Source organism: Manacus candei, unplaced genomic scaffold, assembly GCF_025592945.1.
Source record: "Manacus candei isolate 608988 ecotype Guabito, Panama unplaced genomic scaffold, ASM2559294v1 h1tg000057l, whole genome shotgun sequence".
Taxonomy (NCBI): domain Eukaryota; kingdom Metazoa; phylum Chordata; class Aves; order Passeriformes; family Pipridae; genus Manacus; species Manacus candei.
In genome coordinates this window covers 13,921,317-14,059,076 of record NW_026138105.1, presented here as the reverse complement: position 1 = coordinate 14,059,076, position 137,760 = coordinate 13,921,317, and the positions used below count along the sequence as shown (strand labels likewise).

Sequence of the window (137,760 nt, the reverse complement as noted above, 5' to 3'; positions counted from 1 at the left end):
TGTAATGGGCATTTTTTCTCTTCTCAGGCTGAATTCTCCCCTCCCTCTAAGGACAGTTCAGCTCAGAGAGGAGACCAGGCAGCATTCCCACAACTCAGGGCCAGTATTGGTCAGCATAACCCAGATCTGTCCTCTCTGAGGGTAACCCTCCCCAAGCTGGAGCATACCTGGGTCAAAGAAGATGATGGCTTTCAAGCAGGCATATTCATTGTCGTCTATCTGCAGCTCCTGGAAGGGGAGGACCAGCTCGTCCAGGACACGGTTGGCCACACGGTTCACCTCCACCAGTTCGGGGCAGTTCCGTGGGATGATGTGGTCATTTCCTTTGGACAAGCAGCACAGAAACCATCACCTTGCCATTGCTCAAAACTTATCAGGGGTGACTTAACAAAACCCAGGCAACCAACACTGAGATAATTTTGAGGGTGGAGGAATTAAGAAGTTCCCCCTTCTGCCCCTTCCCTGTCCCAGCCCACCAGAAACGCTGGTCTGTGTTGCCAGAGCAGCCTCTCATTCCATGGGAGCCGCTCAAGTGAGGAGAAGCTGGCTGAGGAGTGAGAGCTTTTTTCTCAATCACACCACAGCCTGCTTACACAAACCTGGAGGTGCATTGGGAATGTTCACAGTTCCCCAGCTTTGTCACATGCCATGGCCTTGATGTGAATGCCTGCCAAGCCTCCCTGCACCCAAAGGTTGTGCTAGGCTCGCTAAAATACAGAAGGGCTCAAAAAGGATGTCCACAAACACTGAACCACCCTCTCCTTCACCCCAGCGGGGAAGCATCACAGAAGCAGATGGGCTGAGAGCAGAAGTGCACTCCTTACCTAGCAGCAAGACATCCTTGAGCACCATGGACCTCTTGGCAGCTCCCAGTAACAGATGTTCCCCTGCGTGTGCACGCAGCAGTGCTACCTGCAAGGGCAGGGAGAAGTTATTTGGGTGATGCAGAGGCAGAGACAAGCAAGAGAGAAAGCCCAGAGCTCCTGTACTGCACTCAAGGATGGGGAGTGAGAGCCCCTCTGCAGTCACAGTGAGAGAAAGCTCAAAAATGGGTTACTTCTGTGCAAAACCTGTTATAGGTGCAGCAGAACCAGTAGACAATTGACAACACCTGAAGCATCCCATATTCAGGACACATGTTATGAGCAAGACCATGCCAGACTGTCCCAGGACCTCACACCAGCGTGGGACATGTTTACAGGGGCCTGTTTGCAGACAAGGCAACTCCTGCCAAGTGCAGAACCAGGGACCAAGCTCCATCCTGAGAACTGGGGAGAAGCACTGCTGTGGACAGCTGCTGTCCCTCTGGGCTGTGCCCACCTCCCACTGAAATCATGCTCATGGGGACCCACGTCTGGTCACCCTCTGGCCACTTATTCCCTCCCCAGCCATGGGAACTGGAGCCAGGGAAGCCAAAGGCATGTTTTTCTCTCCTGACGTTAATGATTGAAGTGTTTAATTTTACACCCTCCAGCGGCTCCTGAGAATGTTCTGAGTCTTTTGCCCTCCTTCAGTTAAAAATTTCAGAGATATAGGCAGAAAGGGAAGTTAACAATTGGACACCCTGACACAGAGGCTTCTTAATGTCCTGCCAGGAGCTTCTGCTGGAGAAAACAATCATTAAACATTAATAGATCCTGAAAAGTATGTCCTGGTGGGAATGGTCCCTTTTTCCAGTGTGTTATCCCTCAGCATCTGACAAAGCCAAGAGGAGTCTTACCCTACCAGAAATGCCAGGAGAATGTGTCACCCATAGAAGAGAGCTCTGGTTAAGGAAAGATGCTGATGGCTGAGAGAGGGAATTTTTGCTTTTTGCAGACGGTGAAAAACGTTATGCAAAATAAACAGAGTGGAGATCCTTGCAAAAAGACTACGCACACATGACACTGGGGAGTCTTTATCTAGATGCCAAAATCTAGCCTCTCTCTATCACTATCCAAACATGGGTGGATATGTTGGCTGAGCTGCTTGTAATTACCAGAGCTGCACAAAACTGGGCTTCCCTATCTGACAAAACTTTGAGAAGGATGGAAAAAACTGCAAGTCCCAGGGAGTAGCAAAGCTCTCACACAGAAATTTCCTGCCTAATGAAAATTCAGGAAAGTTCAGTTTGTAACCATCCTTTTTGTTTCCCTAAAATTTGCTTGTCTGAGCAGGGTTAAAGTCAGTTACTTCAACAAGGCAAAGCCACCTCATTTGATATTTGTTCTTGCAATGATGAACCTAAGACACATCATTCCATTGTGAACTAGGATAAACATAAAAGTTGTAACACAACAAAGTAGAAATGGCTTTGTCCCACCAAACCCAGTACTCTGACATTTTGTTGAAGAAGAATAATGGGTTGGGTATGACCTTTCTTATAAAAATGTTGGCAGTGATGATTCATTCTCAGGCAACACTTTAATGGTAATGTAACAGCATTTCCCAACGTTGTATGTACCCACTGGACACCTCTTGACTGGCTGTCCTGCCCCTTGGGCAGCTGCCTTTCACAGTTTTGTTCATTCCTACTCCCTGGCATTTCTGTCCTTCCTCCCACACTCCCCTGAGTATCTGCTGCCACAGTTCTCACACTGTCCTTCAAAAGCACGGATGGCATTCATTGATTAGTTTTAATGCAGTGCAGTGTTTCCTCTCAAGCCCTTTGGGACAGGTTGGGAACTGCTCATGATGGGGATGGCTGGTTATAACAGAACTATTTCAGTCAAGACGAGCCTGTGGAGGATGCTGAGAGCAGCCTCTCCCTGTGGGAAGGCAGGGTTCTGACTGGGTCATTTTTAGGTTTTGTTTCCTTCTTGGAGAAATTTTGCAGCCCCACACTTGTAAAATTGTAGAAATTGCTGTAGTTTGTGGAGTTCTTATCCAGGTTTAGGGCCTCTGTTTCAAGTGGCACAAGGATTTAATGTGTTTTACAGAGCTGCCCCAGACCCCTGGGGATCTGATCATCTGGATACTCTCAATTTCTAGACATCCTTTTTCTTCATTATATAAAAATTACCTCTAGGTCAACAGGGCTGGAGACTGGTGCTAGCTGAAGGGAACACATGGTGGGTTTATGACTGTTACAGTGGGCAGATTGGAAATACCTTCCTACCTGTGAGAGGGCCTGTGCTGGCCACTGCCAGAAGTGCTCTCCCTTCTCTCTGTGCATCCCCACCAGCCACATGTGCTGTTCAAGGCTGGGCACATATCATGTCCCTCAACATCTGTTGCAGTCCTCTGAAATTTAGACTTACACAGGAGACCTGTCCTTGCATCCCTTTGAGGCCACTGAGATCCTGCAGTGCAGTTTTACAGAGGACATCAAACCCTCTGTGCTTATCTGGGTTAGGGAACCCACAAATGTCATTTTAGCAATTTGTGTTAAATGCAAATATATCCTTGCTTTTTAACCCTGAGGAAAAAAAAAGACTTTCTGTTGCTTTGGGAGCAAATTAGTGTTTAGCTTAAACAATTCCACACTATGGGTACAAACACATCCCCAGGTGAAAAACAGAAAGACAGACAGACAGGCACATGAGTTTTTAAGTCTTGAGCAGGCCTTAGGCCAGAAATCTGTCCTGCTAATTCTGATTGCTCCAAGCATCTGTATAGCACTTCAGGTTTTCAAAGTGCTGCTCAAACTGTAATTGATAAACAATTGGCTGGCTGACCCCTGCAAAATGTGCATCTGATAGTGTTCCTAATTTGAGCTCAGTGTTATCATGGCTGTGCTCATCGGCTGATTAGCAGCACATGGCATTGTATGGATGCCTGGCCCATGCTGGCATTGTATGGATACCATTCCCAATCAGCTGCAGCAGTCAGGATAACAGAGTGGACAATGCACATTTTCTTTGAAGGTCTCAGCTGTCCTTGGCTCCCTGGGGAAGGACAGGGGGACTTGCCTGGTCATCCAGGGGCAGCTCACAGAAGGCAGGGATGTACTTGGCCCACTCCACCAGCACCAGCAGCTGCTGCTTCATGGACTCACACACATCAGAGATACTGGCAATCTTCTTCCCTCGGATGTCTCCATTGATCACAGACACTGGAGATGATATCTGGAAGGAGGGAAGAGATCCTTCAGCTTTCAGTGCCACAGAGGGAACAGAGACGGGAAAATCCCCAGCCCCTGGGTTGTGCTGATGCAGACTCCAGCATCAACGATTAGATTACTTTTTTTTCTGTTGCACAACCAGCCCCAGAATAGGTGACCCAACATAACTCATTTAAATTGAGATCAGCCCGGGGACCTGTGAACATGGAATGCTTCAGAGCCGAGGCTGGGGATCATCCTGGTAAACTGTAATGCCTTGAATAGACTGGAAGGCACAGAAGAAATGTTTCTAAAGCCAGGATCTACCTCCCACTGAACAAATGTGCTCAGTCAAGACTCAGGAGGGAACAGAGGGGGTGGTGTAGCAGTCAGCCTCACCGGTAGCAAGGAAATGTCCACCCAGTGCTGCTGCACAAGATACTTGGTCCCACCAAAGGGCAGAGAACTGCTCCTCCTTCCACCTTGCTCCAGAGCCAGTGCTTGGCCAGAGCTGGAGATGTGCAGGCTCTGCTTCTCTCCTGAGTCACCATGAGCACACCAAGTCTCTGCTCAAGGCAGCTTTCCAGGTCTGACATTGCTTTCTGTTAGCACCAGATCATAAATTATCTGACCTTACCCACTTTGAATTACTAAAGACAGACTTCAAAGACAACAATCTCCCACCTCCCACCAGCTTTTAGGTCCTTTTGGCAAAACTGGACAAGTGCAAGCATGCCCACAACACAGGCCATGTTTGTTGCATGACCAATTATTTGTGACTGAGAGGCAAATGGGGCCATTTCATTTGCAAAGGACAAGCCTGAAAGCTCTGCAAGTAGTGTCACACAGAGCTGGACAGGACATCTCCCCCAAACCAGGCACCCAACCTCCTGCCTCCTTCTCATGCATAGCTGCTCACCCAGGCCATCTAAAAATTTGCCCTTAGTCACTACTTTATCCTTATGCTTCTGTAAGCAATTAACTCAACCCCATGGCTGCCCTCTGCCTGCCCTCTGTGCTCTTGTACAACATCAGCTCTTCCTGTCCTGTTCCTGCCCGTGTTTTCAGCTTGGACCCTGCCAGCCTCTCCAAGGAAATGGAATTCAAATGCCACCTGCATTTTTTTTTTTGCAGGTTGCATTACCTGGAGGCTTTCCAGATCACCAGCTATTATTGAATAAATAAGATTGTAAAAATCTCACCATGTATTACCCTAATCAGTGGGCCCGGAAGGCTTAGCAAATAAATAAAAACCTCTGAGTGAGTGACCCTAGATCTTGGAGAAAGCAGCTCCTCAGCAGTATCTTGTTCTAATTAGCCAGGCACATAAAAGTTACCAATTACCGTGCTGGAGCCTGCCTTGTTTAATGAGTCTCTCTGTGCTCTGTGGGAGAGCAGAAGCTCCTCTGGATTTGTCCATGGTGGTAGTTTTTATCAGCAGACTCTGCTACAGGCTTACATGTGATGCCACTGCAGGACTCTGAGTCCCGGAAATGTCCTTCCCTTGAGATGACTTGAGACCCCCTTATCTCACACCTCTGGGAGCAGCACCAATATTATTTTTATGGGGTACGTAAATATATTAGGTCTTGCATAGGAAAAGGTGAGATGGGGGATGAGTTTGGATGTGTTTCCTGTGCACAGGATTGGTCCTTGGCCCTTCTGGCACATCACCTCCTCAGGGAAGTGGATCTTACAGCCCGAGCCTCGTGTGGAGCCCAGACACAGCAGATCCTGTCCTGGAGCACCTCCCAGGGTAGCCTTCAGGGTAACATGACCCTTGAAGCAATTAAGAACATGGACTGCCAACACAAACCCCTCTTCATTTTCCCCAGGACACGAACTGCTGCTCTCCCCAGCTCCCATGAACAGTGGCAGCTCTTGCCACCGGCACAGCCCCATCCTCATCACTTGTGCTCACAGACAAACCCTCCCCACAGTGTGCATCCATCCTGTCCTGTGTCCTCCCACAGAGTGCTGAGCTGGTGTTCACCACTTGTAATATCCAGACTCTTAAACCTGAGCCATCTTTTCAGGTGAGCTTTGAAACTCTAGGAAATCTTGGCAGTATGCTAGTGGAAATGGGGAATGTCAGCAAGAACTGGAAAAGATATCTACATAAAGCAAGAATGTAACCGATTCCTTGTGAAACTGTGCAGGAAGCCAGAATCTGAAGATCCTAATGGCCAAGGGGGAAGGGAGGCTGCTCATGCAGGGCCAGCCCCTCGTGGACTTAGGCAGCCACAGCTCTTTGGATTTCAGTGGTTCTACCCTGTTTTCTTCCAGCAGGCTCTCCAGCCTTCATGTGTCTCATCAGAGCAGAACAAATCATTGCATATTGTTACAACTGACTTCTGGACCAAGGACAAATAAAAGGGGTGGTTTCAGGTAACAAATGGTTTTTGAAAAGACAGTGTTGAGTTGGCAGATAAGTCACTTAGAACAGAGGTGGTAATTCGAAGACTCAGCTATTAAATAGTCAGCTGGCTCTATGAGCCAGATAGTGCCTGATGCTTTTGTATTTGGTAAAGAAGAAAGAAGAGGTACCTGCTGTGCCAGGACTTCTGCCTGCAGTAGGGCATTGATGGAGGGCAAGCTGCTGTCCTCGTAACTCGATCTGCGGGTGCTGATTCGGTCCCGTTCGTTTTGTACAGCTGCAAGAAAGTATTTTGGCTGAGCTGCAGGTCGTTCATGGCAATGCACACCAAAAACTAGCACAGACTCTTGGCATCCCCCTTCCTTAGCTGCAGTTTCCCAGCTTCCCTGCCAGGCAGGGTGGAGGAGCAGCTGTGTCTGATTTGTGATGGGATGCCTGTGAGAGCTCACTACATCTGGTGGCTCTGATTTCCTATTTGCTTTATTAGACTTCCCTGGGACGGGGTCAGTTCAGAACCCAAACACCTGTAGAATTCAATGGGAAAATTTCTTCTCAAAGGATCTGAGCTTTTTTTGTTTCAGGGTCTGAAATGGTGGCCCTGCTCATGTGTGCAGCCCAAAGCTGACGTGTGCAATGAAGGGGGCGAGTACCTGCAAGGCTCCTTTGTCCACAGGACTCCTGCGAGTCCATTTGGGAAGCTCTTGCACCAGATGGGTGCAGTTGGAAAACTTCCATCTAAGCTACAATAAGGAAAGAAGTGCAGAACTGCTCCTACTCATCTATCCAGAGCAACACAGCTCTCTCACACCTTGCTGTAAAAGCGTTGCTCATCCTGTATTGTAAAGCCAGGACAGATTTGACCCCAGTGTGCCTCCCTGCTTGGTCTAGTCTTGAGGACCTGGACTTTGAGTCCAAGGTGGCAGCAGCCAGAGCAGCAGCAGTAGTGCCAAAGGGGAGGATTTGCCTGTCTGTCTGTCACGAGGCCACGGGCTGGATGTAACTCACCCTGGCCATGCCACTCAAAGGTGTCTGCTCAAATAAGCTATTGATCGGTGGCACAGGAACCAGAACAGTGCCTGCCTTGGGCTGGTGGCTCTCTGGATTGATACGTTCTCAATGTATAAATCCACCTGATAAAAAGCAATAATGAGGCTGGGCCAGGAGAAAAGCCCTGCAGTCAGCGGCTGTAAATAGGAGCTCTCAAGGTTATGCTGCTTGTTATCAGTAGCAGGCCCCCGAGTTCAGTCACGCCATGATGTTTTCCAAATGTTTGCTCAGTATTAGCTGGTCATGCACCTAATGTAACTTCTATTGAATATTAACAGACAACAGCACAGCTCTGGGCACGGGATGAGCGGACGCTGCAGGGAGAAGAGGATTCCTATGTTCTTCAGGAAAAGCCAAGACAAGTTCCTTGCAATACCTCATCCCCTTTAACAGAGAAGAAATGCTCCTGTCCAGAGGTGTTCCTGCAGGCCACCCAGGTACCACTGGTACTTCCCTGTTGTCTTCAAGGACCTTTTACTCCAAAGTTTCTCCTTGAGCAGGTGTGAACCGGGAGGAGCACAGGGTTTAATTTCTCTGTATGGAACAACAGGACCAAGTGCCTCCCGGTTGTCCCTTTGCAGACATCAGTGGGTTGAGCTCTGTGGGATGCCTGGCAGCTCCTCTGAGCTGCTCCTGGCAGTGTGTCCCTCCACCAACAGGGCCACCAGCAGGGTCACCAGCAGGGTCCAGCAGGACCATCATTAGGGCCACCAGGTTTTCCTGCCGGTCCTGAGAAGCAGGGCTGAACGAGCGGTGACTCCTGCCATGCAGCCCTGTAAGGGCACATGCCAGGCTCATGACTGGAGGTCAAAACTCTCCCTAAATCTGGATCCGTGCCCAGGTGAGCACTGTGGAGGGAAGACAGGGCTGAGATGGCTGGACAAGTGTGTGCATGGCAGGGCCTGGCCTTGGGCTGTGAGGGCTTCCTCAAACATACAGAGCCAGCGTGGCTGCTGCTGGGGGAGTGCAGGAAGCCACACCATCACCCACCTTCCTTCTTCATTCCCGCTCGGAAGCACTTCTTAAGCCTGCAGTACCGGCACTGGTTTCTTTTGTCTTTGTCTACCACACACTGCCTGTTAAACCTGGGAAGAAAGAAAGGTGTGAGGAGCAGCAGGACTGAGCCTGAAGGCAGGACAAGGCAGAGCCCTAAGCTCCAAAACGTGCTCAGAGCAGGTTCCCAGAGGGTCATCCTGAGAAAGGAGCTCTGGTCTGTGCCTTTTCCATGCTTACAGTTTCTTCTTTGCACTGAACACGTCAGCTCTGTACTCTCCCTCAGGATGTTCAGTAAGGACAGACTAGAGCTGAGAGCCGCACGCAGGAGCTCAGGCTGCTGGTCTGACTAACTATTTAGGCATAGGATGCCCATAATGGACTAGCAAGTCCCAGGGAAGTTAAAAGTGTGACCTAGGAGGGTCAGAACCAATTTGGTAGCCTCTGTTTTAAGTTAGATCCCAGTTAGAATGAAGGAAGAATGAATTTATTCTGAATAAAAAGCAGATAGAGGGTTGTTCTTGAGCTAGTAAGGTTAAGGAGTCAGTTTAAATCCCTGCATCTCTCCAGGGCTGTGTCTGGGATGCTCACAGGTTGGTTCTGACCTCTGGACAGCATCACTGGTGTGCAAACAGCTCTGCTGCCACTTGCATTTGAGAGAGGACTTGGGAGTCAACCAGCTCCTTCCCTCTAAACTGTCACCACCTCCATTGCACCTGGTAGGGCAAACACTGATCTCCCATGTGTGTGGCTCCTGCAGGCAGCACAGGCCTGGTGGCCACTTGAAGCATGAATTTCACTTGCAAATTCACTCAGATTTGCAGAGTAAAGACAAAGGGGTACAGAGCTGGGAAAGGGCTCCCAGCCACACCGAGTTCTGCAGCTTTTGAAAAGGCTTGTTTCTACAGTGCTTTTCAAAGCCCCAAGCTAAGATTTGCCCAAATGGAGGCCTGAAAGAAGCTTTTTAAGCATTTCTGTGGCACACATAAAAGCCTCAGCCTCCAAAGAATTGGTTACCTTGGCTTTTCTGGTGGAGCTGTGGGGAGAGGGCTCCCTTGGCAGGCAGCTTAAATAATCCCAGGCTGCAAGTGATAATGTGTTTCACATGCACTCTTAAACCCAGATCTTCCTTCTGTCACTCAGATTTTAGAGTCATGTTGCTCTTCACACTCTCCAAGTGGCTGTCAGGCCTTCAGGAGTAATTCACTCAAAAAGCCGAAAGGATTTAGACACTCTGAGCTGAGGATTCCTCAGTTTCCTCTGTGACTCTCTATGTGTGGGTTACTCAGAGCAGGGAACGAGTGGGTCACAGCTGCTGATGGCACAGGAGAGCCAAGGGCCACCACCCATGGCACAATGTGCAGTGCATGAGTTGCAGGAGCAATATGAGTGCCTCATCCTCAGAGATGTGCCCACCATGCTGCCCAGCTTGGTGCTCCTTAGATGTTCTTGTATCATGTCACAGGCAGTGACAGCATTTTAGGTGGATGGCAGGCACCCTTCCATCTCATGATGGAGAAGGAGAGCCCCCAGGGAGCGAGCAAGGTTTGTGCTGCACTCAGAGCACTGAGTAGTGAGGTGCTCAGCCCCTGTAACATCTTCTCTCCCAGCATCTCTCTGCCACATCCAGGGTTGGACATATCCATTTGCAAGATGTGCTTGGCCCCTGAAGTACGGGCAAGACCTCCCAGGATCTTACCCACTGATCAGTGGAGGGCAATCCCAAAGTTAGAGCAGTCCCTGACCCCTCCCAGCTGGGGGCGAGGTCAGGGAAAGGGGTGGATGCCACAGGGAGGATGATGAGGATGAAGGACGGTGCTGCTGCGCTTCGAGGGCTTTGCTGCTCAGCTCCCGGGGACTGTTTTGTCTCAGCCACGTGACTCTGCCCCCTCTGCCCTTACCTGCAGGAGTACATGTGGTTCTTCCTGACACTCCTCCTGAAGAAGCCTTTGCAGCCATCGCAGCTGGAGGCTCCGTAATGCTTGCCCGTGGCGCGGTCCCCGCAGATGGCACACAGCGCGCTCACCCCGATGCTGCTGGAAGTGTTGAGGTTGGCTGCTTCTGATGGAGACGTGTCTGCTTGGGGAAGGACACAGAAGAAGAACGCAGTGAGACAGACGGCCGACATTTCCTAACTCAGTTTCCAGTGAGAAACTTGATTTTTGGAGGAAGGAGGCTGCTGCAGCCAGGCTGTGTGACAAGGGCCGGTCAGAGAGGTGTGTAAGGAGCAGTGGGTGCTCTGAGTGCTGGAGTCATTGTATTTTGAGTATGCAAAAGCTCCCTGTGTGTTAAGGTGAGACAGCTCTTCCCAAAGGCCTTCAAATAAAGCAGAGGCCCATTTGCAGGAGTCACAGAGCGGAGCCAAAATTCCTCAGGGATTTGCAGACGCCTTGGGGCTGCAGCAGTGTGGCCAGAGAAAAAGCTGATGCAGAGTTAAAGTTGAGGTATTACAGCTCAGGGTGAGCAGCTGATGTATTAGGGAGGTGTTTGCGTTATAGCACTGAAAGAGCCCAAGCCAGCCCTGGGCAGATGCAGTTACAGAAACAAGGTGACCAGCTCCCTTTCCCAGAGAGCCTCAGTGCCAGGCCTGCAGCTCCAGCCTGCACAGCACTTCTTTGGGAGAACAAGACTTTAGGTACATAACAAACTCAAAGCACTTCAGCTGGAAAACTCACGAGGGCAAAAACTACCCGGAGTCTGGTAGGACCACAGTGGAGGTTGATTTGTCTTGCAGTCCTTACAGACCAAGGGGGACTGGCATTTGCAGGGTTTTTTTGGGAGGATGGGGAATTGCAGCAGCCTCTGGAGGAAAGGACATCTGAAAGGCTAAAAACCTACACTAAACCCCTCCAGCAAGCCAAACAAACCTCAAGGCTGAAGGGATCAGCCCTTAATTCAGTTGATCTAATTGTCCCCTCCCATGTATGTTTTCTGTATCAGCATAGGCACATTCCCCTGCCTCAGTGGAAATGCCAGTTGCAAATAATACCTAGGATCTACAAAGCCATAGAAACTACTGGGATTTTTAATGCTTGAGTCTATTGGTCCCTGGTCTCTGGGTTTGGCAGGGACACAGTTAACGCTCACCCTGGGAGGGTCACAGCTGCTCCCTCTTGGCACCCAGCAGAAAGGGGCTGGGTACCATAAAAAAGCTGGTCCCAAGTGGTAGCTGAAGTGTGGGTGCTGGGGGAGGTGAAGCCAAAGCAAGGCTGTCTGGGGCAGGGCTGCAATTTTAACTTCTGTTTTGCAGAAGATGTGTTGCAGCAGGTTCTGCACATCCTGCTCATGCCATCCCTCAGCAGGAGTGACTGGCGTGGACCCAGCAGTGAGCTAGCATGGGAGGGTTCTGGAGCCAGCCCTGGCTCTGGCAGTATCTTTCATTTCCCTACCTGCTTTCTGTCTTTGTAATTCCTTATGTCTCTCCTGTGTTTCTTTCTGAGTCAGTTGGCTGCCTCTCCATGTCCCTGCCTGGCACACCCTGTCACACAGCTGCGTTTCCCTGTGTGCAGCAACACTGGGGCAAAGCTCCTCTCCCCACTCCCAAAGTCCTGAGCTCCTCCCAAGGCCATTCTGGCTGTCTCCTGTCCCTATGAGCAGCTTGCCTCTAAAAACATCCTTCCTCTTGAGGGCTCAGCTGCATGCAGGTCATTCCAGAAGTAAAGTTAAATTTCCACTTTCAGCTAAACGTAGGACTTAGATGAGAGAGCAAGGGCTGATCTGCCTGTAATCACATTACTTCTGTATCTGTGACAGCCCAGATAAATCCCTTTTTAGCAGTCTATCACACTGTAATCAGATGAACATAGAGCAGGAAAAACTGGCACCATTATCAGAAAAATTGCAACATCTTGGTCTAACAGCCAACAACAATGAAATCATTGCCTAATAGATAATTTTCTAATTAAGTTTATTTTGTGGTGCCAGAAACGTGGGCTCTGACTGCTGCAGTCAAGCATTTCTTCATGGGATTGATTTGGAGTTGAGGTAAATGGGGAAAAGGAAAAAAACGGGCTTTGAGACCTCGCAGCTGAGATTTGTGACAGGACAGGAGCTCCTCAAGAGGTCCCAGAGCCTGTCTGAACACAGGACTAGTTTTGGCCTGTGATGGTGACAAACTCCCTGCTGAGCAGCTGCCTCAGGGCTGGAGCTGCAGAACTGTGCAGGGCAGGGACCAAGCTCTGGGTCCTCGGCCAGAAAAGGAGGCAGAGATTCTACAGGTGGAGGTTCTGCAGGCAGAGACATGGGCACAGCAAAGCAGCCCTGGAAGTGAGACCTGTCCCTGGTCTGGAGCTGGGCAGAGGAAGAGGAGAGGAGTTGGTGCTGCCTGCCCCAGCTGACTCATCCACCCCTGGAGTGTGTGTCACATCACACCTGATCTTGTCATATAAAATTATCGTGTTTCTCTGCCCCAGAGAGCCCTCGGTCCAGGGGAGCCGACTCGCAGCCCCCTGTGCAAATGCTTGCTGGTTGGGAGAGAGACACAGAGAGGGAGCAAGGCCTGGGCTTGTCCCTGAGTGTCCATGGACATCAGCAGAGCCGGAGGGGGCAGCTTTTTGCCCTGAGGCACCTGGGTGGGTAGGACCAGACCGTGGGAGTGAAGAAGGGGCTGAGACCCAGAGTGGTGGCAGGTTATGGCACAGCAGAGCTGCTTTGGCACCACGGTGTTACATCCCTGGTGGAGCAGAGCATAACCTGGGGGAGACCCACAGAGGCTGTGATGGGAGAGTCCATGCCACCAGCACAGCCCTTCTGGGACAGAGGTGCCCCAGCGGCCTCGGTGACACAACACACAGGAGGAAAGGGCTTGGAGGGTCGCTCTCTGTGGTGTGCTGCATTTAGCCATTAACCTCACATTTAGAGAGACTTTAAGGAGGACTTGGAGGGGAATCTTCTGTTATCTTTGAGCATTTAATCACCAGGACTCTTGGGTCCCCAAATGGGTGGGCCAGTGTGAATCCTGGGTGGTTAAGTGTGATCATACCCGTCTGAAGGGATGGGAACATTTGTCTATCCTCTCGATGTCCCTTTGTCCCTCTTACTGGGGGCTGAGACTCCTGGCCCCACAGTGCTGACAGGGAAGGGGATGCCACCCCACACCCCAGCACTGCACAAGGGAAGGGCCATGGCCTCAGAGCAGCTGTGGGGACAGCACCTAAATCACTTCTCATAGTGATTTTCACCCTTGCCAGGTGCTAAATGCCTTTCTGCTCCAGGAAAACCTATCTCCAGCTGCTGCTGGACTGGGGCTGGCTCTCTGCTCTGGAGCCACAGGCTGAGTCATCTGTCTGGTGAACCATCAGCAGCGTTTCACTCAAAATCTTTTGGCCAGGCTTTTCTCTTGGCTGGGGTCTGGGGGAGGTGAGACCCCACCGTGTCCAGCCCCAGGCCTAATCCCTGGGCTGAATGTCTGGTGGGGACCTCTCATTCCACCCAACTCCTGCTGTGTGCCTGTTCCCAAGGTGTCTGGGCTGCAGGGCACCATCCCACCCACCCCAAACACGCCTTTGCTCAGACACCTCTGTTTTTCCCTGGGGGAAGCAGAAACCCCCCATGAGCTGCCAGAAGTCCCCTGTCTGACACCCCTGCCGTGCCCCAGCCCCACTGGGAGCATTTTGGTGGCCACCCCAGGGACTTCTCCTCCGGCAGCCCCCGGCTCATCCCACCCCAGCAGAGGGGAGAAGGCGGAGGGGACTCACCGTTGCCCATGGCCAGGACCTGCATGTTCTCAAACTCCAGGGTGGTGTACGCCGGGTCCAGCGCTGCGCTATAATCTGCCATCTCCATGTCTATTAGGGCTTTGGAAAGGCGCATTATCATCAGCAAACACGGGCCAGATTGTACCGATTCCCCTGTCCGAGGCTATTGGCCCTCTTGCCTCCCTCTGCCTTGGCTGCGTCCCCTATCTGTTGTCTTTTATTTCAGATATTTCTCTGAAAGGATTTGCTGAGCCTCAAGGCCTATACTCCCCAGAGGGGTGGAGGCAGGAGGCAGGGGTTAATCTTTAATCATCTCACCCACTGCCGAATGCTGCTAAGCTTTTTTTTTTTTTTTTTTTTGGTGGAGCTGCAGTGATTGTTGTTGACTGTTTATTATGGAATCTCAAGGCACTTTGCTGATCCTGGCTCCTCCTGGGCACGGGCAGGACCACGGGAGCAGGCGCTCACCAGCAAGGGAACACCTTCCCAGGCTATTGACCTTGATGCTGAATGTTGGTCTTAATGGTGCCTGGGATGGAAAACTTGTAGAAAACCCTACCAGCAGAACAAGGTTGCTCTTGGCTTCTGTCATTGCCTTCCCCTCCCCATCACTGGTTGCCTTCACCCCTGCTCTTCCCTTCTCTTGCTCCCTCCATCCCTCCCACTCCTCCTTCTCTCTCCCTCACGGTCAGGGAAGGTCAGCTCCTGCCTGGCAATTTACACGTTGCTATGTAAAGCAAAGCGTATGACTCCTTTTACTTCCCTATAAATCAGGTTTTACAGCATCTGGATGCCCCATAAACAGATCCCACTCTCCGTGCCCAAGCAGTGAGCGGGGCTGGAGGGTGGCACAGGCACCCTGGGAATCACCAGGGCAGCTCCTGTCCCATGACTGAAATCACTCCATGCTGGACACCCTCAGCCTCGGGATTTGACTGGTGTGTCTTAAAATTTTAATTAGATGCGTTAAATAATAAATAATCAATAATAAATTAGACGTGCTAAAATGCAGTAGAGCTCTATTCTGCAGTGGGATTTTTCCTTCTGCAGGTGCACCAACAATGGTTCTGCTGCCTTGCCCAGACCTCGGGTCTGACTCTGCTGGTGCTGGACCCCCTTGACTGGAGCAAGCAGCAGAGCTGCCTGTGCTCTCCTCCTTGCTAAACCTGGGTGCTCTCCTCCCCAGCTGCCCCTGAGCACATCACTCCTCCACTTCAGCCAGAACTGAGACATTTCAGTGCAATTGTGAGATCATTGAGTGGGGATTTAATCGACCACTGAACAAGAGAACCAGCAATTAATGACCCGGTATCAGTTCGCTCTGCACTGAAAACATCCCTGGGATTTCGCAACCAGCACTGTTGGTTTGAGCTCCCAACTTGCTTGTGTTTGTCCTTCCCAGGCACCCCAGTGCAGTGCCAGCCCTGCTGAGCCACCTGGGCCACGGTGTGACACCAAGGTCTCTGGCTCCACAGTAGCTCATGCCTTTGGGCAGTGATGCTAGTGATGATTTGCTGTTCACATTTTAGGAGGACGAGGAATTGTTCAAGCAGCCCTTGCCCCCCCAAAAACAATGACCTACATAACACTTCTAAACAGCTCTTCTACCCTGAGGCTTCTGGTATGCAGGAGTGAATCTGAGCTCAGGGGAGAGCCCCTGCCTTCTCACTTGGGGCTGGTGATAAATGACCCTTTGCTGCAGGTAAAACAGTCATCTGGCCAGTTCTCCTGAGGGACAGGCCAGAACTCTCTGCACTCACGTGGCTCTTCTCTTAAGCAGACAGAGTCTTGGCCAAAAATTGTTTTTACGATGTGCAAACTGGGATGGGGATGCTAAGGTGGAGCATAGCCCCCTCCATAGCCTCACCCCAGGGACTTCCATCCCAATCCTGGCCAGGCCACAGTGATCCCTTTGATTAGATAAATGCTACAGACACCAGGTCAAATATGTGCAGGATTTGCCACAGCGTCTGGTAAAATATTGTAAAAACACGGCCCGTTCTGCTCTGCTCATCAAAACAAACCTTTTACTTCAATAGCCTGCTGAGCAAGGAGGCTGCAAAGGCTGTTTGCTCCCCAGGCAGGAAGGATTAAAAGGGCCAGGAGTAGAAATTGGAGAGGCAGCGTGTGCGGGAGAGCGGCAGATAAGGAGCGGGGAAGTTTGGAGAGCATTAGGTGGCTCATAAGGCTGGGACTGTCAATGGGACGTGGTGTTTTCCGCCTGGAATTGTGTTCACTGTTGTTTTCTCACTGCCACCATCCTCTGTGGGTCACCAGTGCCTCCTCCCAAATCCCTCTTCTCGCAGCCAGACCAGCCAAGGACACCATGCCCTGGAGATGGGCTCTGATGGAGACGCGTCGGCTGCTCCCTGGGCACAGGCTCTTGGGGGAGATGATCCCCTGGGATCTTCTGCCTGGGGAGTCCTTGTCTCCCCCTGACATCCTTGTGTGGTGGGTTTTGGGACAGCTTGCCAATGTAGTCATGGCTTGGACTCACCAACAGGACCCCATGGCCCCACAGATGTTTTAGGTTGGAGATGTTCAAGTCAGCAGCTGTTTGTGGGGCTGTTTCAAACACTTCTGGTTACAGAAGATGTTTTGTCATTTTTAGTCCAAGAGAGACAACTCATAGCTGGCAAAACCCCACTAGCTGGTGAAGGCTGTTCCCAGATCAAGTGCTCCAGGGAAGTTCTGCTCCCAGACCCCTTCCTCCCTCCTGTCCCTCCACCCACTGTTTCCTGTGTCAGGAGATGGCTGCAAAGCAGACCATGACAGCTCTGGGGCATGAAGTGTTCTATGCCAAGTGAGTATTTAATTTTTATCTGTTGAGCAGTAAATCCTTTCCCACACTGGCACATCATAACACTAATTCTGCCTTATCTATATATCCCTGACTGGTAAATTCATGCAATGCTAAAGGGGATTCCCTGAAAATAAGATCTCTGCTTCTCAGTAAATGAGAATCAGGAACAGAGTATTTAATAGGGCATTTTTGGTAAGGATGCCATCAGCTACATCTGAGCTCTTCATGTCAAGTGGGTGATCAGGCACCTCTTTCAGGGCTCCTCGGGCACTTCTTGAACAGGGTCTTGTAGGATGAGAGAATAATTGACGTTGGAAGGGACCTCAAAGTCTCTACTCCAGCCTCTTGCTGGAAGCAGGGGCAGCTGTGAGAGCAGCATGGGTTGCTTGGGGCTTTATATAGTGGGGTCTTGAACACTTCCAAGGATGGAGAGTGCACAGCCTCTCTAGGCAGCTCATGCTTGACTGTCCTAATGGGAAGCTTCTCCTTAGCCACTGGCTGAACCTGTCTCCAGTTTTTATGCCTGTTGATCTCCTCCTGCCAGCTCCCCACTCTTAAGAAATGCCTGGCAGAAATGCCAGTGCCCAGAGCCAGCAGGACCAACTTCATCTTTCACTGGTGATGTCCTTGCTGCAGATCCCGTCTCTCATGTCACTCCCAGCTCCAAGGCCACTGTGGAGCTGGAATGGCTTTTTCTTGGCATGCAAGTGAAGCAGAGATGGGCTCAGGTCTGAAACCTCTCTAGAGCAGGAAAACCCTGAACAAGGTCAGGGCCACTGCCCAGCCCATCAGTGTGTCACCGAGCGAGCCGTGGGGAAGCAGGAAGCCCAGTTACAAGACAAAGAACAAAAGTCCTGGGGGAACGTCACCAGCAGAGTCATCTCCACACATGCAAAGGTCCCTTCTGCCTTTTTTTTTTTCCCCTTTGAAATTTCAAATTCCAGTTTGTGGACAAAGTCCTGCCTATCTGAGAATATAGATCTCCGACCACTGACCAAACTCCAGTCCAAGCAGTCCCGAGGACTGCTCTTCCCCTTGCCCACAGATGCCTCTGCTCAGTCCTTGGATCTGCCAGGATCGTGCCGAAATTTTGCACTGGAGCACAGCACTGGTACTTGCACAAAGAGGATTTTGCACTTAATGTCAGCAGCTCCCTTTCTGGGAAGGACCATCAGGAATAACCAGGTAGGAGTTTTATCACCTGCAATTCATTTGACCAGTCAGTACAGATAGAAACCGAGAAAGTGAAACAAGGACTTCCATTGTGCTTATACCAGCAATTTTATCTCATGATTTAAATAAGGGAAGGGGGGAAAAAAAGCAGCTTCAGAGGGGGTGAAAAGCAAGAGGGAACATGAGCTCGTGGAGGCAGAGCCACTCTGTATGGTTAACTGATAACTCCAATTTGCCTCTTCCCTCTCATCTTTTCTGATTCTCCCAATTAAGCTCAACTTATTCTCATGCTAATCATTTCCTGACCTGTTTGTTCTGCATTAAAAAATTAACAGAGAGCAGTTTACTGCTTGAGTTGCTCACACAGAACTGCTACAGATTAGCAGGCAGGCTTTAAGCCTCTACACAGGACTTTTGGGTCTCACAGCCAGTCTGCACAGCTTGAGGATGAGCTTTTTTTCCTGTTTTTAAAGAACAGCATTTTCTAAAGTCAATATAAATCCCCCTCCCTCCATGCCATGAGTATATTTGCTCTGTGACTCTTTCCAAATGGGAAAGATAAAGCCAAGGGCTTGTGTTTTGTCAGACTTTTGTAAACAGGGATATTTAGGCCACACTGTCAAATCCTTCTGCCTTCTACCTCGGCGTGACTCTGGAGCAGAGCTGACAGTATGTTAATAAGCAGCTCCAAGGAATTTGTTAGGGGCTGGGGGCCTACAGGTCAGTGCAGCTGCACAAGCCCCCAGTCCAAGGAGCAGATCTTTGCCTCTGTTCTGGGCAATCATATGACAGACACACAGACAGGGGTCTGCTCCCGTGTCCATCCCCCCAGGAGCAGAGACAAGCTTCCAGGAAAACTGGTGATTCAGCAGAAGTTGCTTAGGGTCTGTTTGCCCCTTGCCAGCTGCACACAGCACATCCATGTCCTGGCAAAACGCTTTGTGGAGGTGAACCAAAATGATCCACCAGCTCCAGACAGGGAGGAGGATCAAAAAGCTCCAGCACCAACAGGCAGGAGGAGACCAGAGCCACATGCCTGGGGGAAGGGGCAGTTTTACTGTCCTGTTAAACAGCAAGTCACTCTTAGTGATTTACTTTCCCCAGGGCTGAAGCACCTGCCACTGAGGTTGGGACAGATGTGGTTTGGGGCTGGGGTGATGCCCAGGACAGGCAGTCCCTGAGCAGACCCCAGACACGCTGTCACTGATGAGCTTGTGACCTGTGGTGGCAGCCCAGGCTCCCCAGCACAGCTCAGAGTGACAGAGGCAGCCTGCAGCCTCAGGCTGTTTCTCACCAATGCCAAAGTTATCAAAATGGGGCCAAACCAACGAAAAGCCCCGTGTGGAGAATCAAGGCAGTTTATGTGCATGGGAAGAGACACTTCAAAGGAGGTAGGAGACTCTGCCTGAACTCCTCTCCAAAAGCAACATGTGCATTTCAGCCGAAGCTGGGATGGATGTTGAGGCTGGAGACAATTATTGGAGTTAAATAAATAGCTGCTCTGCAAATGTGGTAGGGAAAGAGCTGCAAACCTGGGGACAGTCAGACCATTTCAGGATATACTGCTCTAGCAATAACACCGTGTGTGCCTTTCATCCCAGGACCAGAAAGGGGTTTATTATCTTGCCCTAACAAAGGCTCTGAACTCTTGAGGAAGTAATTATTATTTCCCTTGGGAGCTGTTATTATGCAAGGACAGTAAGTCTGAGCTGTTCCCAGAAGGGCAGCTGTGCTCAAAAATGCCAGGGCATTTACTGGTGTGTATCAACATCGCCCTGCCTGTACTGCAGCCCCTGAAAACAGCATCTGGCCTCTGGGACCTGAGGCTGTGGAAATCTGGCTGCTCTGTTTTCATGTAAAATTGCCCAATGAGCCCAAGACCAAGTGAGGAAGAGGAACTGCTAGATTCATCTCCTTCCTTTACATCACAGGCTGCAATTTGTCTCGAGTTACAGCTCCCACCACTGATCCCACTTGCCCCCCTAAGCCCCTACAGCAGGAGCATTGCACTCCATCCAAATCCCAACCCAATGAAGACTCAACCACTTTCCTGCAAAACACTCTCCTGCCTATCTGGGAGGAAATCCAGAAAATCTCTGACTTTGCCATGTGCTGTTTTGGATTCACTGTCTGCACTGGCAGTTGCTTGCCTGTGGTTTAAGCCCCATTTAAATGGGGGAGCAGAAGCCACAGGGAAGCAGCAGCTCTGGAGGAGGGTTTGCTGCCAGCAACAAGCACCTACTGCCCCCCGTGCCTCGCCAGCTCAATTGTTTAGTGTGGCAGGGAACTCAGCAGCCCACTCTGGACCTGGAGAGAACTTGTTTAGCAGGTGGATGTGATCCCTTTGGACCTGAAGTAATCTTGCAGCTTCCCAGGACGAGGATTCTTACTGAGCTCACAGTCTGACAGGCAAGCAAGTCCCTGCCTTCAGCCCTGCCAGCTGTTTGCAGGGCTCTTGCGTTTCGTTGACATTATATGTTCATTGTACACACGTGAAACAGCCCCTGAATCGTTCCAGCTGTGGAGCAATAGGGGGAGGAGAACAGCCAAAATCAACAATGGTTACACATCAAGTTTTACTTTTTTTTTTTTTTTTAAATTTCTTTTTGCAAAGGTGGATGCATCAGCAAGCCACGCCTGGAAGTGACCTCCAGGGGCTGCTGGGGCTCTCAGGATCAGCCCTCACTCAAAATCAAGGCAAAAATCTGCAAAGCTGCTGGGGGGGCTGGAGGAGGGTGGAGGCTGAGCTGCAGCAGGACAGGGGTAGCAGGGGGACAGTCTGAGCCAATGGCCCCAGGGGAGGATCAAGCAAGGGCACCTCAAGGGCAGAAAGTGTCTTCCTGAACCCCAAGCTGTGGGCTGCTCGAGCTGCCCTCCTCCTGCCCTGGGCTGGCTGGCAAAGTCATTCCCAGCTGGGGAGCTGAACTTTGGGGGAACATCTCAGGACAGGGCCAAGACATGGGAAACTGCTAATTAGCCTTTGAGTATTTGACCTGTGTCTCCAAGACTGGATAATGCTATTATTTTTCCTTTTGCATTCCTGTAAGACCCAGTGCCATTGGCCTTTTGTATCATAAAAATATTAAACTATATTATGACCATAAACTACATCATTTGAGGAAATGAACCATTTCTACCGAACGTATCACGGGACACTGAAGCCATGAACTTTCCTAAATGAATTGCCAGCTGATAAAGAGCTCAGGTATTGCTGGGAGCAGCCCCCAGCACGTGGCTCCCCACTCAGCCCTGGCGTGGGGAGCTCGTCCCGTGGGGTGGTGATGGGTGCAGGCTGGACAGGCTGGACAGGAGGCACCAACCCCACTGCCAGCATAGGCCCTGCTTGGGGGGAATTGCTCAAGCCAGAGGAGCCCCAGGGTTTTTGCTGTGCCCCAGGGTGGAGGGGGGATGTTGGGGTGTTTTGGGGATGAGGCTCTGTGAGGCAACAGGGGTGCAGGGCTCGGGATGAATAAAACATGTCCAAGTGCCTGCGGCTCCTCCAGCAGCACTCTGAGCCCACTCAGCCTCCTCGTTTCCTCACCTCCTCACCAAGGTCCCTGTGAGTGCTGGGGCTGAGCACAGAGCTGGCTGGAGGGGGACAAGTTCTGGAGGGGGCCATGGAGGGGGAACCAAAATCTACTCTGGTAAGAACTCCGTGCAACTGGTAATGTTAGAGTTGGAAGTGTTTTTCTCTTAGTTGCTTTTAAGCTTTCATTATGAGGACTGGGTAAGTCCTGCTGCAGATGTGGCTCAGGAGCAGAGGCTGTGCTGCAAGTGGCAGGATCCGTCCCCAGGCCTGCTGAGACTGCAGCACAGGGCAGTAATGCCAGACACTGGGAGCTGGGCTGAGAATGACTAAATCATTTTGCAAACGGCACAGGCAGTCACTGGAGTGTCCATGGGATGCCAGCCTAACTCCACCACCTCTTCCCCCAGGAGTCACAGCACCCACCAACATGCCACCCACATTGGGGTGCCTCTCTCTGGAGCCCCAGAACCAGCCTGGGGACATCAGCCATCAGCACCCACAAACCTGGCACGTTCACCCCGCACGAAGCAAAACGTGCGGGGTCCCGTCGGGTGGGAACCAGCAATACCAGTGGGAATAAGCACATTTTGGCAGCTCAAATCCCCACGGGAGGCCCTGGGGGTGCTGGTGCCCCTCACTCACACAGCCTGGCTACGCAGCCCCTTCTCTCCGTGCTGCGAGCGCCGAGGGGAGCGCGGGGGGTACCTGGAGTTTCCTGGAGCAGGTCGTATCTGCTGCCATTCATCTTCCAGAGGTGCTCAGCTCCGTGGGCAGAGCTAAGGGAGTCTTGCCCCTGGATGGGGCTGTCCAGCCGTGGGTGAGCCCCCCGTGGGCAGCGGGGCACGAGCCATGCCCAGGAGCTGGCTGCAGCGCAGCAGCAGGGACTGGCTAATCCCTTAATGCTGGTCACAATGAGATTTGATGGGGAGCAGGAGTTTGTGCTGCAGAGCTGCAGGTTTTAAAGGGTTCTGGCCGCTACCCAGAGGAAAATTATAAGGTGGTCCTGGGTCTGTGCCCTGCAGCTGCACCCGCAGCAGTACCTGCTGCTCTCTGGGCCACCTTTCAGAGGTGCCCTCACCCTGCTCTCTGGCCTGCCACTAGGTTTCTTCTGGGCAGGGGGTGCCTGGCCACACATGCAGCTCTGGAGGTTGATTCAGAAAACATGCCTGGGTGTGTCTGACAGCGGGAGTGGGTCTGACTCCTTCTCCAGGGAGGGGCTGACTGTTTTCTCTTTAAAATGTTTTTATATAAATACCCAGAACACCACATCCTTGAGCAACAACCTTGGTCTCCCCTTCTAGCCACCATCATGATGTGTGGGATAGGAGGCATAGGGATGAAGCAGCGTGGCAGGTGGGAGTTGCCTACCTGGTGCTCCCTATCCCAGGCAGCCTGAGATTTCAGCTGTGCCTTGTCCCACAGCCCATCCAAGACAAGCCCACTGGAAGAAAAGGGATTTTCCAACTGCTAGACTACAAGAAACCTCTCTCTGCTACCCCAGCGCTGCCCTCTCTGGGCTTTTTTCTGGAGGTGAAGCTGCTGCAGTGGGGACTGATGCCCAACATTCCCACATGGAGCAGGGAGCAGCATCAAGGGCAGGGCTGAGACTGAACTGTGTGTAACCCCATGACACCTCCCTTCACCCCTCTGTTTCCACACAGCTTTTAATGCCTATAACAGGGAAACACACCCAAGTCAACACAGACTTCTCCCAGCCGATGGCAGTCCCCAGGCACACACCCATGGATGAGCCACAGGCACTACCTGGTTCTGCTTCCACCCCCTCCATCCCACCACCATTTAGTCCTCAATGGTAGCAGACTTTAGGCAGGAGAGCAGCCAGGGCTGTGGATCTGGGTGTTTGTCCTGTTGCCCCTCCTGCTTCCTTATTCCACCCTTCATTTGTTGATGCCGCCTTTGCCCTGCCGACACCAGGCTGGTTCCCTTGGGAATCCATCAGTGCCTTGCACACTCTTCCCTGCCTGGGCACCTCCACCTGGCTGAGCCTGCCCATCCCTGGGGCAGGGCCTGCTCCTGCTCACAAGCCGTGGTGGCTGCAGGCGAGAGGCCAGGCAGCTGGATGGGAAACTGCAGCACAGGCAGGGCCCTTTTCCACGGGGTGTATGTGGGTGTGTGTTGTTTTATGCCTTCTGCTGAGCTCCCTGGTGCTGCCCTGTCCACTAACCTGACACCTTGCCCAGCCTCACAGCCCAATGCCAGATTTCCTTGGGTGACAGTAGCACCAGAGAATCCTCTTCCCATGCTGAGCCGCTGCTTTTCACTGGAGTGGTGGGGTGGACAGTGCCACCCTGGTGATGGGGTGGGATGCAGGACTTGTCCAGCCAGCTGGAAGCCAGGGCAACTTGGAACACTGGAGAGGAGCTGCAGCAGTCTCTTACCATGGGGTATCAACCATGGGGTGTCAGCCTCTTATCTTGGGGGCCGTGCAGCAAAATGATGAGCCTCCCCTGGGAGCAGAGGGGGAGAGAAGTGGTTGAGCAGGGCAGAGGAGCCGGGCTCTGGAGCCTCCATGAAGGGCACTGGGCCATAAACATGGCACGGTGGCTGTCGTTTATGTGTCAGCAAACACGCTGAGTGGGCTCGACTATTGATTCTGACCACATAAACCAGTGTTGTGGCACTTGTTCAGGTTTGTGCAGGTTTTACAGCTCTCGTTCTGAGAAGTGCCCAGGTATTTGGTTTTACTCCTTCCTTCAGGTCTATCTGTTGACATTGGCTCTCCCAGCCAGAGCGTTGGGCCATGCCAGGAAGCTGAGTGTACGGCTCTCCTTGTGTTTCCCACTTTCCCAGGTGTTATCGCCTATAAAATCTCACACACACCCATGGCCGGGACAGGTTTCTGGTGCAGAGGCAGGTGAAAGGTGCCCACTGGTCCCCACCACTGGTTGGTGGGTTTGGGTGCCCTGTGCTCAGTGGCAGGAGCTGAGCCACCCACCCTGACAGATGGATGGGCAAAGCTGCAGGGAAGGTGCTGCCCTGGGAAGTCCGGGGCAAAGTCAGAGGTCTGTAGGGCTGTGATGAAATTGGGATGTCAAAACCCATTTGGATGTCCAGAGAAGGAGAAGGTGTCAGGGCTCCCAGAGCACCGTCACAGAGGAGATGGGCCATGCTTGGTGACCTACAGTAGGAGGCATGTAGTGTCATCCATTCCCTACTGCCAGTCCTCTTCCCATCAGGAGGTGCCAGCACTGACTGTGCCCTCAGTGACACCTTGGTGCTGGGGGCTCAGGGGGCTTGAGCCCATAGTGATGGTCCCTGTCTGCCTCTCAGCACCAGAGCTCCTGTTACTGTGTGGATGCAGCTGGAGTCCCTCTGGTGGCTGCAGCATTTTGGGATAGAAAGACTGGTCTGGCCTCACAGACCCTGCAGCTTTTTGGAGCCAGGAACCTTTGACTGCTGGTGCCTTTCCACAGCCACTTGCTCTGCATGGAGCTGCTCCTCTCATAACTTCAGTGGAGCATCCTGAGCCTACCTTTATTTTTTGAGGCATGTACTTCCTGAAGGGATTTGCTGGATAATTTCAGTCCATGCTCAGGCTGAGGCTGGGAATGTGGTGCCCGTGCCCAGCACAGGAGAGCAGAGCCATCAGCCCCAGGTTCACAATACAACCACTACCTCGAAACCTGCCTTCCATGAAAATTCTGCAACACTTGCCATTTCCACATACATTTCTGCCAGGAGCCTTGTTTGCTTGAATATTTGAGGAAAGCAAACAGAGAAGGAGCCCGAACACAAACAGTTGCGGATGGTTTTTTGCAGTCTTTGCCCTGTTCTGACCCCAGGCCTGCTGGCAGAGACACTTGCAGGCATCCCCCTGCCCGACACACCCCTTGGCTCTGCCTTGTGTGCTGCCTTGAGCCCCTTTGCTGGCCCTGCTGTAAATACTGATGTATGCAAAACAAAACTCACCCAGCCCTTGCTGTCTGTGGGACCACCATTGCTCACCATCCCTTTGCACTCATGCTAAGTAAACATTTTTAATTCCATTCAAGAGATGTCATCAGATGACTAACACAGTATGTCTGACTCGCAGACCTACACCTGCCCTGCCAAGCTCAGAACATATCTCAGACACTCCTCAAGCCTTCCAGAACCTCTTGCTGCTCACTTTGCAGAGCCAGAGCTCATTTCCCACTGACAGCAGCCCTCTGGGCTCACTCCCCTGGCCCAGTGAACAGCTGGGCTGAGGCAGGAGAAGTCACAGTCCTGTGGGCAAGTGCAGAGGCCCTGTGACACTGAGCAGCATCCCTGCAGCCCCTGAAATGGGGGGAGCATCCCCAGCTCCTCCCCAGGGAAACCTTCACCAAGCACCAGCAAATAACTCTCGGGATCAGGCCAAGGCACTAAAGCAGTGATTGTCCCTTTTGCATCCCAGTAAATACCTGTGCTTCTTCCTGCCTGCATCAAGACCCTGCTCAGGCACCGGAAAGTGCTGACCTTGCCACACCAGTGTTACAGCCTCCCCCAACAGCCAGCAAGGACAGCAGGAATGGGGACAAGGAAGGGGGCTGTCTCAGGTGTCCTAACACCCACTGGTCCCTGATGGCCTCCGGGCCATGGACACAGAGCACGAGGTGTAAACAGAGGAATTAAGCAGCAGCTGACATGAGCAATCAAGGAGGAAAAGCTCAGTTCAGGTCATATCTAGTGCAAAGCTGTAAAAAACTAGATGCATTTGGCAGTGAAAAATAATTGCTTCACAATGCAAAGTAAAAATATTCGGAAATTCTGCCTCCTTTTGTGTTCCTCAGTTGAAACTGTTGCCCACATCTGACCAGAACGCCTGAGCAGCAATGACGTCTCACATTTTTCAGCTATTTTCCAAAGCTGCTTTACTGATCAGGGCCAGCCCTGATCATGCGCTGGGCCCTGCTGTAACCACGGGCCCTGGGCACCCCAGAGCTGCTCCCAGTGCTGCCTGCACTGGGACTGAGACCAATTGCCCAGATTGTGCCCAAGCGTCATCAGGAGGACAAAGGTGGAGCCAGGGGCTCATCCCCTCCTCGCTGCCCAGCAGAGGATGGTGCCTTCGCCCTCTCTCCATCCCCTGCCTTCTTGCACAACCTTTGCAGATTCCCATAGGGATTTAGCACTGGTTTGCCCAGTGGAGCCCTTTCCAGCTCCCAGCCTGTCCTCAGCACGTGGTGGTGAGGATGCTGACTGTGCTTCAGCTCCCTGGCTCTCCATGAGCTGTGGCAACACTCCCCCCTTGGCCAGGGGCCAGTGCAGGGTGCTGGGGACAGGCCACCTTTGTCACCACCTGGCAGGGCATCCCCTGGATCCCTTCCACGAGGCACAGGTCTGATGGGAGGGAAAAGAGTGCCCCCGAGGTATGGTTTGGGGGGAATGCTGATGGCAGTCTGGGGCAGGGGATGGATGGGAGGGTTGCAGTAACTGCAGTGGGAGGATGCCCCACTCCCTGATCTTACTGATGCCACCAGTGCAAAGAGAGGGCTAGACCTTAGGCTGAATGCCAGTGCCCAGATTCCCCCTTTGAATATATCCCTGGCTTCAGATGGAGGCTGAAATCCCAGAGCCCTCGAGATGGACGGGGAGAAGGAAAAATCAGAAAATGTTTCCATCTATCAAAGGAAACTGAAGATAACTCTGCAACCCCTCTAAGGCTGAAGGCTCATCCAGTGCTGAAGGTGAACCCTGGTGTGCATCTACCAGCCATGCCAGCTGGAATGGACTGTCCTTCCAGGGCTGGGAGAGCAGCACTGATGGGCTGGGCTGGGACTCAGCACCACCACCACTGTGTGAGCCCCCTCATTGCTCTGCACGGGAATAAAACTGCCAGTGGCCCTGGGAAGGGTTTGGCCACCACTTTACCATCTTCATGATGATGCATCCTGGCTGCTGTGCCCACCCTGCCACCCACCCCCATCCCAGCCCTGCAGTGCTGCAGGCTGCCAGGGGAGCACTGCCCGGTCCCCCGTCCCTCCAGCCCTTCCTCACCTCTATTTGGATAACTTTTTCACCCGTTTTATTTATGAGGGCTCCCCTCCTTCTGCCAACACTCTGAGTTTCCTCTCGCTCTGCTCTGGGAGGCCCATCTCGCTTTGTTACACTTTTTATTTCTCTCCCCCTCGCACGGCCCCAGGCTCGCAGGCAGCGGTGCCGGTCGGAGCCTTTGTTCGGCCCCGGGAGCAGATGGGAGAGCGGCCGCGGGTGGGATGGGCAGCGATTCCTCCCCGTCCACCCAACGGCACCCGGCTCTGCCTGCACTTGCCCAAGCTCAGCATGTGGCTCAGTCACTGACTCTCAGACTGAAAAATTAGGAGAAAACCAGGATTAAAAAAAAAAAATCAGGAGGAAATTAATATCAGAAATGTTTGCTTGCCTGTGTTTTAGGTCCCCGATGTTCCAGGGCTGGCAAGAGGCTGCTCCCATTAGAGCCAGATGCAAGTGGGCAGAGGAACTTCATCTTAAGTGACTAAAGGGCTTGTCCAGCTCCTTGCATTGCTTCTGTCAGGCAAAGCTGGCTGCTCGCTACAGAAATGAGGCTGGCTTTGCACCCTGGGGCAAAGCTGGACACAGGCACCCTGGATGTGGGGGCAGCCAGATCCAGCCATCCTGCACTACCATGTCTCCCAGGCTGATGGGAACAGCCCTTGAGCCTCCCCTTCTCTTGCAAAGGAGGTTCAAGTCAGTCCCAGCAAGCTGGGTGGGCCAGGAGCCATCTCCCACCAGCAGCAGGGACTTCAGCATGGAGGATGCTCAGCACTCACTGCTCCTGGGCCAGCCCTCGCTCCAGGATCTGACACTTAGCACATCTCAGAGGCATCGAGCCTGTTCCACCTGTTCACAAGCATCCTGCATTACATGGCTCCTTGCATGTTGTCCAAGAAGCACCAGTTGGACACAAAGCCACGACCTGCACTGAACAGACCAAAAACTGGGCATTTTTCTGAGTCCAGCTTTGTATGAGGTCCAGTCCCACTTCTGTATCCTGCAGCTCAGAGGCTGGGGTGAACAGAGGTCCTCCAGGGACCTGGCTCCTGTGGGCCTGGGATGCACAAATGAACAACCTGATAAAAACAGGCTAAAACTCAGCATTTCATAACTGCTTGACCACAGCTGCCTGGTCCAGCCCAGCACAGTGACACTACTACAGACCCTGTGCAGTTCCTACATGTTTCTATTGCCACAGGCCATGGATCCACCAAAAAGCTGATGAGCCCATGGCTCACCATGGGGAGATGTGATCTGAAATAAAGTGATCTGCAGAGTACTGAAGTGTTGGGGACTGGGGCCAGGATGCACAGGGCAGCGTGGATGCCACCATAGGGGTGGGTTAGGTCTGGAGGTGGCACCCACAGGAGGCTGCAGGTCTGGAGCAAGAGAAACCACCACCCAAAGCAAGGCCATGAGCAAAGTGTGAGGAGGTGGCCTGGGAGTCCCACAGGCCCTCCTGGCACCTGGCTGGAAGGTGGGCTGGGGGGGCTGCACATGTTCGTAAAGGAAAAGAGAAGCAGGACATGAAAAATAGAGGAAAGGCAAGGTAGTATGATGGAGAGCCACTGAGAGTGATGGAGAGCCATGAGGATCTGATGGAGAGCCACAGGAAGTGATGGAGAGCCATGGAGAGTGATGGAGAGCCATGGAGAGTGATGGAGAGCCTCATAACTGTGACACCTCAACCGCTGTGGCCTCACTCCACACCCTGGCCACATCCAGGGAACTGGTGTTCCCAGATCACATGGGACCAAACCAGCCCCAGCCCTTTGCTGTGCAGCAGCACAGTTGACCTGTCCTGAGGATAACAGCGAGCTGATGTCAGCCCGGGCAGGGGCACCTGTGCCCTGGTGCCCATGTGGATTTGTTGGCAGTTGGCACCCAGCACAGCCAAGGAGCAAAGCGGCGCGGGGCTGCTCCGGGATGGTGCCCGCTGAGCCATGCAGGGAGCACAGGCACAGGCCTAGAGAGCATTCCCTGAGGCCAGGAGCCTGGGCAGCAGCGTGCCACCTGATGCTCTGCACCACAGAGGCTGTGGTTCATCCAGGTGCTGCACTCCCTGCTGGGAAATCTGCCCAGCTGTAACGACGGCTCAGCCCCGGCCCTCGGCAGAGCCCAGCACTGGCTGTGCCCGCTGTGCCCGCTCACACAGCCCGGCTGTGCCACGGGCTACCCACAGCCCGAGCACCAGGGCTGGCTGCATGTCCTGAGGCAGCACATCACCTCCTCTAAGCTGCTGCCACTTGTGCTGCCAGCCCTCCAGCAGCCCCTCTGCCGGCTTGGGCACGTGCCTTCTTCTTCGGGCCAAGTAGAGCGGGAGAGAGAGAAATCGCGTATACAGATGTATTCATATCGCATAAAAAATCAGTCAGAACCCTTTTCCTGCCTCCATCTCCAGCCTTTGCAGGCGCCTGAGCCGGTGGGGGCCAGGCAGCGTGGCGGGGCTGGGGCGTGGGGTTGGGGGCTGCTGCCCGCTGGCAGCCCCGGTCCCCGCGAGCGACGCCGGGACGGCAGCGCGGGCGATGGGAACGCCGTACTCACCATATGGAGCCTCCATCTTAGCGCTTAGCTGGGTGCTTACATTGACCATGTCTCGCCGGCTACTGCTATGGGGACTTGGGGTGGAAAAACCAGAGGAAGTAGAGGAACAAAAAAAGAAATCTAAATAAATAAATAAAAATGTCTCTCACTAAGGAACTGGGTGAAGGCAGGAGGGAGCAGCGGAGAGGCAGGGCGAGGAAACCTGCCTCTCCTGTTATCTTATTGATTCGCTTAATCAGGGCTAATGTGGGTGGAGATGTTAAATAGTAACCAAGCTCTTATGGAAACCAATCTGCAAGGTGCCGTTGCTGTAGCTATAGTAACTGCTGCCAAGCTAGAAACTCAAACATGGCTTTTACTGGACTCTTTTGGGGCTCCCGTTTGCAGACAGTGTCAAGGCCAGGGCAGTGGCTGGGCTGGGGTTCACCCCTGGCCACGGAGATGGAGTGTCTGGATCCAACTCTGCAGCGCCCCAGGCACTGCCGAGTTCTGTGCCATCACCCACCCACGGTGGGAAAACCATGTCTGAGCCCACCTGCAGCAAAGGACAAACATGGCACGGGGGGCCAGGGGCTGTGGGGCAAGTGTGGGGGCTGGCAGGGGCAGAGTGGAGCCTGGCTGAGGCACAAGGGGCAAAATGCCCCGACCATGAGTTGGGACTTGTCTGCCTGGTGCTGAACTGGGGGGTTGTTTGGGGATGGGGAGCTGCAGGGATGCTGTGGTGGGATGCAGGGTGGTACCCTGAGTGCTGGGCCAGGCACAGGGAGTTTGCAGCTCCTCCCTGTATCCCTCTGCTCCCCAAACTGGAGGGACTCTCAGGGTGCCCCAGCCACTCACAGACATTTGTGCTCCCTTTGGGACTGCAGCACCCCAGACCTCATGGTGGCAAATGTGCGGGTGGGGTCCCCAAAGTCCCTGTGGGGCTGTGGCAGCCCCTGTGCCACCAGTGGCTCCATGACAGGAGCACTCCAGGCTCCTGGGGGCTGCCCTGAGGCAAGCAGGGCCACATACAACAAGGGTTGCTGAGAGGGCACCAAATATATAGGGAACTCAGAGGAGAAAAAGTGATTGTCCAGCAGTGCAGAGCCTTCCACATCCCCTGCACATCTCAGGACAGGGCCAGGCTGAAGGAGGTACAAAGGGGTCCCCATCAATCCCAGGACCCCCCAGCACCTCAACTACTGAAATCCTGCAGCCCTGAGGGGACAAACTTAGGACATCTGCTCCTCTGGATGGAAAAGCAAATCCCAAGGGAGCGTGCAGTGGGAAGAGTGCTGCCAGGATGCAGAGGGCTGTGGCATAGGAATACACAGCTGGATGCTCAGATCCAAGGTCTGGAAATCTGGGGGCCTCTGAGTTTTCTGACTGCTGAGAGGTTCCAGAGAGGGAGGGAATGTGGACAATGGGGTGAGTTAGGGCAGCAGGATCACATGGAATGGCCTGGGTGGGACAGGGAGTTCGTGGCCCTTCAGCATCACCATCACCTGGTGACCCAGCAGTGCTGGCTTCTCCCACACGATGGAGCAAAGCACCCAGGCATCTCCTGTGCCCAGAGCCCGTGGCCCCACCCAAGGCTTCTGCACCACTTTGCAGTTTACCCTCCAAACCAGAGCAAAGACACTGGCTTGGTGTAACCCCGAGGCTCTGCCTGTGAGTGAGGGAGGACCGACACGAGCATGGGGGTCTCCAGGCTGCTTTATTGGGGGCTCAGAGCTGGGTCCCCGTGGCTGGAAGGGCTGCTGTGGAGCAGGGGCACGCTCGGGGTTCCCCACTTCTCCAGCTGCTCACCATGAGGGAACATCTTGGTATTTGCTTACACCAGACTCTGCCTTAGCACCGAGGGGGGCAGTGGGGAAAGCCCCCCGAGTCTGCAGAGCAGGGACCACGCCAGCCAGCCCCACTCCCTCCATGCACCCCCAAACCTTCCCTATTTCAGAAAATAGGAACCTGAACTATCCCTAGTTCCCCCAAAGTGAGAAGCAACCAGGTGACGTGAGCACTGCAGGAGAGGTGGGTTAGAAAAGCAGTTTCCTACGCGGCACTGGGGATGAAGCAGGTTGGACAGCCGGGCTGCTGGGGGTCAGTGTTTTAAATAATTCTGGTTGACCCCATTCCCGGGGTTCCTCCTGGGGCTGCAGCCCTAGAACCAGCTGACTTGGTTGGATTTGACTCCGGAGAAGCACATGTTGTTGGAGCAGCCCCGGCCGTAGGTGGGGGGGCAGGCTGAGCACGGCCGCCCCACCTTGTACGGTGCTTCTCCCAGCCAGTTGCCCCTAAAAAGAGAGGAGGGCATCACCTCTGAGCACCAACACCTCTACTTGTCACCGGTGAGAGGAGGGAGGATGGCAGGGGGAGGGAGGTTCCCTCCAGGCACTTACTTGATGGCGTAGTTGCAGACGAGGAGGATGGCGTGACGCCACGTGCTGCCCCACACCTGCACGTTGGCACAGGTGCCCAGGGCACAGCCCAGGCGGCTGGAGGTTGCCCACACCATCTGTTCCAGGACAGAGAACAGGCACTGTAGATGTCCATCCACCCAGGCATCCCGCAGACCATCACCTCGAGACCCCAGAACAGGGCTCTGTCCCACCAGGGCATCACAGCCCACCTGCCTGAGTCTCCTTGGCGGGTGCTGTCCCATCACGGGCAGTGCTTTGTCACCAGAGGGTGACTTTTTGCTCTCCCTCTCCTGCCTGCAGCCTGCACTGCCCTGCAAGGGGCTGCCTTGCCAAGCTCACAGGAGTGAGCAGCAGCATCTGGGTCACTTCTCCAATTTACCCAAATTAGCTCCCAGACCTCACCCTGAATCATGGCCAGCAGCTTACCCTGCACACAGGGAGGTCGAGCAGAGACAGAAGCTCCTCTTAAAGCCTCCCCAGACTGACTTTCTTCCTTAAAAAGTGTATATTGCCCTTTTGCAACTCCGAGAATCCCTGAGCACCCACATAGAGGAACCACACGGGGATGCACGTGCTCAGGTAAAGGCTGGAGCTGTGCAGAGGAGGTAATTAGGGGTTGGTACAGCTTTGCTACCGAGCACAGGAGCTGGGGAGTTTTTCAACTTGTGCTGGCCAGGCTGTTGGGGGATGTGCCAGGGGATGAAGGGGCTGCATTCCCAGGGAGGTGAACACAGCTGGGTGCTGTAATTGTGCTCCATCACAGAGGAGAGGGTTCACACTTGGCAAAAGTACAAAGGGGCTTTTTTTTCCTCTTCACTCACCACCTTCGAGTTGCCAGTGGTGTAGTAAGGGAAAAAAGGCCAAAGCAGGGGAAAAAAAGCCTTAAAAAAAGTAATGGAAACCTTGCCAACAGGCCAGAAGGGCCCAGCTGCTCTTCAGTGGGTTGTGAGCCCCTGGGACCTCCCTGCAACGGCCTGAATCCTGCAAGGCTCCGGGACAGGAAGGCATTGCCACCGGCAGACACGCTGCCAGGATCTGAAGCTGGCAGCTGCCAGGATTTGATCCTGGATCCCAGCTGCTGCTGGGAGAGGGGCTGTGAGCTGCACAGGGCCCCCCTCTGGGGTCCCGGGGGCTGTGGGGGCTGCAGGGCTCACCTGCGTGTAGTGGCTGCAGACGGAGCCGCTGCACTTGCTGGGGCAGCGGGGGCTGCACTCGCGGGGGTGGGGGAAGGAGTAGTGCTGCTGCTCCTGGTGCCAGGATTTCACCATGTCCGTGACCGAGCGGTACCTGCGAAAGGCACTCCATGTGGACCTCCCCCACATCAGAGGCCGTGGGTGAAGGAGAGGAAGGGAAGGCTCCACATTGAGGAGAGAGAAACAGTTTGGAGCCAGGGCCTATCAGGACCAAGCATTCCTGGGGGAGAAGGGGGCAATGACAGCCTTGTGCCAAGCCCACTTGTGCCCAAGGCCAGAAGACCTGGACCTTCATGGAGACACCTGAGCTCTCAGCCATGTGGTAGAGATTTAGGACCCACATCTCCCTGGTCCCTGTGCCTGGCAGAGACAGGAGTAATGCCCCACTTCTCAAATGAACAGAGGGCACCTCTGCTTTCCTATATTTACCCTTCTGCAAGAGCTGGACCCTTCTCCACCCCAGAGGGGCTTGGTGTGCCTCTCAGCTGCATCCCAGTCCTGTGCAAGCCCAGCTCAGAGCCTCTCTGCTTCTTGACCACAGGGCTGCTGCTACTCCTCCTCTGCTGTGGGGTCTGGGGGGTTCCCAGGAGCTCATTCTGCCCCCAGGGCACTCACCTGCCCGACTGGATGGAGAGGTTCTGCCCCACATATTTCATCAGCTCAGGGGGCCCGTGGTCCCACAGGCAACGCGCAGCCCACGCCTCTGCTGCCCTGGCCAGCCGCTCATCCCACACCTGGCCAGGGGAAAGGAAAAGGGCAGCCAGGAATCTTGGCTTCCCAGAGGAGGGAAGAGGAGAAACCTGCTCCATTGTGCTCAGGGGGCTTTCTGAGCACCCATGAGTGTCTAAAAAATATGACATGTGCATCCAGGCTGGGCAGTGCCCAGGGGAAGCACAGCAGCATGCCCAGTGATGGGCCTCTCCTGCTGCCACCACGGCTCCTGGGCACTGCCCACTGCCCAGGCAGAGCAGGGATGCCCTGAAGCAATGCAAGCCCTGTGTGAGTGATTCCCTGCAGGAATGGGCTCCTGAAGAAGGTGGAGCTGCACCCAGGGGTGAAACCCTGCAGTCCTCACAGCTGTCCCCAGCCCTCAGTGCAGCCCTGGCCACCGACTGACCGGTGAGCACAGCTGCTTCCTTCATGCATTATTTAAAGCTTCCTCACCCATCCTGAACTGCTTTGGGGAGATGCCTCTGTGAGTTATTTTGGAAGGCAGGAATTGAGGCCAAGCAAGAAGCAGCACAGGATGCTCCTGGGCATGTCCGACCTGGTACCAAACAAACCAGGCTGCTGCATGCTTCTCCCAAACCAGCATCCACGGACCACCCAGGTGCTCCATCGGAGCTCCAGTCCCTTCCCTGGGAGCAGAACTGCACATGGCACCTCCTACCTGGAGAGTCCCACCCTGTGCAGGCTGGAAATCCCTCCTCTTGGTGGCTCCCCATTTCTCCTCCCTTGAGGGCTGGGTTAGGAGCTTCAACCAGGGTGGAGACAACTTGGGAAAAGCTCTGCTCAGGGTGACCCTTGTCTGGAGGGGCCTGACCCTGTGAGGGTGCCCAGGCCCTCTCTGACCCACTGCTGCACGTTTCTTCTCCCAGGGGCTGGCATCACTGGGCACACTCCCAAAGGACCCTGGAGCTTGGAATGTGGTCATCCCTCCCAGCTGCAGTTAGGGGAGAGGCTCCCACCTGGTCTTTGGGTTGGACTCAGAGCTTCTCATGCTTGTGGCCGCATCCCTTCCTCTAGTGCTACCTCTGCAGCTCAGCTGGAGGGATCCTGCCATCCCACAGCCAGCAAGCTCCCAGGTGTCCCAGACACAGGACCACAGGTCCTAAATCTACCCTCATGTGGAAGCATCTCCCTCTGGAGCTCCACTCCTCCTGCGCAGAGGCTGGATGTGTCTGCCCTGCCCTGGGGACATGAAACATCCCCCGGGACAGGTGTTCAGCATCCCGACATCCCCATGGGGTGGATGCTCCATCCCTACTAATTTGGGCTCCCAAAAGCGAGCCCCTCGACCCCACCACAGCCTTGGACCCCAAACTGCCCATCTGGAGCCTGACTCACCATGAACTCCATGTTGGCAGCAGGGGGGGACACCTGAGCCCGCACTTGGTTGTGGTAATCCAAAATCACGCTCATGTCGTGGGGAGAGAGGTATCGCTTCCGACGGCTCCGGGGGACCCCCGCGCCCCACAGCAGCCCCGCGGCCGTGCCCCCGGGCGGGGACAGCAGCTCGGTGGCATTGGGCAGCAGGAAGGAGCTGGAGAGCTGTGTCACCCAGCAGCCCAGGGCGCTGAGGTACAGGTGCCAGTGCAGCACAGCCATGCCAGCCCGCCCGCTGCGACCCGTCAGCGCCTTTCTGCTCCCGCACGGAGTTCAGCAAGGACAAGGGGGATGGCCGGTCCCTGCTGCAGGGGGTGGATCTAGGAGAGAAAACAACACAGGCACCGCTCAGGATTGCAAGCCCCACTTCCCAAAATAAGACGGAAATTAATTTTCTTTTCTTTTTTTTTTTTTGGACTTTTCAAAATAAATGTTTTTAAATTAATCTCTTTAATAACCTTATTTATCACAGCAGTTTCCCCCTGACTGTCAGGGATATATCTGGGGGATTGGTTTTCTTGTTGTTTCTTTTAAAAAAAAAAAAAAAAGTAAAATCAGTAAAAAATCTCCCCCATTTTTTCACTTATGGCACGTACCTGCGGGGCAGGGGCTAATTAGGAGCATGCTGAGAGATTCGCTGCAGCCGCCTGCCCTGTAACTTCCCAGGAATTTGGTGTGTTGAATAAATCCCCGGCACAAACAGAAATCTCACACAGATAAAGAAACGCACGGCAAGATTTAAAACCGTCGTCGAGAAATCCTAACGACTCTTTTATCTCAGGAAAAGAAAAATAACCACGGCAAAAGCAGAAAAATTAGGAAAAAAAGAGAAAAAAAAAAAAAAAGGAAGGAAAACGCTGGAATATGCCCTCATCCGTCAGCCGATGCACCTCCGAGCATCCCTGCCAGCCTTTCCCGGAGCAGCGGGGAGGACGTTCCCCCGACTACGTACCGTGAGGACTGAGCCAGGAGCAGCGGAGCGCTGGGATTGACCCGCACGAACAACCTGCCGGGGCAGATGCGGGAGGTTCGGCTCAGCCCCGGCGGGCAGCCCGCTGCGGCCGCTGACGCACAGGCTGCATCTTAACTCTTCCCCCGGGGAATGTCCTGAAGTTTGGAAAGAGCCGTGCCAGGAGATTTATAGGCTGGTGGATGGCTCGGCGCACACGGAGCCCCACACGGGGCCGGGGGGAGCGGGCAGAGCCCGGCCCGCCGCTCCAGCGGGCACGGGGGGCTGCTCCTCGCTCTTGGCTGGGGTGTTGTTCAATCCACTTATAAGGGAGAGATTTCCAGGGTCACGTCTGCCCTGTTCATCCCCCCAGGCTGGGGTCTTGCTGGCAGCCGTGGGTAGGGAAGCGGGTCCAGGCCGGCGAGGGATGCGGGCGGGGTTTTGCCCCGGCAGGGCAGCGGCGGGGCTGGCACTCGCCGGGAGCCCCGGGGTCACCCCGCTTTGGTGCGGGCTGAGCAGATGGCAGAGATGTCTCTTTCTGGGGACGGCTGGGAGGGGACCTGGTGATCAGGTGTGTCCCTGGGCCAGCAGCTCTCTCTGTTAGAGATGAAGCCACTTGCTGGCTTGGGAGCTGCCACCTGCTTGTTCCCCAAGGACTAGGCATGTCATAGCCCACGGGGGCTCTGCCCATGGCCCCACCACTGACCTGTGCTGGCAGTGCCCAGCCAGGGGCATCTCAGGGGAAAAGAGCCTCAGTGGGCTGTGCTCCCTGCACTGTGTCCAGGTGTCTGTCCCCAGGGAGGGGGGGACAGCAGTCTGAAAGCCATGGACTATCTTCCAGCATCAAGTGTGTTTCCCCACAACATCCCACACAGTCACAATGCCAGGGGCCAACTGAATTATTGCAGGTCACAAAGATGCCTGTTTGGCTGCAGGGGCTGCTTGCAGTGCCCATCACATCTTCCTCCCAGTGTGCTCAGAGCCAGCGCGGGTGGCCACGTGTGAGCTGCAGCAGGGCTTGCTGCCATCATCCTCCTGGGCCACAGTGCCTCAGGTCAGCAAGGTGCTCACCCTGCGCTTCACTAGGCCTGGTTTCACCAGGGCACAGGCCAGTATATTTTTCCTGGCATCCTCTCTCACATAAAGCAACTCAAGATGCTGCAGGCCCTGCGGCCCACACTGAGACGTGCTGGGGGGATATTTCCATCCACTCCCCACCCAGCTGGTGGGATGATAGTTGTGCCAGCAAGGAGACAAAGCCCAGCTGAGGCATCTCTGGCCCCACTGCAGCACTGCAGGAGGGGATCCCTCAGCACAGAGAGCAGCAGCACCCCGTGACCCAGCTGGGCTGGACACGCTGTGGGGGGCTGGGCTGGGCTGTGGATGCTGGCACTGGGCACGTCAGGGTGTCAACATGGCTCTCAGAGCCCTCTGACTATCCAGGCTGCCTGTTATAGGGGTCTAATCAGCTCAGCTTCACCTTCCAGCACCAGGCCACCCCAAAGGACCAGACACCTCTGCAGGTGCTGGGCAGAGTGCCATCTCCAGTTTGCCAGTCCTGCTGACACCCCTATTTCACATTCCTGAATGCAGACAGGAGTGCCAGCTCCAGGGGCCAGGACAGCCCTTCGTGCTGCACAGGGTGGCACACACTGAGGCTGCCTCCCTCTGCTCAACCCCAGCTATCAAATCTCTCATTAGTGAGGCTGGTAAAGGCAGTTTCACTCCCAGCAGATTAAAAAGGCAGATGGGGACATGCAGCAGTGAATGTCTTAACTGGGCAGACTGGGAGGTGCAGCTGCTGCCAAGTGCACACCAAGGTGGGGAGGGCACTGGGGCTGTGTTGTGGAGGGGGTGGTTTTTTGGTGATTTATTATTTCACAAAAGACAGAGCCCTGAGCAGCAAATGCTCATCCAGCCCCGGGAACTGCAAAGCTTTTCATCTGGGATTTTTTTTGGAGTTTTTTTTGTCCCTGGAGCTCGGGGAGAGAGAACCCACTGCAGGTCCCAGTGCCACGCAGCAGCCGAGCCTCTGTGCAGGGGCAAGGCGAGGGTTTTGTCTTGGGTGCAGATTGAAAGCACTGCTTAATCAGCACTCTGCGAGACAATCCAAATTCCAGGAACTGGAAGGGGTTTGTGTCCCTGCCAGGCGTAATATCCTGCAGCCCAGACTGGCCCAGCTGCCAAAGCACACGGTATCTACAGCGAGGACCTTGCTGGGAGCCAAGAAGCACACGCATTCAGCTGGATACGGCAGCAGCACCGGCAAATTCCCGTTTTAATGAGCACTGGAAGGGGGGAACAAAAGAGATAAATCACTGGGTTCAAGCACTCTCCTGGCAGAGACGCCCACCGATGCTTTTATGACCAACAGACACAGCAGCTCGCTCCAGAATAAGCCATAATGGGACTGGAAGGATTTCTCTGTCATGTTTGTTTCTCCCATCTGTTGGCTTTGGGCATCCCCCATCATGGTGACATGAGCCCACACAGGACTGAGCAGGGCTTTGACTTTTGCTGAGAGTCAGAATCTTCTCTGGTCTCTGAGCATCCTGATGCCTGGAGGAGGTTGACGTGGATTTCCATAGCAGGGAATTTTTACTTTTCTCTTTACTTGAGGTAAAGTAAAACAAAACCAAAATTCTGTCTGAACAAAACTTTTCTCAGGCAATGCACAAACTCTGTTGCTGCAGTAAAATATTTCCCTCCTATGAACAGACAGAAAGGCTCATTTTCCATTTTCAGTAAAAGCTGTTAATTCCCCCCAATCCCACCTCAAAACACCACCAAGAGCTCCAGCTACCCTGGTGCCCATCCTGGTAGGGAAGGAGAGTGAGGCTTTTGACGGATTTTTGCATTTCTGGAGCACTGTAGAAGTCTAACACATCCAGAGCTTGATTTCTCCTAATGCATCATGAAAGGAGATCTTCCTTCTGACTTAAAGGTCATAAAATTTGATCTTTGTATCTTCTGATGTGAGAAAACCCAGGCTGAGCTCCTGTACATTAATTTGGGATCTCCTGGGAATGAAACACATTGTTGAGCTGTAACACAAGTGAGATCAGTCCTGAAGTATGAGGAGTTCAGAGTCATCCTTCTTGCTAATTAGGACCAGATCCTTGTAAATGCTGAATGCCTTTGTGGAACCAAGATGAACCTTGAGGAAGAGGTACTGGAAAAGTCCAATCCCACACTGAAGACGTGACCATCAACAGGGACAGGCAGTTGGGTTCTCCTGGAGCCTTTCATATAATGCCCAGCACCTGGCTCTGCTTCAGAGGTGATGTCCTCTCATAACCCACTCTTTCTGCTTGTGTATTTGCTGGGACATGAGAAAAACTAAAAATAGAGGTGGAAAAAAACCCTTTCCCATTTTATATATAGCCATGTTGTGGGGAGCCAGCAGTCGAGAGCGTGGGCAGGATCCTGCACATGTGGGTGTGACCACCCAGGCTGGCTCAGCAGGGCAGCACAGAGCAGCCCTGCCCTCAGCCTGGCTACTGACCCCTCTCCAAAGGCCACCTGGGCACTGGCCCAGCCCTGAGAGCTGTGATTTGCTTCTTTTGCTGGCCAGGTCTTGACAGGAGCCTGATTCTTGGAGCCTTTAGTACCAGCAGCAACCCTGGCTGAAAACACTAGAAGAGTAATGCTTTAGTGTCATGAAGTAAAGAACACTAGTTTTGGGGTGTTAACTGAGGTGTCCATCAAGATTAATTTGATCCTACATGAACTCCTGGGTCAATAGCTGGGTGTCAGCCCCTCACCACTCCCCTCATTTCCCGTGGCGCTGTCGGAGCTGTGATTCCCACCATCAGCCAGACACTGCCTGTGAGGGAGCTCTGAAGGCCACTGGCTCCAGCCAGCACCAAGATATAATTGGAGCCTTTGAAAGGTGAGAAATTTTTCCGCTGGCTCTAGAAATAAATGTCTCTGAAGTCAAGTGCTGTGGACGGTAGTTTCTCGCAAAGGTATTTTTTACGGTAACTGGGTTAAGTTTAGAAATTCACTTAAATAACATGGAAGCTCCTCTCAGCACAATTTGGAAGATAGTTAGTTTGCTGTTTGCTAACAAATTGGTGCTTGGCCCAGCACTTTGGATGTGTGATGGTCTCACTGCTCTCCACCAGGGTGAGAAGAATGTCACAGCTCAGTGGGAAGAGGGACCCATCGCACCACGAGTCAGCTGAAACTGAGATGGACCCAAACCTCGGAGCTGAACATCAGCTGTGACCTCCTCACCAGCCACATGCAGGCTGGTATCAGGACTCACTGCTCCACCACAGTGCTGTGCCCATCACCCCATCCCCACTGCAGACCCACAGCCTGCCCATTCAGGTGCAGCCCACATCCAGCTGTGCCTGCACCCATGGACACAAACAGCAGCCCTGGAAACATGGTGCTGGAGGGGGTTTACTGTGCTTGCTGCCTGCTCCCCAGGCTTAGTGGTGGGAAACCCGTCAGTCCCACCCAGAGCTTCTGGTTGGAGCTCCTCATCCCACCGGTCTGCACAAAAGGGCACCATCTGCTGTGAGCTGAGATCATTTCTGCCCTCATCATTGGGCACAGTAGGGGCTACCTGTGGAGTGGTTGGGAATGCTGTGGCTCCAGCAAAGGGCTGGATCAGCTGCTGGATGGGGCTAGTGGATCACAGCCCCGAAAGCCCAGACCCAGCAAAGTGAAGTCAGGACACCCTGGCAGCCTCACCGTGTAATTTGCTTGCTTGGCCGGGGGTGTGCCACAGCTTGACTGCAGCCCCTGTGTATTCACTCCATCTTCGTTAGCCTGACCTTGCCCATGGCCCAGGAGCAATGGGGAGGGAACAGCAGCAGAGCTGGGCACACTCAAGTGCCAGGAGCTCACATCCCACAGACACCCGGCCCTGTGGTGGCCGATGAGGACCAGGGCTGATAAGGTTCCTGCTGCCTCATCCTCCCTGCTGCTGCTCGTGACTTTGAGCTGTCCTGCGTGGCACAGTCCAGCCTTCATCTTGCCAGCCGATGTGCTGGTGCCAGCCCCCGCAGAGGCACCTGGCAGGCCGGCAGAGGTGCTCGGTGAAGGAAAGGACAGAGCCCATCTGCCCCGCGGCCGGCATCTCGGACAGCAAACACAGAGCTCACCGAGACAGCTGTTGCCTTTGGCACGGCCCTCGCCCCGCTCCGCTTCCCCGGCAGCCGCGGAGCGCGGAGTCACCGCGGCGTCCCGTCTGCTGCCCGAGTGCTGCTGTTCGTCCCGTCTGCTGCCCGAGTGCTGCTGTTCGTCCCGTCTGCTGCCCGAGTGCTGCTGCGGAGCTGAGCCTGCCAGGGCTCTGTGCCCGGGTCGAGCCCCCGTGCCCGGCTTTCCCTGCCCTGAAATCAGTGGAAGCGAGAACCATGCGGGAGCACCGTGCCCCAGGCACTGGAATGGGGGCACACCCAGCTCATGTCCCTCAAATACACCCTCAAGGGCTGTGCATGTTCCCAGCTGGACCCCGTTACAGCTCCTGCACTTTCTTTTGTGTTTTCAGCATCCAACTGCAGGTTCCTGGCTAAGAGAAAGGGAGGGTGGCATTGCCCCAGGGCCCATGTCCAAGCAGGAAGGGTTCTGGGTCAGGTTTGGGTAGGGGGTGAGGAATGAGCTGAGGCTCATCCTTCCCATCTGGTGCTCAGCTGTTTCTACTTTTTCCCTTCCTTTTTCTTATTTAAGCTGCATTTTCGTGCTGTGCTGATAAGCCTGGGAGTGCTGGTGGGTGGTTTGGAGTCTGGGGCTGGCTGATGGGTGTCCACATTTCCCCCTCCACTGGCTGCTGCAGTACAGACATGACACATGGAGTGGTCCAGCAAAGCCCTGTTTCCAAAACCAACACCCCAAACCCCTGTAAGTGGGTTGGGGGGATGTCAGAAACTAGAATTTGATGATTTCATGGAATAGATGACTCACAGTGTTCACCATTAAACCTGCAACAGCAGGAGGGAGATCCAGTGTGCTCTGGGGCTCTGTGAACAGCTGATGCCCATCTGGAGTAACTGGGATGAGTGAAGTGGTTATAAAGTTATAAAGCTACAGCAGCAGCGCTGGGAGCGGGACTGGTCTTCTCCCTGGACAAGAAAAAGACCTTCCTCCAGTGGTGGAAAGGATGAGGTGTCTCCAGGAGTTCATGGACCGTGCTAAGGGGAAAGCCTCCAGGTCTCCTGGCCTCAGTGTGCTGTGTCTGCCCACCTCCCGAAGTGGTTCAGTAAATCAACAAGGCTCCCCTCTGTGCCTGCTGAAACCCCTCCAGCTGTCTCGAACAGATGACCGTTGAGGTGATGAGGAGGGTTAATTGACTCTGACAAATATTTACCTGTTTCTCTGGGTTTACAGAAACCTCACTCCAGCCCCAGCTTTGAAGTGGAGTTCAAAGCCCCAGCAGCTCTGACGTCTTGGGAGGAGCGAGCTCTGCCCAGCATGCAAAACTCTGCTCTACAAGGAGGGGAACTGCATCCCCCATCCTCCTCCTTGGGCACCTGGTGCAGTGCTGGTATTTTCCATCATCTCACAGGGTCCTGCTCATCTTCCCTCACCAGGGTAAGAGCCGCTTTGCCAATTGTTTGGGGCCTACGTTAAATAATCAGCCCAAAGAAAGGTCTTCTTCCAGCAAAGGAGCAGAGTATGCTTCTCATGTATTTTTTTTTCCCTAACCTCTGAATGATGTCAACAGAGATTGGGCTGAGTTGCACATCTGTGGTGGGGTCATATTTTTAAAAAATAGCTTGTTTGAACTGTGCAAATAAACACTTGTGAAAAGAATCCTGTTTCTTTACGTGAAGTTGGTAAATGCTCTGATTTAGTTAAAGCACTAGGACTTGGCTTTAATTTTATTTTTCACCAGATTTAAAGCTTGAGGAGTAAAAAAAATGTTGTGTATTCTCAGAACAGATGGAGTCTAAGCAGCGGGAGCACAACCTTCATCACCTACCTCCTCCTCCTCCTCCTCGGGCTGTTGGTGCCAGGGGGTGGTCTCTGTGCACTGCTGACCACCTTCATACCTTCCTTTCACTTGGTAAGATGTATTTTGGGAGATGCTCAGACTGGGATGTGCTTCCACAGCAGTTCTGGGCTTCTTCTTGAGGCAAATTCCTTCCTTCCCTAACCCTGGGGATGGCTGAGCTGGGCATTGCTCAGCACCCTTCACACCGACACGTCCTCCCACCTCACTGTCTTTCTGCCTGTCTTGGCTTTCAGATGACACCCATGGTTGATGACCACACCAATAAACTCCACACCCTGGGGCATCTTGTTTCTTCTGCTGAAGGTTGAGATGTGGTGAAAGAGCAGGACAAGGTGAGCAGAGGTGTTGAGCTTACTGAACACAGGGAATACACAGGTAAAAAACTGAACAAATAGTTAAAAACAAAATTATATTGCGTATCTAAATCAAGCCTACAACCATCTTAAGTGCACTGGCTCTTCAGCACACCCTTTGAACTTTGGTTTGTAATTATTATTTTTTATCTGCAGAGCATTTCAATGGTCATTATGGTCAGGACAGATCCAAATCACACTTCCAGCCAACACTTTTATCATTATCCAAGCCAGTAAAGCACAGATTAAATATTATGTATGTATATATTTTAGTTTTACACTTAAATATTTGTAATTATATATTGGACTGAAATAGACACAGCTCATGTTTTGTGGCTGGCTGTACCAGCTATCCAGTCAAGAAACCAGGACTGTGAACTGTGGTCCTGCAGTTAATCAACACAAAGTCACTTCCACTTTTACACCTGAGTATATGACTGATTCTTTCCTGCAAATATAAGAGCTAAAAATGCACCACTAAGGTCTGCAAAGTTCATATTTCTGAATTTGAATTAATAAGCACAGACCATTTCTGTCCCATATTTGATCAGTTGGAATAAGTGGCAGTTTCTTCATCTAATAAAAAGGGCAATGTTTTGGTACAGTGGCTCAAGGGCCACCCAGCAAAGGATTTGGTGGAAACTGTTGTTGAGTTTTAGGTGTTCATTTATGTAGGATTGATAATCCTTATAGAAAGGGGATAAACAACAAATAATGCTTTTTATGGGTGGCCAGCAGAAAGGTTAATTGGTCTGGGCAGGAGTTAACTCCCAGTAACTGGTGCTGGGAGAGCACTGCCTGCTCAGCCTGCAGGGAAAAACCTGCTCAGCAGCTACCCCTGAAAGACATCGAGAATCAAATTAATTCAAACGTGCAGGTGGGGGGCTGGGGAGTTTCTTTGGCAAACATGGAAGGTGTGAATTATACACTGTGCGAAAAAAGGGGAATGTTTCAGCGAGGAGCTGCAAGTGCAGCCACCACAGCTGCTCAAGGAAGTCAGGCACTTTGAGATAAACATGACTAATTAAGGCCATTTTATGCCCAAGCACATGTACACTTAATCACATGAATTATATTTTTTTTTTCGCTTGTAATCTCATCCCCACTTCATCTGTTTATGGGCTCCTTAATTTGTATTGTAGGCAGAGTAGCTATTTTACATCTTTGTGAACTTTGCTTCTTTTGAAGCTCTTCAGACCATTATTGCAGCCCTCTGCAACCTCATCATTTTCTCTGAAAGAACTTCAGGAAGGAGAAGAACAGAACCTGTCCCGTATTCTTTTCAGGGTGTGGGGATACAGAGATTAAGGGACTTGCCTATGGCTGGAGAAGGAGTTTGTCAGTCACAAATAAAACCCAGCTCCCCAGAGTCCATGCTCATCACAAGACCATTCTCTCCTGTGAATGAAACCCCATCATTAGTCTGCTCTGCTGTGATCTGGCTGTGCCCAGCAAGAAATGTAAATATTTTGTAGCAGTAGGTATTAATTTGTAGCATTAATAAAGTATGAGCCACTGAAAACTGAATTGGCTCTTTCTTACATTTTGCCCCATATGCCAAAATATTTTGATCTTTGGATGTAACCGCTAAACAAGCTGCAAATTCCCTGCAGCTCAGATCATACCCTTCCTGTTCACTTTAGGAGAGTCAGAGGGGAAATGTGTAACCTGCAGAGGTTTTCAGCCTGGGCTCAGCAATGGTTCAGTCTGTACAAATTGTCTGGGGTTAATTTCCACACCTTTTTCTAAAATTCTTGGGGTTTCAGCACAGGGAAAGACCTTTCCCATTAATTTGTGCAGCCACACAGGTGGTGAGTTACCAGTGTCTTTTTTCTGTGTCTCGACTCAGCATCTCCACTGTAAATAACACATCATCCACTCCCAGGTCAGCCTTGGTTCTGCCTGGACCGATGACAAGTCTGGGGCTCGCAGGAAGAGAATCCCTTCCCATCAGAGATGGGCAGCAAAGATCCAGGCCCCTGTGAGGGAAAGGCTGCTACGCCTCCACCCTGGGCTGCATTTCAAAGGCATCACTGACACAAGGGAACAAAGCACAATATTATTTTTTTGATCTTTTTTTCTAAGCCGACAGTGAATAGAGAAGGCTGCGGAGCTCCAACCACTGACTTTGATGAACGGCGTCTCAGCAAAGGGCCAAAACTATCTTCAACTCCAGGCTTAAGCTCCCATTAGGTAAAGAAAATTCAGCCCAAATTATGCTTATGTAGCACCTCTCATGCAAACACCCCGGGACGCTCCAGGATCAAACTCAAACACGATCAATCATGGAGATGTGAGCAGAATCCACCAAGGAAAACAGAGAGCAGGGGGGGCTTGGCAGGAATGAGCTGCCATGAGCACCTGGCTCCCCAGGGGAAGGGCTGGGGGCTGCGAGGGCCCCTGGGCAGGCAGGGGTGGGTGAGCAGGTGCCAGAGGGCTGTGGGAATTGCTGTGAGGCAGGAGGACAAGCTGGGAAGAAGGCAGGTCTCCCAGATCCAAATGGGCTGTTAGTAGAGGGGTAAGTCATTCCCACCGAGTGTGTGGGCACAGGCTGGTGGCTCTGCCAGTCCTGATGGGCTGGATGCCTGGATGGGCACCCACCATCTCCTTCTGGTGCCCCTGGAGCACACCTTCCCTCTGGTGTCGACTGGGCTGTGAGAACCCACCTTAGCCCAAACTGGAGTTAGAGAATCACAGAATATTCTGAGTTGGAAAGGATCATCGAGTCCAACTCTTAAGTAAATGGCCAGTACAGGGATAGAAGAACCATAGTGTGTGTTTTGTAACAAAATTTGTGCAACGTTTCCCTCCAGGCATCCTTCTTTGGTCACAACGCAGAGCAGTGGACCCAGAAATCTCAGCCTCCAGTGAATCTATCCCTGTGGATTTTAGAGGCAAAGTGGGATTTCTCAAAGAGAAGTGATTTGTTGGAGGTCTTGGTTCAAAGTAAATAAGGGAAAACTGAAAATAATTTTTAAAATCAATTAGTCTGAAAGATTTCAGCTTGAATCAGGCTGTGGTTTGGTGAGGTTAAGGAAAAAGATACAGTGAAAGGGAAGGACAGCCACATCTGCTATACCTGACAAAATAATTTGGTTTAGCATGGTTTATATCTGTCACAGCTTGACCAAGTGTCTGTGAGAGGTCTTTAGGAACCTTCTGCAATCCCTTTAAAGCAAACCTTATTCCCTACTTATGATTAAAACCTTTTTCTGCAGTTTTAAAAGGCCTAAATTCTGCTTCTCTGGTTCTTTACAGAGGAATGGCAGTCGGTTCCTCAGAAGGACTGTCGGCCTTGGCTGGTGCTCATGGCAGCAAAAACACAGCCTGAATGTAGAGATTTACTCTAAATCTGGAGAACACCTGGACCCGGCTGAGCTTTGCTCACTGCACTCGTGAGAATCGGTGATTTACAGAGATAATCCTCAGACATTTCAAGCTGGGCTGGGGATAGACACATTTCCAGCCCGTGCCATCAACTCCCATTCATCTGGAGCAGGTGCCAAGCTTACGAAATCCTGCTGCGTGTGGCAGACACCACAGCACGCTTCATTAGCAGCCAGCTGAGCAGCTCCCACCTCCAGCGCCGGCACTGCAAACAGTCTGGGGATCACGGGCCCGAACCTGGGAAGCACAGGAGAGGCAAGGTTTCAAAGGCAGAGGGGATTTAGGCAGACAATGACGGACTCTGTGAAACCTGCTCCCAGCCCCTCTCATCCTCGCTCGTCTGAGTGGACGCAGCTGCCCTGTCGCTTCTAATTCGGGGTGCGATGCCGGGGCTGGGAGTGCTGGACGAGGCCGTGGCAGCCTTATTAAAAACAACATCTAATAAATTGCCAAATGCCATTTACCCTGGATAACCTCCTTAGTTGAAACACCCCGTATCTGCTGGGGCTGCTTTGATGTGTTGTTCTGCCCTCTCAGCCCAGATGTTGTCGTGGATCTGCTGACAATGAGGGTGGAACAGCTTTGAAATGCGCTCTGGCAAGAAACACTTTCCCGTCCCATCTCAGATAGGGTCTGCTTTTTTTCCCCCCGCTCTCACATTTTTCTTACTAAGGCCATTGGGATGAATAAAGGCTCTTTGTTCATTGAGCCATTTCTCTGCTTGCTGATGCTTTTTTTGTATTTTAAAAACTAAGCTGAAATGACAGCGGCAGCTGTTCAATAGATGAAATAGGTCTCAAATACCACAGTGACGGCCAGTGCTTGGACACCACTTTCAGCCACAAACATGGACAGTGAAAAGGCGTGGGAGCCTTAACAGCTCCAGAAATACTTTCTCCCTCTCTCTTAAGCCCCAGGAGAAATTAAAACAATTCTACTGAGCAAGAAAATTCTCAGATTTCCTCTTCAGTATCGTGGTTAGACCCTCTCTTTCAGAGGTGCTGGTACCCTGCTTAGAAGTAATGGATGCTTCTTTATAGGACAAGAGAAAACAAGCTCAAGTTGCACCAGGACAGGTTTAGATTGGAAATTAGGGAAACTTTCTTCACAGAAAGGGCTATAAAGCATTGGAATAGGCTGCCCAGGGCAGCGACGGGGTCACAGTTCCTGGAAGGGTTTGAAAGCCATGTGGATGTGGTGCTTGGGGTCATGGTTTAGTGAAGGGCTTGCAGTGCTGGGTTAGCAGTTAGACCTGACAGTCTTATAGTTCTTTTCCAACCTAAATGATTCTGTGATTCCTTATCTCAGTCTACACCTTCCTCCTGAGGGGAAGTTGGGGGCCACACACTGATCTCTTCCCTCGGGCAACCAAGGACAGTGAGAGTTGCTAACACTCCCTGGTAACTCCAGGGTCCTGTTCAAAACTCCTTGTATGTTTAATGCCACTTTGCTTAGGAGCAGAATCTCCTTTTCAAAACAGTGGTTAAAGTTTGTATTTCAGTTGTTTTTAAGACATTCACTATTAATATGTTACAATTCCATTAGAAACGAGCCCTCGGCGAGCTTCTGCATATAAAAAAAAATATAAATATATATAAAATATATAAATATAAAAATATATAAATTTATAAATATATAAAATTATACAAAATTATAATTATATAAAAATATATAAAATTATAAATATATAAAAATATATAAATTTTTAAATATAAATATATATAATTTTATAAATATATAAAATATATAAAATTATAAATATATAAATATATAAGATTATAAATATAAATATAAATATATAAAAATATATAATTTCATAAATATATGAAAATATATACTTTTATAAATATATAAAATACATAAAATTATAACTATATAAAAATATATAAAATTATAAATCTAAATCTAAATCTAAATCTAAATATATATATATAAATATATATATATATGTATGTATTTTTTGGAGCATCTCTTCTTGATGCTCTGCTCCGGCAACACCGCGCCGCCTGGAAGCGGATGCAGAAGCGCGTGTGCGTTCTCGCTTTTAACAGGCGAGCGAGGGAAAACACGCGTTCCTGAGCGCGGCTTTCTCGTCCCGCGGCATCCCCGCGGATCCGCTCCCGCGGGTCCCTGCAGAGGGCGCGGGGCCGCCCGCGCCGGGCGCTGCCGGCGGGTGCCGGGCGGGGGCGCCCGCGGGGCGGTACCGGGGGGCGGCACCGAGGGGGCGGTTCCGTGGGGCGATACCGGAGGAGGCACCGGAGGAGGTACCGGAGGAGGCACCGGAGGAGGCACCGGGGCGGTGCCCGGGGGCGGTCCCGGCGGATGCGCGGCCGGGCGGACCCGCCATGGAGCGGCTGGAGCGCTGCGGGCGGTGTCTGCGGGCCGCGCTGGCCGGGGGCCGGGTGCGCCGCCGCCTCCCCGCCGCGCTCCTCGCCATCGCCCTGCTGGGCTCCGCGCTCAAGGACAGCGACCTGGTGCCCGACACGCCGCTGCGGAACAAGCGCAACCCGCTCAACGTGTGAGCAGGGGCCGGGGGGAGCCCGCGGTGGGGCCGGGGGGGGTCCGGGAAGGACACGGGGCTCGGCCCGACCCGCGGTGGGTCGGGGCTGCGAGGGGGGTTAGTGCCTTAAATGGATGTTTCTGTGCTTTAAATGTATATTTCTGTGCTTTAAATGTGCGTCTCTATGCTTTAAATGTGCGTCTGTGTGCTTCGAATGGATGCCCCTGTGCTTCGAATGGGTGTCTCTGGGCTTTAAATGGGTGTTTCTGGGCTTTAAGTGGATGTTTGCGTGCTTCAGACTGGTGTTTCTGTGCTTCATATGGATGTGTCTGCGCTTTAAATGGATGTCTCTGTGCTTCGAATGGATGTTTCTAGGCTTTAAAAGTGTGTTTCTGGGCTTCAGACTGGTGTTTCTGTGCTTTAAATGGGCGTTTCTGTGGTTCAAATGGGATGTTCCCGTGAGATCTCAACCCCGCAGGACTGGGAGGTTTCGAGACGTCGGGGGGTTTCTCGCTTGGTTTTTATTGGAAAGGGTGGGGGGAGGAGGGATTTTTTTTTTTTCTTTCTGCAACTCCCAGGTAATTTCTCGTGTTTGAGTGAACTGATCTGTAAAGGAAATAATTTTCTGAGCTGCAGAAAGTGAGTCTTTAGAATAATAGAATTGTAGAATGTGCTGAGTCGGAAGGTACCCACAGGGATCATCGAGTCCAACTCCTGGCCCTGCACAGGACACTCCAGCAATCCCACCCTGTCCCTGAGAGTGTTGTCCAAGCACTCCTGGAGCTCTGGCAGCCTTGGGGCAGTGACCACTGCCCTGGGGAGCCTGGTCAGTGCCCAACCACCCCCTTTAGCATCTTTCCTAGAAGCAGAGTGACAGCCATCCTCTTTTAGCACTTGGGCAACGGCTTAACTGGCTTAGTCATTCTGCAAAACTGCGTTTGAGCGTTTTGAAAGGGCATGAGGAAGTGATGAGCTGGGCCAGAGCACGTGTGCTGTACCTGCTGCAGGTCAGAAAGTGAAGCTAAAATTGCTGTTCTCCCCTGTGGCTTGGGGAGTTTTGTACTTTATTGATTCAGATTTGTCGTTTGGTGACATGTTGGAGAGGAGCTGCTTTTAGTGTGATTGAAAGAGCATTGACAGGAAGACTTAGAGAAAATTGATCTTACAGTAAAAGCATACTACAGTTCAGCTCTCCCTCTTAAATAGAGGAAGGTGATCTGCACTGACAGTTCCTGAAGGAAGTTTTTATCTCTACAGATTACTTGCCTGCTGGTTTGTCAGCAGTAAAGTTGAAAGTAAAGCCTATTTTGCTTTTAAATAAAGTGGAGATTTTATTTTCAATTACTATTCCATGGTAGCCGCACAGATGTCACTTCTCCCGTAAAATTAAAGAATGAAGGAGGAACTCCTCAAAATCCTGGGCAAGGCCCTGGCAGTTTTGTTAGGGTCTTAAGGAAGATACAGAGCTCTAGTCCTGTTTGGCTTTGTCTTTGATGTTGAGGTGAGGATTAAATGATGACTGTGTGTGTCTGGCCATAGCTCAGCCACAGAGCAGAATTCTACTGTCTCTGTTTGCAAACCAGGCTCTGGGTAACGAGGGGGCTGCACAGTTCCTGTTTCCTACCAGCTGATAGAAAGCAAAATCCAGTGGAAGGTGCTGATGGGAGAAAGAAAATCCTGGACTGTGGCCTCCTTAACTCATTAGTAAATTCACTTGCAAACGCTCCACTTTAAGATTTGAAAAGAGGACTAGTTACACAGTGCTGTCTCCAGCATTTTCAAGGCAGAGAGTAAATTTAAGAGATGGAAGGATTTGTGTAAGCCAAAGGAAAGCTCTCAGCAGCTGAGAGGATGGCAAAGGAACATTGTGCTGCTTCATTTATTTATAAGGACATGAGGGAGGAAAAGCTTCATGGACTGATTAGGGGAAAGAGCCAGCCCTTCTGACTGTCTCAGTGTTAAGAGGTTGAGGTTCTGAAGGGCTTTGGAAGCAAAGATAATTGAGACGGAGGAAGGGTCAGAGAAAGGGTTACTATGGTCAGGGTGGCAAGCTAAAAATACATCCTTTGCAGCTGCATTTTGAGTAGGGCAGAGTTGAGCAGGTCTGTAGGGTCGAAGTGATTGCAAAACTGAACTGCGAGTCTGCTGCAACAAATGAGGGCTCTGGGGCCAGGGGAACACTGCCTGGGGGATGAGGACCTGGCTGGGAAAGTGTCCAGGTGTTGGGCCTTGGGGAAGTACCGGGGAGAAGGTTAAGATTTAAGCCACACTGTGCTTTGAGGGGAGGGCACAAGCATCTGTTTGGATGGTTCTGAGCTGATCTCGAAAACTCGAGGCACCGCAGCTGCCGTGGAGCTTTGCTCGCGCTCGTCTCACACTGGCTCGTTTCTCTTTCACCTTTTGTCTCTGGCAGGTACTTTGTGAAGGTGGCCTGGGCTTGGACCCTGTGGCTGCTGCTGCCCTTCATCGCTCTCACCACGTACCAGCTGGCCCGGACCAAGCTGCTGTACGGGCGCACGCGGAGCGCGCTGCTGGCGCTGCGGCGGCTGAGCGGGCTGGCCGTGGGCACGGCCGTGTGGTTCTGCTGCACCCAGCTCTTCGTGTACATCGAGAACCTCACCGGGGAGTGCTCCGTGCCCGCCAAGCCCGGGCACGCCCCCCGGCTCTACGCCACCAAGCAGGAATGCCACCAGGACAGCGGGGTCTGGAACGGCTTCGACATCTCGGGGCACTGCTTCCTGCTCTCCTACTGCGCCCTGATGATCCTGGAGGAGGTGGCTGTGCTGGAGGGCTTGTCCATGGACCACAGCTCGAGGCTGCGCGTGGTGGTCAACGTGCTGTTCGTCTCCTTGTGTCTCCTCGCCGTGATCTGGGTGTTCATGTTCCTCTGCACTGCCCTGTATTTCCACGACTTCAGTCAAAAGCTTCTCGGTGTGCTGATAGGTCTGTCGGGCTGGTATGGGACGTACAGGTTTTGGTATTTGAAACCCTTTTCTCCTGGACTACCTCTTCCAAATATACCTTTGAGTTCAAAGAAGTACAGCTATAGCAGATAAAGTGGGTTTTTTAAAATAGTTTGGATTTTGCTTTCAGTACTGGAGTAGTTGAATGTAGGAATGGTTACTGTATTTCCACTGTAAGGAGCAAGGTGATGGGTTGGAGGAAACCAAATCTGTACTAGCCCGTGGCTGGCAGGTGGTAATGAGCTTCTTCCTTGGGAGGAAAAAAAAAATGGTACTGGAAGATGTCTGCTTTTGTTTAGGAGCTGATGACTGGCATTGGCAGCAAAGAAATCAGAAGTTGAATCTGTTTCTCTTACTAATAAATGAAGGAGCAGACCCAAGGCCAACAGAGACCTTTGCTCTTTAAGAGCTTGACTGATCACAATTAATTCTCCCTCTATCTTTTTGGTTCATGTTAAAATATTGTGGATGATCCAAACCTCATACTTTTTTTGTAATGTTCCTCTTTATACTGCCTTATGGGAAAGCTCTAATAATGACATTGCAAAAATATCAATTGTTAAAGCAGTCCTGTTGTGAAACTGGAACATCCTGTGTTTTCAAGTGTTAAAAACACTAACTTGCCACAAAAGCCTCATAGCTGTCTGCACCTCCTGCAACAGAGAGTAAATCTGAGATGTAATGTCTTAAGCAGACTATGACTTTAAATTTATGCCTGCCTCTGAAAAGGAAATTCTTGAAAAAACAAGCCTTAACTTTCTCCTTAGGTGAAGTAGAGACAATATTTTGTGATTTTATTCTTGAGAGGAAAAAAACAAACTCCTTCCTGAAGTTTTACTAAAAAGTCTAGTTATGAGGATTGGGGTTTTAAATTTTTAAAAATCTAGTGAGTTGCACACTTTGCAACAACAATTTCTTTGGTTTTTTTGTTCTTTCTTCTAGAAGAACAATGAAATTCTGGTGTTCTGAACAAGCTAGCTTAGCCTGCTATTTCCCAAATAGCCTGCTTGGTAATAAGTGAAATGCATTGTTTATCCTGGAAGCTGCAAAGCAGAGTGTGCTTGAAGCAATATTTGTTCTTGCTTATCCAGCAATATCAATAAGCTCCTTAATTTTGGTTGCACATAAAGCCATGGCCACTTTTGATGTGGCTGGAAACCCACTACTGAATAAAACACTATTACTAGATAATGAATAGGGGTGAGATGGGTTTATCCATCATATCAATTAGATGTTTAGCATAGTTTTTATCTTGAAAAGCTTTTTATTATCTGACAAAGGCTTATTCACGACACAGTTGCACAAAATGTGTTTGACAGTGATGAGCAAGAGAGCCAAGAAGGTCTGTGGGCAAGGTCTGGCACCTGCACTGACCCCAGAGCGGGCTTGGTGTGGCTCCAGAGTGACTGTTTGCTGAAGACAGGGTGTGAGGCACTGTAGGTTAATCTTGGCACATTTTGCCATCTCCATGTCTCTCTTCCAGCAAGAGAGTGGAAGCATTTGCAGTTAATGCAGCAGGGTTAGTTCCATGCTGGGTTCTGCCTCTGAGCAGAGCTGAATTCACTGGAATTCCCACTGAGTTTGGTGGCAGGTGGGAGTCGTTGTGTGTCCTTAGAAAGAACAAATCACCTCTTGGAAAGAAGCTGTCCAGGGGGTTGTGTATTTTCTGTCAAGTTCCTCTTGGTTTTTGTATTAAATTGCCTTTTAAGCTGACTCTTTGAAAATTGCACTGATTAACTCATATTGGGTTTAACTAAATTTGTTTGAACAATGCAAATTTATTTGCAGACATTCTTTTGATGTAATGTAAGCCTGCTCCCAGTAGAGTTAAGACAGACCTCAAACCACTCTCACCATGAAAAAGGATTATATACCCAGAAGGTTTTGTGATTAATTTCATTAAGTTTCTATTTTAGGTTATCTTTATGTAACTTTGCTGTAGAGACAAGCCCTTGGAAAAGGAAATTCTGTTTGCTTAAACCAACTGACTTGCTGAAATGTTGTTCATTTTCACAAACGTTTTGTGCAATCACTGTGGATGTTTTTGTCCACTTTAACCAGTGTCATACAGATTGTTTTGGTTTGTTTTTTTTTAATGCAAATAATGTGGGATATGGTTAGTCTCAAAACTTTTATTTAAACAATGAAAGAAAAACATTTGAAAACTTTATCAGTGTTTGTGTCTTTGAGAATCCATTTCCAATATCTGTAAAGATGCTGCTGTTGCTCTTCATTTCCCTGGATGATCCAGCCTGCCTGTGTGTTTGTGGCTGCTGAGACAAACTGATCAAACTGTGTGATCCAACTGACACTGATAATTCTGCAGTATTTGAACAGGTTATATATACAGGTTATATACAGCTTCTCAGGAGTGCAGGGTATAAAAAGAAACAAAATGGAACAAAGCCATGGCTGACTAAAGCAAGTTTCCCAATGTGGGCCTGTTACACCAGGCAGCTCATTTCGTAGACATGCTCAGTGGTTTATTGTAGCAAAGTGAAAGCCTAATCCAGTGAAATATATGAGAACATTCCCCTGGGCTGTAAGAATGCTTATGAGTTTGGCAATCTTGGTGTCTCTCTCAGTACCCAGAGCCCGTGTGCCAGCTCTTGCCTTAGAGGGTTCCCGTGAGCTCCACACCTTTCTTTGTGCCTTTTGACTCTATTCCAGAGTAGGAATCTGCTTCCTTGCACTTCAGCTGGAAAATAAAGGTTGCAAATTTCTTGCTCACGTGTTTCCCATCACGTTTGTCTGACTTCCTTTCCTCTCCCAAATGCACTTTTATCATTAAAATAAAGATGCAGCCTCTACAACAGATCTGTAGCCACAGAGAAGCAGTGCTGGGAGCAGCTGGATTTGGTGTCCTGTGCCAAAGGACACAAATCAGCTGTCAACAGGTATTACTGACTTGTTTCATGTTCTAGGTTGTTTTGTTTTTTTGCTTTTCTGCATTAAAGTGTCCCTCTAATTCCCACAGAGCTGTATTTGTGTGTCTGTAGAATTACTTAGGGAATTTTTGTCTCCCAAGATCTTACTAGCATATTATTTATTTCAACATCTGTCTGCTAATTTTTCACTGCCTGTGTTTGGCCTATTTTTGGGCTCTGTGTCACAGTTCTTTCACAGAAGCAGCATTTGGCCTGGCTGATGTGGCCAAGGCAAGTCTTGGTGCCTTAAAAATTTTCCTCTGCTGGGAACAGCAAGGAGAGGAGTCTTGGTTGGAACACAGTGGGATGAGTAACTGGCTTAGGATTCATTTCACTCTTCACTTACCTGGGACTCTTTCAAGTGTTTGCATCACTGGAGGCAAGACCAGCAAACAGGAAAGTTGAGGTCTTTCGTAAGAGCCACGTGAGAGTTCAGACTTTAAACACACCTGAGCCCAGGGTTTGATTCTTCCTCAAAGTCTTTGTTCAAAGTGAACTTGGTCCATGAACACTCCTTCAGCTGGTGCTAAATGATATTCCTGGTTTGCCCATTTATTTGTGTGTGCTGAGACTTAGGTTGTGGGTGGCTGCAAAAAAAAAAAAAAAAAAAAGAATCCTGTTTTCTGTTTTGGTGTGTGGCAGCTCAGGAGAGTGAGAAACACCCAGTCATGCCCTGAGGTGCACTTCAATGGGGAGAACTGTAATGGCTGCTGGGATAGATTAAACATTTGGAAGATCAGCCTTTAGTTGTGAGCACGAGTCTATGGTCACCTCTCTCAGTGAAACAGTATCTGATTTTTCCACTGTAGCTTAAAGTAAATCCCTGCAGCTTCTCTGCAGTCGCCCTTTTCCAGCTCTTTGATCAGCCTGTGTTTATCTCCATTTGCTCAGAAACCTGTTTCCTGGGATTATGTCTTTTCATAGCTTCGTCTCTCCTCCTGGAGCACAGATTAGTAATAAATGCTCTTCACCTCTGCTTGATGTGTGCTCTCTCTCTGTATTTTGCCTTCCCTTCTTTTAAGTACTTTGACAAAGCTCAAGATGAAAGCAATTAATAGAAGCCAAAAAAGGCTGTTGTGACTCTGAACTCGTGTTTAGCTGTGGTCAAACAGAGCTGGTCTGTCACTGTAATGGTGTTTACCTGGAAAATAGCACATGCTTCAGTTATTGAAGCTGATGTGCTTGAGCTTGGGGAAGGAAAGAGGTGGCAGTACAGCTCATACATTAGTAGAGTTACCCTTGTCTTTGGGGAATAATCACTGCTCCTCAGTAAAGGGTGGTTTCATCGAGGTGTTTAGCAGGAAGTTATTAATTTGAATATGGGAAGAGTACCTTAGTGCTTAAATGAGGCATGGAATGAGAGCATAAAGGTTACAAGCTGGAAGAGGAAAAATGCCAGTGACTGTCAGGGCTGAGTGCAGGCCATGAAATTTCAGCCAATTATATAATTGTAATATTTAGTCTGAAAGATTATTTATTTTTAAACTGCCTCCTGCCCATTACAAAACGCAGGCAATGCCACGTGCATCAGAACAAGCTGAGTAACTTCTCCATAAAGCTTTGGGACTATAACATGGCACAGAAATTAAGAGGTAGGTGAAGAGCTTTACCAGCCCTTCAGGAGGGTTGGATATCATGTTAAAGCATCACTCAGAAAAATACCCTTTTCCAGACAAGGTGTCCAATGGCAGAAGATCTGCAGCTGTACTGAGGATCTCCCCAGTGGTGAAGGCTGAAGACAGGAAAGTGGAACAAGAATAAATATGATTATGTTTTTCTCACACACCTCTGAAGCCTTTTCCCGTGTCCAGTCTGTCTTCATTTGTTTGCAGCTTTGGGTCGTGTGTTCCCTCAGAGGTGTCATTTAATGCCTTTAATGTGTGGGCAGCACAGTCGGTGCCAGAGCAGTAACGAGGCACATCCTCAAGGTAAATGTCAGCTCTTCTGAAGTGCCTTCCCCGTCCTGTGCTGCCTGCAGAGCCTTCCCCGTCCCGTGGGGACTGTGCCGGGAGGTGACAAGTGGTGTGACTGTATCTGTGACGAGCTTAACGTCCTGACTCACCACCAAGGAGAATTCAGCTCACTGGGCTGTGGCTCAGCATAGCTGGCTGTGATGGAGAAAGCCCTGCAAAAGGTTTTTAAGTATATATGGGGTTTTTTCTGTTGATCGTCCTGATTCGGAAGTTAAGAGAAAACATTATGCCAGTGGGGTTTTTGTTTGTTTGTTTATTTTGTTTCCCGGGGATTTCTGTTTGTTTGTTTTCAGACCTTTCTGTTTGTTTCTTTTTCCTTGTGGCCAAACATCCTCTCTGTTTGCTGTTGTGTAGTGGTTGGCTCCAAGGGCATGGAATGGAAAGAAATTGCTTTCAGCAATCGAAAATAGAGGAGTGTTCAGGAGGGGGGTGGTGGAGTGACACGACCTTGTGATGTAAAGAGCATGTGCAAAACAGCACTTAACTATGCAGGATACTTGGTTCTGTGTCAAGAACTGCCTGCAGCATTACACAGCACCCTCAAACCGGGTTACACTCTGTTCTGACTGCAAAGTAGCTTTATTTGGATAACTCTCCTGGAGCTAAAAAGGATTTAGGTCGCTGGAGAGATGAGGTGCTGGTAGGAAAGGGCTGAGGCAGGAGGCAATGAAGGTAGGGGGGTGGATGGTGTTATTTTTAAAGAAATGTTTTCTAAGCCATTGATCTGTGCTGTTTGATAAGAGGTTTTTAGCAAGATCCCATCTCCTTCATTTCTTAGCAATTCATCCTCAGAAGGTGGAGATGGGAGGTGCTGTGTCCACTGATGCAGAACTCCCAGAAACGAGTCTGAAGGTGGTCACACATCTCCAGCTGTCTGTGACAGGGGAGGGACATCGGGGAGTGCAGGAGAGAGGAAAGGGGTAGCACAGCACAGAGGGGAAAAGAAAAACGGGGCTGAAAGTAGGTCACTGTGCAGAGGGGACAAAAAGGAAGAAGAAAACCTGTCGTGAGCTCCCAGGGAGTGGGTGGAGGTTGACACTTCGCTCACCGATGCTCTTCAGCATCAAAGTGATGTGGAAGCAGAAATAATCTGCTCTCTCTGCAGGTAGAGCCTGGCCAGCAGCACAGTACCCACAGCTGCTGCAGGGATGGACACCTGTGTTCTGACAGAGCAATTCTGCATCCACGTTATTTATGGCTTAGCTGGTGTTCCTGCTTTCCCTGGGAGCTGTTCAGTGCAGGCTGCTTCCTCTCTGTTTAATCCTTCAGAGGAAAGCGTGTTGAAAGGAGAAGAAAAGACAATGATAGTGAACATGTCATTTGGGCACAGTTGGGGATCAGCCTGAGAGAAATAACAGGAAATATGTCTGTCATGAATGTGCTTTATCTGAGATACAAGTTCCTGTGTGTTTTTGCTACTGTTTAGAACTTTAGAATGAGAATTAGAATGGCTTGGTGTGAAACCTCTACAATTTGTCCACTGAGGCCCTGCTTTAGGAAATCCTTCAGGGGTACAAACCTATTCCTGTTCACCACATACACAGATGTTTTCACTCTCATTCATACCCGTGGGTTTGAACTTTTCTCTGGGTGCTGGATGGGATGGGGAGGACTGGGGACTTTATTCTGTCCCACTATGGAAGGAGCTTTTTTTTCTACAGACTCGTGCAGCAAGAACAACTTTGCTGATGGTGTGAACAGCTGTGAAATTGCCCTTTTATCCTCTGCTATGCCACAGGTAAGTGCAGGTAGGGGCTTACTGTAGTTGGCTCTTAGGTTTGTCCATGATTTACTGGTTCTTTGGTTATTTAGTTTTTAATCTCATATTATCATATTTTATATTATCCCTCTCAAAATACTCTTTTCATATTATCTCATATTATTTTAATCCCATATATCTTTCTGAAGCCTGAGAAATTCAGCTGCTGTCATTGCCTGCATTGTGGATCCAGTCTGGGTGGTTTTGGCTATGATCTTAATGATGGCAGTGAATGCCACCAAACACAACCTGATGTTAAATATTTTCACAAGCTTTAATGTTTTCTGTCTGCTATCCTTATGTGGGGAAATCCTTCATTTATTTTCACAGCAGAAAGAAAGTTTCCCCTCACTGGAAGGAGCAGCCCTTACACCATCTCTCTTCCCTCCTTAACCTGGATTCTGAAATTACAGTTGGGTGATAAGGATGTTTTTTTCATTCAGAAACAGAGGAAGACTTAGCAAATAATTTCTGAGAGGGCCACCAGATGGTCACCAGGTATGCTTAGGCAGCCACAGATCTCGATTTCTCTGGCTGGTTGTGACGGGCTCTGTGCAGTGTTCCCTGTCCTCTGGCAAGCTCGGTGTAGAAATCCTTTATTCTGCATGGAGAGGTCTTCCCCATCCCTTGCCAAGCAAAGGAGAAAGCTGCCAGCCGGCTGTGAGATGGACACCAACGTTTTCAGTTCTCATAATTGAGTCTTTTGAGCAAATCCCGCAGGAGTAAAAAGATTTCGGGAGCTGCAGCTCTGCAAATGTGACCACTGGGAGCCCATTAAACAGGGGGCTTGGGAGGCAGGAGGGAGAGCCCTCTCCCTGTGATCTCAGTCCGTGTAATGAAACTTAAACTTGACATGAAGCCCCTGACTTTCTTCCCTCTGATAACTAGAACTTTTGCATTTCAGCACAGACACAGATTTTAAAGCCCCGAGGTACCTAAAAGCACATTTGTCTCTGAAGCACGGGGATTTTTAAGGATAAAAGTACCTCTAAAGCCTAAGAAGGACCCTGACTGGGGTGGGATCAGGCACACAGGAGTGTTTGGTGCAGGATGCAGCAGGAGCCGTTCCCTCTGGTGTCTGAAATATAAAATAGCACCTCTGAGGTGCCTCACCTTCCAGCCTCACCCCTCGAGCACTGGTGTTACCCCACACCTTACTGAGAGCAAAGCATGAAGTCCTGGAGTGAGAAAACAGATTTTTGCCATCATTTTCATATTTCTGTGTACAGAACATGCCCTGGGCAGCCAAGAGTGGGCCAGTGCCTGGCTCATGGCCAGGTAATGTGGTGGGCTCCCCTTTGCAGTGGAACTAGAGCAGAAAAGGTCTGATTAGGCTGAGATCAGCTAGAGCAAGACCAGCTTTTTATGATGACAGCCTGTGATCACCACAGGGCTGCTTATAGCAACTGGCTAATCTGGATGGATCGAGGTGCTGACATTCCTCTCCTGGTCCAGGGTCTTGTACATCAATCCAGCCTCTGCCTGCCACAGTAATTGCCTGTTATTGCTCTCACAGATTGCTTTTCCCTGGAGCAAAGTCCTGCTACCTTTTCACTACCCAGGCAGGGAAACAAGGCTTAGTGACTGGGAGTGTCACCAATTTTTGCTTTCTTTTTAGTTTGGTACAAAACAAAAGCTTGTTAGTGACTATTCCTAGCTGAGAACTTGTAAAAAAACCCCTCACCACAGCATCTGTGGCTTCCCAGCAGCAGCCCACAGTGCAGCATGGATGAGAGCTGTCACACACAGATCTAAACCAACCTGTGCCTGGTTCCAGCTGCTGGATGTGTCTGGTTTCCTTGTAACAGTCGTATTTTAACAGTGTGCTCCAAGCAAAACAAACACCTATTTTCTCCAGTGTTTAGAGTTCTGATATGCTCCATGATTTTAAATTTATTCTGAGGTTTAAAAAAAAAATAATAAAAAAAATCGAGGAGCAAAGTGACCAGCAGCAGTCCTGCTAAGCAGCTTCCTTCTGACTCGGTCCTGGGCTAAAATCCTGGGAATGGAGCAAGTATTTGCTCTCCTTCCCTCTGAGTTTCCTGGCCTTGTACCCTGTTAATAGTCCTTTCTACACCTGGTGTGTGCATTTTATCAGCTTTTGGAGATCACCAGGCAATGTGTGTGTAGGACAACGGACAAAGGTAAAAGGATGAAGTCCTGGTAAGGGTTTCATGTCGGTGTATCTTTATAAACCCTTGGGGAGGTGAGGATCAGTTAATGGACCAAATAGATGATGACCCATAGTTCATCTTGCCTCTTTCAGATTCAGCAAAAGGAGTGACCTCAGGGCACCCTCTTTCTTCCCTCTTCAAAAAGAAGGGAAATAACTATTTCTTCTGAAGTCATTGGTACCATGGAGCAAACACTGAATGTATTTTGGAGGATGTGTGTCTGCAAAGTTTCACTCAGCAGCTTCAGCTGCAGGTGCATGAGCTGATGGTGAATTAGGGTTCTCACCCTAAAGTGCAGCCCTGATCACTGGGGGGTAACATGGGTAACACAGAGCCTTTGCAGCTACACAGCCTGTTGTACTCCAGGAGTATGTCAGGCCAGCCCACATGATTGTGACAAGCACAGTATAAATGTGTGTGTTTTGCACTGTCTAATTGCTACGTGCTCATTCCTTGTAATTCCTGCCAAATATTCCCAGTTCTGTGGCTGCTGGGTTGTATTAAAATCTCCTGGGAAAGCTTGCTGCTTTCAAATACATAAAGATAACTTCTGAGTCAGAGGCAAATGCAATTCATATTATCTCAGCCACACTTGGCACACGTTTCCCAAGCCTGGAGATGCAGCATGGCTCGCTGGGGATCACTGGAGTGCCCAGAAAGCCAGCCAGAGGAGATCCTAGCAGGCTGAGTGCTTACAGAAATGAGTGCCTTGGAAGAGCAATACATACTGTTTCCATGTGAGTTTTATACCAGTGCAGTACATGAGCCAAAGCACTGACCACCTGCACACCCTGCTGCCCTGGGGCATGCCTTGCACTGGGACGAGGAGGATGTGGAACACATTCAGAGATGCGAGGCCGTTACTCCTCCCATATGGTTTATTGAGGATCTCAGTTTCCAAAGCACGAGTAGCAGTGAGGCCCGTTATTCTTTCCAGCATGCAAAAGGCACAAGAAAGTCATCAATGTGATTCTGTGCAAAGTGTCCCTAAGAAAACACACAGCGAGGGAATGACAGAAAGGAGCCCCGGATGGAAGAAAGCCAAAGCGCCTTCAGGAAAGGGCTGAAAAGTTCTGAAAATGGTTGTACTTTTTCAGAGTCCACATATGCTCAGTCGGTGAGAGATGCTTTGCAAATCCGTGAAGGAAAACTCAAGAGACGGAGCCAAAAGGCTTAAACCAATAAACTCCTTCGTGTGCCAAAATTCGGGATGGAAGTCAAAATGATTTGTCTCAAGAAAAAAGTGCGGCAGTTAAAGACAGACATTAAATTCCTTAAAAAAAAATCTCACCGAAACCAGACGTAGAAAGGGGATACGTTCTAAGAGCAGCTCAATAAAAAATATTCCTTTCAATGAAAATAATTTTAAAAATGGATACTTGAAGAATGGAAATCCACCTTGACTGTGACCAGCTACTGCACCCTGCTCCCAGGAAAGCCTCTGAGCACAACACGACGCCTTCTAGAAGAAGAAAGTCCCCACTACCTGCATGTGTGAAATGTGGCCGGTGAACAATTTGGAAACACAAACGTAGAGGACCAAGTATCCAAGTCCCATTAGTCAACCTGGGTGTTGGGAAGCTTCCTGGGATTCCTGTGTCTCCCACTGGAGCCAGCTGGTGCTGGAGGCAGCGTCACTTCCCAGTGGGCACGTGAACCCCTGAGCCTCTCACTGGAGTTGAACACTTAAACCTAAAAAAGGCATTTACAAGTTGACACTTTTTGTTGTTGTTGTTGTTGTCTTATTTCCTTGAATATAGGTTTCTACTTCTAGACTATGGAATGTTACATTAAACAATATAATTATTCATTACCTTGCTTCAAATTTCATTACAGTTACTGAGGCTTCATCATAATTTCACACAGCACAGAGACACCAAACTAAACACCAAGCAGTCAGCACTAGATGTATTTTTTCTTTAAGTACCAATAAGCAAAATATCCCATTCCCCCCAGAGATCCCATGAGGAAGGAGGCTCCAAGGAAGGAGGGAGGTTTCCTCTTGACCAGCCTGAAGGCGTTGGGTACCACTGCAGAGAGGAGCGTGGTGTGTATGTCTCCCAAAACTTTCCTGAAGGCGAAGCGTTTCTGTATCCTGTCGAAGAAGGACTGTAGGTTGGGTCTGCTGCCATCTTCCCAGTATTTCTTAGAGAGTCCCAGAAACTTGAGGCGGTGCAGGGTGGCTCCTAACAAGACATCAGCCAAAGTAAAGACGCATCCGCAGAGCCAAAGTTCACACTTCTGCCCTGGAGAGAGAAGAGACAGAGCAGGTAAGGTGAGGATCCCTTGGGTGGGCACCTGAAGCCTTGCTCAAAAGGTCCATGGAGGCAGGAGCATTTGTTTTCATTCTGGGATGTTTTTTTCCCAGCTCTTTGATGGGCTAAGAGATCAGACCCCATCTACCAGGCTATGGGATAGAGGGTATGTGGGGTTGTAAAGCTGGAAATATGAGATGATAATTTATAGCTCAAGTGAATATACAAATCATTGTCTGCAAAATGGAGCTGCTGCCTCTCCCCCAAGTCAAGAGCAGCAGGAAATGACATTCTCTTGTACCCAGAAGGTTCCTGGAAAAGAGCCCTGGGAGATGCAGTGACCCCTTCTGCTGTGCTGGTGCTGGGGGAGAGCAGCAGTGTTTGCCCTTGGCTGCACCAGGAGCTGTTTCGGGAGTGTCACGTCAACTTGTCCTATTTTAGGGATGCAAGAAATCCTCAGGAATCAAAACCATTTGCTGGCTGGCCTGGCTGCTATCCCTGTGTGCTGTTGGGGGGGTTCTGCCTTTGTTCTCTCTCCTGCACTAGGGACCCTGCTCCAGGACACCAAAATGGGCAGCATGTCTGTGCCAAAAGCCAGGCTTTTGGGGGAGGCAGAGCTGGATGTGAGTGTGGGGCATAAAGAAAGACACCAAGGGGTTGACAGCTGCTGATAACGGGTGACACTGGAAATAACCTCACCAGAGAGACATCTAGAAATAAACCAAACTGCTGTTAGGCTGGAAAAAGCAGTCTCAGGCCATGATTGTTAAGCACTCCTTCAGTGCCCTTTCAATACTGAGGAGCAGGGCTAGGATGGAGCTGAGGGAGGTGCAGGTAAGGAAGAACAGCAGAAGAGGCACAAAACCTGCCCCCAGCTTTGCTCCAAATCCTTAAATCTGGGGCTCTTCCACTGTCCTGTGGCTATTTTATCACAAAAGGGGAGAGAGGCCCCTGTATTGCACCCCAGTGCAGGCATTGGTGCTTCAGGGTTGCCTGCAAGACCAGGCCAGGGCAATTATGGGTAATTATCAGCCCTCATTTGTAGCTGCTTGGCAGCCTGCCTAATCCTGCTGGAGGCACTGCCCGAGTGGACAGATTGCCTGTGCCTAATTAGTCAATAAATGTTTTTGGTGACTAATGAACTGGGGGGGTGCTGTAGCCAGAGCCTCCTGGGTGTGGAGGGACCTTGTGGGTGCTGTGGCTCTGAGGTGAGGGGAGCGGGGCTGAGGTGGCTGCCCGACTCCCAGACACTGCTGCAGGGGACAGAGAAAGCACGTGTGAGGATGGTGACCTCGGGAGAGATCCACCCCTGTCCCCCCTGGCTCTGCTGCTGAGGTCTGGACCCGGCTGTGGGATGCCCCAGCCCCTCGCAGCCCTTCCCAGCACCACGGTGGGGCAGAAGCACAGGCAAAAGCAACTCATCCCCTTTGCATCCACAGCAGCCCCAGCTTGGATCAGCCTGTGCCAGCTGAACGGGGTACCAGTGGCAGGGGTCTCCCAGTGCTCCTGCAGCATCTCCCACCCCACTGCCGCCTGCCCTGCCCTGCCTGCATCGCCGGCAGCCTGGGCTGCGTGGGAGGAGAGCTGCTGCACTGCAGATCCTGGGGCGTTGCCAAAGGGCTGGTGCTTGTGCCCACTGCTGAGATCCTGACCTGGCCCTGGGCACGGCGGGGGCCTCTGGGGCCCGGAGCAGAGGGCAGGAGCAGCACGCAAGGACAGAAGGCAGCAGAGAACCCGGGTGCTGGCAGCAGCAGCAGCAGCAGCAGCAGCAGCAGCAGCCACCCCTCTGCTCCGGGCACCTGGGATGTCCTCCGAGGGCACCTCGCCAGGCTGAGTTCTGCTGAGCTGTCCCAGCCCTTGGATCAGTTAATGAGGGTGTTGGAGGAAATTAAGGCAACACAGGGGGCTGCTGTGAACACATCAGGGCTCTTGGCAAATCCTCAGCCCCGTGCCCTGTAGGGCCCGGCCTTGGCACCTCTAAGGGCCCTTCAGTGCAGCCCCGAGCGTGACGCACGGCTCCCCACGGCCAGGCTGTCCCCAGGGGCAGGGGCAGCTCTGGGGCCGTCCCCTGATTAACTGTGGCTGGGCCCTGCTCTGGATCTGGCAGCTGCCAGCCCTCTCAGGGCAGGGGTTTTGAGCCCTGCCAGCAGAGAGGACAGGAGGAGGACGGTGTCATCCTTGGACAAGCTCTGCCCAGCTGTGCCCAGGCACCCCTGACTGCCAGGGCACTGGGGTGACTCTCGGCAGGTGCCAGCACCACGTGTTTGATGTCAGGGATGGCTGGTGTCACTCTCCCCCCTGCTGGTGTGTGACGAAGGTTCCATAAAGGCTCCCACCACTCCAGGACCCCTCGGCTTCTTTGGTTTCCCTGCTCGTGTTCCACGTGAGATGTGCAACAGCCCTGTGGCCAGAGGGGGCTTGGCTGCAGCTCATGTCCCCAGCCCTGCACTTTCAGCAGCCTGTGCTCCTCCTGGTGCAAGTGCCTGGGGCCAGCCTGCTGCTTCCTAAACCAGACAGAGCATCAGTCGCTCTCAGCACCTCCCTGGGGCAGAGAGGGCCTGAAACCACCCTGGAATGACTTCAGGGCTCCCACAGACCTTCTGTGAGAACAGGGGTCCTGCTATCCCCTGTGGCAAGGGGTGCAGGGGTGGTTTGCCAGAGATTAGTAAGTTTAGTAACCATGTTAAACTGAATGGCTGCAATGACATCATGCACCCAAAACCAGAGGAGACCAGAGGCAGCCCCAGACCCACCAGTGGTTCCCCATGGGGGATGTTCATCAGGCACAAAGCTGTTGGCTGTTCCTGGTGTTGCACCTCAAAAAACACCCCACAAATACAGCCCAGTGCCTACCTTGGTACTCCAGTTTCCTCTTCTCCAGCTCAGCCTCAATCTGGTCTAGCACCATCCCCAGTTCTCCCAGGATCTTCTTCAAGTAGTTCACATTGTCGTGCTCCAGGATCTTGGCCTGGGTGGAGAGCAGGGTTAGGATGGGGAATGGATGGATGCAGGGACAAAAGGCACCTGTTACCCACGGCAGGTCTGTGGGTCATGTCCCCCCCACCAGCTGTGTGGCTTTGATCCACTCACCATGAGCTTCTTCTGCTTGGAGAGGTAGGGCTCAGAGAGCTGTGGCTCCTCTTCGTGATCCAGCTTCATCAGATCTGTGCTGGCATTGGCTAAATGTCCTGGGGGGACACAGACAGAGGGGCTGGGGGCTGTGTTTGGCAGGGTTCGGGGTGACCTTGTATCCGATAGCAAAGTACCTTGTCCTGCATTTGAATATCGTTTTACCACCAAAACATCCCAAAAAGCCAAATTGGGACAAATTCATGGCTTGCTTCTGCCATACTGCCATACAGGGTGGTGGCTGGGGCACTGCACAGTGTTTGAGGGCTGGTGGCTCTGACAGCCCTGCCATCCACTCAGAGGGCAGTGCTGGCTGCGGGGTACAGCAGGTCCCCCTCCCTGGCCTTGGGGAGTCCCAGCTCTTCATTTCCTCTGCTGAATTCCTATGAGACCTACTGGAAGATCTATCTGTGGCTTTACTATTTTGAGAACATCCCTGAGCTTCCCCATAACTTGGCTGGTTGATCCTTTGGGATGTCGGAGCTGGCTGCCCACATGTGGGTGTGCATTGAGGGCAGTGCAGCAGGCAGTGGCACAGGAGGGGATGTTCCCTCCTGAGTGAAGCTGTCCTGCCCTGGCTCCGTGTCCAGGGATGCAATTCCATGGCGAGGAGGCCATCGGGAGCAGGGGAGAGACACTCACCCTCCTCCCTCCCTGGCTATGGGGAGGATGGGAAGGGCTTTTTGTGAGGGAGCTAACGGAGGGAAAGGAGCAAAGGGAGAAAGGAATATGAGAGGCAGAGTAACACCTTAGAGACAACATAAATTACCCAAAGCTGGGCTAATGTCTTCCTGACAGGGACCATCTGTCTCTCCCTCCTTGTTCCCTCAAACGAGGGCTTGGCTCTGCCGATGTGAGGGTGCAGGACGTGCCAGGGTGGGCTGGGGAAGCAGCCAGCAGCAGGCTCTATGCTGCCATAAAATGGTGAAACTCCCTGTTTTATGCCACAAGCCTTCAAGCCTGCGCTTGCTAAGGCTGCCAACCAACTCTCCTGGGGCTGCAACTCAGATGGAAACCTGGATATCATTCTGGTTCTGTTCCACGGTTCCCCTTGGGAGTGCCTGGCCCTCGGTTCACCCTCTCCCTGGGACACAACTACATAGACTTTCCTCAGCACCCACTGCAACAGAGCAGCTGAGTCATCACCTGGGTGCAGGAGATGTGCTGGGGAGGAAGGGCACTATGGGCCCACGGACCTGCTCATAGCCCCTCTGTTGGCTCAGGAAAAATGCCACCAGTGAGGGAGGTTTGGACAAAGAGACGTGTTTAGGGATCTCAGCAGAGTGCTGGGGAGGTGATGTGAGGCAGACAGGGGCTGAAGCCATCACAGCAGTGCCCTCTGAGGAGGGGACAAGCTCTGCTCTGCATCTGCCCAAGGTCTGGGGGTGAAGGTGACACTTGGTGACATGGGGGAGAGCTGTCTGTGACAGGTGCCAGCAGAGGCAGGGCAGACCACGAGCTACACCTCAGGAACTGCCTATTTCTCTTTGTGCACGAGTACCTCCCACCTTAGGGAACTATCTGGGACCCAAGCAGCTCAAGGGATGGGGATGGGAACAGTGTTTTCTATGGGTGCTGCCTGGAGCTGGAGCCTAAAGGAAGGGAGAGATGTGGGACATGCCAATACCCTCCCGACAAGGTCGCTTTTCTGGCCAGGAACTCTCTCCAGGAGCAATCCTTGCCGTGGAGTTATATTAAGCATCGTCAATGTTTCATGAGCACTTGAAGGTCAGGTACACACACTTATGCCGATTCATCCACTGCCTGCAACTCAGCCTGGCTGTGCTCTCCTGCCTTTGCCCTCAGAGCTCTGGGAGGAGAGGGACTAATTCCTGTGCCCCAAAAAGAGCTGGGGAGAAGCGTGCATGGCCCACAGGAGCCCCTACACCCCCTGAGTCAGGAAGCCTCTACAGAATGCCTGCAGCTCTCATATCAGCTGTGCTTTGCCATTTCCCAGCTCTGTCCCTGCCTGCATTTGTGGAAAGGGGTAATGAGCAGGAGCAGGGTGTCTGGCTGGGCTGTGGAACCAATCCCAGCCGAAGGGAGCTTGGGAGCCCTGGGCAGCCCTGCTGGAAAGGCGACTTACTGCGGATCTCAGTGGTGGCGTACTTTGGGATCATGGAGTCGGTGGTGAGCTCGGGGTGCAGGATGCAGCCGTGCGTGTAGGCATCCATGGGGAGCGAGTCCAGCAGCTCCCGGTACTGCAGCACGCGGGAGTGCAGCAGGCTGCCCGGCTCCGGGATCAGCTGCGTGACATTCTCTGCCAGGACAAAGGGAAAGCTGTTAGTGGCACCTGGGGGTGCTCAGGCTCTCGTTAGTGGCTCATTAGCCTGCGCTGGACACCGGTGTGAAGTCCTGCCTGAGATAGCTCCCAGCAGGGCTGGCTGAGGTGGTGCATCCACTCAAATCCGTACCCGCACTCTGCCCCCTCCCCACTGCCCATCCCGTCCAGGAGCACATCCAGCCCATGCCCAGAGATGGGCAGACCCACGGGACTACAGGTACAGATGCCATTGCCCACTCCCACAGCCCCCATGTCCCTGAGGGTCAGTGTAGGAGGCCCTGGGTCTCTGCAGCCCCTGAATCTGTACACTGTGATTTCATATCTCTTAGAACAGGAGCAAAATCTTCATATTCTGCACAAAAGAGCTAAAAGACGGGGTTTTGAGTTTGGGATCTCCTGAGTTACACTCTCTTTACATCAGTGGCAATGAGGTACCTCATTCTTTTGGGCTTCCTTGTAAATCCCAAAATGGGCAATCGGGGTGACCAAAGGAGCCCAGTGGATTTTCCCTCCATGCTCAGCCAGTGTCTCAGCTGCAGGAGCATCCCTTACCCCACACAGCTCTGCTTCTCCCTGCCTTGTTGGGTTTTAGTCACTTCTCATGGATGGCAGTTTGCATCGTGCCCTTTTTATTACACTTTCAGCTCAAAATACACACAGATGACACCACAGGAAGCAATGTGCTGCTCTTGTCTCCCCCACGAACACCAGGTCCATTTTTTAATGGGGCCATAAATGTTTATGGTGTTTGCAGAGAGCAGTTCACAGGTGGTAAGTCTGCCACCAGGACTCAGTGAATCTGTTGCCCACATGCCATCCGCGTGCCGGTGTCTCCATCTGAGCCAGGGCACATTGGCAGAAGGACTTTGGCAGTGTGGCCAATGCAGCCCCTGATTTCAGGGCCTGAAATGACACCTCTGCTCTGCCCAGCCCTGCTGCCAGGGGGCACAGCAATGCCCTCCTGGCAGGGATGCACATCTCGCCTTGCTGTCGTCATCCCTGCCGGTGTCCGTGGATGGAAGGGAGCCAGGGAAATTTTGGCAGCTCCTGCATGGTAAAGCTCCTCATAGCTCTGATCTGGACTGTCTCAGCTGCAAGGCTCCATGGAGTTGTTCCCACCGTCGGGCATCAGTGTCCCTGTCCCCTGAGCGAGGGGAGGTCTCGAGAGCTCCTCCCTGCTGCCTGAGCTGCTTGGGCTCCAGCTCTCCAAGTGGGGATTTTCCATCCAAAAAAAGCCACTGGATGAATGAAATAATAATAACTGACCCACAGCCTGTGTGCTCCTTCCATAGGGCTCCTGGCCAGCACCAAAGGGCCGGGGCAGAGGCTGGAAAGCAGCACATCCACAGTGACTGCCCCATCCGGCAGGAAGGACGGAGTGACCACAATGAAATTGTGGCGTGCTGGCTGCTGGCCTGTGTCCTTCAGCATGTCCCAGGGAGGTTTTCCAGTGGGATGGTGCTCGACTTGCCTTTGCATGCCATGGCAGGCCTGCATGTATGGGTTGCTGCTGCATACATACAGCCAGCAAGTGATGGGCCGTGCAAGTGGGAGCAGCCCTTGGAGGAGACCCTTGCCCAGGGGGAATATTATCCTGGTCTACTTTCTGGTGGTTTCTGGGTGCTGCTGGGCAATGCCCAAGTGAGAAGCACCCTCAAAGGTGGCTTATTGGCACTATTCACTGCTATTCTGGGGAAAGGAAACAATTTCTCATCACACCACCCTTTACTGATAGCTGACCCTCAGTGTGTGTGTAAGCAGCTGAAGAGATCATGCTCCCAGCCCAGGGGAAAACATACCTCAGAAAATACACCTTTTAAGGCCTTTCCAAGCTCTACATGTTTCTGCAAGGTGGGTGATTCCCCCTCAGACTAATGCCACAGCATCCTGATAGTGCTTTTGCCAGCTGCATTGCTGGGCAATGGTTGGAGCAGAGTATGGAGCAGGGAGTGATGCTCTGGGCCCTCTTCCCTGGAGATTTCCCTCTCTATTTCTCAGCAAAAAGATAAGAAACTGCACCTGGCTGGAAAATCTCAACGTCAGGAGTTTCCAGTGCTCGGGCAGCTCTGTGTCCCCCTCCTGCTGGGGACAGCCTGTTGTCACATATGTTGGACCACCTGCCCTTTGCAGAGACCAGGTGAAGCTGTGCGGGGACCGCAGCCCTGTGGATCCACACTCCCTGATGCCCCTTGGTCCTGGGACCGCTGCCGGGCGGGAAGGCAGCTGCCATTCCCTGGGACCTGCTGCTGCTGTGGGATGCCCCTGACAGAGCCCACCCCTGCTGCCCACTGCTGAGGGAGCTCCGTGCCTCCCCTGAGCAGCAGCACGGTGGCGGGGCCGGGAGAGGACAGCAGCTGAGCTGGCGAGGCGCCCTTGCTTCGGGAGCTATTTTGAGATGTTTTTGATGTCTCTGTTGCAAGGGGGATGGATGCTGGGGCGAACGTCGTGATGGCACAGCCTGAGCTCCCTGCTCAGCTTTGAAGCCTCCCTGGTGGGTGTCCCAGCCCGCCAGCCCCCAGGTTTGGGGAAAGGAGAGCAAAGGGGTGCAAGATGCCAGAGAGAGGCTGCTCGCCACAGCAGCTGAGCAAACAACTGACTGTGAGCGCTGTCTAAGCACCCCGAGGAGCTGCGCTCAGCCGGCCGCTGCCTGCAGCCCTGCTCCAGGGGGAATAAGAGCTTCCCTCTCCTGGCTGTCCCTTCCTCTGGGTTTGTGTCACATCATCCTCCCATGGTCCCCAGCACCGCTGGCTGCGTTTTTAAAGAGGCCGTTTTCTTTGAGGCACAGCAGCACCAGGGACAGCAGGGTCCCCTGCCCAGGGCCAGTGAGCCCAGGGATCTTTGAGGAAAGGGAGAGGGGCAGCAGGACCTTGTTTAAACCCCAGCAGGGCCTCTTATGGCCACTTTTATACAACTGCCAAAGTACAAAGGTGGCCAAAGCCAGAAATGTTCCCATGGGCCATGTCCCAGCACTGGCCATGGTGAGATGCCACCACTCACCATGGGAACCGATGGAAATGGTCTGGTTTAGGAGCGTGGCTTCCAAGGCAGAAAAAGGGGGACCCAGCTATGCACCCCTCAGAACCCCCTTGCAGCATTGCACAGGACATTTGGGGATTTCTGCTGGAAAATCTTCAGTTTCATGGGAAAACATAGAAGCTTGCAGAGAGATGGTGTCTTGCTGCTCTCCTGGGGTGAAGGTGAAACTTTGAAGTAAAAAGTGGGTGTGTTTGGCAAACAGCATCTGGGCTAGACCTGAGTTTCCTCTGAGACACAGCCCACCCCTCCCTTACCTCCCGTGAAGTTCTTCTCCATGTAGTCGATGATCTGGTTGTAGTCGCTGATGATGTTGTCCCTGTGGATGATGACGGGCACCTCCTCCCCCAGGTTGAGCCGCATGAACCAGGGCTCCTTGTGCTCCATCAGGGGCATGCTGACATCCCGCTCCTCGCAGGGCAGCCCCTTCTCTGCGATGACCAGCCGCACCTGGGGCGAGAGGCCGGGGAGAAAGGGCTCAGCCCCACACACCGAGCTGCTCCCCAGTGCCCTCAGTGCCCCACCACCACCCCATGGCACCCCCAGACCCTCCCCTGCAGCTTAAGCACAACGATGTGCCAGGACATGTGCTCCTCCTGCAGGGAGCCAAGCAGCTGTTGGCGTGGGACAGCTGCAAAATCCAGGCAGCCAAGAAAAGATTTGCTTTCCCAGCAAGGAGGGGACACCCAAACCCCTCCTATCTTTTCAGGATCATGGACTGTTCTCCCTCTGTGGCTGGTGGACTGTGTGGCAGGCAGAGGGACTGGAGGGACGGAGGACTGAGAGCCAATTCTCCCAGATGGGAAGAATGAGTGATGCTGCTGTGGATCCCAGCACATACCTGAGGAAGAAAAGGAGGAGGAAGAGTAGGGAGCAGAGGCTGCAGCAGTGCTGTGCCTCACACTTGCAGCCAGTGGGTCCTGCTGCCTGGCTGAAGGAGACCTGAATGCTGACTCAGGTGTGTCCCACTCTCAGGAGTGGACTCTGGCTTTGGCAGCACATTTTGAGCAGGGAGAAGGCTCCGTTTTGTGGGGAATTTCAAGCAACCACTGTTGCCCCACACAGCATGTCTCCTCCTCCCCCTCCTTCTCCATGCTGCTTCCAGCCTGAGGGCATCACCCACAGTCTTTGCAGCTCTTGTGCCAAACCTGCTGCCTCCCCCTTCCCCTGCCACTGCCCTCCTCCAGCCCAGGGCCAGCCAGCAGCACTGCTGGGGAGGCACCCACCTGTCTCATGGGTGGGAAAGCTGAGTCCAGCCTTGTGGAAGGGTAGGATGAGGCAGGAGTGGGGCTGGATGTAGGACACCATCCCCATCCCAATTGCTGGCCCTCGGGGCTGATCCCGCTGCTTTGCTCTGTGTGTGACGTGGTGTTGAATATGTACTCAGGGATGGCATTTTAGGCTTCTGGGTTATAAAACCTGACCATTGTGAACTAAGTATGTCAAACACACACAAAAAAAAGCCCTCGGGGGATGTGAGAAAGCCACAATTTACAGAAACACTGAATGAGAGAAAAGTGCTTGTTTTCATCCAGCTAGCAGCAGCTAAAAATACAACTTAACATATATAAGCATTTCTATGAGTACTTCAGAGTTCCTGGGGAATTAGTCATTAATTATTCACAGGGCTGGCAAGTTAATTTTTTCTTTTAAAGTCAAACAAGAGAGAGCCTGAGTCCCTCAGCTGCAACTTGGCCTTTTCCTCCCAGCTGATAAACAAACCTTGGCCCGGACCACCTGGGGTATCCAGCCCCAAACTCCCTGTGCTTCCCTGTTCTTCTATCAGGAGCTGAGGCTGAAGGCCTGGCAGGAGGCAGCTGCTGGGCATGAGGCAATGCAGGCTCCCAGGGTACCCCAGAGCCTTAAGGCAAGACAGGGGTGATGATGATACATTCTTAGCTCCCACAGCACTAGGATATGGCTGGCATCTTGTGTAAAACTCCAAAAATCCCTTTGCAGACAAGGCCAGGTCCTGGTGGGGCTCAGAGTCGCTCCCACAAACAGCCCTGTGCTCACAGAGGGTGGTTTCGGGCAGCTCCCGGGGCAGAGCAGGGGAAGCTTTGCCTGTAGCTGACTCCAAGCAAACCCCCTGTGCATGGGGGTCCTGTAGAGGCCCCGCTGCTCCCCACCCTGTGATGTCCATCAGACCAGCTTGTGCCCCTCCTCCTTACAGCAAGTGCTTTTTCCTTGCAAGTGACCTCAAAAGCAAAGCCTGACACGGTGCCGGAGACCAGGTGCCAGCAGGTGTAGTGGCTTTAGATGTCCCTTGCCCTGTCCCCTGCCCTGTCCCCTGCCCTGCCCTTTGCCCTGCCCAGGCCTATCCCCTGCCCCACAGAAAGAGGCCGATTGTAGGAAACCCAGCACGAGAAGTGCCTCAGCCGCTGCCTCCCCGCCACGGCGGCCAAATGAGCAAGACAAAAAATAACAACAAGCCCGGCGTGGGGGGGGGAGCACCACGAGCATCCCTTGCCAGTGCGGATCCGAAGCCCATCAGTCCCTGCTGGCGGCGGCGGCGGGGCCGACCCTGTGCACCCACCCTGCTGCATCGGGCATCCTCCCTCCTTTGTGCCCGCACGCAGGAACGGGCCCCTCTGCCCCCACCTTCCCGCTGGGCTGAAGGGCTCGAGGAGGCCCCTGCACCGGGGAACTTGGTGTTCCCCCACCCCTCCGAATAGCCCATTCTCCGTATAGTATATAGTATATAGTATATGGCATGGGAATTATGGGGGGGGAGTTGGGGCTGGGGAGAAGGTTGGGTTTGCTACACAGCTGCCGTGCTGCAAAATGAGCATTTACTATTGTCTGGAAAACGGGATTTCTGGCTGGGGCACCCCGGGAATAGAATTTCCAGGGCACTGCTGCAGTGTCAGGGGTGAATCATCGCTGCGTACGGGGGTCCGGGATCCGCTCCCTGGCAGCTCCGGGGCTGCCTCTCCCCTCTCCCAGCAGCAGCAGGGTGGTCCCGGGGCCCGGCTCAGCCTTTGTCTGCGCTCCCGGCCACGCCAGTGTGGGGCTGCGAGCGAGCACAAAGCCGAGGCGGCTCCCGGTGCAAGCCGTGATCCCAAAACAAAGGCAGGATTTGACCGAGCTCCCCTATCCCCATCCCTATCCCTGTCCCCAGGCAGATGCTGTTAAAAGGTACAAAGAGCTGCCTGGCCACACGCTGCTGCCCTCGCCAGCCCCCGGGGCTGAGCCCCTCGCTCTTCCCCGGGTGCATCCATCCTCCCGAGGCAAGGGATGTCCTGGAGACCGGAGGTGATTCTCGCCCGGGAACCCGGCCGAGCGATGGTCTTTCATTACCTTTTGTGAGCTGAAGGACTGGGTCCAGTGGTACAAAACCAATCTGTCCTGGGATTTGAGAGCGGGGTCCGTCGGGTCCTGGTTTTCCTCCCCCTCCGTGGATTTCCCCGCGTTGTTCTCCAGCGCCGAGATGGGCCACCAGCTGCAGTTGGTGGGAGTAACATTGTTGGGAGTCGCCATGACAGCCTGCGAGCGAGCGGGAGAGGGACGAGGAGCGAGCGGCGCCAGCCCAGCATCACATGGGCTCCTCCAGCAGCATCACTCCCGGGGCAGCTCCAGCCGCCGGGCCGGGGTGGGCAGCGCGGGGCGGTGGGTGCCGGGGTCACAGCACGGGGTGGGGGCAGCGCCGGCGGGGCTGGGGGTGGACTCGCAGCCCGTCCCCGCTCGTGGCGGGGCTCCCACGGAAACGTGCAGGCATCGCTTCAACAGAGGAGTCAGCAGCCGCGGCTCCTGCTGCCCGCCTGCTCGCCAGCTCGGCAATCCGGGGCAGCTCCAACCCCTGCGGCTCCTTAAGAACATTTTTTTCAGCAGAGATTAAGAGTTGTTTTTTTTTTTTTTACTGCTTTAGATATGGTGGATGTGCAATAAATAGCCGCAGGGATGGATACTGGCTTTAAAACACCTAGAAGGTGTCCTGCCTGCCTTGCAGCCTTCATGGGAAGAAGCAGCAGCAATGGCTCTTTAGAGGTATTCAGTGATTTTTGGAGAACACGGATTAATTTCTGCCCAACGGGTGTTATGCAGCCCGTGCTGGGGTAGAGCCCAGGAGCCCTTCCTCTGTACTGGAGCCCTGGGGTGCCTGCCCAAACTGGACTGCCTGCCCAAACTGGACTGCCTGCCCAAACTGGACTGCTGTCCTGTGCCAAAGTAGGCACAGCTGGGGGTCACTTCCAGAATTAGCAAGGTGTGTCACAATTCCAAACCAGCTAGGAGACTTGGAGAGCACTGGGGCTTCTGGGACTGCTGCTCTCCAAGTCCTATGAGCATCACCCAGTGGTTTGCAGGTAAAGGTAGGCAGGCAGCTGACCCCTTTCTGGACACAGTGACCTGGACATCTGGACCTGTACTTTATGACACTTGGCTTTGTCATGCTCCATCTCCAGCAATCTGGAAGCCTGGAGATAATTTCCCACACTTGGAACTGTTGCCAGTGCTGCAGGACAAAGTCAGCTCAGTTGTGGGGGTTGTAGGAGCAGGTTCTGGAGAGGATGGGGAAGAGGGCTCTGCAGGCACAGGGAGCCAGCCCGTGTCTGAGGGCCGTGCAAGGGCTCTCAGTGCAAACCACTGGAGCTGGTGAGGTTGGAAACAGGGGAGGGTTTGGAAGAGCTGATTTGAGTGGGGAAACTGAGGCACATTTTACCCAGGAGCACCGAGGGGGAGTGGGGCCAAACTGGTACCCAGTTGAACATACTGCAAGGAGCAGTTTTCTGGGCACTGGGAGGTGAAAATGAATTCTCTGAAGTTGTGATGTCCTGCTCCTGAGGGAGTGCAGGAGGGTGATGGGAGGAGTGAGACTGGAAGTGCTGTGCTGTGCCCTGGTTCCTCTCTGCCTTCTCCCCCCTAGGCTGCAGCCCCCCAAACCATCCCCCATCCCCATCCCCGGAGACCCTGCACTGGCCTCAGGGACACCCACAGGGCCAGGCTCTTGCTTGGCCTCTGCTTTTAGGCTGCAAACTCATGGAAAACTGAGCTTTGAAGATCTGGCCCCACCATGCAGCACCATCCTGCCCTCCCCTTTCTGCCCAAGAAGCATTTTTGGGGGCTCCTTTCGCTGGAAGGGGACACTTTGGGTTTAGAAAAGGCAAAAAGCAGATTTACCAGGGAGCAGTGGTTCTCCCTGAATTGCTGTCTGGAAGGCCCCATCTAGTGGTATATTTTGTGATGAATTAATGCTGTACCATGGGGAATAAAAAATGACAGGTCACTGCATCTGTCTTGGTCTTGGGAGTACATGGTAACTCTGGAGGGGCTTATTTATTTAGGTGTTTTGCTTGCTAAACTGAGCAAGGCTTGAAGGACAGGAGGGGTGACAGCCCCCTTTAGGGGTGCCCTGACCTTGTGTGACCTTGAGATCATCCTCAGTTCTTGTCCACAGCCTTCTTGACTGTGTGGGGCTGCCTCAAGGGATGCTGTGCAGCCCAACCTGGTGGCACTGGCAGAGCTCTGGCAGAAGGTGCCATTGGAGCAGGATTGTGGATACTGCTGGTTTGGAAATACAGAATCCAGGGTGTCTTGTCTCAGAGTTGATGCAAAGGTTACTGAGAGGAGAGAACAGGAGGCTGGAGTCAGTCAAGGCACTTTGCAGGCACAGAAGAACCTTCCCTGTTTTAGAAGAAGAGGGTGGAAATCAGGCTGTAGAAATGACTCTTGATTTTTTTCCTGGCGGCCTGATTCAGCATCTGCCAATGCAAAGCTTAGTTTGGATTTGGTTTGGCTGTCATGGATCCAGGGTGCCCTTCTGCATCCCACTTCGGTTGAACTAGTCCTGATACTAGAGGGGCAAGAACTTGTAAAGTTCCTGGAGTGGGGGAAGCTGCTGGAAAACCCCCAGGCTGGATCTGCTGAGACAGGAAATAGAGAGGTGGGATCCAATATGAGGGAAGTCCTGGAAGCACTGCAAGCCCACTGGTGTTTTCTCAGAACATTTTAGACATATTGTTCTGTAGCTTGTCTAGGGACAGGTCCTAGAGAATCCATGGATAGAAAATATCCCCAGGCTTGTTGGGGCAGGGACAGCAGCGGGCTGGGAGCAGCAAGGCTGTGCTCAGCACTGTTTGTGCTGGGACACCTCTGCTCATCAATCAAGCTGATGGTGCTGCGCAGGCACTCCCAGAGGAGAGGCAGTTTTCCAATAAATCTTGAGGTTTCAGGCAGGCAGAGAGCAGGAGTCACTGCATTGTCAGAGTGATGTGGATGAGCTGAGCTGGGGCAGCTTCAAAGGACACAGTAAGTTTGGGCTTGAGGCCTCTCTTAGGGCCCATCACTCACCCCAAGGGGTTGGTTTGTGCTGTGCCAGTGTCAGCAGCAATGTTTCAGTGCATTTGCTGGAAACCTCATAGTTTGCAGTCAAGAACCAAAATATCTGCCCTTCCTCTGCCACAGGCAGCACTAGATGTGCTTAAACATGAGCACAAATGGGGGTTCAGGCAGAGCACAAAACCACTGAGTTATTGTCTCTTTTTTCCCCTTTTCCTTCCCCCCTCACTACCAGTTATTCCAGTCCTGCACAGGACACTATGGAAATGTTCCCTGAGAACCTGCTCTCAGATTTTTCCCTCTCACCCAGCCTTCTGGCAACCTGAATTCACTTCTCAGCCCTCTGTTTCAGGGCATGTCTTGGACTAGTTTAACCTCCACGATTTCCCCAGTTCCTCCACTCTCCCTGGACACAGCGTGTTGTCCTGCCCCACAGCTGAGAACGTGCCCTTCCAACAGGGTGGATCAGTACTGGTTTTATGTAACACCAGTCCAGACATTCCCGGGGCTGGGCAGGCTTTATTGAAGAGCAGAACAGGAAAGGCCTGAGGTGACCTTGAGCCAGGCTGCCACACCACCCTTCTGGGGAAGAGCCTCACTGTGCCCCTCCACAGGGCTCCAAATGCGGAGCAGAGTGTTGACAACCAACACTGGTTTAAATAACTGTATTTTTGTGCTTGTGGAAGAGCTGTGCCCCAGCTTCACACACACAGACTCTGGGATATGCTCACCAAGAGGCAGGGAAACTGTTTGAGTCCAAACCCTGTGTGTAGCAACAATACCTTTCAGTGGTTTTAAGGAGGGCACAGAACCAAAACATAAATAAAAGCAGGAGCAGATTCTCTCTCCTGAAGCAGAAACCCCCCTCCAGAAACAGCAAAGGTAACTATTACTAAATATTTGTGTTTAAAAGCAAAGTACATATTATACCAGCTTTTCTGTAGGGAGAAAGAAGGCAAACAGGAGAAAACCCAAAGTGTGTGTGTGTGGGTATCGCAGGATAGTGCTGGGAGAGGGAAATGAAGGAGACAGTGAAGTACTAACCCAAGAAAATGGAGAAATCAGTTAAATTTAATTTGAGTAAGAGCAAATATTGCAAGCGAAACAACTGCATGAAACTGAAGAGCAAAGTAACAGTTTTAGTTGTATTCTTGTTTTTTGATTTATTTGAAGTTTAAATCCGAACTTCCTGGATGTGCAGTGTAAATTTTAGGGATGGTTAGAATAAAATCTACAGTGATTATCATCTACAATGCCTGAGCCTTCTCCAGCACTGAATACAAGGCCAACTATCCACATCTGCAATCATCTATTTTTACACAACTGCTTGTGACTCCTTGGCTTGCTGACCACTCATTTTTAAGCATGTAAGTAAACATCACAGTACTTTACTCAGACGTGGTTGTTGAGCACGTACAGCTGACACTGAAAGCAGTTTGTTGTGGTTTCTTTTAGAAAAAAAAGGTCTTGAGGGGAGATGAGTGTAAGTCAAATTATTCAGTCTTTAGTTTGCTGGGTTTTGACAAACATTTATTAATGCAAGTCTCGGCAACAAAGTTTTTTATTGCAGTATTTTCAACCAGCAGCAATGTCACAGCTCTACAGCACAAAGCCAGGATGATACACACTTCTTGTTCACCCTATTTCCACACTGCTTTGTGTATCAGACGTGCTCAGAAACAATCTGATGGCTCCACCATCTCCACTTCTGAGACACCACAGCCCAAAAATCTGTCAGCCTGCTTTACTCCCCCCTAAATTATTCCATCTGTAAAGCACAAATAACAAAATATATTTTTACTTCTAAGAGCTTCACTTATCTGCAGAAAAATAGAACTGCTTAAGAGTGAGTAAGTTAGATTATGGAAGGGTCCAAGCACACACCCACAGGTTCTGGACCTCCCAAAAAATTTGTGAGGAAGCAGCATTCCCAATTTGATCCAACTAAAAAGGAGCCAGCTAGTGTTCAAGGAAAGGACATTCATCCTATCCAAAATGCTGAATGCCCTCTCATTCTTCCTAGAGCAGGATGAGGAGCATAGAGCTGCAGCTGTGAAACTTTTCTCTAAGTACTGGGACACATTAAGAATGAACCTTCCAAACACTGCAAAATTTCAGAAAAAAAAACCCTAAAGTTTTTTTGTTTTGGTTTGGTTTTCTTTTTCCAAAACATAGTGAAAAAGCATACAGAGCTTCAATATCCACAGCAAAAACCAAAAATCAAACAGAGCTCCTCTGATCTAGAGTGCTTTTCTTAAGGTATTCAGAGACTTTAGTGCATTCTTTTTAGAACTAAGCTCGGAAACTATATTTAATTTTTCATTTTATTAGAAAACTAAACTGTGTGAGGCAAAGAAACATTTAATCAAACACACAACAGTGAAAACATGGCACTGACAAGGCAATTAACCCAACCATTGTAACAAACTCTGCTTCAGGCTTCTCTATTGCTTACAGTCAAGTATACATCATCTCCGCCATGTGAGACATCTTCTTGGGAATATATAAGTAGTATTCCATGTATCCCGAAAGATCTTCAATAGTCACGTCATCCACAAAGGCTCGAGCTTGCTCGGAACAAGACCTGGGAGAGCTTGACGAGGCTGTCCCACCAGGGGACCTGCTCTGGAGAGAGTGGGCATGGACTCCCAGGACCGCCTTCTCGCACTCGGACAGGACGCTCCGCAGGCCGGAGAAGGAATACACCTCCATGGTTCTCCACTGCTTGCACTGGCACTTCTTGTCCGTACAAGGGCACTGCTTGCCGTTGCTAAGCATGGATAAGGACTGGAAATCTGAGGTTTGGCTAGAATGCAAGCTGGTTTCAAAGGAGGAGGGCGGAGCAGGGCAATGCTCTCTCGACTTCTCCAAAGGCTCCTCGGCGGTGGAAGCTTCCCGCGGTTCAGTTCTGCCCTCGCTGGCCTCGAGGGGAGGATCCTGCCCGTCCTTCGTACCGTGTTCTGCCGGGACAAAAACGTCTGCGCTGACCATGCCCTTCGATGTGTCTGCCTGGGATTTGTGTTTCAGCTGGCTGTTGGCTTTCATGTTGCAATATGTAAATTTGGGAGGATGCAGGACCGGAGACTTGGAGCGCCGGCGGCGCGGGACCCTTGCCGATCCTCGGGAAGGCTTCCTCACACACCTGCAGGGTTACAACAGGGGAGCAGGTAGGTAACTGCAGAATCAACACCACAGCTCAGCAAGCTTTAAAATGTGGCTAAAAATGCTTCAGAAGATTTTTTTTTTCTGCTTAGAAAAACCAGGTGACTGGTCACTTGCTATCTCTGACAGGAACAGCAGAGGAGTCTGAAAAAGTTTGGGCTCCCCCAAAGGAAAGACATGTACAAACAGCCCTTATTTAAGGTGCTTCCCCCAAATCTCCTGTGTTAAGCAAATGATACTTTGTCATCCCAAGCTGAACTGTAGTAAAGAACCTGTACCAGTTGGAGCTGCTGGCAGAATCACCCTGAATATCCAGATACATAGATACAGATATAAAATAACCCAAGAATGAGGTGAGAGGGGGTTGCAAAGGACTACTGAGGAAATCAGTGGAAAAGGAAGTTTTAGGAACCTCCTCTAAGGGAAGAGGCAATATTGCTTTTGAAGTCTTTGATGAAATCCCCTTAAAAACATCGTATTGATTATGGACAAATTTTGTAATAGAAAGGAGAGAAGAGATATGTTGAAGCAACTAATTAACAACAACTGGCACTGAAAGCAGCCTGCAACTGTTAAATGTCTCATGTTTTACCCATGCCACGCTTCCTTGGAACAGACAGTCTGTTGCTTGGCTCCATCCACAGCTGCTCTTGTTGTTGTTCTGAGGATGGTCCCGTCACCCACGGCCAGGGCTGCAATGCATCTGGGGAAGGGAAATGCCACGTCACAGCCTGAACACACAGCTCCAGAGGTCCAGATTCGGCCTGTTCCCTTTGGATGCTCAGCTATCACAGTCAAATTCCCAGCCTTGACTTCCTCTGTAGTCAGTGGGTAGAAACAGGGCATTTACAGGGATTTATCCGACCCCTCTTTACTACACTGGCCTCAGTCAAGTGGCTAAAGATAGGTGAGATGAAATGAAAGGCGGCCAAAATGCCCAGAGGCTGATGTCATGCCCTATTTGTAGCAAAATGACACGTTAAAGGAATGTAAACTCAGTTTTCCAGGCGTTCTGGTCAGACAATAGTTGTTAAAATAGACTCCCACTCATCTGAAATGCAAAGTCAGGGACCAGGAGCAGCAGGGTGAGGGGGAGTCAGTGGGGAAAGGGATGAGGTACAACAGATAAGGACAGATTACTGGTTCATTTATCACTAAATTTCCCAGATAAACATGGAATGACCCTGGAGGTCCAGATGACAAACATAAATGCCTCAGCACACGAATCTGTATTTATGATGGCTGTAGGTATGACTTGGAACACGGGATAGGAAACTGTAGGAAACAAGGCTGAAATTCTAGCAAAGAGCCCCAGCACTCTGCCCAAAGCTGATCTTAAGGGATGATTCACAAGACTTGAGCAGTTCAAAACACAGGCCTGCAAAACAAGATCTTTTTATGCCTAAGAAGGTATCATCAGTAATCACCCAGAATCCCACACAGTCTGCCACTGGTACTACATCAGAAGTGGGATGTCTAATAAGCACAGCTCCTTGTTAGAGAACAGCCATTTTTTCCCACACTTCTCAGAAGACCTCCTGAAGCAGAGGAAACAAGTAGCAAAGCAAAGTGTATTTCCACATGCAGGGGAAGTCCTGAGTTTGCAGTACTGATGGCTGTGGAGATGAATTCACAGGGTAACAATGTCAACACAAAGCTTTCTCCTGTGTCTGTGAATTCCTAAAAGACTTCCAAATGAACTGCCTCACAGAGTGTTAGACATTTATTAGCTCCTACTTTTAAGGAAAATCTTATCCTGCATATAATCAGCACACCCAGTGTATTATGGAACAAGTTTTTAATACCAGAACGGCTGCACTTTGCTCCACAAAATCCCCTGAAACCAGAAACAAGCTTTGTATCACAGCAGGTGACTACAGCTACCCTGACAGTTAAGAGTGGGTTCATTGCTTTGGGCAAGTCATTTGTATTTCCATAAAGTCACTGCGTAATTTCAGTCGGATATTGTGTCAGAATTAGCCTGTAATAAAGTACTCCTTTGCATATTAGACAGTTATAATTACTATATTTCACCTGAAGTGATGCAGTTGTCTTCTCCTGAAGAGTAAAGAAACTTTCACCAAATTACTTTTTCTTTTTGAAATGCAAAATAACAGCAAACAAATACAAACAAGTAACAAAAATCTGACAGATTACATGGCCCTTTTGGTTGCTCACTTACCCTGCTGCATCCACTCTCAGCTTTTTGAATGCTGTTTGTAGACTCTCTTCCTCTTCATCTTTAGCTTCCAAGTCCATTGATGAGCTCTCAGTGGGTAACCAACCGTGCCATATAGAATAAACTGAAATACAGAGATTAGGATTTGATGCTGAGGTCTGACCACACGTGGTCTGTACAAAACTGACTGACCCTGCCATGGGTGCTCGTTCTTCTGGGGGCAACACCACTCCTTTGTGATCAGGCCTGCCCAGGGCTGTTCACTGTGAACCCCGAGTTTCTCAGAGCAGGCACAGTCTGTGTCAAAAATAACAGGGAGTCTTTTTACCCATGAGTGAACAGATGTTATGGATCCTACCGATCCGTGTAACTTGGAGCTGTGAGCACGGGCAGCAGAGCCTCAGGAAGGTACAGAACCACAGGCTGGCTGAGGCTGGAGGGGATCCCGCAGGTCTTGCCTTACTGCTCCAGCAGGGCCACCCCGAGCTGGCTGCCCAGGAAGCTCTTGAACACCCCCAAGGAGGGAAGGCTGCGGAGCTGCTCCGGGCTCAGCCCCCCCCAGCGCTCCCCCGCTCGGGCAGCACCTCCCGTGTGTCAGGGCGTGTTCACGGCCTCTGCTCCTCCCGGCCACCGCTCAGCGCAGCGCGACCCTGTCCCGTCCGCGCCCACCCCGCGGCCATCACACACCTCGCTGAGATCCCTCCGGACCCTCTTCCCACCGGGGCGGCCGGCACTGCCCTCCGGGACCCCCCCGCGCCCCAGCCCGAGCCCGGCCCCGCGGGCCCCGCCGCCCCCTGCCCCGGGGCCTCTGCGCGGGAACACCCGCGGCGGCCCCTCCGCGCCCCCATCCCCGGGGGCGGTGTGGCGGCTGTCCCGGTATCCCGCTGTCCCGGGGGTGTCCCGGGGGTGTCCCGGGGGTGTCCCGGGGGTGTCCCGGGGGTCCCGGTGCCGTCACTCACCCGCCGCCTTCCCGGGGGCGCGCAGCACAACAGGACGTGACGTCACGGCCCCGCGAGGGCGCGCCCTGGCCCCGCCCGCCCCCGCTGCGCGCGTGCGCGAGCACCGCCTATTCCTGAGGGGGCGGCGGGAGGCGCCGGGTCCGGCCCTGAGCGCGGTGAGTGCGGGGCTCCCTCATCCCCATCCTCGTCCCTGTCCGCATCCCCTGTCCCTGACCCCTCTCGCTCCCCCGGGGCCGGTGAGCGCTGCCGTGTCCCCCCGGCGAGCCCCTCCCGCGCGGTTCCCCCCGCGCTGGGTCGGGGGAGCCCCGCGGGGTCCGCGCTGAGTCACGGCCCGGCCCCGCCGCGGGGGTCGGGGGTGGGCTGGGGAGGGGAGTCCTGGGGGGAGCGGGGGGTGTTAAAAACACGGGATTTAAAAAAAATACGAAATTCGAAAGTGTCAAATTTAAGAATGGGAGATTTAAAAAAAGAAAAAAAAAAAAAGGAAGATTTAGAAACGCGAAATTCAAAAATGAGAAAAAAATTTTTAATGGGAGTTTTAAAGCAAAAATTTTAAAAAGGCGAAATTTTAAAAGTGTAAAATTTGAAAGCTTTAAAATTTTAAAAGATAAAACTTTGAAGTGATGAAATTCAAAAACTATAAAATTCCGAAAGATAAAATTTTGAAGGTACGAAATTTAAAAACTGTAAAATTCTGAAAGACAAAATTTTAAAATATAAGTTTTAAAAGAACTTGTTCTGCATTGTTTTGAGCATTTGCTGTGTCAGTGATGAAGGGCAGCACGATAAAATATTTGATTTAAAACTGATACTATATTTTCAGTCATGTACAATGATTTTTAAAAGTTTAACCCTCATCCTCCTGCTAAGGTTATATAATACAGGAGTTTGGTATGAAAAAAAGAAAAAAATATGTAGCCTGATTTATTTTATTTTATTTTATTTTAAGGAATCATCTAAAGATGATTAAGGGGGCCAAGGAAAAAACTGAAGTAGGGACCATCTGTTTCACCAGAGCAGCAGTATTTGGCTAAGAGAGTATATGAAATAGTAACTTGCTCAGATTCCTGTTGTCAGTGTCTGTGTAAGTTCCTCTCGTGTTTACTCACTCTCTGACTCACTGGACAACATGTGCCTTGAAATTGTTATGATACATTATCCTTCTGTGTGTGTCATCAGAGCTGTCTGCAATCCGGGGTGTCCAGGTGAAATCACAGCACAGGGAGCAGCCAGAGCAACAGCAGGGAGAGCTGCCACCTCCGACGGGATTGAGGTGGTGAGGGAGCAGAGATTGCCCCTCTCTGTCTGCAGGAGTAACTGAGCTGCAGAGGTTCAGATGACCAGTCCCTTCATCATCCCAGTGGCCCTTCGCTGGGTCCTCTCCAGCAGGTCAGTGTGTCTCCTGTACTGTGGAGCCCAGGGCTGGACACTCCAGCTGTGGCCTCACCAGTGCTGAACAGAGGGAAGGATCAGCTCCTTGGACCTGCAGCCCAGGATACTTTAATCCTTTTGCCACAAGGGCCTGTTTCTGGCCCATGTCCATCTTGGTGTCCACCAGGACCCTGAGGGGCTTTTCTGCTTGTTCCTCCCCAGGGCAGGGCTTTTCCTTTCCTCTTGTTGAAGTTCATGAGGTTCCTGTCGAGGTCCCGCTGGTGTATCAGCCACTCATCCCAGTTTGGTGACAACAGCAGACTTGCTGAAGGTGCTTTGCCACATCAGCCAGATCATTAATGAAGATGTTGAAAAGGACTGGTCATTCTTGACCCTGGGGTTCTGACCTCCAGAGAGCCTGGAGAGCATCAAATTTAGAAATACTTGGAGATTCCTGTGTAGTAGATTAAATGACAGCCAGGGTAGATTAAAAAAAAACAACCATCAGCCAGTTTTATCAATTCTTTTTTTTATTATTATTATTTAAAACAATGCTTGCTGGTTGTATTCATTTGCATTTGTACTTGTTCACCAACTGATATTGGAACATTTTAATGGCTATTTGCAATACCATGTTCTGATAGGATTGTATAGCTCTTGCTGGGGCCTAGACATAAAGTCAAAAAATGTTGTTCGGCTTAAAACTTTATCTTGTTCTAAGAAAAATCTGTTGGTTTGAGTTTTTTTAAAATACATGCATAACATCGAGTCCAAGATGAGGAAATAACACTTGTAACAGATTGACTGTTTCTAGTGGTGGTGCTCCTTCTCACTTTCCCCTCTTCTGCAATTATTGTGGTAACACTGTAAGACAAGTAGCAGACTTACTGGACTGTAATGGATGTGCAAGATGCTTGTTGACACCAAATTTTACTTTGAATTGCTAATTCAGCTACAAGAGACCGTTTGTTTCATTCTTGGGTGTCATAAAGCTGGTTCTGAATCAGCTTTCAAAAATGTTCTGGTAGAATGACCTCAGCTTAGCGTGCACAGTGTGCTATTTTGAGTTTATGTTCATGTATTATGGTGCTGCTGGGCAACTAATGTTTTCAACAAGGATTTGGCCTTTATTTTCTTATGCCTTTTTTCTGCTCGAAGCAGTACATGGTAATTCCATCACCTTCTGGCCATCCCAATGATGAAATCAGAAGCTAAGGATGGAGAAGAGGAAAGCCTGCAGACAGCATTCAAAAAGCTGAGAGTTGACACAGCTGGGTAAGTAACACCACAGGGAGGCACAGAGTTAACATACTACAAATGGACTCGAGGGGAACACCCTTGCTGTGAAATTTGAGGGAATGAGGGAACTGCAAAAGGTTAAGCATGGAAAGCCTTCATTATAGTTAAACTGAAGTGAATTCCCTACCTGTGGACTGCACTTCTCAAGGAGTTGCAATTTGTTTGATTGCTGTCAGCTTGCAGCTTGAAACAAACCTCACAACCATCAGCAGCTGACAGCATGCTTGAAGTGAATCTTGGCATTAATCTGCCTGCCAGAGTTCACCAGTCCTGGAGTCCATAGTGCTAGAACTCTGCTGTTGAAGTTAGCCTGTTGTCGTGGCTCTGAAGGCCTGGCATGAGAATAAACTCCCATCTTTTCCCGGGAGAGAAACTTTCCATGTCACTGAAAGACTGCATTAGATTCAGTGCATGATTCCCACACAAACTATTTTCATTGCTGTCACAGATTTTCTATTTATAACCAAAATCATTACATGGAAAGAATGCCTTTTGTATTGTCTTGTTTTGTGGGAGATCTGACACGTGGCACTTACCCTCACTGACCCAGGTGAGAGAACACAAACAGCATGTATCTTCTGATCGTTTTTATGATCAGGAAGCTGCAGTCAGTGATGCAATTATACAGTCCCTGAAATGAAAGTGTAGGTAAGGCAACACGTAAAGATCAAGGTGTTAACTGGAATTACCACAGAGCTGAGATTGTGAGTAGATGGGCTTCTAAAGTTATCTTTCTTTTAAGTAATTAAACTCATTAGTAGTGAATTGCCTCTCCTTTTTTCAGTATCTCTAGTCCCACCCCCTAGCTGGGCATACTTACTTTGGAATTTTTACTGGTGTCCTTCAGTTTTCTTCTCTGTGTTCACTATCCTTTAAATGGAAATTGAAGGATTTGGATTTGGATTCTCTTAACCCCCTCCTAGATTAGTGTGTGGGGACTCATTTTCATTTTTCAGGTTATCCACCCTGCTTACAAACTAATTTAATACAGGATTCGGAAAATGATTTTCTTGTGAAGTCACAACTGGGAAAAATTGTTCTTATTACAAGTCGTTCCAAATGAGAGTCTGGGATGAACTTACAGCACCAGAAAATTTAGTAAATATTCTGAGATCCCTGGCTTGAGTAGAAGTTGAAGGTCTGACACGTCTGTGTTGCTCAGTAGTATGAGGAGTTTTAGCTTATGTTGCCCTAGACAGAGGCTCAAGTGTTCTTCAGCTAAACAAAGTCTATTTATGTCCAAAGAACATTTATTTTTAGGAAAGAAAGGCTTATTTGTCTCTGGAAAAAGAGACGTGTTTCTTCAGTGATGGTGTTTTTCCCTCCCCTCTCTCGGGAAGCTGAAGTTTAGTCATTGTGTGTGTTCGTCATTGACACGTGGGGTTGGGGTTTGCTGCTGAATGGCATCCTTTGGTGAAAGAGTGTTATACAAACCTTTGAGATAGGAATATGTAAACACTTATCCTTCTAATCTGGGTCTTTATGGACAGGATTTTAAGACACATTCTAAATGATTTGGAGCAATGTTTTCTGGGAAAGAAGATTCATAAGGGTTTTTTTTCATAACCATATTGCTAACCAGTCTAGGCTGTTAACTGTTCATTCTGTCTTTCACAGATCTACTGCTTCTCTCTCTGTGGGTGAAGGGACAAGTCCCAGAGCACTAGTTAGAGCAGTGGCAGATGAAACCAAACCTAAGACTGTGTGTGCTTCAAAGGAAACCTGGCTTGGGTAAGAGAAGCTTGGGATGATCAGACTACTTCAAATGATACTGCATTGGAAGGGAATTTTAAATAGACAAGGTTTCTAGTAAGTCCCCCCCTAAACAAGGAACCTGAATGTGCTTTATTAAAGAACTGTTTCAAATACTGCACCCCACCTTTTTCTGTTCATATATGACTGCTGTTCTTATTTACAGTTATGTGAAGTGAAATGCCGGTCAGCTGTAGGTTGCTAAATGTTACAGATGTTTCTCAATACAAATGTGAGTTGCTGATTTTGAATCAGACAATGATCAATGCACCTCTTTCAATCGCCTTTTGACGTTGCAGAAGCTGTCATTGTGCCTTGGGAACAAGATTAAAATAAAGAATTGATTTCTGGAGTGTCTGTGCAGAACTTTATGCTCATCTGAAACAAAAGCTCCCTTTGCCCTGGATTCATTGCTTTTGTGCTGCCTTCTTGTTCTTTGTCCTTCTCTTAGGGGTTATTTTGTCATGTCTCACATGCTTTACTCATTTTCTAACTTTAAAACCCCTCTCTTTTGAGTTCATTTCTCTAGTGTTCCTTTTGTATTTTATAAGCTGCTTGACTAGCACAAAGTCAAGATAGCAGAACACTCTGAGTTTAAGGCTCTTGCATGCAGTGTGAATGCAGTAGGGATTTTGCCCAGTGCTATTTGTGACCCAGCAGCAAGTCTTGTAGTGAATCTTCACTCCCTTTTGTGTCCTTCCCTGGCAGGTCTACGAAGAAGCCTCCGAGAGGAGTCGTGAGAACCCAGCGTCGCAGGCGTTCCAAGTCTCCCATTCTTCATCCTCCAAAGTTCATCCACTGCAGCACAAAATCGCATTCCACGTGCAGCCAGCTGGTGCAGAAGAGCCAGCTGGATGCCCAGGACGACAGCAGTGGGTTTGGGATGCCAGTCTCCAGGGAAGCTGGTGCACACGGACGATGCAGCGCTGCTCCTGACCTTGGCCACAAGGGAGCTGAGGTTGAGGCTTTGGGGGTTTCTGTTACACACTTGACATCGGAGAACAGGCAGGAGAACTCTCCAGCTGCAGCTTCTCTGATGCCCAAAGCCAGCCTAAAGACTCCGGAGCTTTCTGACTTCCAGTCCATGTGCAAGCTGAACACGAGTAAGCCGTGTGCCTGTGCAGGTAAAGCCTGTCAGTGCAAACTGTGGCAAGACATGGAAGTGTACAAATTCTCTGGCTTGCAGAACAGCCTCCCCCTGGCACCCGACAGAACAGTTCCTGAGGATCACTCGCAGCCTTTGCCATCAAGAACTCCCTCAAGTTCTCCACGCTCTTGCTCTGAGCAAGCCAGGGCCTTTGTGGATGATGTGACAATAGAAGACCTTTCGGGATACATGGAGTATTACTTGTATATTCCAAAGAAAATGTCTCACATGGCAGAAATGATGTACACCTGACAGCAATGAGCACCAGAAGGGTGGCTGGTTTAAATCTGCTGCCACACTCATGTGAAGATCCAACCCACTCCCTGCTCACTTGCAATAAAAACACTTCTTTGCATCTCAGCTGATGTTCATTATTTAAGCTGGACCAACAGTTTAGTTTCAGCATTATAATTTAAACTTGGAATAGATAACGAGGTAAAACGTACCTAGATCGCACCTGCCTGTACTTAAGACCCAACACTTGGGAAATTCTATTTTTGTTTTCAAAATCCTCTTTTTGTTTTGCTGGAGGAAAAGAGTCCCTATTTTGCATGGTGATTAGAGCCCTTATTGTCAGACACCTGGTGTAATTCAGTTTCTTTGAAATCACTTTGACCTCAGGTTTCAACACTTAGGCTTGTGGTTTTGGATGCTTGTGCCTCTGATTTTTTTTTTTCATAAAGGATTGTGACCATCTCCCCTTGGTACTGTTACCACTCTGGGCAAATTCAGGAGATGGAGTTACCTCTTCTTGAGTAGAGGCAGTGGTATTTCTTTGTGCCTGAAGAGGCTTTATTTCTGATGGGCTGGTCAGCATCCTCCTTCCCTGTCTGGGATGAGGTTAATGTAGTCAGATGCTCTTGGGTTAACACCATTTCCTTGCTGGGCTACCTGTTGAGAAAAGAAACTTGGGTGATCAAAGCAAGATTGTTTCAAGAGGTTTCTGATCTCTGTAGCATTGATCAGTGGAAAATATTGGGAAAGTGGAAACAAAGCTTTTATTAAATGTCCAGCAGGCTTTAGAGACTTGTCTGCAGCAGGAGAAACACCCTGTGTCCTTCAGGGGAATTGCTGCTGCAGTTAACCAAAGGAAAAATGAATCTGTGGGCTCTGTTCAGTGTAGTTTTAATGAAGGCCAAAGCAGCATTTGCTCACTTCAGTGGTCTTAATTCACATACTCTGGTGGTTGAGGGGTTTTTTTAGCTTCTTTTTCATCCTACTCTAACACCAAGTATACAAGTTTTAAGACCTGTAGACTTGAGTGAACAGTTGCCAGTTGTAGGGATGTCTTGAACAGTGTGTTTTCTTTCTCCTCCACTCCAGTCTTTTTGCTAAACCATTGTCACTTTAGCTGCCTTGTCCAGCTTTGCATTCTTCCTGGAATTTACTACTTTGGAAGCAAGCAGCTCGCTACCCATTGTGTATCAGCACAGTGTCTCTTTTGTAAGCCTTTAGCAAAGGAGCATCCCATCAAATAATATAATTTCTTGAGGGAGAGGAGAGTTATGTTTGGTTTGTCTTCACTGTTTGCAGTACCTGAACTTTTCTGACCTCTGAGGTCTGGAAAAGAAACGGGCACAAACATTTCCCTGTGAAATCCTTTGGTGTTGCTCTTGTGGGTTTTTTTGTTGTTTCTGTGGCAGTACCTGGTATCTTAGAACAAGTGGCCTTGTAAATTTACCTGTTTTGCCAGTTCTGAAGTGTCATCTACCCCTTGCAGAATGTACCTGGGTCCCACATCTCCTTTCCGTGTCCCTGCTCTTCCATAGCTACATTTCTGCCACCGTGTTCTGGATTCAAGGCAGTTATTTGGTAACTGTTTTGGTAACTATTGTCTGCAAAGTGCAAGGTGACCTTATTTCTCAAACAATTATTCTCTTTACTGTTCCCAAATGCAAATTCCAACCACGGCACCATCGTGGGGCTGAGAATGCCTTTCAAGACTGAGCTGCTTATTACCATTTCTTTGTTAGTCACAGGCCTGCAGGGTTTAGGGTTGCACTGTCCACTGCCCAGTACTGCGTTTAAGGGGTTCGAAATCCAGGAGCTAATGCAAAAATACAGAGTAGAAAGACCTGAACTGGTGGTGACTGTGGAGGGAGAGGAGCAGTGCTGGGCCACTAGAGGTCAGTCCTGGCCGTGTGGGTTGGCTGCTGACACGGGCTCAGCCTTCAGGGGAGAACGTGAATTTTTCTGCCGAAATGAAGAAACAAGACCAGCTCTGTGTGGTGCCCTTGTGCACACACACACTGTTAGGGCTTTCTGAGGTTTGGATTTGTTGGTGGTCAAAAAAAAGCTCTTTAAATGCCAACATCTGCATAGGCTATTGATGCTTAAACAAACATTAAATGAAGTGTTTAAACACTGAAGTGTGCAATCCGTTCACAACTGTGCTATGTAATTAGAAAAAGTTGCTAAGTAAATAATTACGTGGTCCTGAACTTGGCATCCTCTTGGGACAGTTACGACATCTCTGGGCTCGTAAGTGCTGGAACACCATGGGTAGCTGCAACTGCTGCCTTAACACTTTCCCTTCTGTTACTACAAGGTGTTTCAAGATGTTTTGGTCTTCCCAAAAACCACAGAACTAAAACCTCTGGTTTTGCTTTGAGAAAATAGGAGTTTCCACCCCTTGATCATGCAGCAAGAACTTTGAAAACATGCCTGAGTAGTCTAAAAGCTTGGATTTATGGAAAAAAAATATCAAACTTGAGCCAATTTCAAAGTCTGACTTTTTTTATTAAGAAAGCTTTTGAGGGCTGGTTCTGAGTAGCGTTGGAGTCCCTTACCAAAGTGCCCCTTCCTGCCTGTGGCTGAATAGAAGTGAAGCCTTTTGTAATTAGCTTTCTAGGGGGCACCTGGTCCTTCTCACCTGTGCCTGCAGGTGTTCTGTGTTTATGTGCTGTCTATACACACTTAGCTTTTCTTGCAGTTATATATATTGTGTGGTTTCTCTATACATCTTCCTCCTAGAAATGGCAGTGAGGTTGTCCAGGTGGTAAAACAGTGTTGTGTGAGTCTGGAACTGACCACTGCCTGTGGCAGCTTTGCCTCAGAGCTTGGTGTGGGTTTTGGGAGCTCCCCTGGAAGGGCAGGGCACGGCATGGAATGGCACAGCCTGCTGATAGCACCCCACAGCTCCTGCAGCTTCCCAGCGTGGTGCTCAGTAAGGGGAAGGTCATCTCCCCATGGTCTTGCTGTGAGTGTCTTTGGAAATGGGATGGATGCTGGAAGAAAGAGGGCTTGGATTAGCCTATTACCTGGTCTTTCATTCCTTGTCCTCTACCATTTGATGATGTGAATTCTTAGAAAGTGGGCTGTCACTGCCCTGTCTCTCTGCAACTGTTCCAAAGACACGGTCTCACCTTTCTTTTCCACCCATAGTGAGGCTAATTTGTGCTGCCAACTGTTAAACAGAAGATTTTGGGAAGTGTGTTGTTTTTTGGGAGAGAAGGGTGAATGACTGCTTGTGAATTCCTTTCATTACCCTAAAGCAGCTTTGGAAAGTCACTCTGAAAGAAGCAGAGGGGCAGCATGAGCTGTACACTGCACTCTGGGTGAGGGCTGTGCTCTTCCTCCTCCTTCCACCTCTGCCGTGTGAGTGACCTGTCCCCCGGTGCTCCATCCCCGCATCCCGCGGGGCTCCCGGTGCTCCTGGGGGGAGCGAGGCGGCCCCTTCCCAGGCTCTATTTTAAGCAGACATTTACTTTCCCAGCCTCTTCTCCGCCTGGATCCCTGCCCGAGGCGGGGGACGGCGGGGGGGGTGGGATGTGTCTCTCTCCCTCCTTCATAAAAGGGCCCCGAGGCGGGGGCCGGGCTCCGGGGGGTTATTTTTGGGAGCAGCTCCTGGGATCCGATGGCCTTGTTAGGGCAGCGCTGACCTTTCTCCCGGCGGGGGAGGAGAGCGGAGCGGGACGGGGCGGGCGGCAGCGGCCGGGCGGGGAGAGCGGCCGGCTCGGGACCCCCTTCCCTTCCTCCGCCGTGGGCTCGGGACCCCCTTTCCTTCCTCGCGGGGTTCGGGACCCCCTTCCCTTCCCTTCGCCGCCGCGGGGGTGGCTCCCCGGGCGGCCCATGCCCGTGCCCGCCGGGCAGGTACCGGCGCGGAGCGGCTGCCCCGACGGGGGGGCTGGAGCTCGGCCCGCCCTTCTCCCCTCCTTCTCTCCCAATTTCTCCTTCCTCCCGTGCCCCAGCCCCTCGGCCGGGCCAGGCGAGGCAGGAGCGGCCGTTCCCAGTGCCCAGCCCGCTCCCCCCGGGGATGCGGCAGCCCCGGAGCGCTGCCCCTGGGAACGCTGCCCGGCTGAGGGGCACCGGAGGGCACCATGAGTGGCGGCAGGTTCGATTTCGATGATGGAGGTGCCTACTGCGGGGGCTGGGAGGGGGGCAAAGCCCACGGGCATGGCATCTGCACCGGCCCCAAGGGCCAGGGCGAGTACTCGGGCTCCTGGAACTACGGCTTCGAAGTGGTGGGCATATACACGTGGCCCAGCGGCAACACCTACGAAGGCTACTGGTCCCAAGGCAAGAGGCACGGCCTGGGAATCGAGACCAAAGGACGGTGGGTTTACAGAGGCGAGTGGACCCATGGCTTTAAGGGACGGTACGGCGCGAGGCAGAGCATGAACAGCGGAGCCAAGTACGAGGGCACCTGGAACAACGGCCTGCAGGATGGCTACGGCACGGAGACCTACGCTGACGGAGGTGAGGGTGGCTCCAGAGGGGCTGGGAGGGGGCTGAACAGCAGGACACCCAGCAGAGGTTGTGTGTTGTCCCTGCTGGTGACCTAGTCCTGTCCCCGCTAGTGAGACGGGCACAGTGGTCTACCGTGAGACATTGGGGTGCTTCAGTGAAGAAGCAGAGCTCGGGGCACAGCTGTGTGTGCCCTGATTTTCCCAGCTGGGCACAGCGTGCGTGGCTCGCTGTCCACGGACACGAGGGAGGAGCAGCAGGAGCACTGACCACCATCCCTCCCTCGGGACCTGCTCTCGAGTGTCCCTATCGATATTTAACACCAACCAACTTGACTGGTGTAGTCTGTGGCTCCTGGTTCCCCAGGGACTGGGTATTCCTGAAGCAAACCAGAAGCTCCTGGGTGGTGCACAACCACAGTGAGCTGTTCCCTCGCTCCCCAGGCAGCGAGCTGTGAATGTTCTCATGTCAGATATAAGCCACCCACGGCACTGTAGCGCTCTTTGCCTGTGCCTTAAATGCCGCCTGCCTGCCTCTGACGGGCTGCCTGGACATCTCCTTTGCCAAACCGTTTTGATTGAGTCCGTCTAAGCTGTTTAGAATATGTGGTCACAAGCCTTTCCCTAAAATAAATCCCTTTGATTACTTGGAAGCTTTCAACCCCTGCTACTACAGAAACGCACCACGTAGTCAGATATTTGTTGTGTGCTGTAAATGCTCAGTCTAATTGTGTTCTTGCATTAGTGGCAATTTTGGGGGTTAGAAACATGGCAAGAATTTCTGTGCAAGTAATTCTGTAGCTCTTCAGCACCGTGATGTTCCAGGCTGCCACATTTAGGATGGCTAAATAGAGAGGGTGATTTGAAAGAAACACCCTTCAAAATACGGATCAGAATTGCATCTATATTTATCTACAACAGGCGTTGGAGTTAGTTTATAAAGAAAAATAGCTGTAATAGTATAAATCTTCAGAATGAAAAGCATCACAATTATAGGCATTAGAAAAATGGACTAATTCAAAACTGGCTGTCAGGGTTATGCTTTTACATAAATATTTCTCAATGAGTTGCGTGGGTTTGTGGCTAATTTTAAAACTGGGAATGCAGTCTTGAAGTTGACCCATTTTATTTGCACCCTTGGCGGTTGTAGGTACAGACACGAACTGAAACATCCCTCCAGCTCCTTAAATTTTCTCCCTTCTCTGTCCTGTGGCCATGGAAGGGTTTAACAAGTGCAGGATGCAGGGCCATAGTGAGAGTTCAGTGCACAGAACCTTCCCACGAGGCCATAAGAAGGGGAGGTGACATGTGAGGTGTGCTCTGATGAATGAGGAGCAGTGATCAGGTCACTGTCAGCAACGGCTGCCGTTGGGACTTTCATTCTGGAGATGTCAAGGTCTCCTGTGAATTGGCACAGCCACTTCCTCACTGCTTCCTAAAATGCAGGTTCCTCTCAGGGTGAAAGGCTACTGGAGTTCCAGTTAATGGGGAAGAATTTTGAGAGGCAGAACTTGATGAAGGATATGAATTTGATTAGATCTTGGACTGGAAGCTCGGGAGAGGAGAGCAGGAAAGATGAGTCAATGTTTTCTCCTGTAAGGATATATAATATACTGCTTCTGTCAGCACAGCTCCCCGGGGTGTTGTCCCACACCCAGAACGTGCCAGCTGCATGATCCCTGGTGCCACTCGAGGTTGGCAGTGAGGTCCTGATCCGTGAAGATGTGCCCTGCCAAAGCCACCCTGGGCAGTGCTGAGCTGGGCTCTCCCCAGGGGTTCACCAGAGCTGTATCCTGGTGCCCAGCAACCGCTCCTTGTGTTGGGCCATCCCATCCTGGCTGCTCCGAGCTGTTCGCTCAACACGTGAGCTCCTCTGATGGCACAGGGACATGTAGGAAGCTGCATCCCAAGCCAGGGTGGGGATCACTGTGCAGCAGCACCTCTGTAGGACAGGGGGGTGATGGTCTTACTGACCTGCAGGACCTTTTTCTGTTTTGTCTCCTCACCTGCACACCAGTAACCACCTACAAGATCCAGATGTGGCCAGGCTGCTAAAGGGACCTGTTAATATTTGAATTTGAGGTTGCCAAGATAAACATCTGGAAAGGCTCTGGAAATGTGCTGTCCCTCGACTAGGGGACACCATTCCCAAGCCCCTTGGAAGCCAGCCACATGAGACAGAGGGCTCTGGGAATATGCAGCTCTTGCCAGGCCAGCAGAAACTTTAGGTCATGGTTGGGCTGCCTGCGGATTTCAGGGAAATGTAGCTGATTCTAATGTTTTAAAATAGACTTTAACTTTTTATACATAATATATATGGAGAGACATGTATAAAAAATTTATATTTAAAAATACACTTAAAATATACTTATAGGGTTGTCTGTACTTGAGTCTTGTGTCTGGCCAAGATTGGTGGCTAAATAAAGCCCATATCTGGAGTAAAGCTTTTTGAAATTCCATATGATTTTTGGTGTCTAGTAAGAAGCAGAGTCATGGTACAGTTTAGCCCAGGCACTGTGTGGGTCATGCACTCTTTCTCTACAAAAAGCCCATTTTTGTGAAAGCTGTGAGAGACTGATGGTTTAAAGGAGCCTTCTGTAACAATGATTGAAATCAGCCAAGAGGTTCAGAGCTCCTGGTGTGGCTGGGCAGAGGCAGTGACACTGTGGTCTTTGGATATTCAAGCTGGATATACTTGTGTCTGCTGCTGTCACCAGAGAAGAGGTCAGAGCCCTTCACAGGGGCAGGATGCTCGAGCTAAAGTGGATGGTGACTGGGGCTGTGAAAGGCATAGAATTAAGGAAATAATAATTTTGCAACATAAACTGTGAGTAAACACCTAGTTATTTGGTTTCCACTTGTGAGTTTTGTCCATGCTGTAAGGAAGGCCTAATTTTTTTGATACTTTTTTGTGTTTGACTCTGAGTCAAAACCCAGTGAAGTGTTACTGCAGAAAGCAATCTCGTTGCTGATGCTGAATCATGCTGCACACCCAGGATTCAGCCCAAAACTTGTCTTTGCTGTACAAGTAACTGCTTATATATATATCTGTATGGGTCAAAAAACTCACTTGCAATCAAAGCAGCCTAAAACCAACTTATTTTTGATGCTGCAATTTGTTCTCTAGGGCGCCAGGGAAAACAGTGGTGTCAATTAACCATGAGGAAACAATTAGACCAGTCAGTGATCACAAGACCACAGAAAAGGGGAAGAGAAATGCAGAAGTGTGCTTCACTGGGGAGATTAAATGGGTGATACAGAGCAGCACAACTCCTTGAGTGCCTGTGGCAGGGAAAATACAGTGGGAAGTGGCCTGGGCTGGGACAGAAGGAACAGCATCCATGGGACTGCAGCTGGGAAAGGAGGAAAGGGCTCTGGAGAGCCAAGATGGTGCTGGCTTGTGTCTGCTGCCTCTGTAGAGAAGCTCCTGCCTGGCTGAATGGGACCCATGAATTAATGTGGTGATTTTTTTTTACCCTCTAGGGTTTTTTTTCTAACTTTCTTTTCCAGCAGAATCCATCAATTAGTACAGTTGGCACCAAAAAGCAGTGACCAGTTTTTGCTGGCCCATCTTGCACGTGGTGCTGTGCATTCTTTTAACATTCTTTTAACATTGAGTTCTAATGCATCTGTCCTTGCAATATCTGGGTGACAGCAGGGGACTGTAGGGCAGGGATTCGATTTGAGCTGTTTGCATTATTTACCTGGTTGTTTGTGTTATTTACATTCATCACTAATTATATGAGAGCCTTGAGGCAGGCTGGGAAAGGGAGGTGTGACACTGCTGATGGTGGGCTCTCACTGCCATTTAGCATTTGGCACCAGGAGCTGAAACTTGCACCTCTGCTGCAACTCTGCACCATCCCATCCTGCTGCCAGGGCAAAGCAGAGGGTTCTCCCACCCCATCAGTGTGTCTGGAGGTGAAAGCTACAGGGCTGCCATTTCCATCAATCCCACAATTGAATCCTCTCCTTGCTGTGAAGTTACCTGGGCAGCATCCCCTGCTTTGTTCGGGGGTGGGCAGAGGTGATGAACTGCATCCCTGGGCGGCGCAGAGGTTTTTGTCATTATGACAAGTAAAAATGGAAGCAATAAAGGCTTAGGACTGGGGAGTCAGGGAAGTGGTCTCTGTCCCATTTTCATCCTAAATAAGAGATTTATTTGTTTCACATCCACTGCTTTTTAATGATTTTTTGCAGAACCTCAGGCACGTGTGAGCCAGTGGCTGCCTGGCTGCCAGCTCTGTGTCCTGCCTGTCCCCCCTTGCCCAGGCTGTTTTGGTACTGGGGGGTGGCAGTGGCTCAGGGACGTGCAGCCCTGCTGCAGAGAGGTTTTGCACAACCCCATTGTCTCTTGAACTGTCTGCACTGGGACGTGTTGGTGAGACAGGGTTCGGCTCCTCTCAGCCCCTGCGTGCCCTGACACACGGCCCCCGGCGCCTCCAGCTGCTCCCAGCAGCCTCTGGCTCCACTCCAGGGGTGGTTTATGGCCCTGCCCTGGCACAAAGCCTCAGCCAGACAGGGAATTGCAGCATGACAGGGGCCTGGCAGTGCCTGCTCGCCGTGTGTCAGTGCCCTCCGTTCAGCCAGGCAGGGTTGGCAGGTTTGGTCACACCACGTGTCACAGACACAGCGTTGCTTGTGCTGAATGGGCTGAAATCAGACAGCAGAGACCAGCCTGCAGAGCTGGTGTCAAATTCTGTGTTGGTCTAAGAAGTGCCAACCCAATCTCTGCTCCATGAAGACCCACTGTGCCATGTGGCTTTTCCCATCCATGTGGCTCCAATGATTCCAGGGGAACACAGTGGGGCAGGGACTTTCTGGAGCGCAGTGGCTGTTCCAACATGGCTCCTAAGGAGCAGCTGAGCCCCCCTAAACCTGCAAGACTTTTCCAGAGTTCCTTTTCCAGGGAATTAACATGGCAGCGCTATCAGCTGCAGCCTGATACGTGTGAAGTTGTTCCCATCCCAGGAGAAGGTCTCCAATGTCACCCTGATCGTGTGTCAGCCCTGCTGGCTGGCTGGGCGGGCAAGGTGGAGCCCTGACCTCATGAGCTCTCAGTGGGGAGTGACGTGGGGGCACCGTGGGGGGTCTCTATAACTTCATTTTTCACTAGGGAGACTCATCACCATTTTATGGAGAGGGATTTAGTACCACGGTGAGGAACATGCTGAGGTGCCTGGGCATCTCCAGTGATGGTTCTTGGCTCCTGGATCATGCCCAAACCCATGCCGCCCACCTTATTTTTCCCTAACAGAGCTTCAGGCTCTGCCAAGAAACCAGGCAATGGCCCCTTGCTCTGGCAGATGGCTCCCCATGCCCTCTTCACTACCTGAACCCCTACTTTTTTTTGTAGGAGAGACCAACTGTTTGCAGAGAGCCCAAAATCCTGCGTGCCGTGGGGTCGGCAGGGGCTGGTGGGGGGTGGCTCACTCGGGGCAGCAGCTGCTGCCTGCTTGGGCACTTCTTGTCTTTCCTGGCCCTCAGCACTGTAAGTTAACACTCCACAGGCGGGTCCAAAGAGGATTTCAACGAAACCTGAAGCTTGGGAGGAGAGATTATGCTGCAGAAGTGGCCTGGGAGAGTGCAAAATATGCACTCTCACAATCGCCAAAGAAGGAACTGGATTTGCTCCTTGGGGAGCAGGGTTATCCCTGGGCTCAGTAACGGTGTCTGAGGGGGCAGATGAATGCCTTGAACAGGGGTCACACCCTCTCATCTCAGCCTGGCCCTGCCTGAGCCTCCCCAGGACCCTGGGAGTGCCTGCTCTCCCAAAATCACGTGCAGGCTGCCTCCTGCTCCCTGCTCTGGGTGCAAATCCCATACAGGAAGTGGCTTTGGGTTTACACCAGTGTTGCCTGATGCCCCAGCCCCTTTCCAATGAGCTGTCACCTGCCAACAGAGTCTCTTGGGTTAGTGTCCTCTGCTCTTTGCTCCCTGGGGGCTGATGCTTTTGCGTGTGGGTGAGCACTGGTGGAGTTGGGGCTCCCCTTTGAGGGATGGCGGGTACATCTCCCCTAGGTCTGTGCCACCCCGCAGCCCACCTTCCTTCCTTCTCTGGCTCTCCCAGGGCCCAGCTGCTCGTTCACCCCATCTCTCTTCTCTCCCACAGGCACCTACCAGGGCCAGTTCACCAACGGCATGCGGCACGGCTACGGCGTGCGGCAGAGCGTGCCCTACGGCATGGCCTCGGTGGTGCGCTCCCCCCTGCGCACCTCGCTGTCCTCGCTGCGCAGCGAGCACAGCAACGGCACCCTGCCCCAACAGGACTCCCCCGCCGCCCACCCCGAGAGCCTGCCCCTCTCGCCCACCATCACCCGCGGCGGCTTCGCCCTCAGCCTCTACGCGGACGCCGAGGCCGGCAAGCCCAAGAAAGGGGGGCTCTTCCGCAGGGGCTCCCTGCTGGGCAAGCTGAAGAAGTCCGAGTCCAAGTCGTCCCTGGCCAGCCAGAAGAGCCGCGTCAGCTTCCTCAAGAGCGAGAGCGGGATCAGCTCGGCCGCCAGCGACGCCACCTCCACCGTCAGCCTGGGCGAGGGCGCCGAGGGCGAGGAGTACACCCCCTTCGAGTCCGACATCGACGCCACCACCACGGAGACCTACATGGGCGAGTGGAAGAACGACAAGCGCGCCGGCTTCGGCGTCAGCGAGCGCTCCAGCGGGCTGAAGTACGAGGGCGAGTGGCTGGACAACCTGCGGCACGGCTACGGCTGCACCACCCTGCCCGACGGCAAGAAGGAGGAGGGCAAGTACCACCACAATGTCCTCGTCAAGGGCATGAAGAAGCGTGTGATACCCCTCAAGAGCGCCAAGATCCGGCAGAAGGTGGACAGGAGTGTGGAGGGGGCTCAGAGGGCCGCGGCCATCGCCCGGCAGAAGTCGGAGATTGCAGCGTCCAGGTGGGTGCTCGGAGCTCCAACGTGCAGCTCCCTGTGGTGGTGGTGGTGGTCCCCATCTCACGTGGTCAGGACCTGTCCTCTTTCTCGCCCCCTCTCTTGTCCCCCTGCAGCTCTGGTCTGTGGGGATGCTGCTGGACAGCAGGGACTGGCACCAGCCCTGGCAGGACGGGGAGTGTGAGCTGGTGGGATGGGGAGCACCCTGGTGCTGTGCCAGGCGGCTGGAGCTGCTGGGCACTGATGGGGCAGCATGACAAATAGTGGGGCTTGATGGTGGTAAATCCAACAGGCTCACGAGCAGCCAGTGAGACGTGTCCCAGACAAACTGGGGCTGCAGCAGAGCACGGCTCAGCCCCTGGTGTGGCTCTGTGGGGAGCTTGTGGGATGCATTAGGGTTGTCACTTTATTTTAGCAGTACAGTGTCATTACTCCAACATCCCTCCTGGGACAGAGGAGGGGGGAAATAAGAGAGGCTCCAGGGTCTGCCTGGGGAGGGCAGGGGAAGTTGTCCCTCCCCAGCTTGCATCCCTGCCTATGTCCGAGCTGTGTTGGCAGCGTGCTCCTCCTCCTGCAGGATTCCTGCAAGTCTCAGAGCCGACCTGGCAAAGACCAGAGATCTGGGAGGCAGGGTTGGAGCCTCCATTCCTCTCCTTTTCCTTGGGAAAATGTGGTTGTAACACATTTTGAGGTTTCACCTGGCCTCTCCCTCAAAACCTCCCCACACATAGGCTTTGCTCAGCTGCTGGGTGGTGGCTGTGACTCCACATCTGTCCTGTCTCACTCCTTTAAATTCCTGTTTAATTATCAGTGACTTCATTATCAAGCAGAGAGGGGAAATAAGTAAGGAGGACATCTATTCCCAAACCCTGTCTCTCCCCCCCAAAAATCCCAGCTTTACTCTCCCAGCTGCTGTTTCTGCTCTGAAGTTTTGTGGGGAGCGTGACTGAGATTTTTTAGCAAAACACAGTTGCCTCAGAGAGTGGTGGAGAAAACCCATCAGGATTGCAAGTGAAGCTCTGTGCAGGGCCAGCTGGGATAAAAATAACAGTCTGGGGCAGCGTGGGGCCTGCTGGATCCTCCTGGCAGGGCAGGCTCAGCCCAACCAGCTTCGCCGTGCCCAGGAAGAGCGTGTGGCTGCGGTGTGAATAAGGAGGCTGGAGCTGCAAGTGCTGCTCCCCAAGAGCTTGGCTGGTTTACACAAACCTCTTTTTATTATACACTATTTACACTTTGGATCAAAAGCAGCTCTGCAGTGTTTTCCATCAGGAGCTGGAATGCGCCCGCTGCCCTGGCGGGGGACTGCATCCCTCCCCAGTGCCGGGGAATAATTTCCTATTAAGGAAACCTTGGAGCTGGAGGAAATAAGACGTGAGAGCCGGTTTCCTCCAGGGAGCCCTGGGCTATCAGACCCTGCAGTGGTGTGGCTGCTGGGGCAGGGAAGGGGTTGCTGTGCTCCCTGGCACTGTGGAACCCCAGTCCCGTTCCTGGGGCACTGCTTGCAGCTGAGCTGGACCCACTGAGAGAGCATTCAGGCTCCTCCATCCTCTAAACTATAACCCAGTGTTTCCATCAGTGTTTATTCCTGGTGTATGTTGCTCTGGGCAGAGCCACTCTCTCTACTTGATGTCTTTTGTAAATCCGACTTGTGCTCTCCTCCCTCCTCCCTTCAGCTCAGTTTTGGGGTTGAGAGTAAATACAGACAATTTTGCCCCAAGAGGGTCCTTAGGTTATCTCCAGCTCTGCCACTGACTTTTGCTTTGGCCTCGAGCCCTTCCTGTGTTTCCACATTCAGGACAGAGTAATTGCAGACAGATTGTGAAAATGCATTATTCCAGTTTATAGAAGGGCTGCACTGTCATTAGCATCGCCCGAGCTTGTAACTGCGAGGTGGGGTTTCCTAGATGGAGCATTCATGTTTCTCCTCGGTTTGCAGTGTGTACTTTACCCACAAAAATGCCTTTGAGGCTGCACTAATCCCTTTCTGGGGGAAGATGTGGCATATCTGTATGTAAGATTGTAACTAGGAATTAGTTGGAAGGATGCAGCAGGCTGTGCAGATTCCCGGGTACCCCTGCATACCTGTGCCATTGTATATGAATGTTTGAGTTTCATTTGTTTCTGACACTCAGGGGAGCCCCTTGCAATAGAGAGCTAAAGTGCTGTAACATCCAGCCTTCTGTTGTCTGAGGGTGAAATGTCAGGAGAAGACCAGATTTCTCCCTTTTGCACCATAAAAGGCTCTTTTGGGATAGAAATCCTGAGGAAAACAAGCCCAGGCGCTGGAAGCTGCCTAGGGCAGTTGCACCGCAGAAATGCCAGGCACGTGCTGAACTCTGGGGGTGCTCTGTGGGCAGCAGAGACGGGAGCCCTGCCTTGGGCTGCCCTGCCTGGGGCTGCCCTGCCTGGGGCTGCCCTGCCTGGGGCTGCCCTGCCTGGGGCTGCCGGGCAGGAGAGCAGTGCCAGCCGGGGATGATGGTCAGTGTGGTCACCAAACCCTCCCTGTCCCATTTCCACTCCAAGGGTGTCTGAGGTGCCAGGCTGCTGCCTGTCCTGCCCCAGCAGCGCTGCCCTGGCCTCCTCAGCTCCCTCCTGAATCCTCCTGGCTCGGCGATCCCGCTGCTTTCCCCATTGTGCAAGGAGCTGAGGACATCATCTCACTGTCAGCTGAGGGAACGGCGATTTTTTTTTTTTTTCCATTCTGTTTTTCATTATTTCAAAATGTGAAAATCATCTGGCTCAGTGTCCTGCTGTCCTGAGCAGGCCCCTCAGACCAGCCAGCTCCACCCTGGGCAAGGCCCCTTGGTGCTGCTCAGATACAAACCCTGGGCATATCTGTCAGCAGTGCTGGGGATCAGGTACTGGGATGGAGCTGATGGAAGCTGAGGTAGGAATCCTCGCCCAGGCTGCTGTCAATTTAGGGAAGAGTCATCTTGGAGTGCAGCCTCTGTGGCAGGCAGCAGACACAGATTTCCCCCTGCCCAGGGGTGACACAAATGGACCTTGGGGTTAGCACATGTTTGGTGTTCATTAGCTCTGCTGGTGCTCCAGGGCTTGTCCTGCTGTGATCCCAAGGGATTCCCATCAGAACTGGAACACAGCTGTTCCTGAGGTGCCGGGTAAAGGTACCTTCTGTGTCTCTCCACTCTCCACCCTGACTGGGGGATCACTGAAAAAATGTTGGGGTGGATGGGAAAAGCAGTGAGGGCCTGGGATCATAGCCAAGGTGATAAACTGGCTGGAGGACAGTGAGAAGGGGGCAGCCACCACCAAGCTGCGAGTGAGGCAGTTCAAATTCATCCCGAGGTGTGTAATGGGAGTTCTATGGGCACATGGGTTAGTGCCAAACAGGGTGCCTGGGGAGTAGTGTGTGCTTGCTTATCCCATGGGGAGGATGGTCCCACTGGATACAGGGAGAAGGAGCGTGAAAATGGTCAGCTTTCACCTCTTCAGAACAAAATAGAATAAAATAAAGCTAGAGTAAGGGCAGGACTTGGCTGCAGGGGGAATCTCTGATTTTTTCAAAACTGTGTGCTCAGTAGCTGGGCAGCTCATACTGGGGTTTTCCTTCTGACTGGTGCTTTTGGGGGACAAAATGAGTGTAAATGCTGCAAATCCCACCTCTGTCCCACTGCAACAGCATCTGACGTGGTCTGCCTCTGCACGTGGTTGTGCTTCCCAGTGACTTGGACTGAAGTCAATGGAGGGACTTGGCCATGTGTCCTGCAAGGCACGGGCCTGGCCAAGCTCTGAGATCCTCTGATGGATGCATGTCCTGGCAATAACACCTCAGATACATCTGCCAGATGTCACAGGATCAATAGGAAAGCAAGATAGTAGAGGCAATAACGGCTGCTGTGCTTCACCCTTTTGTCGTCAGGTGCTGGCTCTGAAGTCCCTGAGGGGTTTATGCCTGGAGAGTACAACTAGAGATGAATACATTTTGGATTTATTTTTGTTTTAATGTAACATCTGTAGATATCTGTAAGAATTTCTAGACTGCGTTCTGAAGGGTGGGGCACCGAGCCCTGATCAAGTAGGGTTTGCTCATCGTGGTGAGCCTGGGCTGTGTGGAAGCACCGCAGGGCTCCTGGTGTCAGGAATCACATCGGCTTCCCCGGCAGCGACACATGGGCATCGCTCACAGTGAGCTGCTGCCCGGTTTCGAAGCCTAAGCTGGTTTTCTGTCTGTACCCATGGCTTTGGGGCACATCTTAGCTCTCCCTTCAAATTACAAGAGTGCTCTCGTATCGCTTTCCAACCCTCCCCTGCCCGGCCGCATTCCCGGCAGCGCCGCCGCCGTCTCCCTGTGCTCAGCATTTCCAGGCTGCGTGGCCGGGCAGCAGCGAGCGGCTCCTTGGGGAACGCGGGTGTGTGAATGACGTCCTGAAATCGCTGCAGTCAGCAGAGGCTCCTGACTAAATAAGGGCAGGCAGAGCGGGGCTTTATCGGCCCGAGCGCGACAGCTGAGAGCCGGGGCCGGGGCAGCCCACGCTCCGGGGTTCGGCCACACACTCCCACCAAAAGCTGCTTTATTTGGCACAGCTCTGCCCCGGCGAGCTCCTGCCCTTGGCCCCGCTGCTCTTGGGGTTCAAGCTGCAGGTGGGGAAGGTGGGCAGCCAAAGGGATGTCACCTTTTGGTGAGGTACAGTGTGTGTCCAGCACAGAGCTGGGCTGGACTGGTGGCCGCGGTGGCCTCGGCCCTCCTGGGGCTGGCGGCTTGGTGCTGCTGTCCCAGCAAAGACGTTTCTCACAGAGCTCAGTGTGTTTATAAAGAGAATAATCTTGTTTCATCACTCTTGGCTAACAGAAACCCAGTTGGTGGCATCTATTTCTGCACCAGCCAAAGCCAGGGCCGGGATTCTCCCACCTTCTGTGTGGCACAGCAGCCTCCAGCTCTGCACAAGTACTGCCCTTTTCACACCTCTGCCTGACCCTCATCCCACCTGGACACCGGAGCCATGCAGGGAGAGGGCTTCTGGGTTTGGGTGAACTCCTCTCCATCCCTGGTCCCATGTGGCCTTGGGGACAGCGAGCCCCAGCGCTGGGGTCGAGCCAGGATCAGACACCCACCCCAGCTGTGAGACCCCCACAGTGTGTCCACCCACGTGTGGGGCTGTGGACTGGAGGGGTCCAGTGCCATTAGGTGAATGATGTTGAGATGCCTTCACCCCTTTCTTTGAGCCCTCTCCTGGAACAGCCCCATCCCCAGCCCGGGCTGGCTGCAGTTCCAGCACTGACACATTTTTGGCCCACCATGCTCCTTACGCTGAGATGCGACTCCAGAGGAGCTTTATCTGTTTTCCACCCGCCTCACAAGAATTTCCTCAGGCACTTTCATGCCCTATTAGGGTAAGAGGGAACGTGCACTTTCAGTAGCTCCAAGGAGAAAGCATCTGCTGGGCAGCAAACTGCTTTCTCCAGGGCTTCCCGGGTTATCGAGGTTGGAGCAGGCGAGGCTGTGGCTTGCAGGGATCCCCTCAAGAGGAGCAGAGTTGGGCTGGCAGGATGCCAGCCCCAGGGATGAGTATGACTCTGATACCAAGCCAGGCAGGGAAAGTGGAATTAATGGGCTGTTCAATCCAACCTTGTGGGAAATCCTTGTCTCAACACCTTACACACACACAGAAAGGGAAAAATGAAGTGGGACTTTAATCTGCAAAAATGACTGTGGAAAATGATGGCTTCTCGCTCAATTGATCTGGTGCTGCGTGGAGTGGGAAGGCTCTGACCCCCATCCAAATGCTTGGAATCAGCTGGCAGGGAGCCAGGCTTTAAAATCATCAGATTCAATCAGGCTTTGGTCAGAGGTTATCATCATCTCAGTGGAATGTGAAACAGGCTTATCTTGAAAAAGAAACAATATTTCAGTAAAATGTCCAATTAAAATAGAAAGCCAGTGATAAAGAAACCCTCCCTCCTCCTGGAGGAGGAACAATTTTTTCAGCTTATCCTGGTGCTGAGCCAGAACCCTTTGGCTTTCTGAGTCCCAAGTTTTTTCATTTTGCTCCTGCAAAGCCTGATGAGCCTTCAGTGGCCACCAGGAGGGACCTGGTGTCCCATCTACCTGGGTTCCCTCAGCAGCCTTGGGTGCAGGTGCCTGGGAGCTGTTGGTGCTGCAGCCCAGGCCATGGGCTGGCTGCCCTCACACCTGCCAGCTCCCTCTCTTCTTTCTCCGAGACCTCAGATTTGTGAATGTCTACTCAAGAGACCCAGAGGGCTGGAAGAAAAAGGCTTTTACCCTAAATTTTGATAAATAATTTGGGTTTTGGCCAAATGCAATATTTAAGGAAATTTTAAAAAAATTTAAATTTATTTATTTATTTATTTATTTATTTATTTATTTATTTATTTATTGACTGGGGAAAAACACGCTCAGCTTATGGATCCATCTGTTTGGCAGAGCCTGGGCCTCGGCAGGAGCTCCTGGGTGAGGTTGGGTTCCCTCGAAACAAATGGCTGCTGCATCCCTGATGTTTTCTTGGAAGTGGGAATTCTGAGGGCAGGGCAGGGAGCAGTGCAGGTACAGGCAGGGAGGCAGGAGCACACAGGGGATGGAAAGGCTGGAAGACCCTGATTGCACATGTGCTGTGAAGATGTTTTGGTGTGCTGTCAGCAGGATAACCCGGCTGCTTTCATCTTGCAGTGGTGCCCAATTAAATCAGGCTCCCCAGAGCTGAGCCCCTTTGGTAATGGAATGGTTGGAAGCTGGGATAAATCAGTAGTGTTTGGGCACGGCCCCAAGGCTGTGCTGCTCTGGGAGATCCATTCCACCTGCACCCAGGGCAGGAGGGAGGACAGCAGACCTGAAATCCAGAGGTAGGAGGAAGAGGTCCAGCTGGCAGCTGCAAATCCCTCTTTTTCCCAAAGATATCTCTGTGGATGCTGTTACGAGCTGCTCTGAGCCTGGCTGGGCTGGCAGGACAGGCTCCAACAGAGTGAGGAGCTGCCTGTCCTGCCTGTCTGAGGCCAGGGCAGTGTCCCTGGTCCCCTGGAGCTGGCAGGCTCTGGCTTGTTCTGCTCCATTTAGAGTCGGCTCCAGGCAGCTGCCGCCTGGCATCCCGGGGCTGTGGGGTGAACAGAGAGCAGCTGTGCCCTGTGCCAGTGCCCCCAGCTCCTCACAGCCCGTAGGCTCCCATGCAGGCTGGCACAGCCCAGCCCCAAGGGCCGCTGACCACCCAGTGCCGCTCGCTCACGGGGCACTCGGGGTGGCAGAGATTAACTGTGCAAACCTCCCACACGCAGGGCTGGGGTGTGTAGGTTGTCGTCTTATTGAAGACAGCTGCAGATCTGTCTGCTCTAAGATTAATATCACTTTAACTGTTCCAAGGGGAAGTATCCCTCGGTGAAAGATGCAAGTGGCCCGGAGCTATTTAGAGCTAAGGATAACGTTTCGGCATTTTAAAAATTCACCAAGTAATCATAAAGGCTAATGCGTGCTGAGCTCGTTAGGTGGCAGGGAGCTCTGCCAGGCCTGTGATCCAGAAGCATTGCACAGAAAAAGGATGCTTTTCTCCTGGCTGAATGGCCTGGCCGTGCCCTTTCTGTGGAAGGAAGGAGAAAAGGTCTGATTTATCCAGCTAAGTAGCCTGGGCATGTACAAAGTGCCACCACTTCTATGAAAGTACTGGTACCAAGAGTGAAAAGCCTGGGGCACCTCTGAGCTGCTCTGCAAGGTCAGAATGACTTCCTTTTTGTACTTCTGTTGCAGTAGTATGGAGGTGTTTTCTTTAGGAAGCAAATTGTGTTGATTTATGCTTATTTCACACATTATTAGATAGCCCCTTGAAGAGTCCATATTATAAAGAAGCAAAGGCTCATGCATGCCAGGGATGTCAGAGTCCAAGCTGAGTGGGTACTGCATGTGAGGAACGGAGCAAAAAGAGCAAAAGGAGGATGAACAGTCCAGCTGTCTGTCAGGGCAGGACACCCATGGGGTGGGACACACAGATGGGTTTGACTGAAGGTAGGGAAAGTGGCACGAGAGGTGGACTGAAAAGGGAAATTCAGTCCCATGGGCTGGTTACAGGTGAATGAGGGTAGCAGAATTTTGCAGGTGTCTACATGCATGCAGAGGGAGAGACACAAAGGAGATGGATTGGGACTAAGCAGGAAGAAAGGGATGCCCCAGCCCTAGAGGTGACACAAGTCCAAAGACAGTGTGGAAAACGGAGAAGCCATAAAGTTCTGTCCTGGTCAGGATGTGGAATCACAGAATTGTCTGAGTTGGAAGGGAGCTTTAAAGATCATCCAGTCCCAGCCTCAGCACAGGTGTGTGCTGGTCAGGTCTGTGCTCTCTCACCCTTTAGGATCGTGAAGACAGAAAGGACCACGTTTCCATCAGCAAAAACACTTCTGCAGCTTTCACTCTATCCCTTCTGAGTGCTGCAAACATTCCTGCCAAGACAAACTGTTATCTCAAGTTTCTTCAGAAGGACAAGATGATTCCTGCTGGATGCTGGAGCGGGGATTTGGCTGGGAGTGGAGAAGTCAGTTTCCAGGAGAAGGGAGTTCAGCAGAAGTCTCCCTTCCCAGAGCTGACTGATGAATTACATTTGTTTCGTTGTCTTTTTGACAGCTCATAATACCAGGAATGGCAAGAATCATAGAATGGGTTGGGTTGGAGAAGGTGTTCAGTTGATCCTTGATCAGGGTTTGCTGTATCAATGGGAGGAGGGAGACCCTGGAGAAGGAAGGACAGTTCTAGACAGGTCTGTCATTCCCTTAATAAGCAAATGGGAATAGCTTGGGCAGAGAGCTGAGCTCTTGCTCTATTTCTAGCAGCAAGGTCATTGCTGCACCTGCAGGCACCCCAACCCCGCCTGTTATTTGCAGTATTCTCTGCTAATTCCAATCTCATTTGCAGTCTAATTCAACGTGGATGTGCAAAAGAGCATAAACTGTCCAAAGAGCCGGGCATGCTGGCTGGGCTCTGGGCTCACCTGTTCGCACGGTGCTCGGCTGCGGCTCGTGTGTCCACAGGGATTTCAGCAGCAGGCCGAGGAATGATTCAGGCAGTGTTTCTGGGAGATGGCCAGGAAGGACAGGAGTGGTTCTCTGTCCTGCACTAGTACAAAAACGATTAGAGCACTAGAGCCGTGCCAGAGGAGCAAATAAAACAGCAGATGCATTTAACCCTTCCATCCCGCTGGGAGCAGCCGGGAGGCAGCGGCAGCAGGGCTGGGACAGGGGCTGCAACATTGCCCACATGCCTCCCCTCAGCTCAGCACGGGGCTGCTGCTCCTCCTTGCAAAGAATTCACTGGAGCTATTTTTAACAGCACTGCCCAGGGAGGTGGCTCAGGGTGCAACTGGGAAGTGTTCATCCCAGAGGCACTGCTTCGGCTGGGATGCGGGTTTGTAAAGGCCCCTCTTTGTGTTTATACCCCCACTTGGATGTGTTTAGTGTTTGTGGCTCATTTTCCAGCACTGCCTTGAACTGCCTTTTGAATTCTGCTGCTGGCTCCTCTAGAACTCATAGGACTGTGTTTCCCCCTGACCTCCTCCATCTCAAAACTTTCTCCTCTGCTGGTTTCTGCAGGGGCTGATTTCTGCAGAGATGCTGGGAGCTGACAGCACAACAAGCAGTAAATAAAAAAGTTTGGCCCTGATTAAATTGTGCCTGAAAAACATCAAATTTATCATTCAGATAATAAAAGGCTGGCATTTCCATTTTGCAAAAGCTGATTCAGCTTTTTCAGAAGATTTTAACCTCGGAAGAAATTTTTCTCTTTACATGTTTCATGTCCGAGGTTCAAAAATCACCTTCCTGACACCCTCAAACCTCCCTGGGATTTTCTTTCCTTAACTCCTGCTCCTGGCAGACCCCAGGCTTGGGCTGGGACAGGCTGTTGTGCCATAGGCTGCATGCACTGGGCTCTCCCAGGGCAGCTGGTATTTGTCTCCTTCTTTGCTGCCAGAGCCAGGTTTTCCTTCTCTGCATTGAGCTCCCAGGGACTGCCAGCCATGAGGATAAATAATAAATTCAGGAATACTCGAGGCCAGTTAGATGTTATTGTTATGCCTGAGCCCTTTCCTCCAGGCTGGGCTTTGTCACAGTGCTACTAAACCCTTGGTGTGGGTTTTTGGAGGGTTGCAGCAGCTCTGCCTTCACTTGGTGCCCCAGGGATGTGTGGCACAGCTGGGGGAGATGTACTTAAGAAACCATGAAAGCCAAATGTTCAGCACCTAGCTGCTGCCATAATAAATTATCTCAGCAGTGGAGGGACCCAGCGTGGGGCATCAGCATCCCTGCTGTCTGGGAGAGCAGCGCTCTCCTGGGATGCCAACAGGGACAACATATGGGCTGCTGGAGGTGCCAGATTTGAAATTGCAGCTGTGCTGACCATAGTCCCTCCAAATCAAACACTTCTGGATGACTTTGTGAGCAAGGAGACAGGAGCAGAGGTCAAATGTGTCCTGCAGAGCCAGAGAGCTGGGCAAAGCTGCCATGCAGCTTGGAGTCCCTGGGCAATGCAGGATCCCAAAGTTGTGGTGCTCAGCTTCTTGCCACCGCTCCTGTGTGGAGCCTGGGAGGTGCCCAAGCTGGACAGCCCTCTGTGCCCAGGAGGGCTCATGACAGAGCCCTTCTAGCCTTGGGGCCGTGGTGGCTCGCAGTGGTGGCTCAGCTCCCCACCCCCCCCAGGGTCTCACTGCAGGCTCTGCAACCCAGGCTGGCATCTCCTTGGTCTTGCCATCTGCAGGAATTGCAGTACTCAAGCCCCACACAGCAGCCAAATAGCATCCAGCAGCTCCTCTGGAGGAAAGGAAATCTCCACCAAGAGAAAAGCATAACTGGGAGCTACCTTCTAACTCCAACACCCCCAGGCTGTTCTCTTGTGTTTTTCTGAGACGCTGGGAGAGAGCTGAGCATGTGGGAGCCACCTGCACCCGCTGGGTGACACGTGGAGTCCAGCTCTGTCCTTACTAGTGAGAGCAGACCCCATGTCTAGTCCACTTCCAGACGACTTTTTTGGGAGCCACTTTGAGGAAAGCACTTGTCAGGAGCTGCCTGCTGCTCCCCCAGCTGGGGCCAGCTGGCTGATTGTCTGGCTGGGAATTGGTCAGGGCAGCATCCACCCAGCTCAGCAAGCAACTGAAAGGGAGAATTTTATCTCCTGTGGTGAGTCTTATCCTCCAAAAGCAGCAGGACAAAGCCAGGGGCTGGAGCCCATCCTGCCGGGATGAAGAGCTGGATCCCCCTTTGCAAGGTTGTTCCCAGGGGCCAGCACCAGGCAGGCTGTGTGCCCCAGGCACAGTGTGCCCAGCCCACTCTGATCCCCCAGGCATGGAGAGCACAGAGATATCCCCCTTGGCCCCTGCCAGATTATAGTGGAATTAATCACGCTGATTATATGCTACCAAAAAAGGAGGTGCTCTCTCTGTCTGGAGCTGGCTCAGACCCCCTGCTTGTGAGCAGCAGCTTAAAAATGCTGTTTTCTGCCTCATCATGTCTGGTCTCTGAGTTTGTCAGGAGCTGTAATAATTTTGGATAAAAAGACCAAGAATGACTGCAATCCCAGGCAGCTCAGCCTGCAGAGGAAGCGGGGAGATAACATATGAGTGTGGGCAGCGAGGTGAATCATGGCTCCATAGGAGTGGGATGTCATCCCAGGGAGGGATAGGCTGAGCCACAGCAGCTCCACACCCTCTCCTCTATTGCAGGGCCCTGAACAGTGTTTTCAGCTCCCTGTCAAGTCACACTCTTGCCTGTGTCAGTTGGGGTTGATGTCCCACATTTAGTTCTTTCCTTGCAGCTACTCAGAATGGCACATGTGTGTATCTTCTCCCTTCCAAGACTCTCAGAACAGCATTTCTATCACTTTTTCATTGCACCTGTTGAGTATTCTGACTACAGCTAGTCTTGTCTGCCTACTGCATCTCAGTTTAATGGGAAAGAATTAATCCTGATTTCATGACTAACCGTCCAAAAATTCCTCTGGAGCATTTTCACTGCCGGGATGAGAACTGCATCTTTCCTCCTTTTTTTTTATCCTAAAACATGACCAGATGCCAACCTGAGTCTGAAAAGGGCTCATCAGACACCCTAAGTTCACGTTAAAGGTTGTGATTTGGGGTGAATTGGTGTTTGAGGAATGCTAACTCCTTATCTTAACTGTCCACACAAAAATATGTGGGTCTGTATGTAAAATGGGAGCTATGGGCAGCCTTGGCAAACCTGACAGTCAGAGCATGGGGAAGGTAGCTCTTGGTAAGCCCCAGCTGGAACAAAGCAGATGAATATTTGGTGTTTCACCCACCCTTATTTTTAAGGTGCAACTTTGCTGTTTGAAGTCAGCTCCTTCCCAGACTGAGCAGCTGGGCTGTAAAGCCACCCTGCTTTTAGCAAAAAGATCACAGGGCTCCGAGCGTGAGGCATGTGAGGAATATGACAGCTGGCCAGTAAAATAACTCCCATAGCCCTGTAGCCCTATGGAGCAAGGAGAAGATGTGCTGGGAAGAAGTGGAGAGGACTCAGGGAGCCAAGATGAGACAGAGGCAATAGTTCTGTCTTTCCTACACTGGTGAGAGCAGCCCCATGGGCTGTGGTGAGTAAAGGAGCCCCTGGACAATGTGTGGTGTTTACTGGAGAGCTGCAGGAGAGACATTTGGGGTAAAACCTGTCTTAGGGGTGTGTGGGGCAGGGACACGCTGCCTCTGGTGAGGTGCAGCAGCACAGGGCTGGTGAGAGCACAGCAGAGTTCAGCCACCACATATTGTCCCCTTTATGCTCCAAAGATGCCTGTGTGATGCTTTGGGCATTCCTCTGAGCAGCACAGCAACAAGCTGCTTCAGCACCTACTGCTTCACTGCAACACGAGAACACGCTCACATTTGCAAACACACCTGCCCTGTGCCCTTGTGCAGCTACATGCAACCTTCCCACCTTCTCCCTGAGCAGCTGGGCCCCTTCCTTCTTGAAAATCTGGTCTTATCTCCTTGGCTGTCAGGTTTGGGGTCACCTGGCAAATGCTGAGTGCTATTATACCAGATGGGCTGGTTTGATTTTGGTGCTGGACAGGGTTTGCTGCTCGAGCTGGGACACCCTTGGCTCAGAGGGTGCTCACTGTTGTCCCCTCTTCTCTCCACAGGACGGCTCACGCCAAAGCCAAGGCTGAGGGGTCTGAGCAGGCAGCTCAGGCAGCCAACAACGAGTCGGGCATAGCCAGAATGATGGCCAGGGAGCTCTCCCCAGACTTCTACCAGCCAGGTAGGATCAGAGGCATCTTCTAAGAGGGGTTTTGCAATTTCCCTGGGGAATCTGTTCAAATATTTTACCCACTTTATAACTCTACAAGTTACCCTCCTGTCTGTCCTAAATCCTCTTTTGCTCAGTTTCAGCCAGCCTCCTGCCCTGGCTGATTTGCTGCTCTCCTTACACCACTGTTCTACCCACTGTGTTACCACAGACTGGAGGAAAATCCCACAGTCCCTCAACCTCTCCCCACGTTTTTCCACACACCAAAGCCCTCAGAACTCCAGGCAGGACAGGCAGCAAGCTTGGGGCTATTTGCAGTACTCCTGTAGATATATCCCTTGTGGCTTTTTCTTGGAACAGCTTTGCACATTACCTCCCAAGCCCACATCCTGTGGGGCCCCCACAAGGGCACAATCAGACTCTGCTAATTAGGGGCTGTAATATCCTATAAGAAAGCAGCTAATGCAAAATACTATTTCCCTGATTCACTATTTATTTGTTAGCATCACTGCTGATTATTTGGCTGAGAAAGCACTTGGGAGGTTCCTTCTGTGAGACCAAGCACTGAGGATTAGTAGATAGGAAGTGTAATATTAGAAGCAGCATTGTGAATGCCATTACCTTTCCCTAGACTGAGTTAGCCCTTCCTGGAAAACCTTCCTTTCTAGAGAGGGAAGGTAGTAACAGAGCAGAAAATAAGATTCCAAGTGCCTACATTTGCATCCCATCTTTCTTATTATCTGGCTTTGTTGTCTGCAATGAGTGCCCCATGGCTGCTGAGGCAGGATCACAAGGGATTATCATAGCAGCAGAACTGGGGTTAGAAGCCAAAGGTTGACTCCTGCTCAGCAAAACCTGACACCTGCTCCTGCTCTGATTTTGGTGTCTCTGCATCTCCTGTACTACAACCCAGCACAGGGGGAACAGGGAACAGCTCACAGCCAGCACTTGGCTGGGGAGAGTCATGCTGACAGATTTGCCTAAATCCCCTGTACTCCCACCTTGTTCTGCACCTACCAGCTGGGGAGACACTGTGCTGGAGGGCTGCCTGTTCCTCCCCACTGCCCAGCAAGGCCTGTCAGAGCTGCTTTGAGTGGGGAAACACCACAGCACCCGGTCATGGGCATGAGCCAGCGTGTGGCACTTCATTTAACAATGGCTAACCGTTGCTTGATCCTCACATAAGCCCCCCCAGCTGCCACTCACAGCTCCACATTCACTCTTTGCACACTGGGGTATTTATAGCACAGAGGCAAAGGAAACTGGAATTCCCAATGGGAGGTTTTGGACATCCAGCTGGATTATTTTTTCCACCCATGTCGATTGAATGAGACAATTGAAATGGTCTCTGTAAAATGCTTGAGGCAGCCTGACCTCCACTTCTGGCTCCTCAGATGCTGGATGTTGCTGTTATGTAGGGCCTCACTTGGGTCCTGGACTCCCTCTCTCCAGGCCTTGTAAGCTGCTGATGCATGTTGTTCTTCCATGATTTTTTTACATCTCTAAATTCCCAAAGTGCACAACAAGGGCAGATGTCTCTTCTTGCACGGCTGCACCACCCAGGAACAAACAGACAATAGTCCACCCTTGGATTTTACTAGGACTGGGAGCTGCCGGTCACAGAGCTAAGAGAGCTCTGTAGTGTTTTGTAGCTGTGTTTCTTCCTGCTATCCTGGCAGATAGACCCTGCTGTGTCTGGCACAGACAATCCTGCTCAGCAAGCCTCCTATCTCTAATAAGTACTGAGCCCTGGATTTCAGTTAGGGTATCATCCCTAATAGCTTCGAGGAGAGAGATGTAAGCCAAAGCCCTTCCTGAAATGTTGTGCTGGGAGATGAAAGTGAGGAGGTGAGTGTGGTGCTCTCCAGGCAGTTGGTTTGGGGTTTTTTTGGTGTGAATTATTCAGGAAGACAAGAAAGCAGCAGGAGAGAGCAAGGAGCCTGGAGCTGCAGGCAGCCTATTTTGAAGAGTCTGAACAACTGTTGAAACGGCTTCCAAATAACTTACTGGCAGCCAGAAATAAATGGCCCTGAATGGGTCACCTGCTGATTGACAGGAGTGGGCAGGCAGGGCAGAGCAGCTAAAATCAGTGCCCTCCTTCTCCCCACTGCCCCTCCAAGCAGAGGGGAAGGTAGCAGTGTGCAAATCATACCACTGATTTATTAGAGAGAAAGGAGCACCAAGCCAAATTTCCCAACCAGACTTAAGTCTGCATCAGTTCTTGGGTGGAGGAGACAAGGAGAGGGGCCTTGAGGCAGCCAGGGATGGTGCAGCTCCAGGATCTGTGTTGTTCAGGAGCACAGACAAGCCCTGTAGGTCTGCACCCCTCAGCATCGCTGGGGTTCAGCAGAATAAGGGCAAAGCAGGCGCTTGACTTTCTAACCAGATGCTTCGTGACCTTGCACTGCCCATAAAGGGCATGATGCTCTTCTTGTTCTCACTTGCTATGATCATCATGGTGATGTGCAAGGACCCCTATTCCAGCACATGTCCCAGCACACAGAGCACTGTGCAGGGTTGTTATTCCACAAGATATTCCCAGTTGCTTAGTGGTGGATTTTGGTCAGCCAGACATGCACTATGATAGATATCTTCAGTGTCAGGCTCTGGCTGACTTCCCCAGACCCAGGCTGGGCTGCAATTTGCTGTGCAGACAAGGCCTGGGGTTAATAAGAAGTAAAGATTTAATGATAGGTGAATAATTGAATTGAGGCAACATTGCTAGGAACTCATAAGTCAGCATGAGAGATGAGGCCAGAACGAAACCCTGAGTCAGCTCATGTGACAGTACCAGGTATCCTCTTTAACCCCAGCATGACCCATCTGTGTGACCACAAGAAGCTGGGCTGCAGATTTTCACTGTTTCTTTACCCTCATCTGCAGCTCTCCACCTGCTCCTTTCTGCCTGGCTCTTCCCAACCAGGCAGCACACGATGGGCCTTGGGGCCTCTGGCTGCTCCTGGAGGAAATCCCTCCTGGTAGCAGGCTCTTATTTGTGTCCTTCTCACACCCTCCAACCCGGACACTCGCACAGCGATCCCCAAATCCATCAGGGCAGGGGGCGCAGCTGCTGAAGCCGCGATGGTGCCGTCCCCCAGCCCTGGGGAGACTCCTCACACCAACCCCTCTCTCCGCAGGCCCCGAGTACCAGAAGCGGAAGCTGCTGCAGGAGATCATCGAGAACGCAGAGCACGCGGTCAACATGGAGGAGGAGGCGCCGCGGCCCGAGGGTGCCCCGCCGCCCCCCACGCCGCCCGAGAGCCCCCAGCTCCACGAGCCCGAGGAGCCGCCGCGCCGCACCAGCCCGGCCCCCAGCCCCGCCGCCACCCCTCCCGAGGCCAAGCGCGCCAAGGCGGCTCCCCAGCAGGACGGTGCCCTCCGTCCGGGCAGCTGGGCCGAGGAGGGCGGCCGGGCGGGTGGGAGCCCCGCGCCCCCCGAGGGTGAGGCCCGTCCGGCCTCGCGGGGCCGGGCCCGCCCTGCCGAGCAGATGGAGATTGGGCCGCTGCGGCGCATGGCGCTCGAGCCCGACGTCGAGCTCTTCAAGGGCTACCACAGCTACGCCATCCGCACCTCCCCGGTCACCCCCGCCACGGACTATGAGGAGGAGCAGTTCCCCGAGCACGAACCGCCCTCCCCGGAGCCCCGGGGGGACCCTCAGCGCCGGGGGGGCACCCCTGCCCCGCTGCAGGAGCGGGAGGAGAAGCTGGCGGCCGTGGCAGAGGCCAAGCCAGAGTCGCCCCGGCCCAAGGAGCCGCAGCAGCGCCACAGCCCCGAGCGCAGGCCCACGGGCCGGGCTGAGCCCGCGGCCGACAGGAAGACTGAGGCCAGGGCACCGGGGCGGACGGAGCCCAAGGCGGGGGCCAAGCGGAGCCCGGCCCCGGTGGCAGCGGCGGTGGTGGCAGCACAGAAGGTGGAGGAGTGCGAAGAGGTGAAGTGGGGTAGCCCTGGGAGTCCCCCAGGGAACTACCTTGGCCTTTCATTTATTGTTCCCAGGAGGTCTGACAGGACCCATAGGGATGCAGAGCCCACAGGCTTGAGCCTGCAGCGGGCCCCCAGCAGTGCCCAGAGGCTCCTTTTGGAATGCCAGAGCTCGCTGGAGCAGAGCCTTGGTGCTCCCCATCCTGCCGCCATCCCAGCCTGCCCTGCTCCAGATGCTGGGGCTGGCATTCATAACCCTCCTGTTTTGACCTCCTCTCTGCACCAGGGCAGATATGCTTTCAGACACATCCCTATTTCAAAATCTGGGGAAAACAGGCATCTTCCAAATCATGTTTTAGACTTTTCTCCCCTTTTCCCGCCACTTTACCAGCCAACATTGATCTGAATATTGGGGGAAAAAAAGCAGGGAAAAAACCCAGTGTGTTTCTCTTTTATCTGTTACATTTACTTTTTTGCTGTAGGGGCACCTGGTGAGCTGAACGGTGGTGTCAAATCACCAGCTGATTTCCCAGGTTTAAAATACACTCACTGAAATTCAATTTTGCTGTTAGCAAATACAGCTGGAAATCCAGACATTTTATTAGACCACTGAGTCTCATCTTGCAGCCCTTTGGACATGAATGGTTCCATGCGACTTTAGAAAAGCCCATCTTGGGAATATTTCAGTCTGAAATTAAAGCATTACGATAATCTCATATGGGTGCTTTCATTCATCTTAAAAATGGCAACTTTACAAACATGGGCCTAGGGGGTGCAGAAAGGAGTTGGGAGGAGCAGCTTGACATGGGCTCAGCAGTTCATGTGCCTGTGGTTGGAGTCTCCTTTAAATTGATTTAGCCTCAGAAAAAGCCTGATTCAGCCTCCTTCTAAGGAGTTTGCAGGGAAAAAGTAGGAATAGGGATTGATAAACGTTCCCTTAGGTTGAAATTCAGGCTGGTTGTTAAGTGCCAGATTTCAGCGTGTCAGGAGGGGGTGATTGTGGTATTTTTGAAGAGCAGAATCACGCTGCATCTGTCTCTGCTGGAGCTGAGGTGTGTAATACTCTGTTTTGGGTTTTTCCTTCAGGGACCTAACACAATCGTGATCTGCATGGTCATCTTACTGAACATTGGTCTGGCCATCCTATTTGTACATTTTTTGACATGATGAGCCTCTTGGACAAGGTAAGAAGAGGAATGAGATTTTACTCTCACTTGTAGACCTCACTGGATGTTTTAGGGTTGACTCGCTCTACCACCCATGCAAATCATTCACTGATAGATGCCCATGTGATGAAAATGCAGGGGCACTTATTCAATAAAGCAATTACCTTGCATTAAGCATTGAGATTCTCAGTTACCCCTTGTTTGTTCCAACAGTGGTTTGTGGAGTAACTTCAGTGGTTGGTTCTCATTTTTCATAGAAAATATGAAACTGAAATTTGCAGTTTAATTGCACCAGTGCAAGTTCTGCAGCCGCTGTTACACGATTGTTTTACTAAAGGTAAATATGAGCCAAGATGTCTGTCAGACTAAGGTTAAACTGGAGCTTGAATTGGGATGAGGGTTTGAATATGGATTTGGTGGCAGTAAAATTTTGTGAGGTTTCTCCTGCCTGTGGGGTTCCTACAAGCGGGAATGTGTCCTGGGCTTGAACAAGATTTCTCTCACCTTGAGCTCAAATAGTTCAAAAAAATCTGCCATCAAGGCTGAACCTGACCCTTGAGCCTCATGTAAACATAACACAAAGAGGCACCTCCCAGGCCCCTGTGAGGGTGTTGGGCTGCCTTCCTGGGGCCTACTGGGGGATGAAACTGCTCTGCTGGACACTGCTTTGTGTCGTGTTATTAGTCCTCATTCAGACCATGCAGGTGAAAGCCTTGCAGACAACTGCAGTTACATGTTGGTCGTGTGTCTTGCTCCCCCTTGACTCTCATGTTGATCTGTGTCTGGGACAGGCGTTGCTGCTGATGGAGACCTCAGACCTTGGCAGGGATTAAAGCTCAGCCACCCGGAAACACCTAAGAGGAGGACTTGAGATCCCAAGGTTGCACTGCAAACATCAACCTTAAACGAGAGCACCTGAAGATCAGTTCAGTCTCCTGCTCCCAGGCTGGGGCTGGCCTCTGCAATCTACCAAGGAAAAGCCAGGATTTCTGCACTGTGGTCTCCTTCCCTTCTTTGTATAAAATAGCAGTTGCCTTAAATTATTCTCACCAAAGCCATCAACTGTCCTGCCACGCCGGGGATGAGGGATTTATCTGTAGCTGTAGGAAAACGAGTGAGAAGGTCTCATGCGTGCACACTGACGTGTTTTGTAACTCCCTTGGTTGACTTGGTGTCAGAGATTTTCCAAAGGTTATCACCCATGGCGTGGAGCTGAAGCGATACACAGCAACCAGAATGACTCCTGAGAGCCGCGCCATGGCCAGGGGTGGACGACGTCACCCTCCGTGCTTGGAAGTCATCCAAAGGGATGAACAAAAAGTCTTTCCTTTCCCCCCGTCACCTGGAGTCATTTTCCACGTATGGAGGACTGAGAGGGGGAGCAAGTTGAAATTGGGCTTGTTGAAGTGTAACCCGAGTCCTGCCCATGCTGGCCGACGCATCGCGGGCAGGGCCACGGGGTGGGGTGTGAGGGACTGGTGGATCCAATGCTGTTGGTGCATGTGGGGGTGCTGTGGATGGAGATGGTGCCTGTTTTGGGACCAGGCACCGTCCAAGTGTTCTCCTGCCACCAGCAATGCTCTGCACAGAAGCGTCTTGCAGTGGGTGGCTTCCTGCTGTAACGGGAAAAGGAAGCAGGTGTGCTGAATTTGTCCCTTTACCCCCTTTTTTCTATGAAAATGTTGCAAGTTACAGTAAAAAGGAGGTACTTGCTGAAAATACCTCTGTATGCCTGCAGGTTCCTCCCCTTCGGCTGCAGGGGGGGCTCCTGGGCTCTCACTGCATGGAGCGAACAGACTTTCCAGCCAGAGGATGCAGGGTGGCTGTTGTGGGAGAGGTTACCTTATTCCTGAAAGAAAAAAGGTGCAGAGACACGAGTGACTCCAGTGTATTTGGGTGCTGGGCTCAGAAATGCGCAGCAGCCAGGCTTTCAGCAGGGGCAGAGTACAGTGGGGCAGTTCCAGCTGCTGTGTGCGAGGCTGAGGCCTGGGCGGTTTGCACCGATTTTCCCAAAGCTGCGACAGGGAGTGACCTTTGAAAGGAGATTTTTCCACCATGATCTGCTCTGATCTTTAGCAGTGCGAGCTTGGAAAGTCAGCACAGATGAAGTTACAGTTTAGTGTGAGGCTGAGTGCTTGGACATGTTTCTTCTTTCTTTTAAGAGCAATGTGTATTTTCTATCCCTTTTTAAGATAATCGGAGATGTTATTTATAGTTGGTTGTGCACCTCTGTGTATCCTGAAGTCCCACAGCACAGGACTGGGTGGGAAAACCTTGTTGGACTGGAAGAAATGGGGAAATGATAGCTAAGGAAAAGAACAGATGCCCAGTCTACTCCAAAGGTCAATCTGGAAGGATTTCAGAGATGGGGTGGCAGACACGCAGGGGTTTACACTGACTGGAGACACAGGGCAAAACCTGCCTAATTTATCTACTCTAACTATGGCATAAGAGAGTGAGAATAATTCAGTACTTTTCTTTGTGAACCAATTTTATTTTTTAACCTTATTCAGCTCAGGAACTTTGCCACAGTAGCAAATACGTGGTGTTAACTGTGGGAGAAGTGAATGTGATCCCTAAAAGCCATGTGGCTGTACCAGTCCTGAGAAAGCTGTGCAGCATCATCTACACTTCCACAGAGCGTAGTTTAGTAGCAATTTGCTTCTTTTCTCTTTTATTTTTTTCCTTTTCTTAAGTATAAATGTATTGCAAACCCCAGGCTCTGCTGCCTTTGACATTTTATCTCAGTTTGCTGGCATTCACTTGCCAGCTCTGCAGTTTCAATATGCCAGCTGCTTTTATTCACCACCAAGAGAATTTCCATCCAGAGACCTGAGGGGCTTTTACTTATCACTAAGCACAAAAATGGATCTTTTCCAAGAGTGCTAAGGTAATTCCCCTTCCCCCCAATTTTTTATGCATGTGATATGCACTCATTAATGTGCTTTCCTCCTAGTAACCTTCTGAGAAAAGGTGGTAGATTTGCTTTTATGTGACATATAACTATATCCATATTGCACCAAGATATGGATATATATACATAGAGAGAGAGCCCCTTAGGGGTTTCATTTTCTTAGATGCAAAATACCAGATTTACCTCAAACTGCATGCTTTCAAAACTGACTAGGATATTGTGTTATACTTTTCAGGTCTTACAAAGATGCAGATACCTTTCACTCTTCACACAAAAATACCTTCATCACAGATTTTGCAAGCTGTTTACTACAATCTGTGTACTACTGTCCAGAGTTTTCTGTCGGTTGTTCTGCTGGATTACGTGCAATAATAAACAGTTATCTGCTCACTTTATCCACGTGGGTCTTTGCAGGGGAATCCACAGGTTTCTTCCCGTGTTGACACATTCACTCCGGTCTTAAAGGAGAGAGTGTTGCAGAATTTCACTTGTGGCACCTGGATGTTTTTCAGCTTTTCCCCAGTTGTCCCTTTACAGAAATCTTGCATTCTTTTATTGACTGGGGGTACTTTGCAAGGAGAGCTGTTTTCACTTACTGCTCTTTAGGAGTTTGGTGGCAGCAGTCTGAGGACACCCCCTGCTCTCTGAGCACACTCTGGGTGCCACCATCCTGCTGGCCTCTGGCAGAGGTTGCCCTGGGCCGGGAGGAAAGGCAGGACACTGGCCCAAAGCCTGCCCAGGCAACGCAGGCGGCCGCTGACAGGTCCCTTTGCTGCCTCCCGACCCCAGGGCTGCTGCCAAGTTTCCTCCAAGCTGTGCGTCACTGGCTGCTCCTCCAGTGCCACATTCCTCCTGGGTTTGGGCAGGAGTGATTCTCCTTTGCCTGTGACCCGTCCTCTCACTCAGCCTCTTGAAACAACCCAAATGAGAGGAAAGCCAGACACGAGGGGCAGGGACATGGCAGATGGGTGATTTATGGGGGAGGATGGAAGAGCAGAGCCCAGCACCAGCCTAGGGCAGCAGAGCCCCGGGGCCTAAGGAATCCAGAGTAGCTGAAACCTTCAATCCCTTTTCTATTTCTGGAGTGTCTCACATGAGCAAAGCTGGGCTGTGCAGAGAGGCTGGCGGGATGCAGGTTCAGTCTTCACAGGCAGGAGTGCCACCCTTGGCTTTGTTCAGTGCAAGGAGTCTTGTGGCAGAAGATTTCATGCCTTGGTAGAGACTTAAGGAGCTGAGTTTGATGAAACGATGGCTTTACTCTCCTCTGGGCTTGTTTTGCTTCTGGTATGCGAGGAACCAGCCGCATCTCATTCATCAGTTGGGGACAGCAGGGTAACTGGAGCCCTGTGCACCTCATAAATCTCAGGCTGATGAATGGAGCAGGTCTTTGGCCCATGTGTGGCAGAGACAGCAGGGAGGTGGGTCGGTTGCTAAAGCAATGACATGTTGCTTTAAAAGTATTAATAAAGGCAGAACAAGAAACCTGCACTTTCCTCAGGGTAGGGGGAACAGTGCTGGGGTCTGTGGCTCAATAGCTGCTGATTTCAGGGGTAGTGTCCCCCCCACTGTGTCCATCCGAGTGTCCCCAGGGGCAGGCAGGGAGCTGTCTGATATGTGAGAACTTGGCTAAAGGCACTGGCCTGATCCTGTGTCGAAGGGCAGCAGCCTTGCCCTCCACTGGCGGGAGGGAAGGTGCAATCTGAGCCCCAGTGTCCTTTGAGAGTGACCTGCCCAGGCGCCCTGGAGACAGCTCCACTGTCCTTGCAGGGCATCGGGGCTCTCAGGAGCAACCTTTTCTATTGGCCTTCCTGACAAGAGGAAGGGCCAGAGCTGGGGTAAGGGTGGCCCTGGCAGGGAGTAGGTGCAGGGAGAACGTGCAGAGGGGTTCCTGTGCTCCTTTCTGGCCTAGGAGCCAGGAATGGGGCTGGCTCCACACCACTGCCTTTGCTTCAGGACCCGTCCTGGAGGAAGCCAGTGTGAGTCCCAGGAGCAGTAACAGACACCATCAGCAACTCCAGTGAAGTGTTTTCCCATGCCTGGCCCCAGCCTGCTCTGAAAGCCAAGGGCATGCCGTGCCCAGCTCAGGGATGGCATCAAGGGGCCCCACAGTGGCCACTCTCTCCTCTTCTCTTCTGCCAGAAATGCTGGCACTGCACAGCTGGAAAAAGTTGCTTTTATTTTATTTCCTCTGAGCAGCCACTCACACCGTGCCCACAAGGGCAGAGAGGATCAGCCAGCCTGGGAGCACCATGGGCCCTCACTGAGGAATTCAAAATCATGTTATCACCAGGATGACCCCAGGACCTTCCCCCCCGAGAGGAAAGAGCTTTTAAAAGCTTCCCAGCTTGTGGCTTCAGGCATTCATTCCCTATTGGAGGAGCAGTGAGGGGCCACCAGTGCAGTCACAGCATCCCCTGTCTCTATAGAAACGGCACACTCAGAGCCCAATTCATAAGGTGGTTGTTAAAGAAAATTCAGCAATTATAAAGCAGATTATCCTTAATACTTCTGTGACATGACACCCATGTCAGAGGGACCCTGTGGTGTTACAGTCACGTTCCCTCCCTCAGGCAATAGCTGGGAAAGCACCCGGGATTTGGGGCACAGGCAATGCCCTCCCACTGGAGCCTGCATTTAGACCCAGGCAGGGCAGAAATGTGCAGGGCTAGTTAACTGCTGAACTGAGGGTATTTCAGTAAAAGTCAGTCCTGCAGGACTGACAAGCTTTGATCTGCTGAGTGTCCCAGCCTGCTCCTGGAACAGATACCTTGGTTTGAGGAGTCCTGAGAAGCAACCCCTGAGCCAGTGCAGTGAGCAGGCAGGTTCGGGGGCAGTGCTGGCCAAAGAGCCCTCCAGAAGCCTTGAAGTGCACATGAAGTGCAAAATAAATAACTGCTGAATGATTACATTAATACTGCTGTAAGACTATCCCCCGGCTTTAACAGCATCTCTGTAATTGTGGCCTGCTTGAACTAATTAGCTCAAAGAAGCAGCCAGGGGCCAGACCAGATTGAAGAGGTGCTGTATCCAATCCCTTCCCTAATGTGTGGTCCACGCTTTCTTGTGGCTCTGAAAAAATTAAGGAATTGCTCAGCATCCTCTTCAGTGACCTGAGTATTATTCATTTAAAGGTACCACTATTTGATCTCTGTACTGTGCTCGAAGCCTGCTCTGGTTGCAGGGAGGTGCTGGGAACCCTCATGACCTTTTTGCTCCTTGTTAAGGGAACTGCTGGTGTTTTGTGGGTCACTTCCTAACGTGGCCCTGGGGCAGGCTGGCTTCTGGAGTGCTGGCCAGTTTTGTAGGGGAGAGGCTCTCCCAGAGAGCCATCAGCATGGCCATGCTCTCCTCTGGCACAGGCTGGCATAGATGCCCAGTTTTCCCAATATTCCACCACTCAAAAAGACAAGATGAGAAGACAATCTGACTGGGGCTTAAAATAAAGATTTTGATGAGTTATTTAACCTTTTGTGCTTTGCAGGAGTACATAGCCCTTGCTGAGGTCCCATGTACTGTGTAGAGGCACTTACTGTGTGGGCTCTGTCCCTGGGACCAGCCAGATTCAGGTAAACGTGCTGGATGTGGTGTCTCCTAGACTGAAAGTCCCTGATGAATGCAAGGAGCTTCAGCAAACCTGTGGTCTTTCAGGCCCAGAAACCTTACTCACCCCTCTCCCAGCAGCCCTTCCCCAAGGCTCTGCCTCCTCCATCCCCCTCTTTGCACTGCTCACAAATTCTTCCCCTCTCCCCAAGGCTCTGCAGCAGCACCAGGTCCCTTCTCTCCTGCCAGGGGACTTATTTGTTTGTATTGAAGAAACCAGATTGTGTTTAAGCAGGTTAACAGGCACTGGAAGGGCAGGGGTTAGAAATAATGAGCTTTAATTAGGAATGTAGCAGGTTAGATTAACCTGAGGAGCAGCTTCAGTGTGGTAGATTATTTGGGAGCAATAGATTCTTTATTTGATGGCATATTTATAAACTCACAGCCTACACTCATGCCACTGAGACAAATAAATGCTGAGGGTAAAATACAGCTTCAGACTTTACGAGCAGGGTGGGATGTTGCAAGGTACAAGGTAATGCAGGCTGAAGGCTGAAGCCTGAGGGGAGCTCTTTGACTTCTTACAAGGAATTCAGACCCTGGATATCCAGAGGAAGTTACAGTGGTGAGTTAATTCTTTTAATTCCTTTCTGCTAGTGATTTATTTCCCGGCAGCACGTAGCTGCCTGTCCTCTTAGCCAGCATCTCTTTAGCAAGCTGAGTGCTGACCTTCTGCCTCCACTTCCAGCTAAAACTCTCTCAGCTCCTCCTAAAGTGTCAGAATACATGCAGGGGGAAAGAGCAGGAACTCATTCCTCATCTACAGAGTTTAACGCTCTGGTGCGTTTGCCGGAGAACTCGTGGTGCCAGGGGAGTTTATCTGCCAATTACTTCTCAAAAAATAACACAAGGTCATGCTGTACTTGGCAGCTAAGGGCAGAAGGGGGAGAACAGAACTGGGTTTTAATTGAATCCTAAGTATGTAGAACAGAAATTTCAGAACTATCAATTACCTGTTGGCCTGAGGCTGAAATTTAATTAAGAGAATAGCGCTTTTAGAATGTCTCTCTCCAGGGGGAAAAAACATAAATGGGAACAGTGAAGACTGGAAATGTGATGAGGAGGTGGAAAATATCCTGCTGGAGATACTTCAGAGTTAAGCTGCTCCTTGTGTTGGCAGAAATCAAGGCTGTCTGTCAAACACACATCCCATGCCTGAAAAACACCTTAGGTCAGGATGCAAGTGGGTTTCCAAGCTCGAACAGTAAATCCTCTTCCCACATGGCCTCAGGGCAAAGCTGGCCTCCCTGCTGCTCTCTGCACCCAAGGCTTCAGGGTGACAGGCTGGGGGACACAGGACAGCCCATCCCTGAGGAGATGCTGCCCGTGCTTGAGGCCCCAGGGAGGCCCCAGCAATGGCCCAGGGCTCCTCTTCCTCCTCCTTCTCCTCCTCCTCCTCCTCTTCCTCCTCCCTGATCCTTGCTGCTCTGGTTTGATGCTTTTATCAATGGCTCATTCTGAGCTGCTAAGGAAAAATCTGTTCTAAGGGGAAAAAAAACAAAATCTGTACCAGAGAAAATATTGTTACAAGCAAATTCTCCCATGTTAGCAAAAACACTGCCATCCCAAATGTCTCTGCAGAACTTCCCTAACAACAATAAATAAGAACTCTGTGCCTCAATTCGCAATATACACAATATACACAAAAGAGTGCAAAAGTGGCACGAATCCTTAAATTCCAAATCCATTGTGTTTTCAAATAATTACAAAAAACAATGTTCTCTTCCCTCGTCCTACAGTAATTTTAGGGGCAAAGTAGATAATTAATAACTCACAATATAATAATCATACAAGCCAAACCACCCTACACACAATGAAATAGGTCCTGGACAGTTCTGACACACCAGGGGAATTTCAGGTCTTGTCCTGACTCCCCCAGTGAAGTGATGCAGAATGGTACCCACATCTTATGCTCTTAAACATATCACACAGATATTTTTCCTGAGTGGATGCAAAATTCTAAGATCTTTTAACACTACAGTTTGCTGAAAACCAATGTTAACTAGTGACACTGCACTGGCTGTTCAAATAATTTTTTGCAGTCGCTTGAGGGTTACTGGTGGCTGAGACTTGTTTTACTTGGCAAGATCCTTAGGGTTTGGCTCGTGTGTAATCTGTTTCATTTTACTCTTAGTCCAGATAGACTCTTGCAAGTCTGGGTCAAGTGTTCTTGGGCTGGTTTCTTGGATGCTGAAGGTTATGAATATCCACTTTGCTCACAAGATGACAGCAGCAATAAATTGTGTCACTTACCACAAAACACTTGAGGGACTTTCACAAATTATTCTCAGGAAATAAGAGAATTTCTTCACCTGCCATTGAAATGCAACTGTAGCTGGGATGGAGAGCTCTCCACTACACAACTGCACCACACTGAGGCTTTCAGGACAAGGGTGCAGTTTCCAACTGAAAGAACTAGAGGGATTAGGACAGGAAAGGTAAAATTATCCAAAAGAAACTTAGACCACAATGTTGAAAGTATTACTGTTACCTTAGGGAAAACTCAGTATTAGTTTGTTCATTTTTCTGTGACAAATTCAACTGGTTTGGACCTTGGGTTTCTGTGCTACCAACACTGTGATGCTTCCAGAGACACGACGTGAGGTTAATGACACCCAAGTTTGGTTATTCCTAACGCAGGTGTCCCCACCAGAGAGAATCCCTTTACAATCAGAAGTAGTCACATCTCAGGAGGCATTGATCTCCTCAGCAGGGCTGTGTATTCCCCAGAGGACTGTGCTGAGATGAGAGGAGACACTACTTAGAAGTGCCTAATTGTCCCCATTAACTCTATAAGGTCTGTAGAGGAGCAGCTCCCATAGGGTGTCTGTGTCAGAGGCATATAAATTTAGGTAGGGGAGTCTCACTCTCTAAGAAAATGGGTCCAGCAAGAAGAGGTTGTTTTTTATTTCCTTGAATGTTCTTCTCTTCCTGGGTTTCCTTTCAGTGCTTTGGCCCAGCTCAACAAGCAACTGCTCCTGCACATAACAGAGAATGACATTGCCCTGCTGTATTTACAATAGATGCTTTAAAGATGCTAAACACTGATCTGCGCCTAACACTTCACCAAACAAGAATAAATTAGCGCGAAGGAAAAGCAAACCGATTTGACTTTAACAATGTGCTTTGTTAAATGCCCCGGAGAAGTGTTAAATGCAGCTCGCTACAGCGCCAAAGCGATTCCCCTTGGCGTTTTCCCAACACAGCCGTACAGCCACACAGATCCCAAGATTTGCTTCAGGGTCCCAGGATTTGCTTGTTCTTCTTTGCAGGGGCAGGGAGCCTGTGCAGGTCTTCTTGCTGGGTGACGCTGTGCTCAGAGCTGTCGTGGGAACAGTCCCTCCCGACGCTGTAGGGCGCCGGGGCAGCACACGGGGCAGGGGGCTCAGGGCGCTTCTCCTCGCACTTGTACAGCTTCCTGAAGGCAGCCCTGAACTTCTGCGACATGAGGTTGTAGATGATGGGGTTGATGGCGCTGTTCAGGTAGATGCACATGCGGCAGAAGAGGAGGAACCAGGTGTTCAGGTAGGGAGGGTCCATGAAGGAGTTCACCACCACCAGCGTGCGGTAAGGCAGCCACAGCAGGGCGAAGAGCACCACCACCACAGCCAGCATTTTGGTCACCTTGCCGGTGGGGATATGCAAAAAAGAGACATAGTCAGGTGATGCTGAACCTCCGGCAGAACATTCCCGCCTAGAGAAGTGCTGCAGACAGCTCATTCAGTCTACACAGTGCTTTTATCTCTCTTTAAGCATTTTTAAAATAGGCACCCAAACCATGGAGCTCTTCGTCTCTGAAACTATTTTTCTCAGGAAACAATCTTGCATAAATAAACCCTTAAATTATAGGTTTTCATCTACCCTTGAAGATCCTCTAAAATGCTTCAGAACCATCCACCATCCTGGAAGTGGGCTAGAATAATCATAGAAATTTCTGTACCAGGAAAAAAAAAAAGTTGACAGTTGTGCCTAACAATAAATCAATGGGGAAAATACTTGTCCAAAGGTGGAGACCTAAGTTTTGGGAGTGCCATAGGATATATTTCATCTCCCTGCTTAGGGTTTCCTGGTTTCCTACATCAGATATATTGTTCCAGGAAATAGGCTCCTGATACAGAGCAACACGTGGGGGCAGAGGAGATTGTCAGGAGTCTTAAAGAAATTCCTCCTTGTGCTGATATGGGAGTTACTTAGCTAATTGGCATGGGTTATTTTAATTTGCAGCACACTGGGGAAATACAACATTAACATAGTGGGAACAAGAAGAAACTGAGAATTCAGAAGTGAGCAGTAATTGCCCTCAGCTTGACACAAGCTTGTTTGGGAAAATGGGTGTTAGTACCGAAACCTCAGTGATTCTAATAATTTCAACAGCTATTTCTGGGAGGTGACAATCCTCATGCAACAAACACTTACAAAATACACACGTCCCCATGGAGGAAAATATGACTAAACACTGATGCCACATACATATCAAGGCAGTGGCGTTGCAAACGTCAGGAGGGGAGTTGTGCAATAACTCCAGTTCTCGGTATGGAAATAATCATAGATCACATTTACAGTCTCTCAACTTTTCTTGGAGTGCTTTTTTTACTTCCTCACAAGGAACTATGCCTTCCTGTAATGCTGTGAGTAGAAACTGGGGGGTGGTTGGTAGTGGCAACAAAACTTTCCCTGCAAGAAAGGGACTGTTATCAAGCTGAGGCCAAAATAGAAGGGATTTGCTGTGTGTGGTTTAATGGAAAAGTGAGGACACTTCCCAGAATAAGATCTCACAGTGATACAATGAGTGTGGAGGCTGTTGCTAAGACTCCAGCTTGTTTGCTGCCACAGTTTGCTGCCTTTTGGGAAAGATATGAGAGAATGTGCAAGTGGTGTCAGTAAAAGCTTCAGAGCTTTGCAATGCCTTTACAAGGGCTGGCTGGATCCAGAAGAGCAAGACACATCTCACAAGCTTTTGGTTTTAGGTTTTGTGGCCTTCAAGGATCTTTCAGGGTAGCACCAGCTCAGGGACAACAATTTTCCAAGTGTTCTGCCACAACTCTATTGCACACAGTGCACACGGAACAGCTGTAAATGAGCTGTGAATAGAAGCAAGACACCGGTTTGCAGACAGAAGGGGATGTTTTACCAGATCAGCTGATATTAGATAAAAACTACTTTTAAGCACGTGAACCAGCATTACTAGATGGCCAAGGATATCTGCTGTACCCACTTCTGACTACATCCTGGGTCCCTATGCCAAAGCTGAGGGGCAGCTCACCTCCTCAGCCAATGTCCCCCCTCCTGGTTCCCGCACCATCATCCTGAGCTGCATATCCTTTTTTTAGGAATCCCACTCCCTCTAGTGGTCCCTCCCCAGCAGGTGAAATAAGTGCTTGGAGGTGGCTGGCGTTTGTATCAGTAACGAACACAGTAAAACTTACACCTTGTGTTGTCCTGCTCTGGACTTAAATGTTTTCAGTGAGGGAAGAGCAGCGTCTCCACACCCTGAAAGCAGTGCAGTGCTGGGGCTGTGCAGGAGCACAGCCATAGCAAAACACCCCCAGCCATCCAGGCTCTTTAGAGTCAAGGGAGAAAAATGGGCACCTCTGTAGGACCTCTCCCAGAGGACTCTGGGCACGGGACCTGGAAGAACCAGTTCCTCTATAAAGAGAGGCCGGAGGGAGAAGGCTGTACTCCAGTCAGAGGGACTGCCTGAGCTAGACATACTCAGCTACAGGAAGCCCTGGAAAACTGCTTTATAGTTGTAAAAACTCAGTGCCATCTTTATTCCTAACGATGCCAGCTCTGTGATGCCAGGCCATCCAGGAGAAGCCTGCGTGCTGAGATATTTCAGGAGGTAATGATGATCTCGAGTAAACTCCCAGTGTAAAGGAAAAAAGAGCACAAAATGTTTCCAGGAGCTGGAGTGCCCCTCATCCAGCCCCAACAGCCACTTGTCCTAATGATGCTGGAGCATGCTTTGTGCAGCCCAGCCACTCCACGGCACAGCACTGGGGGGGGAGAGGCACAGCCCCTCCAGCAGCTGCTCTGGAAGGAGAGATCCACTGACCTGCTTTGTATCAAGAGCCCTCGCTGCTGAACACCCTGCCTGAGGCTCCCACAGCAGCCAGTGGCCCTGGGAGAGCAGGCAAATACTTCTGCAGAACTCGGCACTCGCTTTAAACCTTTCAGTGCTGGAGAAAAAGGGAGGAAAAGCTGAACTGGAAAGACTTAGAAGTGCATGAAGAAATACACGTTCTGTGGGCTGTTCGCTTCCCCTCTGTGACTCTGACTCGTCTCTTCTGGGGAATGGAGGTTTCTGTGCAAGGCAACAAGACACTGAGTGGGAAACACAAGGACTTTAGGGCAGGCCTGTTTGCCTGTTTTAGGCTGTCTGGACATCACAACAGAACTAAAGATCTCAAGGACTCAAATCAAACTCCCAAAATCAGCCCTTCCCTTTAAAACAGACTGTGTTTCTGCCTATCCAGAAAGGGATGGGCTCCTGCAAACAGCAGGAGAGTGGACAGGTAGGCAGGAGTGTCCCATGTCTAGATAATGATCTATCCAAAGACATGGAACATGAGGCAGAGATTGTCCATGTGTACAGGGAAAGAGGAGGAATGAGGACAGAAGGAGGTGGAAGGAGAAGGATATGGGCAGTGAGCAGGCAGCTGAATGACAGAGGAATCACCGAGGGGCAAACACACCGCTGTGACATCCAAGTACCTTCCCCAGCTGCAGCGACTGGGGGGGCTGCAGCCCGGGTTGGGCTCAGAGGGAAGGAAGCTCTCCTTTCCCTTTGCTCCTTTAAATCCGAGGTCACCTGCCCAGGACCCTGCCTGAGAGGCGAGTCTCTCTGGCATAAGGTGACCCAGCCCTCCCCTCCTCGGGGAGGCAATCAGGAATTAATTAGCCAGCAAACATGCCTGCACTCCTGCCACCCCCAAGTGGTGCTGAAGCCCTGTCCTGCTCCACCAAGCCCAGCCAAAGCAGGGGGAGCCCATCTGTGCTTCCAGACCCCAGCTGGGCCTGGGGGAGGCTTCTTTGCAGCAAACCCACCCTCTCCACTCCCCCCACATGGGGAAGCAAAATACTGTGGCACCCCGTCCCGTGCCAGGGTGCCCCTCAAAGCCCCGAGCCCCTGACAGTGCTGCCTGCAGCCCAGCGTGTCCCAGCACCGCGGGGAGCCCCTACCTGCTTGCGGGAGCTCAGGGCCCCCTTGTTGGCCCTGCAGGAGAGCCCGAGGGAGCTGCCCTGGTGCACGGAGGCCAGGCGGGAATGCTGCGGGGTGGCGGGCAGGGGGCTCATGAAGAGGATGCGGGCAATGAGGCCGTAGAGGACAGTGGCCAGCCCCAGTGGGATGACGTAGAAGACAGCAAAATCCAAGAAGTAAATGGGCAGGTAAAGGCTTCTGGAGACCCGGTAGCCACAGGTGACCTGTGCCCCATCCGAGAAGGTGACCTGGGTCGTGTCCACCAGGAAGAACCACACGAGGCAGTACAGGGAGGTGAAGAGCCACAGCGAGGCGATGATGCGCTTGGCGCGGGACACGGTGCACAGGAGCTGCGCCTTGATGGCGTGGCAGATGGCGATGTACCGCTCCACCGTGAAGGCGGCGATGGACCAGGCGGAGGTGTTGATGCCCAGGTACTGCAAGTAGGTGATGCAGAGGCAGCCGGCGTAGCCGTACACCCAAGAAGCCACCACTTCAGAGATGTTGGGCAGCCCGGCCGCCAGCAGCACGATGAGGTCGGCCACGGCCAGGCTCACCAGGTAGCAGTTGGTGGGGGTCACCATGTGCTTGGTGCGCAGCACCACCAGCACCACCATCGCGTTGCCCGCGATGCCCACCCCGCAGATGAGCAGCACCAGCAGGATGGTGACCACCTGCAGCTCCAGGGGCTGCCGGGGCATCCTGCCCAGGCTCTGGTTGCCGCTGCCGCCCAGCGCGGCTCCCGAGCCGTTCTCCATCGTCCCCGTAGCCGTTCGCGGCGGAGCCCCGCGCACCCTGCGGCGAGAGCCGAGGCTGCCCCCGCGCCCCCTCCTCGCCTTCCCGCCCACCCCGGCTCCTCCCTCCCTTCTTTCCAACGATTCACCCCAAATCTTGCAGCCGCCCGGCTCTTTTGCATCCCCCTCCCCTGCGAACTCCCCGTCGAGAGGGGCGGGGAGCGGTCAGGATTCCTCCAGTCCCCGAGACCCTCCAGGAGTCCCCAGCCCTGGGAACCACTCGGGACTGCCCAGGACCCCCAACTCCCGGGAGCCTCCAGGACCTCCCTCAGCCGCCGGGACCCGCAGGAATCACCAGGACTCCCTCAGGACCGCCCGCAGCCCCCCCCAGGGATACCTCCACTCCTGGGACCCCCCATCGCCTCCCCCCGGCATCCCCCGCCTTCTCCCGCCGGGTCCTAGCGCGCCGCTGAGCCGAAGAGGAGGAGGAGGAGGAGGAAGGAGCCCAGGCAGGGGATGGGGTTGCAGCTTAGAGAAGCCAGGGTGCAGAGACACAGGGGCTGAGTCCCCCAGCAGTGTGTTCGCTCCAGGGCTCCGGGCTGTGGGTGCCTTGTGTCCCCAGCCGATCCTTGGGCTCCACTGTTCCCCCCACCCGGGCAAAGAAAGCTGAGGATGAGGAGTCCTTCCTTCCTTCCTTCCTTCCTTCCTTCTCCTCAGGAGGATGGGACCGGAGCGATGCCACTGAGATCCATGGCCTTTCCTGTATCCCTTGGGCTGGGGCAGAGGGATGCCTTCCCTGGACATGAGGTAGTGACCTCCTTGTGCTGTCTTTCCCATAGCCATCCCTGTCCCAGACAAGTACATCACTGTTACTTCTTTGGGAAAAGGCTTACCCAGTTCTGGACTAGGAGATCCTGTATTTTTCCAACGATGAGGCTGGGGTGTCTGGTATCTCCCTGGTGGTCAGGCTGGGAGATCCAGAGTCTCCCTGATGGACAGTAGGAGCCAGAATTTACTGCCAGCTCTGTGCTTGCTCCTGATGTCTCTGCACTCAGAAAATGCATTTTCATATTTAAAGAGCAATTGTGTTTGCAGGGCTAAATGCTAAAGGTCCCCTAACCTGTGGATGGAGGAAAGGACAAGGAGAGAGCTTGCTTTTTTTTATTAGATTAGATTTCAGTTACAGTCAGAAGTGTCCTGCTAATCCCAGACACTGAGGTGCATATCCAAAATATGTAGGATCATCCTGATGCTGGGTGATTCAAGTCTAGCATTTCACAGGCAAATTTCTAAGGCTGGTCTGTACAAAGACCTCTATGACTTCATATATTTAGTAAACAAAGCTGGGAGAAAGTGGTCCTCTTATTCAAATCTGTGATAAAACACCTCTCCATTCCCTAGAGCTTCATAACCTACAAATATTAAACCCATAAAACTTCTGCTGTTGGAGCTGGGACACAGAGGCTGCATCCACACAGTGCCAGTGGAGAAATGGAATGACAGAAATGATGCTTTCCCAGCCCCAAGTAAGGACAGGGATGGTCAGTTACTTCCAGGTTCAGGGAGCACAGGCAGCTCTGCAGGTCATCTCAGGCTCCTCTCTTCCCCATCTGGCCAGCACAGTTCCCTCATGGCTTTTGGTTACATTTCTCTCTGGTTTGTATAATCTCTCTTTTAAAGATATGTTGTTATTGAATCTGTGATGCACCGTGTCTTGAAAATGCCTTGAGGACGCAGAGGAACTGGTGATCTTCCTGCAGCTAATACTTCAGCTAATATATTTTGAAGGAACCAAAATTTTAAAGACATTAAAATGAGGCCACTTTCACACATTAGAGGAAAATGACCCCTTCTCCTCTCCCTTGCTTCCCTGCTGCGTTCGCAGCCTGAGACCTCAAGGGAAAAGCCTCTCACTTCACAGAAATTAGTAAAGGGATGAAAACAGATATTGCAGATGAGGAGGGGCTTCTCTGAGTGCCTGGAGAGTGAGAAATCAGTGATTTCAGAGTGAAACCTGGAAATCAGGGGACTGAGAAAAGTGCCTGGAGGATTGGCTTCTGTATCCACATCCCAGCTTTCAGCAGCCTTCTGGGATAGCCAATGTTGCTTCTACCCCATTTCAACTGTTTTTGTCCCAGGATGAAGGACTGTTACAACTAATTTGGAAATTAGTTACAACTAATTTGGAAATTTTCTAATGTGAGGCATTGAGTTCAGAATGAAACCCTGACACGATCTGCATTAGAAAGAGCCAGGACCAGGGAAACCCTTGCTATGAATTGCAGGCACAATGCTATGAAATAGCTTTTATTTGCTTTTATTTGTGGTCATTAATACTTCCTTCTCTAAGGTTTGGTGCATGGAAGTGTTGCTTCTCCATAGCAGTAACAGTGCAAATACCGTAGGTAGGATAAATGCAGTAAAAATGGAGTTTGCTTAAAAATCAGGAAACACTTGAGGAGAGAGGTTTTTGTCTGCTTGGCTGTCTGCTCTGGCAGATGCAGATTTGTGGCTGTTTTTGAGATCTTTCCTAGAGACTGTCTGAGTGAAATAATGTGCACTTGCTCCTCAGTATATTAAGGCCATTCATTCTTGCCTGCCAGCCAGCCGTGGGCAGGAACTTAGCATATGTTTTGCCTGTGAAAAATCCACTAAAACACATCGCAGAACTCCAAGGCAATCAGGGCTTTCAGGGCTGTCCCATGTGAGAATGACTTTGTGCCCCCGGGGCTTATTGCACTCCTGGAGAAGAGAGCAACCCAGGGGCCTTTCTCTCTCGTGATTAACACTTTTCTCTATGTAA

At 51.4% G+C, this 137,760-nt stretch overlaps 8 protein-coding genes across 12 annotated transcripts in view; 3 read left to right on the top strand and 5 right to left on the bottom strand.

Annotated features, from left to right (window-relative positions):
* Positions 1-30,375, bottom strand: part of HNF4A (hepatocyte nuclear factor 4 alpha) — a 34,772-nt gene extending 4,397 nt beyond the window's left edge. Inside the window, exons 1-7 of one of the 2 annotated variants that reach the window (XM_051803046.1) lie at positions 30,160-30,375; positions 10,340-10,514; positions 8,436-8,530; positions 6,569-6,675; positions 3,887-4,046; positions 825-908; positions 168-323 (exon numbers count right to left, since the gene is read on the bottom strand). In XM_051803046.1, coding sequence (XP_051659006.1) covers positions 168-323; positions 825-908; positions 3,887-4,046; positions 6,569-6,675; positions 8,436-8,530; positions 10,340-10,514; positions 30,160-30,208 — 826 coding nt within the window. In that variant the 5' untranslated portion in view covers positions 30,209-30,375. Of the gene's footprint in view, positions 1-167; positions 324-824; positions 909-3,886; positions 4,047-6,568; positions 6,676-8,435; positions 8,531-10,339; positions 10,515-14,134; positions 14,413-30,159 lie in introns of those variants that run through there. The other variant, XM_051803045.1, reaches the window with a different exon arrangement.
* Positions 30,376-32,299: 1,924 nt separating this feature from the next.
* Positions 32,300-36,079, bottom strand: R3HDML (R3H domain containing like). The gene is made up of 5 exons (XM_051803065.1): positions 35,819-36,079; positions 34,367-34,485; positions 33,713-33,845; positions 32,538-32,653; positions 32,300-32,432 (listed from the first exon to the last, which is right to left on the bottom strand). The coding sequence occupies exons 1-5, from the start codon at positions 36,077-36,079 to the stop codon at positions 32,300-32,302; spliced, it is 762 nt and encodes a 253-aa protein (XP_051659025.1).
* A 13,749-nt stretch (positions 36,080-49,828) lies between these two features.
* FITM2 (fat storage inducing transmembrane protein 2) lies at positions 49,829-56,879 on the top strand. The gene is made up of 2 exons (XM_051803061.1): positions 49,829-50,031; positions 52,427-56,879. The coding sequence occupies exons 1-2, from the start codon at positions 49,859-49,861 to the stop codon at positions 53,067-53,069; spliced, it is 816 nt and encodes a 271-aa protein (XP_051659021.1). The 5' UTR covers positions 49,829-49,858; the 3' UTR covers positions 53,070-56,879.
* A 5,790-nt stretch (positions 56,880-62,669) lies between these two features.
* Positions 62,670-76,285, bottom strand: GDAP1L1 (ganglioside induced differentiation associated protein 1 like 1). Its single transcript, XM_051803052.1, has 6 exons — positions 75,811-76,285; positions 72,768-72,960; positions 69,280-69,453; positions 67,155-67,252; positions 66,918-67,032; positions 62,670-64,055 (listed from the first exon to the last, which is right to left on the bottom strand). Exons 1-6 carry the CDS (start codon positions 75,988-75,990, stop codon positions 63,712-63,714), a joined length of 1,104 nt encoding a protein of 367 aa, XP_051659012.1. The 5' UTR covers positions 75,991-76,285; the 3' UTR covers positions 62,670-63,711.
* Positions 76,286-79,839: 3,554 nt separating this feature from the next.
* On the bottom strand, positions 79,840-85,159 carry LOC127477968 (oxidative stress-responsive serine-rich protein 1-like). Its single transcript, XM_051803074.1, has 4 exons — positions 85,087-85,159; positions 84,131-84,251; positions 82,541-82,651; positions 79,840-81,928 (listed from the first exon to the last, which is right to left on the bottom strand). The coding sequence occupies exons 2-4, from the start codon at positions 84,205-84,207 to the stop codon at positions 81,244-81,246; spliced, it is 873 nt and encodes a 290-aa protein (XP_051659034.1). The 5' UTR covers positions 84,208-84,251; positions 85,087-85,159; the 3' UTR covers positions 79,840-81,243.
* Positions 85,152-91,012, top strand: OSER1 (oxidative stress responsive serine rich 1). 4 transcript variants are annotated; one of them, XM_051803058.1, is made up of 5 exons: positions 85,157-85,241; positions 86,263-86,472; positions 87,616-87,729; positions 89,371-89,484; positions 90,214-91,012. In XM_051803058.1, the coding sequence occupies exons 3-5, from the start codon at positions 87,650-87,652 to the stop codon at positions 90,902-90,904; spliced, it is 885 nt and encodes a 294-aa protein (XP_051659018.1). In that variant the 5' UTR covers positions 85,157-85,241; positions 86,263-86,472; positions 87,616-87,649; the 3' UTR covers positions 90,905-91,012. The 4 variants fall into 4 exon arrangements, with proteins under 4 accessions (XP_051659017.1, XP_051659018.1, XP_051659019.1 ...); XM_051803059.1 differs by lacking the exon at positions 85,157-85,241 and adding an exon at positions 85,563-86,167; XM_051803057.1 differs by lacking the exon at positions 86,263-86,472 and having other exon boundaries at positions 85,152-85,241.
* Positions 91,013-94,528: 3,516 nt separating this feature from the next.
* Positions 94,529-123,817, top strand: JPH2 (junctophilin 2). The gene is made up of 6 exons (XM_051803019.1): positions 94,529-95,350; positions 101,450-102,233; positions 115,318-115,436; positions 118,562-119,352; positions 120,429-120,526; positions 121,300-123,817. The coding sequence occupies exons 1-5, from the start codon at positions 94,972-94,974 to the stop codon at positions 120,507-120,509; spliced, it is 2,154 nt and encodes a 717-aa protein (XP_051658979.1). The 5' UTR covers positions 94,529-94,971; the 3' UTR covers positions 120,510-120,526; positions 121,300-123,817.
* A 6,199-nt stretch (positions 123,818-130,016) lies between these two features.
* Positions 130,017-134,981, bottom strand: LOC127477949 (thyrotropin-releasing hormone receptor-like). The gene is made up of 2 exons (XM_051803050.1): positions 134,205-134,981; positions 130,017-130,646 (listed from the first exon to the last, which is right to left on the bottom strand). Exons 1-2 carry the CDS (start codon positions 134,979-134,981, stop codon positions 130,260-130,262), a joined length of 1,164 nt encoding a protein of 387 aa, XP_051659010.1. The 3' UTR covers positions 130,017-130,259.
* Between the last annotated feature and the right edge of the window lie 2,779 nt (positions 134,982-137,760).

Coding starts and splice junctions, on each gene's coding strand:
- R3HDML (XM_051803065.1), bottom strand. CDS start 36,079: ATGGCTGTGCTGCACTGGCACCTGTACCTCAGCGCCCTGGGCTGCTGG. Junction 33,846..34,366: donor CTCTCCATCCAGTCGGGCAG/GTGAGTGCCCTG, acceptor TGCCTTTCGCAG/GTACCGCTCGGTCACGGACA. Junction 32,654..33,712: donor TCTGCAGCCACTACACGCAG/GTGAGCCCTGCA, acceptor GTCCTGGAACAG/ATGGTGTGGGCAACCTCCAG.
- FITM2 (XM_051803061.1), top strand. CDS start 49,859: ATGGAGCGGCTGGAGCGCTGCGGGCGGTGTCTGCGGGCCGCGCTGGCC. Junction 50,032..52,426: donor AAGCGCAACCCGCTCAACGT/GTGAGCAGGGGC, acceptor TGTCTCTGGCAG/GTACTTTGTGAAGGTGGCCT.
- GDAP1L1 (XM_051803052.1), bottom strand. CDS start 75,990: ATGGCGACTCCCAACAATGTTACTCCCACCAACTGCAGCTGGTGGCCC. Junction 69,454..72,767: donor GGAGAAGAACTTCACGGGAG/GTAAGGGAGGGG, acceptor TTGTCCTGGCAG/AGAATGTCACGCAGCTGATC. Junction 67,033..67,154: donor CCAAGCAGAAGAAGCTCATG/GTGAGTGGATCA, acceptor CTCTCCACCCAG/GCCAAGATCCTGGAGCACGA.
- LOC127477968 (XM_051803074.1), bottom strand. CDS start 84,207: ATGGACTTGGAAGCTAAAGATGAAGAGGAAGAGAGTCTACAAACAGCA. Junction 82,652..84,130: donor CTGAGAGTGGATGCAGCAGG/GTAAGTGAGCAA, acceptor TCCCTTCCCCAG/ATGCATTGCAGCCCTGGCCG. Junction 81,929..82,540: donor TCCAAGGAAGCGTGGCATGG/GTAAAACATGAG, acceptor GTAACCCTGCAG/GTGTGTGAGGAAGCCTTCCC.
- OSER1 (XM_051803057.1), top strand. CDS start 87,650: ATGATGAAATCAGAAGCTAAGGATGGAGAAGAGGAAAGCCTGCAGACA. Junction 87,730..89,370: donor CTGAGAGTTGACACAGCTGG/GTAAGTAACACC, acceptor TGTCTTTCACAG/ATCTACTGCTTCTCTCTCTG. Junction 89,485..90,213: donor TCAAAGGAAACCTGGCTTGG/GTAAGAGAAGCT, acceptor CTTCCCTGGCAG/GTCTACGAAGAAGCCTCCGA.
- JPH2 (XM_051803019.1), top strand. CDS start 94,972: ATGAGTGGCGGCAGGTTCGATTTCGATGATGGAGGTGCCTACTGCGGG. Junction 95,351..101,449: donor GGAGACCTACGCTGACGGAG/GTGAGGGTGGCT, acceptor TCTCTCCCACAG/GCACCTACCAGGGCCAGTTC. Junction 102,234..115,317: donor TCGGAGATTGCAGCGTCCAG/GTGGGTGCTCGG, acceptor TTCTCTCCACAG/GACGGCTCACGCCAAAGCCA.
- LOC127477949 (XM_051803050.1), bottom strand. CDS start 134,981: ATGGAGAACGGCTCGGGAGCCGCGCTGGGCGGCAGCGGCAACCAGAGC. Junction 130,647..134,204: donor CCCTGAGCTCCCGCAAGCAG/GTAGGGGCTCCC, acceptor CCCACCGGCAAG/GTGACCAAAATGCTGGCTGT.